The sequence below is a fragment of the Strongylocentrotus purpuratus genome, unplaced genomic scaffold, assembly GCF_000002235.5.
Source record: "Strongylocentrotus purpuratus isolate Spur 01 unplaced genomic scaffold, Spur_5.0 spur5_scaffold_6, whole genome shotgun sequence".
Taxonomy (NCBI): Eukaryota; Metazoa; Echinodermata; class Echinoidea; order Camarodonta; family Strongylocentrotidae; genus Strongylocentrotus; species Strongylocentrotus purpuratus.
The window spans coordinates 16,920,361-17,059,064 of record NW_022145612.1 but is presented as its reverse complement, the minus strand read 5'-3'; the positions used below and the strand labels follow the sequence as shown (position 1 = coordinate 17,059,064).

At 36.8% G+C, this 138,704-nt stretch overlaps 9 protein-coding genes and 2 long non-coding RNA genes across 23 annotated transcripts in view; 5 read left to right on the top strand and 6 right to left on the bottom strand.

Moving 5' to 3' along the window:
* Nucleotides 1-2,540: 2,540 nt before the first annotated feature.
* Nucleotides 2,541-11,205, bottom strand: LOC584693 (serine/arginine-rich splicing factor RSZ21A). Its single transcript, XM_784545.5, has 5 exons — nucleotides 11,073-11,205; nucleotides 7,090-7,456; nucleotides 6,319-6,537; nucleotides 3,549-3,620; nucleotides 2,541-2,668 (listed from the first exon to the last, which is right to left on the bottom strand). The coding sequence occupies exons 2-5, from the start codon at nucleotides 7,437-7,439 to the stop codon at nucleotides 2,662-2,664; spliced, it is 648 nt and encodes a 215-aa protein (XP_789638.1). The 5' UTR covers nucleotides 7,440-7,456; nucleotides 11,073-11,205; the 3' UTR covers nucleotides 2,541-2,661.
* A 4,656-nt stretch (nucleotides 11,206-15,861) lies between these two features.
* LOC115930065 (serine/arginine-rich splicing factor 3-like) lies at nucleotides 15,862-24,586 on the bottom strand. 2 transcript variants are annotated; one of them, XM_031000564.1, is made up of 5 exons: nucleotides 24,460-24,584; nucleotides 21,993-22,270; nucleotides 20,632-20,874; nucleotides 18,700-18,765; nucleotides 15,862-17,305 (listed from the first exon to the last, which is right to left on the bottom strand). In XM_031000564.1, the coding sequence occupies exons 2-5, from the start codon at nucleotides 22,247-22,249 to the stop codon at nucleotides 17,299-17,301; spliced, it is 573 nt and encodes a 190-aa protein (XP_030856424.1). In that variant the 5' UTR covers nucleotides 22,250-22,270; nucleotides 24,460-24,584; the 3' UTR covers nucleotides 15,862-17,298. The 2 variants fall into 2 exon arrangements, with proteins under 2 accessions (XP_030856424.1, XP_030856425.1); XM_031000565.1 differs by lacking the exons at nucleotides 15,862-17,305; nucleotides 18,700-18,765 and adding an exon at nucleotides 19,719-19,960 and having other exon boundaries at nucleotides 24,460-24,586.
* Nucleotides 24,587-28,987: 4,401 nt separating this feature from the next.
* LOC582027 lies at nucleotides 28,988-69,000 on the top strand. Of its 6 annotated transcripts, none has more exons than XM_782002.5 (8): nucleotides 28,988-29,107; nucleotides 38,213-38,361; nucleotides 56,729-56,853; nucleotides 58,026-58,096; nucleotides 58,824-60,200; nucleotides 61,531-61,687; nucleotides 65,348-65,427; nucleotides 66,413-69,000. In XM_782002.5, the coding sequence occupies exons 3-8, from the start codon at nucleotides 56,792-56,794 to the stop codon at nucleotides 67,348-67,350; spliced, it is 2,685 nt and encodes an 894-aa protein (XP_787095.2). In that variant the 5' UTR covers nucleotides 28,988-29,107; nucleotides 38,213-38,361; nucleotides 56,729-56,791; the 3' UTR covers nucleotides 67,351-69,000. The 6 variants fall into 6 exon arrangements, with proteins under 6 accessions (XP_787095.2, XP_003728184.1, XP_003728185.1 ...); XM_003728136.3 differs by lacking the exon at nucleotides 28,988-29,107 and adding an exon at nucleotides 36,471-36,684; XM_003728137.3 differs by lacking the exon at nucleotides 28,988-29,107 and adding an exon at nucleotides 37,637-37,802.
* Nucleotides 69,001-73,143: 4,143 nt separating this feature from the next.
* LOC582076 (peroxisomal membrane protein 11C) lies at nucleotides 73,144-77,882 on the bottom strand. The gene is made up of 4 exons (XM_782049.4): nucleotides 77,574-77,882; nucleotides 76,986-77,164; nucleotides 76,215-76,277; nucleotides 73,144-75,464 (listed from the first exon to the last, which is right to left on the bottom strand). The coding sequence occupies exons 1-4, from the start codon at nucleotides 77,814-77,816 to the stop codon at nucleotides 75,245-75,247; spliced, it is 705 nt and encodes a 234-aa protein (XP_787142.3). The 5' UTR covers nucleotides 77,817-77,882; the 3' UTR covers nucleotides 73,144-75,244.
* An 815-nt stretch (nucleotides 77,883-78,697) lies between these two features.
* Nucleotides 78,698-86,604, top strand: LOC582113 (probable splicing factor, arginine/serine-rich 6). 2 transcript variants are annotated; one of them, XR_970422.2, is made up of 6 exons: nucleotides 78,698-78,830; nucleotides 80,512-80,750; nucleotides 81,220-81,465; nucleotides 82,560-83,248; nucleotides 83,720-83,812; nucleotides 84,656-86,604. XR_970422.2 is itself a non-coding variant. In XM_782084.5 (5 exons), exons 2-5 carry the CDS (start codon nucleotides 80,527-80,529, stop codon nucleotides 84,669-84,671), a joined length of 579 nt encoding a protein of 192 aa, XP_787177.1. In that variant the 5' UTR covers nucleotides 78,698-78,830; nucleotides 80,512-80,526; the 3' UTR covers nucleotides 84,672-86,604. The 2 variants fall into 2 exon arrangements, 1 of the variants encoding a protein (XP_787177.1); XM_782084.5 differs by lacking the exon at nucleotides 82,560-83,248.
* A 2,475-nt stretch (nucleotides 86,605-89,079) lies between these two features.
* LOC115930003 lies at nucleotides 89,080-93,482 on the bottom strand. Its single transcript, XR_004066793.1, has 3 exons — nucleotides 93,195-93,482; nucleotides 91,798-91,953; nucleotides 89,080-91,303 (listed from the first exon to the last, which is right to left on the bottom strand). It is a non-coding gene; the product is annotated as an uncharacterized LOC115930003 (long non-coding RNA).
* Nucleotides 93,483-94,794: 1,312 nt separating this feature from the next.
* LOC582157 lies at nucleotides 94,795-103,166 on the top strand. Of its 3 annotated transcripts, none has more exons than XM_031000286.1 (4): nucleotides 94,795-95,184; nucleotides 97,740-98,036; nucleotides 98,453-98,823; nucleotides 100,260-103,166. In XM_031000286.1, the coding sequence occupies exons 1-4, from the start codon at nucleotides 95,175-95,177 to the stop codon at nucleotides 100,716-100,718; spliced, it is 1,137 nt and encodes a 378-aa protein (XP_030856146.1). In that variant the 5' UTR covers nucleotides 94,795-95,174; the 3' UTR covers nucleotides 100,719-103,166. The 3 variants fall into 3 exon arrangements, with proteins under 3 accessions (XP_030856146.1, XP_030856145.1, XP_787217.3); XM_031000285.1 differs by having other exon boundaries at nucleotides 94,957-95,184; nucleotides 98,450-98,823; XM_782124.5 differs by lacking the exon at nucleotides 94,795-95,184 and adding an exon at nucleotides 97,006-97,152 and having other exon boundaries at nucleotides 98,450-98,823.
* Nucleotides 103,167-106,419: 3,253 nt separating this feature from the next.
* On the top strand, nucleotides 106,420-107,010 carry LOC100891788 (NAD-dependent protein deacetylase 2). The gene has a single exon (XM_030973358.1). The coding sequence runs from the start codon at nucleotides 106,420-106,422 to the stop codon at nucleotides 107,008-107,010; it is 591 nt and encodes a 196-aa protein (XP_030829218.1).
* Nucleotides 107,011-114,321: 7,311 nt separating this feature from the next.
* On the top strand, nucleotides 114,322-118,297 carry LOC752987. Its single transcript, XR_970421.2, has 3 exons — nucleotides 114,322-114,483; nucleotides 116,828-116,961; nucleotides 117,543-118,297. It is a non-coding gene; the product is annotated as an uncharacterized LOC752987 (long non-coding RNA).
* A 2,233-nt stretch (nucleotides 118,298-120,530) lies between these two features.
* Nucleotides 120,531-126,773, bottom strand: LOC100891166. 4 transcript variants are annotated; one of them, XM_003728135.3, is made up of 4 exons: nucleotides 126,640-126,763; nucleotides 123,513-125,368; nucleotides 122,414-122,472; nucleotides 120,531-121,674 (listed from the first exon to the last, which is right to left on the bottom strand). In XM_003728135.3, exon 2 carries the CDS (start codon nucleotides 125,124-125,126, stop codon nucleotides 123,987-123,989), a length of 1,140 nt encoding a protein of 379 aa, XP_003728183.2. In that variant the 5' UTR covers nucleotides 125,127-125,368; nucleotides 126,640-126,763; the 3' UTR covers nucleotides 120,531-121,674; nucleotides 122,414-122,472; nucleotides 123,513-123,986. The 4 variants fall into 4 exon arrangements, 3 of the variants coding, with proteins under 3 accessions (XP_003728183.2, XP_030829062.1, XP_030829063.1); XM_030973202.1 differs by having other exon boundaries at nucleotides 123,513-125,868; nucleotides 126,640-126,751; XR_970420.2 differs by lacking the exon at nucleotides 123,513-125,368 and having other exon boundaries at nucleotides 126,640-126,773.
* A 3,014-nt stretch (nucleotides 126,774-129,787) lies between these two features.
* The window catches only part of LOC578731 (solute carrier family 35 member B1), an 11,872-nt gene continuing 2,955 nt past the window's right edge, over nucleotides 129,788-138,704 (bottom strand). The window contains exons 4-7 of the mRNA XM_030973204.1: nucleotides 137,991-138,148; nucleotides 133,625-133,751; nucleotides 132,425-132,531; nucleotides 129,788-131,793 (exon numbers count right to left, since the gene is read on the bottom strand). Coding sequence (XP_030829064.1) covers nucleotides 131,587-131,793; nucleotides 132,425-132,531; nucleotides 133,625-133,751; nucleotides 137,991-138,148 — 599 coding nt within the window. The 3' untranslated portion in view covers nucleotides 129,788-131,586. The remainder of the gene's footprint in view (nucleotides 131,794-132,424; nucleotides 132,532-133,624; nucleotides 133,752-137,990; nucleotides 138,149-138,704) is intronic.

Here is a 138,704-nt window from a genome sequence, read left to right as displayed (position 1 = left end):
GGGCACTTCCACCGGAGCTACGTTTCTGGTTACAGTGGTACACCATACATTTTGTATAGGGGAAAGGCGCTGGCCTAAAACTATATGTCAACTATTATTCTCACTGCAGTTCACTTTAAAAAACACTACAAATCAGGGGCAGCGGAGTGTCTTCCAAATAGGGGGGGGGGCACCTACAAAATAGAACAAAATATTGAAAAAAGGGGCACCTACTTGCCAAAATATATAATTTTAAGACTTAATATACACCCCGGCCTACATCGCACGACCAGAACTTAACTTACATATAAGTGCCCCCCCCCCCCCATTTATTATATGTGCTCACTTATATTACTAGAAAGAGGCCTCTAAAAGGAAAATCTAACCTCAATGGATAAGTACTCTAAAAGAAAGCAAAATATCAGACTATTAAAAGTAACCAAGTCCCCCCCCCCCCCCCTCCCCCACTAAAGGCTGTTAAGATGGGGAATAAGCATTTCTTTATTATGATCCTCATCAACCTTCCACTCGTACATCATCTTTACCTATACAAAGTGTCTCCTGTAAAGTCCATTTGCACTTTTTGCAGTATTGGTAAGCCCTCCCCCCCCCCCAAAAAAAAGCCAACAAAACCTTATCTGATTTTTCACCTAAGCAGCAGTTCTTTCCCTCTCTTAAAAATGCAGCCATTTTAGCATAAATATAATTACATTTATTCAGTCTCAAACATTCTTTAAGTTAATTCACCATACCTCAAACTTAAGACATACCTTCATATCAACTATCAAACTCACACAGATGTACATTTGTTTGCATAACTATATTTGCAAATTTTTTTTCTCCACCCATTCTGCTCCCATGGTTGGATTGCCCTTCAAATTCACCATCAAAATTCATGCTTGCCGACTGTATAGCATCATTCCCCAGTGCCAATAAATGACTTTTAGATAAATTATTCAAAACCTGGTGCCAAATCTTGCACACCTGCATCAAAGAGCTGTGACTGAGCCTTGTATCATGTTTCAGCCTGTCCTGTGCACTTATGTCTAATTGCCCTTCAATGGAGTAATGAAACACTACCAATGTACAGCCATTATAAATTTTAATACTGTTCATGTACAAAAATAAACATTCCATTCAAGTTTTATTTGTAATTTGACAGCGATATAATCCTGTAATTTATTGGTCTTTATGTGACAAAAAGGAACAATAATCTTACAATAAAAACAGTACTTCATTTACTACATCTTTACAATCTTCACCTTACTTAAAACACCCTAAATAAAGAGAAATAAGAGGGATGATATCAAAAATTCTCCTATAATGAAAATAAGAATATTTTAACAATCAGTTTTGAAGTAAACAAACATCAACACTGCAAATCATTTTTTTAAATTGTGGAGTACCAAAGAAATGTCCTTTATAATAACAAAATCACATGAAAAAAATTACAATACCAGTACATTAATACAATCATCTTAACGTCATCAAGTGTGAGTACAGAAAAGGTCTCCTACATTTTACTAATTACCTATTTTGTCAATACGCATTTCAAGACATGCAATGAATCAATCAAATAACTGAAATAATTAGTCTTTCAAAATGAAAGGTGCTGAAATGAATTTTGACTAGTATTTGGTGTTTGAATACATGTACATTATATATAAACTACATTGTATGTGTAGAAGAAAATGTGTAAGTTCACATGTAACACAGAGTAAATGGATGGTTGTTTATAATGCAATCAGTAGTATTTTGTAGACATACTTGATCATCATCAAAAATACACTTCAATCCTTTGAATTTAACCTCTTCAATTCTCCCCCCCCCCCCAAAAAAAAAAAAAATAATAATCATAAATTCATGACATGTTTTTTGAACCAATGCATGCAAGTTTTCACCAATTTGACACTCACATAACAATGGCTTAGAACAATAGAGATGAATGTAGAGAAACCAGAAATCTCAGTGTTATATTTCTTATGGTTTATTGTTAAAAAAGAGTAGATAGTCTGAATGACATGCACATGACTAAGAAGGAGTATACATACTGAAACGAACATTTGTACTGATTAAATAGACAAAAAAAAAAGGTTTGTGACGAAAGTAATAAAGTGTTAACAATACACACTCCCAATTGTGAAAAGAGTGGAGTAAATACTGTCCGTCAGCATAGTATATATCTATAATTTGTTTATTTTATTAAATATTTAGTGATATGATGGGAATAATAACATGATATGAAATTACATCCATCTGTTTGTACTATAGCCTCCAATAATTTAAAGGTTAAGGGGGTTAGCATAATTATAATAACTTACAGACATGGTATAAAAAAAATGTTGTCGTACTAATAAATGATTGTGTACAAAAAAAGTCTTACCAACTTGCATGAAAGAATCATGAAACATTGAAGAAAAACATTTGATTCTCACATAGTAAAAGCAGCATCACGTAGACACAAGATCAGCCAAAATTAGCAATGCAATGTACAGTACAGACCCATCTCATATTCTGATGACGACGTGGCGAGTAGAATATAGGATGACAAGATGGGTTGTTTCATAACTGCTTCACAAGAACCAACCAGTTAGAAGAGAATGAACTGGTTCTTATTTCAACTTGACAACTTACATTACATATAAAGCACAGGATGTGTTGATCTTGGAACCTTGTCTACATCTAACGACTGTAACAAATGACAAGAGAGAAACAATCACAATTTTAGATGGTCAATTATATCCAATTTTGGAGTTTGGAGGGTTATATTGAGTCCGAATACAAAATATTGAGGGTGGGTATCAATTCATGCAACACTATAAAAACAAAAATCTGAACCTGTTTTACTCATATTCTTTATAAATCATATCTTAAGCTACGGTCACAAAAGTTTGTACAAACAATGCGTTCGTACGAATCTCCCCATTTTTCCATTGTCTGAAAATCGTTCGTACAGCGTTTGTAGCAGTTCGTAATGGCATTTGTGACAGAGGCTTTATTAATAGCAGCTCTAATCATTGTATGTAAAACCCTCAAACAGTAGAACTTTACAGATTTACCCACAGCATAAAACAGAAAGACAGGAGAATACAAAACTAGACAATAAAAGAATTTTAAAATTAAAAAAAAAAATCATGTTGTTTTTGCCCGTTATTTGTTTGTAAGGTTGACAAAAGAATAAGAACTTGCACAAAGCTTACTCCTTAAGGCCTTTCTTTAATTGAAAATCTATAAATATGGAAATAGAAATATGGCAGCACTTGATATTATTTTCTAAAATGTGATTCATTATATGATAGAAAATACAAAAGGCAAACAACGCATTTTGAAACATCAGCTTTAAGCGTAAGATTCCTGTCCCAAATTTGTATACGTACACACTATGTGAGGGATTTTCATTAATGATTTTTGCATTAAAGATTAATTTTGAGGCATGCTGCATTAAACAGCTCTGAATTTATTACCAAATGAAACATAAACGTAATATATTTTAAATGGTTTATCTAACTTCTGTAACTCTGTGCTGAAATATTTCAAAAGTTGCTTTACTTTTGGGACAATATCCTTACCTTCGACTCCTGCTTCGACTGTATCCACCTCGTTTGGGAGCAGGTGAGCGGGATCGGGATCGGGATCTTGACCTGTCAGAAAAATCACAAAATCCTTTATTAATACCTGATTACTACATACATTGTTAAATACCGACCTGTTCATGTAAGATCCTTCAGTATGTTCAAAGTAATCCTTTATCCCATAATCGGATCGGGGGCCGATCACGGCTGTTCCGGTGAAATCAGATGAAAAATTCTGATAGCCCATCAATGAACATGATCGGAAAATGCTTGGAAGGAAAAAAAAAGCATCAATTTTTGTCATTTAACAGCATGAAAATAGCTTTAAACATGGACTACAACTTCAAATGAGAGAATTATCCAAGCTATGAGTGATTTCGTAATTAGAGTGCGCAATTTTTGGAATCAGATTTCAACAAAAACATTCATCAGTTTTCCCGCCCGAACTGTTGGTCCGATACCGATATCGGAAGCCAAACCGCCGATCTGATCGTAACTCTATTAACTTACACGGTTCGTTCAAAGACACAAAGCAGTAAAATACATTGTTTTTTTTAATACATACCCATGTTTAAAGGGATAGTTAAGTTCTTGTTTCAGACTGCAAATGCCTTTAAAGTACGTGGTTATTGCTTTTATTCTTATTTATGACACTTCTAGTGCTCTTTAAGGACCTAAAATTACTATGAAGGTAATTTTAAACCCCAAAATGTGTGAAATTTAGCCAATACGATCATACCAATTCAGCTCCACTTTCAAAAACATACGGTGACCGTTAGTTAATTAATCAATTGATAACAATACATAAAGCCAACATCGGCATTGGCTGGGATAAAACGTATAAGACGCTATATCTTTTTTTTCAACGGCTGGTTCAAAATTATCAAATATTTGTGGGGCACCACAAATATTAGAAATCATTAGATTTATGGATATTTCAGCCGTCTCTGAACCGATTTCGATCAAACGAAGATGATTTTGTCATTTGAATTGTACGTTCTTCCAAATTTCACACTCGGTTTATCATTATCTCACAAAAAATGATTTTGTGCAGTGCCCTCTGCAACAAAACTCAACTATCCCTTTAACGAGTGAAATAAACATGAATGACAATGAGAATTCATTACTATTAGCGTTATTTAATTAAAACTGAGGTCTGTTCATCAACCATTTGAGATGTATTTAGAGGTTAGAAAATTAAGGAAAATCTTATTCAAAAGATAAACATCAATGATTCCCCATTTGTCAATATAGGAACAACAATTATGACTTTACATATACATTTAATCACTAAATTAAAATAAAATCCATACACTATTTTTGACTGAAACAGGGCTGCCCTTTTGACTTTTATATTTATATAAGAAAAATCTGAATAATCCAAAAGCTTCCTCTTCTTTGGAATACACTCTGAACATGAAAATAATCTTAAATACCTCTTTCGCCTGTAGAAATAGAAGGGTGAAGATTGACAAAAAGGGAACTTAGGGTTCCCTGTGATTGTCAGCAGTGACGGGGTTACGCAGGAGAAAGCAGAAGGACGCGCTTTGGAATGAGGAAGCCAGACGCATACGTGATCTTTTTTACCAAGTGCAGAACTGTAGAAACTAGAATAACCCTGAAGCCATTTTCAATTTGAAGGCTGCATTCTGCAACTAACTGACCTCAGGAGTAGCAAACGTTGCAAATGTGTGCCTATTGACGTAGCATGACTCGACGTACTGTGAGCTTTTGCAAGAAGATGGTGGTGACTTGCCAATTTTGGAGCCCCGTTTTTACTTCGTCGATATTTTGAATCTGGAATTTTTGAAGCTTTTTCTTATTTTTCATAAAGAACCCTGAAGTGCAGATTTGGCGTAAAGGTGCAATATGAAGAAGAGGGCTTCAGAAGCACAAGGCTTCTTTCTGCCCTCTGCTGAACAAGTCCTATCAAGAAAAGATCACATTCCGTCGACTAGCCAGCTCATGGGCATATCATGGAAGTGCATTATGGTGGTTGCCTGAAGGACTTTACAAGGCTCAAGGCGTTACTTGGCTGTGAAGCCGTTAAAAGGAGAGTCCTGAAAAGGAGGAAGGAGGGAATGGTCACAGAATTCTGACCAGGTTTAATCAAAATGAAATTACAGAAGGTTGTACAGATATTAGAAAATGTTAGTTCAATTAATACATTCTATACCATAGTGATCCATCAATTCACACATTGATTTAAAAAGTTAATACTTTCACATTTTTATTACATCTGTTTGAAGCCTTGAAATTTGTTCTTGCCTTTATCACATAATTTTTGTCAAGATATGTATTGTGCACATGCAATAAAGTGTCTACAGGTGTTTTAATGAATCAATAACTTGAAACATTAAATGTGAAAGCCAATGATGAAGTGAAATTTTAAACTACCTGTACACATGTCATAAACTATAGCATTGCACTTATGGACAATTTCTCTACCTTAATCCCTATATCAATGGTTGAATACTACTTCTTGAATGTTATTGCGAAACCATTATTTATATTATGATATACCCTGATATAAATGTATAGGGGATATGGACTATGAACAGTCATAAGTCTTTAAATTCATTATTCCACTATGGCCTCTTTTCAGCTTATTGAATCAGGGGAGCCTAAAAAAGGGTCTCAAGTTTGAACTATTAATTTTATTTGGTAAAATAACATTTTCAAACCTAAATGTATTTTAGAATTTCCACAGGGATAATCTAATTTATGATTTGATGGAGTTAACAACTGTGGACTACTTTGAGCATACCTGGAATAACTTCTACGACGTCCTCCACCATAACCACCACTGCTACGCTTGCGATTGCAGTCCCGTGCAAAATGACCAATTTCGCCGCACTCATAGCACTTGCTGTCGCCCCTTGGAGGTCCACGGCCCCCTCGGAAACTACCTCCACCACGGAATCCTCCTCTCCTTCTTGAATCTCCACTTGACAGTTCTACACTAGCCCTCTGTCCACAGATGGTACTGAGAAACAAAAGAAAAAATATACAATGAAATTGATTTTCCTCAAGACTTTTGTTTGGAATAATTTCAGCCAACAAAATTAGTGGTAGAGCAGCTCCTGTTTTTTCAAAACTTCAAAGTAGAAGCTGAAGAAATTATAAGGGACAGTTTTCATCAAAAAGAACCTTCAGTAAATTGTTATGATAACACACAAATTGGAACTTTCAACAGATAACATCGATGTTATGGTATTGGTAGCTTTAAAGCCTGCCCTAATGGTTTATTAGAGAATAAAATTCTACAAGGATGTTGAAACTTGAAAGACAACAGAGAATAGTATTGGTGCTTTAACATTTCAAGCATGATGTTATTACATTCCAAGGTCTAGGCCATTGATCATATATAAAAAGAAATACAAAAATCATTTCAACATATCTACCCCTTAATCAGATTTCATATTTTTTTAAAGGTAATCAGTATTAGAACAGCTGTAACAAAATCTACTTTCTAATGCGTTTCACAAAATTTTAAAATATTACTAAGACAATTCATCACAAACTGATTCATACATACCTTGAATCCAGGTCCTTTACTGCATCTGATGCATCTCTTGGGTCGTCAAACTCAACGAATGCAAAGCCAGGGGGATTCCTAGCAATCCACACACTCTTAAGGGGTCCAAAAGAACCAAATTCCTTTTCCAGTTCAGACTTGCTGGCACTTTCTCCAAGGTTTCCTACATACACTTTGCATCCTCTTTCTGCTGCAGACCTACCACCGCCACCACCGTCACGGCCGTAACCACTGTCACGACCGTAACCACTGTCACGACCGTAACCACTGTCACGACCGCCACCACTATCTCGACCGTAACCACTGTCACGACCCCCACCACCATCACGGCTGCCTCCGTAGCGAGACATTGTTGCCTGTTTCAAAGCTGTAAACAAGGAATAATCATAGAAGTCATGAATCATTGTAATGAAAAATGTGCACTTGATCTAACTTGGATAATAATTTTCGATCGCTGATCAATTAAAATGATCGGGCAATGCATGCATACATTTTAATCCAAGATGGCGGCCCGCATGTTTTGCCTCTTCTCTTAGAGTGACCAATATTATTAATTTCAAAGTCATGAAAAGGCACTAAATATCAACAAACATGGTCTACAACAACTCAAAATGACAAAATAATCCCAGCCATGAATTTTTTTTGAGCATTTGAAAGCCAAAAACTTGAAAATTTTCGTCATTAAAAAAAAAAAAAAAAAAAAATTGGCTGATTTTTTTGGTCTAGTCTATCTTCCGATCCGATACCGATCAAAGGTGCAAGGGTGTCGCTCCGATCACAGCCCCAACTTACAGGGTTATCTCCTTATCAAACTCCTGCATATTCAGCAATTTAGAGCGTACAGCGCTCTATATTAGGCACATTCATGGGGCACTAGAGGGCGCTTCGGTCGCGTACGAAAATCTGAATGGCCTTGCTGCGGTGGGTCGGCAATAATCAGCCCAAAACGTGGATATGGGAGGTCGGAAGGATATATCTTTTTTATAGTGTTATCCGGTCTTACCCTTAACCATCCTATGTTTAATCTATGTAGAAATAACATGCGAGTATGATAAAAGAAACATCGAGACCATTACTGAAGTAACTTTTAAAATATTAGCCTAGAAATGACCACCAAACGGAAAAAATTGACATTTTTTCCAGACAAATCTTCATAAAATCTGAGTTATAAACAAGTCACATCTAGGTACACTAATACAAATACAATTTTCTGAAAATTCAGGTATGATTTTTTAAGTTTCTTTCAAGTATATTTCTGCGCATTGCAGCGCCAATATTCTTCACTGCTTCAAAATCACCCTTGAATTTTTTTTTTGCAACGAATTTGATACGAGGTCCGCGAGTGTTCCCCGTTCCTTGCGTGTTGAAAGTTTGGTAATACATAGTTTGCATTGACTCGCGCACGAAAAAATGGTCGAAAACAAAATGTCAAATGAAGAAATAAACAAGCTTTTGTACAGTTATAAGAGTTCTACCGAGGTTTCTTTGTCGATTTAATTTATTATATAGTCTCAATTAGAATTCAGAATTATCTCACTGAAAAGTTAAGAAACCGACGATGTTCTCGATCGTAGTTATTTTCATTTTGCCAGCAGCCGATCTAGTGTTGTTTGGGCAAAAAGCTAGGCCGCTGCCTTCCCACCACGAACCTTTCCGAGTCCCGCTAAAATGGCGCGCTGCGGAGCTCCGAAGCTGCGTTGGTATCGCTGCAAACTCTCAGCCGCCTAGCTCCCCACGACGGACCATTCGCGGTATGGCGAGAGTGTGTGTGTGAGGTATGATTTTGGATTCGAGAACGCACGTAACGCAACCGTGCGCGTCATTTTTAGCTGTCGATTATGTACGACCAATTTTACGGATGTACGATTTTTAGTACAGATACTTGGTCAGTTTTCTTCTTAAATCTTTGGTTTTACAACATTTAAAAATATAATTTCTTCAAATCTGCTCCTGACTCGGTTCAGACTAATTGTCTGATGTGTTTTCAAGTCAATTTTTTGAATATATTTTTTTGCATGAATTTGCCTATCTATATCACGAATATTCATATTTTCTCCGCTGCTACATGCATGCGTACGTAGGCCTACTGTCTCTTCGCCATGTTGAATCAATGATACAACATGGATGGCTCGGTTTAGGACGAGGTATCACCCTTTTTCCCATCAAAGCTGGCGCGATGCCCAGAGGAGGCAAAATGATTATGAAGAAAAACTGTGATAACGCCATTACAAACTTGTAGCTCGCGCAGTTTTCCCTTCATAATCATTTTGCCTTCAGCGTAGACTAGAAGGGATGAGATTTAGATGACGTCATGCGCAGTGAGAGTTAAAATACGGCTTGCAAGATTTTCATGGATGTCGATTTCGACCCATAAATTCCTAAAAAGGGATCATGAAAGTACAGATTATTTCAATCAAGTTGGTAAGTGGAACCGATGTATTATAGCCTATACTAGGGCTAGGCCTAATTTACAATATAAAATTAATTGGATATGCAGGAGGTCAAATGAAATTTGGGGGAATTTTGGGGGCATAAAAATATGGCCATAAATGGCCTTGGTTGGTGTTTGAAAGTGAATGCGTATAGTCAGCTTCCGTCTCTTGAGAGCCAACCCTACCCGAAATTCGGTCTAGGCCTAGGCTACACACAATCTAGACCGAATTTTCCGTCTCTTTCGTTCGTTAGCCTCTTATTGGGGTAGGGTCGGCTCTCTCTTTAGAGACGGAAACCGTCTATACACATTCCCTTGATAACTCCACGGCCATTTCAGGTCGTAGCGTTTTGCCCCCAAAATCCCCCAAAATGTCATTTTACCTCATGCATTGATTATTTAAAATTAGGAGAAGGTTATACTACATCGGTTCCACTTACCAACTTGACTGAAATAATCCGTTTAATGGTCCCTTTTATGGAAATTATGGGTCAAAATCGACATCCATGTTGAAATCTTGCAAGCCGTGTTAAACTCTCGCTGCGCACGGAGTCATCTAAATCAATCTCATCCCTTCTAGTCTACGCCGAAGGCAAAACGATTATGAAGGAAAAAACTGTGCGCCATCTACACGTTCGTAATGGCGTTATCACAGTTTTTCCTTCATAATCGCTTTGCCTTCGGCGTAGACTAGAAGGGATGAGATTGATTTAGATGACTCCGTGCGCAGCGAGAGTTTAACACGGCTTGCAAGATTTCAACATGGATGTCGATTTTGACCCATAATTTCCATAAAAGGGACCAGGCATTAAACGGATTATTTCAGTCAAGTTGGTAAGTGGAACCGATGTAGTATAACCTTCTCCTAATTTTAAATAATCAATGCATGAGGTAAAATGACATTTTGGGGGCAAAACGCTACGACCTGAAATGGCCGTGGACGTGGAGTTATCAAGGGAATGTGTATAGGCTAGACGGTTTCCGTCTCTAAAGAGAGAGCCGACCCTACCCCAATAAGAGGCTAACGAACGAAAGAGACGGAAAATTCGGTCTACACACAATCATGCTGATGCGGCTGGTCAGCAAGTTTGACGGGCACTGACACTGTGTCTGTGACTGACAGTCACCACAGTGGACTAGCCTAGACCTAGATCTACTCACAATTTGAATTTTTAAATTGTTCTTTTTATTATTTTAACAAAACATCGGAAAGTTGAACAAATTGTTTTTAATGCTATTTAGGTGTCATCAATCGTCACTAAAGTACCGATTTTGAGTGAAATCAGTTGAGTTTTATAATACAGTGGTGTTTGAAATGTTGAGAATCAAGAGCACAGCTTTTAGTTTTATTACACAGCCAGGATAGTAATGCACCTGCATGTGGAATCACGCGGCCTCGAGTTGCACGTGCACTCAGCTCACCAACAATGAAAGCGCGCTTTGTAAATCACTAAATCTAAATGGAACTCAAGGAAATGGTGTTTGTTCCATGAGAACGACATAATATAGTGATAACATATAAGCCACATATTGTTACTTAATACCACTTTACCTTGTCTTTTCTGTTACTAAACGGATTCGGCGTTATTTGGGCCTGGTCTTTCTCTTTAAAAAACAGCAAAACGCTCCCGGTTGAGATCGTCCGATTCGGCGCAGGTTAAATAGAAAGTGAAAAAATATCGCGATCGCGTCGATCGAGCTCGAATAATGTGCCCATTCAAATCCAAATGTGATAACCAAAAGCAGTGCACCAGTTTCGACAATGATTTATTGTTCTTTAAGTACAAAGTGACAATCGACATCAACATTGAAGTATTGGGGCGTGGTGTCCGAATTCTTAACTTTTTGAACACACGTTCCAACCGAATCAATCTTTATTTATTTTGTTGGATTAAAAATGATTTATGTCTCCTTTTGGACTAGATTTGATATCATATGAGGTATATTATTCCAAAATTATTGTGGCCCTTTAAAATTAAGAATATGAATTGTTAAAGTTATATTTAGTCTTATTTTATATGAATGAAAATTAGAAGAACTTCGAATATTATATGAATGCAAAGCACAATGCAAAATTTGCTGCAAAGATTAATTGGTATGATCGAAGTACGTTATTAAACATAAATACATAAGTATTGCAAATCTATAATTACAAAGATCTAAGACATTCAAAAGTTTTAGTTTCAGAAATAAAGGTTTAGATTTAGTAAAACTTAGTAATCGGCAGGCGCGTACGCAGGATTTTTTCAAGGGGGGGGTTTTAACATTTATAAATCGGTCCGAAAATTTCGCAACGACTCAGCCAGCCGCTGAATAAGCGGGGGGGGGGAGGGTAAGAGGACACTTTTTTTTTTTTTTTTTTGGTCTCGAAATTTGGAAATTTGACATTTTGCTCCGTTGGGGGGGGGTAAGGTCACCTTTTTTAGGTCGGCCATGGGAATAATTTTTTTTTTTTTTTTTTTTTTTTTTTTTTTTTTTTTTAATAAAAAAAAAAAAAAAAAAAAAAAAAAAAAAAAATCGAAAAGGGGGAGGGGGGGGGGGGGGTTTTAGGTTTTTTTTAGGGGGGTTTACACACACAAAATTTCCAAAGGGGGGGGGGTTTAACCCCCCAAACCCCCCCCCCCCCCCTGCGTACGCGCCTGGTAATCGGCATAAAATGTAGGCCTCAGACTAATCTTATAGCTTTTTTTTTGTAAGCATATTTTACTCATTGCATGATCCGTTGAAGATTTCCAGGCAAAAAATATGGAGATATAATGGCATAATTATAAATCATGATCACAATATTTGAAGGAAAATATTTGATTTTATTAAAAGTACCTAATACCTTTAGAAATGTTCGTGCATAATGACATAAATGTGTTCTAAGCTTCCAAGATGATATACAGTCAATTGTTACAGCTAAAAATGTCAAGATGCAACAATTAATTGTATTATTATTTAAAGAACAACCTATACGTATCACAATCGACAAACACATTAGTAAAGATTGAATAGTGAGTCTTTCTTTTATTTACAATTAATTTATTAGAGATCAACCATATGCATGAATTTATTTTCAATAACTCATCATTAAAATAAATAATCAAATTATCAATATATTACGTTATCGGACAAAAAGACACTGGTACCATCGGCAGGCGCGCCGGAAGCAGTTTGGGATTGGGGGGGGGGGGGGCAAACATTCCAGGGGGCTCACCTTCCAGGGGCAGTGACGTAATGAGCAAAAACGTTTGGAAGGGGAGGGGGGGCAGAAGAAAAATCTGCATCATCACCACCACTCTCACACGTTACATGCAGCCCCCGCGGAACGTTTTTCAAAGTGGAGTATTAACGATCAGAGCGTAAATTGGTGTGGGCTCCAGGGCCTCGGCCTCGGCAGGAGGTCGAGACTGAGCCCCCTGAAGCTTCAGGTTTTAGGTATTTAATTACGGTCAGATGAGCTTCCAGGGGACCGCCTAAGGGCCCTTGATGTAGTCCGGGGGCAGAGCCCCCGTAAGCTCTGGGGTTTTAGGCATTAAATTAGGGTCAGATAAGCGTAACTTATTTGTGACACTGGCAGGTCACTAAATGGCGGAGAGTCCCGGGAGCAGAGCCCCCGGAAGCTCAGAGGTTTTAATATTTAACTACGGTCAGATGAGCAGGGGCCACCTTAGGGCCCTTAGTGGGGTCCAGGAGGCAGAGCCCCCGAAACTCAGGGGTTTTAGGTAATTACGGTCAGATGAACATCAAGAGGCCGCCTAAGGGCCCTTGGTGGGGTCCAGGGGGCAGAGCCCCCGGAAGCTTGGGGTTTCGGTTTTTGATAACGGTCAGATGAGCTTCCAGGGGACCGCCTTAGGGCCCTTGGTGGGGTCCGGGGGCAGAGCCCCCGTAAGCTCTGGGGTTTTAGGCATTTTATTATGGTCAGATGAGCTTATTTTGATACCTCATTTGTGACATTGGCAGGTCACTTATTTTTTCACTCTCTCTTTCTTTCTTTTTCTCTTTAACATACTTTTTCAAAAAGTAAGGGGGCTCGAGCCCCCGAGCCCAGCTGTTTCGCAGACCTTGACATAAAGGCTTCTAAATAAGCATATTTTTCGCCCGACTGTAAAATTGGGAATTTCTAATTTTCCAACAAACGCATAAAAAGGTATGAATTACAAAAAAATTGAGAATTTTTTTTGGAAAATCATGTCATTTTAGCAACATTTGTAAATCACTGGTATCGAATACAAAATACCCCCCCCCCCCATCAGTACGCCAGTGTTCAGGGGCTCATGTCTTCTCACCCCTATAAAAAAAAAAGACACGCTTTTCCATTCTCTCACAATATGTCCACGATATGCGCGTATTGCTATTATAAAAACCTCCATTGATAAATATAGGTGGCATGCGCAATGTTTAGGAAATTCAATTCCTGTTAACTTTCCTTTTGTTGAATGGAATTTTATATATGATATAATTCAGGTTTTTATTATAATTTTGTTCTTTGGGGTTAAAAATACAAACCATCTTTACTCCTTTACTGCTTTTTTGTATGGGGGGGGGGGGGGCAACTGCCCCCCCCCCCCCGGCCGGCGCCTATGATCATCGACAATTCGACATATACAAAATATAACAGAAGCAAGTGTAAAAAGAGCAATTATCAGATGTGAAAATGGGGTAGGCCTACTTATCACAACTGAACCGGGTACTCATCAGAGGTGATAATAAAATGAACTTATGAAAATGAAAAAAAGGGGCATTTGTAAGAGGTAAAAGGACACCTATCAGATTTAATAGGGATATTTATCAAGGGTAAAATGGGACATTTATTAGAAAAGGAAGGATCTCTTAACAAAAAGGAAAAGGGGCACTTATTAAAAAGAAAATGGGCACTTATAAGAAAAAAAAGGGGCACATGTCAAAGTAAAATAGGGCAATTATCAGAGGTGGAAAGAAATCACTCACCCCAGATGAAAAGGGGCAATTACGAGGTTAAAAAGAAGCACTTATTATAACGGAAAAGGGGCATTTGTTGAAGGAAAATGGGTACCTATCAAATTTGAATAGGTTTATATACAGAAGTGATGCGCAACTTATCATAAGTGAAAAGGGACACATAACAGAGACGAAAAGGGGCACTTTTAAGAATGGAAAAGGAACACTTAGTAGAAAGGATAAGAGCCATGTGTAAACATTGAAGGGGCACTTATGAGAAGTGAATAGGGCACTTATTGGAAGGGATAGTGGCACTTCTTACAAAGGAAAAGAGACACTTGCAAAGTGAAAGGGCCACTTCTCAGATTTGAATAGGGGCCATTATCACAGGAAACAAGCCCCTATCACAAAGAAAAAAGAAACTGACCTGAAGTAAAAAGGGTCACTTTTTACAGTTAGGCCTACATGAAAAAATGGGGGCACTGTGCCCCTGCTTCACCCTCCCCAATTGGTTTGCTGCCTCCGATGCATACATTAGGCAGCCACAATGCACACAATGTCCACTTTGATCACCCAATTTTGGTTACCCAAATGTGTTAATTCCACAATTAAGTGCCCCCTATTGTGCTCTTTCATATTAATAGAAAAAGCCCCTCTTAAGGGAAATTCCAACCTTAATGGATAAGTACTCTATAATCATAAAGTTACCAAGTACACCCCCCCCCCTCAAACACAATTCCTTTATCTCCCCCCCCCCCCCCCCCCCCCCTGAAAAGGCTGCCAAGATGGGAAATAAATACTTCTTTATTACGATCCTTATCAACCTAATCTTTACACATATAAAGTGTCTCATGTGAAGTCCTTTTGTAGTCTTGGTAATCCCCCACCCCCCCCCCCCCCCCCCCACAAACGACCAAAAGTTGACAAAAAAACCTTATCTGATTTTAGTTGTATCAATACACCCAAGAACAGTTCTCTTTCTCTCTCATCAGATGCAGCCATTTTAGCATATTAAATAAAACAATCTTTATCCCATCTCGTACATTCACCATACCTCAAACTTAAGACATCTCTTCATTATCAACTGTCAAACTGGCTGATTTACATTTGTTTGCATAACTACATTTGCAAAAACGTATTTTCACCCATTCTGCTCCCATGGTTGGATTGCCCTTCAAATTCAACATCAAAATTCAAGCCCGCCGACTGTATAGCATCATTCCCCAGTGCCAATAAATGACTTAGATAAATTCAAAACCTGGTGCCAATCTTGCACACCGGCATCAAAGAGCTGTGACTGAGCCTTGTATTGTGTTTCAGCCTGTCCTGTGCACTTATGTCTTATTGCCCTTCAATGGAGTAATGAAACACTACCAATGTACAGCCGTTATAAATTTTAATACTGTTCATGTACAAAAATAAACATTCCATTCAAGTTATATATTTGTAATTTGACAGCGATATAATCCTGTAATTTATTGGTCTTTATGTGACAAAAAGGAACAATAATTTTACAATAAAAACAGATCAAAACAGTACTTCATTTACTACATCTTTACAATCTTCACCTTACTTAAAACACCCTAAATAAAGAGAAATAAGAGGGATGATAACAAAAATTCTCCTATAATCTAAACAAAAGATATGAAAATAAGAACGTGATAGTCATAAGAATGTTTAAAAATTGATTTGGAAGTATACAAACATCAACACTGCAAATCATATTTTTATTCTTGAGTAAATGAGTACCCAAAAATGTCCTTTAAAATAACAGAATCCCATGAAAAAATTAAAAATATAATCATCTTCACGTCATTAAGTTATATTAACGAAAAGGTCTCCTAAATATTACCAATTAGTATTTCAAGACATGCAATGAATCAATTAAATAACTAAAATAATTAGTTTTTCACAATGATAAAGTGTTAAAACGATTTTTGAGTGTTTTTTTGTGTGTGTTTAAAATAGTTTAAATACCGGTACATGTACATTATATATACATGTAGAAGAAAATGTACAAGTTCACATGTAAAACAGATTGAATAGTTGTTAATATATACTGCAATAGGTAGTATTTTGTAGACATACACATGTACTAGATTGTCTTCAAAATTCACTTCAATCCTTTGAATCCATCCTCGTTGAAAAAAGAGAAAAGAATCAATATGCAAGGAAGAGTAAAAAATAAGAAATTCATCATTTTTTTATATTTTTTATGCTTTTATTGTTCTAAAAGAGTAGATGGTTTATACCACTTTCATATGACTACGAAGCAGTGTACATACAGAAACAAAAGTTATTGTGTTAAACAATACACACTCCCAACTGCGAGGAGTAAAGGCTGTAATCAGCTTTGTATACATCTAAACGTTTCTGTGTATCATTTGTTACTTTTATTAAATATTTGGTGATATAAGGGGATAATGAAAATATGATTTGAAATAAAATCCTGTTTGTACTATAGCTTCCGATAATTTAAAGGATAAGGATGTTAGCATAATTATAATAACTTACAGACATGGTATTTAAAAAAATGCTGACATACTAATAAATGATAGTGTACAAAAAAAAGTCTTACCAACTTGCATGAAAGAATCATAAAACGTTTTTTAAAAATACTTGATTCTCGCATAGTGAAAGCAGCATCACGCAGACACAAGATCAGCCAAACTTAGCAATGCAATGTACTGTACAGACCCATCTCATATTCTGATGACGACGTGGCGAGTAGAATATAGGATGACGAGATGTTTTTTTCTTCATAACTGCTTCACAAGAACCAACCAGTTAGAAGAAAATGAACTGGTTTTTATTTCAACTTGACAACTTACATTACATATAAAGCACAGGTGTTGATCTTGGGACCTTGTCTACATCTAACGACTGTAACAAATGAGAAGAGAGAAACAATCACAATTTTAGATGGTGAATTATATTTAAACTAATCCAATTTTGGAGGTTGGAGGGTTATATTGAATCCAAATACAAAATATTGAGGGTGAGTGACAACTCATCCAACACTGTAAATTTTCTGAAACTGTTTTACACATATTCTTTATAAATCTGTTGCAATATCAATATTTAATTATGGTATGTTAACCCCTCAAACATTAGAACTTTACATATAAACACACAGCAAAAAGCTGAAAGACAAGATACAAAAGGAGTATGTACAATGACAGAATACAAAAGAAATAAGATCAATTCCACGATGTGGTTTTTGCTTGTTTACATGTTTGTTAGGTTGGAAATTATGAACTCGCACAAAACTAACTCCAAAAGACCTTTCTTTAATTGAAAATCTATAAATATGGAAATAGAAATATGGCAGTACTTGATATTATATTTTCTAATGTGATTCACTATATGATAGAAAAGACCAGGGCTTAAATTAATCCAAGGCCATGGCCATGGATAACCTTTTGATTGGCCTCAATGCCCCTCTCATTGGCCTTGGAGATTTTTTTGTGCCCTTTCCAATTCATCCTAATTGTGCAGTAATATAAGACAAAAGGCAAACAATGTTAATTGAAACATCAGCTTTATGCATAATATTCCAGTCACAAATTCCTATAGGGATTTTCATTCTTGATTTTGGCTATAAAGATTAATTTCGCAGCATGCTGCATGAAACAGCTCTGAATTAATTGCCAAATGAAACATAAACATAATACATTAAAAATGGTTAAAGGTAATACAAAGTTTTGGTATGGGGTCATGAATTTGGTTCAAATGAACATATTGGAAGCATATGCGATCCTACAATATTCAGTGATCGTTGTCGTGGTTGAAATCGAGTCTAAAGTTATAAAAATGTAAATTATAAACTCTTTGTGTTGTATAGCTCCCTCTCAAGGTCACGATATTACTTCAGCTATAAAACTATGTTTCTTGACTAAAATTGACCGATTAGCTATTCCCGTTGGAATAATTATATATCACAACTACATATTCTGAGATTTTCATGGTCGCAGCTACCATTGCATGGCCGTAGGCGCTATTTGAGATTTATCAACATTTACCGGGAGCACCGGTAAATTTTTATATTCAATTTTTCTCGAAAGCAGAAGTCTTTTAAGAGCTAAATTTTTTAGTGCTTATAATACATCCACAGGGGCATCTAAATATATCAAAATTGTAAAGATTCACTATCGACCCAATTTTCAAAATTTCCCAAAACTTTGTATTACCTTTAATCAAACTTTTGTAATCCTGTGCTGAAATATTTCAAAATTTGCTCTATTTTTGGGACAATATGACATGTCACTGTTCCTTACCTTCGACTCCTGCTTCGACTGTATCCACCTCGTTTGGGAAGAGGTGAGCGGGATCGGGATCTTGACCTGTCAGAAAAATCAAATAATTCTTTATTAATACCTGATTACGACATACATTGTACATTGTTGAACACCTACCTGATCATGTAAGATCCTTCTGTCAAATACATTGTTTTTATTACACAAAACCCATGTTAACAAATGAAATAAACATGACAACATGAGAATTCCCTGTGACCAAGATTATATTACATTATTTTAATAAAAACTTAGGTTTTCTGCTCAAGCATTTTTGATGTATTAAGAGGTTAGACAAAATTAAGGAAATTCTCATTAAAAAGACAAACATCAGTGATTTTCAATTTTGTCAATGTAGGAACATCATTTATTACTTTTACATATTCTATCTGTACATTATTTAAATGCATCCTTACCTGCCATACATGTACATCTAAAAACTAAATTATAAAATCTGCACATAATTTTTGACTGAAACAGGGCAGCCCTATTGACTTTTATTTTGGGTGACCCAGATTCAGGTTTCAGGGTCCAGATAACAAAGAAAAATGTGAATCCTCCAAAAGCTTCCTTTTCTTTGGAATACACTCTAAACATGTAATGAAATAATCTTAAATAAAAACCTTCACTTACTACCTCTTTCGCCTGTAGAAATAGAAGGGTGAAGATTGACAAAAAGGGAACTTATGGTTCCCAGTTTTATCAGCAGTGTAGGACAAACGCAGGAGAAAGCAGAAGGACGCGCTTTGGAATGAGGAAGCCAGACGCATACGTGATCTTTTTTACCAAACGTAGAACCGAAGAAAATAGTAAAACCCCGAAGCCATTATCAATTTGAAGGCCGCATTCTGCAACTAACTGACGTCAGGAGTAGCAAACGTGTGCCTATCGACGTGGCATGACTCGACGTACTGTGAGCTTTTGCAAGAAGATGGTGGTGACTTGCCAATTTTGGAGCCCCTTTTTTCTTCGTCGATATTTTGAATCTGGAATTTTTGAAGCTTATTTTTCATAAAGAACCCTGAAGTGCAGATTTGGCGTAAAGGTGCAATATGAAGAAGAGGGCTTCAGAAGCACAAGGCTTCTTTCTGCCCTCTGCTGAACAAGTCCTATCAAGAAAAGATCACATTCCGTCGAAAAGCCAGCTCATGGGCATATCATGGAAGTGCATTATGGTGGTTGCCTGAAGGACTTTACAAGGCTCAAGGCGTTACTTGGCTGTGAAGCCGTTAAAAGGAGAGTCCTGAAAAGGAGGAAGGAGGGAATGGTCACAGAATTCTGACCAAGGTTTTATTAATAATGAAATTATAGAACACTGTACACTGCCTTACAGATAAACTGTAAGAAGATATTTACTCAAACAAAGAACATTTTCACCAATTAATTTATTTGCTAGTTATTTATTTACCTAAATGGCATAGAGAAATTCACACTAACAACACATTATTTCAATGCAAACAAAAAAGTAAAAGTTTTTTTTATAGTGGAAATGTATTAATACCTTTAGAATACCCTACAAATGCCAAAACAAAATTGAAATTTATTGTTTAAAATGCATATCAAAAAGAGTAACATTATGCATAAGTTCCCTCAACAGGTTGTTTAACATTATCTTGTAGAATCCTATGTGTGTAAAACATATGTTTTGAATTCTTTTGCTTTCAATCGGAATGGTATTTACCTTGTCATCTGGAATGTAATTTTTGTTTATCTTTCCACTTAAAAAAGAGCTCTTTCAACTAGAAACACAGAAAAGGAGATTGAGAGGAGGGTAATAATTAAGTAGCATATTCTCTTTTTGACTTCTTTCAAACTCATTTTGCCATTTACCCTGGTAAAATAGAGACATACAATTTCCAGAGGATAAACTTCCTAATTATGAGAGTAAGGAACTGTGGACTACTTTGAGCATACCTGGAGTAACTTCTGCGGCGACCTCCACCTCCACCACCACTAGAGCTGCGCTTTCCATTACACTCTCGAGCAAAATGACCGTAGTCACCACAGTTGTAGCACTTGCTGTCACCCCTTGGTGGGCCACGGCTCCCTCGGAAACTACCACCTCCTCCTCCACCACCACCTCCACCCCCACGGAAGCCTCGCCTTCTTGAATCCCCACTTGCTAGTTCCACACGAGCCCTCTGTCCACAAATGTTTCTAAAAACCAATGAAGGGAAAAAGAAAACAGATATTGAAAGTACTTCAATTTGTGGTAATTTGTACCGGTAGTTATTTTGAAACATGATATTCAATGTTTGGTTTAGTCCATAACTAGATAATGGAGTCATTACGTGTAAAACCTTTCAAAATGTAGGCTTTCAGATTTGTGGGTTTTATTACGAGCATACAGTACATGTAATATTTTACAGGACAGAATACATGTGAATATTCACAGATATTGCCCGTTTTGTTTTTACTAAAACCCTTTCATACAATTCTTTCGCACAAGTTATAATGCAAAGAAAGATTGGAAACAGATGACACGATTTCATGTCATGTTATAACACAATTTTTTTAAAGAGAAAAATCACCATTATCTAGAATTCCCCAATGCTATACATAATTAGCAAACTTGATAATGCATGCTATACAGTGCGCGTCAAAAAAAAGTTTACACCTAGAAAAATTGCTCATTATTTTAAAAATCATCTATGACCAGTAAATTATTATACATCTTATGAAAGAGTGTTTTATCCCGAATCATTCAGTATCATTTTGTGTGGTATGTGTTCACGCATGGATGAACAGGAGGCACTGTTTGAAATCGACTTGAGCCAAAGTTGCTTATGTGATGTTTGAATAAAACAATTGGGATTTGGGTATTAATTCGGGCTATGCAGATCCAAATAACATCCCTAACAAAATTAATCATGCCACACATATCAAATATCGAGTATCAAATGTCAACGAACCTTTGTGCGCGTGTGTGTGACTTTGCTTCTGCAAAAAGCATATGCAATGCATTTTATTTGATACATTCAATTCGTTCTCTCACTCCGCTAATCCCAACATAATACATACTGTAGGCATCACTTTGGCGCAAGTCGATTTTTGCACTCTAGCAAACAATGCCTCCTGTTCATCCAAGAGTGAACACATACCACACAAAAATGGTACCAAAAGATTTGGGATAAAACACTCTTTCATATGATGTATATTAATTTACTGTTCATAGAGGATTTTTTAAATAGTTAGCAATTTTCTAGGTGTAAACTTTTTTTTGACTCACACGGTATAGGAAAGATTCTCAATCTGTCTTTCATTGTTGATCATACCTTGAATCCAGGTCCTTTACTGCATCTGATGCATCTCTAGGATCTTCATACTCAACGAACGCAAAGCCAGGGGGATTCCTAGCAATCCATACACTCTTAAGAGGTCCAAAGGGGCTGAATTCCCTCTCCAGTTCAGACTTGCTGGCACTTTCTCCAAGGTTTCCTATGTACACTTTGCATCCTCTATCAGCCGAGGACCTACCACCACCACCACCGCCTCCTCCACCACCTCCTCCGCCACTCCCGTAGCGAGACATTGTAGCTGATGATTTATGAAGCTGTTAAGTAAGAATATGTGAAGTGAACATCATATTACCATGGCATTAGATTGAAGCCTCAAAAATTTAAATACTACTTTTCAAGGCAAAAAGGAGAGCGTAAACAATATGGGAACTTTTCTTTCGAATGTGAAAATGACACAGCCAACTTCATTTGGTGAAAATAATATTAAAAATAAATAATTCTGATGAAATTTTTAGCACTTAATACTAGTCTTTATCTAGGTCTCGTCTGCATAGTATAGACAGGAAAATTAGTCTACTTGGATGAGTTTACAAACAGGAACGTGATAGGGACTTTTAGATTTGCGTGGACTGATACGTGGTACTTCCATTCACGGCAGTGCTTTAAAAGGACGTCGATCGTAGCATAGAGCTTAGAGCTATTGTCTTCGTGCGAATCTAAAAGTCCCTATTATCAACACATCTGGGGGGTGTTTCACAAAGATTCTAAGTCAACTTAACTCTAGGTTGGACTTAAATATTATGGAGAGCCATTTGTAGCCTTATAATGAAATATATTCAAAAGCGAAAATTCAAGTATTTTAGACTTATCATAAATTTCACATCAAGAACATGAAATCTCCCATGATAATAGAAAATATGAATGATTTGAATCAACATTTTATGCCTTTTAAAACAACTTTTACAAAATATTTTCAAGGATGCTAACAGCTTTCCATAATTGTTAAGTCCAACTTAGAGATAAGTTCAACTTAGGATCTTTGTGAAACACCCCCCTGGTCCCCACATATATATTTTCTAAATTCTTCAGCATCCGCGCCGGAGCTCCCTGGAGTTAGATTAATAGTAGTACAGCAGTTTTTTTTAAAGAGGAATAGAGTCTAGATCTAGATCTATGGCTATGTAATAACAACTGTCGAACTCATCAACAACATTCCAACATTAGGCCATGTAAAATTGATTACATGTTGATCGTCCGGATTTTTTGAAAAAGAGGAGGAGGGTGTACCATGTTATTTGATATTTGATATTTCAAAATGGCCGCTCAAAATGGCCGCTCGGTACATTTTCCCTGACAGTCGAGGCTATTTTTTTTCAAGATGGCCGCCGACAATTTTTTTTTTTTTAAATCAGAAATAGAGCCATTTTAGCAGTGTTTTTCATGTTTTTTTCTTTCAAAAAAAAAAAAAATCAAAAAGAAATTCAAAAAAAAATTCAAAAAAATTCAAAAAAAAAAAAAAACAAATAACAAAAAATAGGAGGCGGCCCCCAAAAAGGAAGCGGGCGGGGACGATCAACATGAAATCAATTTTACATGGCCTTAGATCTAGATCTAGATCTAGAGTTTTTTCATCAACCTTCATAATTGTTACAGAATACAGAGTCACTTTATTCTTTAAAGATGAAGTTGAGTTGTGGTCATGCGATTGCATTATGAAAGAAACGGTGTGGAACCGACCAGAAAAGGTTGATCATCTAGCATATAAGAATGTGTGTGTATTGCAAGGTTCTGGAATCATCAAAATGATAAGAAATTTGGCAAGTCTTGGTAAAGTTACAAACACTTGCACAGAAAGATGTATATGGGACTTCACGAACACGTGGCGTAAAAAGCCGGCCCCCGATTTTTACAATGTTACATGCATATTTAGAATATGAAGGCATTTGAAGAGCCATGCTTTTCAGGGAACATGTCTTAACTGATGTTCTTCCACACTTGCATAATAAGAATGAGTAATGCTCACAAATTATTTTTCACCTCTTCCCAGAACTCAACCTTCTCTTTTTAACTTTAAACATCAAAGGAATATAAAAGAAAAACTAGTGTCAGATTGAAGTCAAATATTAGGTAATTAGACACAAGGCTCACTATCTTTTTTTTCTACTTTCTTCTCACACAAATCAACTTCATTCTGAATTCTGATCTGCATATCACAACGTCCATAAAGGCATAGCATTAGGCCTATTAATTTTTGTACATAGCCCACACAACTCTTGATCAACACGCACGCACATACACGATCATCAACCCTCACTCGGCTTTCTCAGTTTCTGCAACAAAAGAGTTGAGTACATCTGTAGTCTATTCTAGACTAGCAATTGTTCAATCATAACATCATCACAAACTAAAGAAAAACTGCACACAATATGACGAGAATTATAATGAATGCTTTTTAGTGCATAACTTCTACCAAATAATTGTTGAAAACAACAAATGTACTTACAAATTAAACAGGACGAATCCCAGAAATCTGTGTGGCGATCGAGAGAAGAAAGGATTCAAAAGCATACTATAACGTGCGCAAGCGCAGCGTACGTTCGATTTTGTTCGGAAATTGCAAATGCTCTTGCGTACGCTGCCTGGAGGCCGAGGGTGCATTAATCTGAGAATATCCCATATCCCTACATTTTCATAATATTGATCATGATTTTACCCCTTGTTCTTTTGTGTTGTTGTTGTCATAAATCATGTTAGAGACATTTGTATTAAGCGCTATATAAAAATTAAATATTATTATTTATTATTATTATTAGCATAGAAAGATTTTTGAAAGGGCCGATTTCATGAATATAACAATTAAAATCAGGGACGGATCTAGGTGGTGGGGGTTTACCCCCCCCCCCCCCTTATAGGCTATAGTAAAACAATTATTACTATTTGTTATTTTATTAAATGTCAGGGGCAAAATGATTTTTATTTTTTAGTGATTTCTACACCCCCACAATGAGCGAAATATTGGCACTGGGTCAACCCCCCCCCCCCCCCGGTAGCACTCAAAGCTAGATCCGCCCCTGAGAAAAAGTTATGATTGGCTTGGTCATGACTGGCGGTAATAAAAAAAAAAAAAGTTTAAATTAAGCAACGATGATGATCTGCGATTGCATGCATTTTCTTGGCGGTGATCAACATAATTATTTGTTATGCTGGCGTACTAAAGGGGGGAGGGGTAGTTGACCCCCAAATAAAATTCAAACGTGGTTTATTTCTATTTCGATACCAGAGATTTACAAATGTTTCTGAAATGACATGATTTTCCGAGTTTTTTTTCTCTCATTTTTGCCCATTATGCCAGACGTGGCACACCCGGTGGGGGGGGGGGGGCGTTGTGCAGGCCTACCTTTTCAGGTACCCACATAAAGCCCTTTTTTAATTTTTTTTTTTACATAGGACAAGTACCCCTTTCTTTTCTAATAACTGTCCTTTTCCTCTCTTTTCATCTCTGGTGAGTAAGCCTATACGTCTGTCAAAGTGCTCAAGGGGCTACAATAATTATTTTACAATACTTGTTTAGGAGTACACTTTTTGAAATACCCGTTTAGGGTGAGAATACTTGGAGAAAAAAAAACACGCGAAATCCTCATTTAGGGTGTATTTTGGTTTCAGAAGAATTCCTCGTTTAGGGGGTGTCTGGAAAACCAGTGGTCACGCATGCTAACATTATTCTATGACTGAGACCCCCGGGTGCATCATGAGCCAAAATTTAAAACTGTATCACCCCCACCACTAACAACACCACCGGCATCACTACTAACCAGTCGATTATCACTTCCAGTGGCGTAGATACGGGCCCGGGGGGGGGGGCGGGCCGCACGGGTGCCCCAATCAAATGGCAAAAAAGGGGGGGGGGAAGAGGTGACAGCGAGGGGAGAGATCAATGAAGGAAACGAATAGAACGTGAGAAAATAATAAGGAGATAAATCGCTCTTTAAAGATTATTACACACGTACGTTGTGAATCAGTAACGTGGGTACAATTATGATAAGTCTTAAAATTATTGCAAAATTGTCCCACTCCAAAGGGGCAAGAGATATGCCCAGCTATATAGTCAATCTGCCCGCTCAATTATTGTTGACCCGTTTTTCAATTGGGGTGCCGCGAGAATATTTCAGTTATATTTAAAATATATTTTGGAATAAAACTTCATGGAAACAAAGTGTCACTTGGAACTGCAAGATTCTCAAATATAGAGAGCTCGCTCGAATTGCTCGGTATTTTGATGAGGAAATCATATTTCAAATGAAGTAAATTGTGTTGTTTTTTTGCTCGCTCCTAAAATTAGAAACGGGGTAGTTTCAGACAGCGAGGTCCACGGATACAATCATGATTTATTCGGGCAGCATGGTGCTAACCTTATTTGTTGTATTGCATGTTACTATTATATCGAATGTTCGCTTTACTTCTCGATAAATTTATACTAATCATGATGATTCCTTGGCAAAAAAAAAAAATGATCGACCAAATATGATTTTACATTAAATCAATAAGCCTATGGCTAAATAACATTTTTGCCATATTTAGAGTGAAATTATTGTTTGCACTCGCTCGCTTCATTTTTGGCTCTCACTTGCAATAGTTTGTGATCCGAATAGTACACTGTTGGTCATAATGGTGGAATAATTATTTTTACCCCAATTTATTGAATGATTTTGACAATGATTTATTCCTAATAGATCCACAATGCACCACCACCATGCACCACCACTAACATCCGGGCACCACCACCGCTACCACGTAGGCCTAAAACACGTACCACGTACCACAACTGGCACCACCACAACTACGTCCACTACGTACGACCTTCATGCACCAGCATCATGTAGGTACACCACCACCGTCCACCGTAATTCACCTCAACCACCACCACCAGTGGCGGATCCAGAAAAAAACATGTAAAGGCACGTTAATTTTACCTTTATTTGAAGACGGGCCCCCTCCCATGGTGCCCAAGGGGGGGGGGGGGAACAAAAATATAATTAGTGCTAATACCACTCCCCCCAAATTTTCAAATTTTTGGAGGCAAAAAAAAAAAAAAGAAAAAATAGTGCTCGATCACTACCCCCTACCCCCCCCCCCCCTGCTTATTCACCGGCTGGCTGTTTCGCCACTAGATATATGGCATGAATTGGGCCCCTCTTTGGCCCCCTCGCCCAGGCGCGGATCCAGGATTTCTTAGGGATGGGGGCCCAATTTTTTTTTGGCCCTCCAAAATTTGAAAATTTGCACCCCCCCCCCTTGAGCGCCAGGGGGGGGGGGGATCTCCCAAAAAAGGTAAAATTAACGTGTTTGTACACGTTTTTTCCCCCTGCACTCGTCTGCCGCCGGCTGGATCCATGCACCACCCAGTACGACGACGACGACCACCACCATGCACTGTCCACCACCACCTTCGTCCACCGCCATCACTGTCTACCCCACCACCACCCCCCCCCCACCACCACCACCAGTGGCGGATCCAGGGGGAAGGGGTGCCCAAGGGCCCCGGTCCCCCTCCCCTGGCCCAAAAGACAGGTAAATTTAACTGGAAAAAAGAAGACGGGCCCCCTCCTCCTGCCTCAAGGGGGGGGGGGGGGGTGTTGCCAAAAAATATTGCTCACGAATTGGGAGGAAAAAAATTAGTGCTCCTTATCACCCCACCCCCCCCCCCCCCCCCCGCTGATTCGCTGGCTGGCTGATTCGCCGATATAATATTTTCTGAATATACGAATTAGGCTCCCTATTTGGCCCCCTCCCTTGCCGCCGGCTGGATCCGCCCCGTGACCACGCCCACCACCGCCAGCGTCCACCATATACAAATTACTGTATACCATCACTGACTAACTAGTTCGTTAGCATGACGTCTCTTGTGCATGTGAAGATCTTCTTTCCATTTCCCAAAGTTTGCAAGCGACCGAAGTGAGGTAGCAAAATGTTGACACTTAGTTAAAATGGAATTTTGTAATCAAAACAAATATTTAGAGTAAGAACTATATTCAACCGTCGTCCCTTCTACTTCATGGAATAGATATTTAATATGAAATGTGCATTTCGGATTATGCCAACAATACCAATTGTAATTGTATAGCTCGACTCGGGGGAAAACAATATGACATAATTATTAAAATCACTAAAAACACTCACACTATTAGGACATACGGGGGTGTGCCGCTCTAATGGGTCACACGTTCATTCAAAAGGTGTTGGCCATGCAAAATGGGTCTTTTTTTCGAAAAAAAATGCCCCAAAATATACGGGTTTCGAGCCGTCTTGATGACCCGGCCCCCCCACTCAGTGTTATTTAGGGTACGCATATGCTCGTACCCTATTTTTAAAAGCACCCCCTATCTGAGGACTGCCAACATTTCCGAACCCCCCTTTCGCGGGCTTTTCGCGGGCTTTTTCTGCCTTGGAGACCCCCCTAAATCAGGAAAAATGCTCAATGTACCCCCTAAATTCGGAATAATTTCTCAGGAGTCCAAAGAGATGAGAGAAAAAAAAGAAAAACACCCCCTTTTTAAAGAAATCTCCGGGTGAAAAGTAAAATACACCCCTTTTTTCACAATTCTCGGGCCGGACTTTGTCGCCCGAAAAGTACCCCTTTACCGGACATTTTGGCAACACGCATGCGGTCATTTCGACCTCTGAGTGGGGGGGCGCGGCCGGGCTTGATGAGCGACTGATCGACATCCCCGTCGACCAACCAAATCGGAGTCCCCCCGGCTCCCCCCCCCCCCCCGGATTGGACCCAAAGCGCATAGAGACATTTGTATTAAGCGCTATATAAAAAGTTGAATATTTGTATCAATATTATTTTATTATTATTAAAAACATGAGGAGGCATGACCCAACTTTGCTGACACTTTCAGTTTCCCGAGATAAACGAACCGTCCCACTCCCACCGTACACGTGCCAGCGTGTCGGATCGGAGAGTGGATGGACTTCACTGTGGATCGACCGTACCGGTTTAGTTGGGAAGAGTACTGCGCTAGCTGTACGCACCAGTACCAGATCAGAGCGTAAATCTCTGTGGTGGAGTCTAGTCTTGATGCATTGTATTCGTGAAGAACACTTCACTAAACTAAACTCCTGTCACGAGTACCCCTCTACTGAATCCGGTAAGTGAGCATTTTTTTTGGTATAATATATGTATACTTTCACTAAAAACATCTGAGAGAGAAGGAGAAAATAGGGTACATCTTCAAAATAATGTGATTGAAATTTGCTCTTGCAAGTGCAAGAAATCAGAAATGTACTGAGTGGTAATCAAGGACCATTTTGTACCCGTTTACTCACGGGGTTCACATTTCGCTGCTCAGCTGAGAAGACCTATCGAAACAGCTGAGCGCAATAAGGAATTGATGTTTTTTAAATGATGGTTTTTGAAAGGCAGGTAAAAATGAGGTATACATTTTTTGCTTTCTTCAAGGAATCAAGGAACTACACCAATGAATTCGTTTCTGTTATTCATTGAATGAGCTACAGTCAGACTAATTATAGACACGGAACTGGTATTTATGGTATTGGTTAGACAGAAATAACCGTCTGATATCTTTAATAAAACTGACATTTGTTGAATCGGAGGTCTAGTGGAGCCAGACGTAGTCTCAGTGGAACAACCGACGATATAGAGAGACTGAAGCTTTTGGTCTAGGTATTGGTAACCCCACTTTTCAGATCTTGGCCTTATTGAACATTGGTAACTATTTTCTTTAGGATAATATCTTGCCCATAATCTCGCTAAAGTGAAAATTCCAGACGCAAAATCTCACAAGAATAATTTAATTTAAATATGATTTCACTTTTTCATCCAAATTCCTTGCCGATGGCCGCACAGATTTATCAATATCATTAATTTGAGCTCCCCTTCTTACTAATTTATAAATAGGTACTCCCTGGTATGTGAAAGTGTAAATCATTCATGCAAATGGTTGCATTTTTTTAATGGAAGTCCCTAATAATAGGAACCATTTTCTGCCAAAAAGACCCTTAAAAATGGGTATAGGTTCAGACGCTTCAGCCTTACACCTCCGTCCAAACCAAATCTGATTACCCCCCCCCCATCTCTTCGCGGGCTTGTAACTACAGGTAGGCCTATATTCTATGTTGCAAATGTCTTTAAATTCATGTTAAATTTGCTCATATTGTTTAACATTGGGCATAAACTTCTTTGATAGCCATTTATTCAAATTAGTTCATTCTCCACAGAGAGAGAGAGAGAGAGAGAGTAAAGAGAACAGAAACAGGAGAGAAAGTCAGAAAGGTATAGACAAATAAAAGGGCATACAGTTTAAAGAGATGGCATGATGGAAATGAAAGTAGTGTATAAATGACTAGTAAATGGGGCAGATCTCCTGAGGGAGGGCTGTAGAATGAAATTACAACTGAAGTACTATAACTAAGATCATAGCGAGACAGATCAGGTATTTTACTTGCTGCTGTTGAAATTGAATGATTGTGTTTTGTATACAAACAAAGCAACCTTGTGCCCTTCTGCTACTCTCATTCTATTCTAAACATTCTTTCTTTCTTTGTAGTGGGAAATGACCAAAGCAAAGCTCATTGAAATCCACTGGTGACCAAACAGAATCTGACTTGTGTAGGCCTACGGTACCTACACGACATAATTAAAAAAAAATAAAGGGACAGATCGGCACACAAGTACCCCCCCCCCCTTTCCTAGATCCTGCCATATTTGAGAACTTTTGTGTTGTGTAAATGGCTTTTCAGAGGCTAATAACACTTCTGAAAATGTGAGTGTTTAAAAACAAAATATTTTGTTTAACTTGAGTATTTTATCAAATTAGTAATATGTGCCCCCTCAGCAGAGAATGTTGAATCCGCAAAAATTATTTTGTTTTGAGTAGACAACCGGTATGATTTGTTTACTAGTTGTATGTACCCTATAAGTGTGAAAATGAAAATCATACATTTTGAAGGACACTCAGTCACTGATGATAATAAGTTGCCCCTGGTTAAAATCAGAAAAAGTCAAAGAGAAAGAGATTGAGATAGTTTGGGAATTAGCAGGAATGAGTAAGTAAAGTGTAATGTTTAACCATAGTAGTTCAGAGGTTACTAAAGGTCTAAATGACTCTGCTTTTCTTCCTCAACTTGGCAACATTTTTTTGTATTTTCCCTCTTTCAAATTTGTAATTATTTAAAATTACAAAAAAAATATGAAATTGCCAATACATAAACGAAAATAGTGATTATATATTTTACACCAATTACTAAAGACTTAAATTAGTATTTTCTTTTTAATCTAGACTCTCAATCTTGAACAGCACAATGTGCTGCAACAGAAATGGACACATAACTGCTGTGGGTCCAAAGTATCAAGGTTTGAAAGTTGAGATGATTACACTCAATATTGTATGATAATTTATCATGGAATCTTTGATATATGTGATATAGAGGCGGACAACCCTTCCTCTTGTATGAATTACAATGTACACTCACTATACACTGTAGCTGTTCTCTCAGGATATTTGCTCACATGGCATACAGTGCAGGGCATGCAGTGTGTAGATCATTAACTTGCAGTATTTCTCCAATGAAAGAAAAGCTTGCTCAGTCATGAAATCAAGAAATATGATTATTTTTGTCATTTTATGAAGAGAACAAGAGATGAAGTTTTCCTAATATTAAGAGTCATAGATTCAACTTGAGATCATTCAAATTTCATATGAGTATTGTATCAATTCACTGATACAATACTCATATGAAATTTGAATGATCTCAAGTTGAATCTATGATTTTTTTAAAAATTGGATTTTGTTTATAGAACTTATGTTAACACAATATGAAAAACAGGGAGCAGACAAAATGCATACTATGGCAGATTTGTGATAAGTTCTAGTCCCTAGATTGTGTGTATAGTGTTTACTGTTCAGGTATATGATGTTTCTTTGTATAGATCATGTTACCCAAGTGTGAAAAGACCCATAAATATATTGAGATGCAATTCCTTGTTTGTTAGCCTGAAGGAATTACTGAACAGTCGTAAGAAACCTTGGCTGTTGACTGTTTCTTTCCAAATTTACTGGAATGTCTGCCTTGTATGCTTTAGTTCCCAGACACAATGCACATACTGCCAGCTAGAGTAGTTCAGTGTACATGTATATTTATGTTTATCATATTTTTCTTCTAAGAAAGAGGTAATGATTGATAAAAAATAGAAGAAAATAATGGAAAAGATAAACTAATAACAAATCCCATGTATGCCTAACTTTAGCATACCGTAGATACATTACAGGCTAAAACAATGTCACTGGGAGAGTACCGAAAGACCTTGGTCAACAGAAATCTCAGTATTTTGTGACAAATGCCTTGACTTATTATGGACAAGTACCTACTATTCATGCAATTTTCTGATTACATTATAATGCCCTCAACTTGCTCAAGTCACTGCAATGTTCTTTTCTTTAGAACTATGCCCCCTCATCCTATCAAACTCTGTGTATGCATGGTTATGAGGTCACCTAAGGTGAAAGGTCATTCCTTGTACACTTACTCCTTGGTTGTTTTCTTTTGATCTCATCTCACAAGCTAAATAGAATCTGGTGGAAACCTCAGTCTTATTTTCCAAGCCCCTTTTCGCTCTATAGGGTTCCAAACTGCCAATGAATCAAATGTCTCTTCAGAGCCAGGAAGGCGTTAACTGTGTCTTCAGTAAATCAGATATCTTTTGATACCCTTCTGGCTCTAATATGGGATGGCATTTTTACTCTGATATCAGTTGTCACAAATATTCAAAAGTGTGTTATTATATTTAGAGTAGATACTAGATATACCATTCCACATTTATTCTTTTGCAGTTTGGGATCTCAAAGAGTAAAATGAGGCAAGAAAAAGAAGACTGATTCTTAGTCAAGGTAGAAGGTCATTAGCCTTTTAAAGCAAAAATTGAATCAGAATTTTGATCAAATCATCTTTCCTAGTGGAAACTGGAAAATGCCAGATCTTTCATTATTTTAAATGTAACATCCAAGTAAAGTGATAAAAAATGCACATGAAGTGATTACATTTTTGTTCTGTGCCCCCCCCCCTCGTAGCATGGATTGGCTTTGCATGCCACCATGGTTTTTGCAATTGAGTGATAGTTCGAAATTCCTTTGACATTTTGGCCTATGGTTAATGATATACCTGTAGGTCCATGAGAATAGAGAGGCTTGAAAACAGGTTTACACTACTTGTTCATAGAAGGTCTATCTCAATTGGAATCTTTGATTTTTGAAAATTTATAAAGGCAATCTGGCAGTATTTCAGTCATCCAAATATTTTTAGATGAAGTAACTGTAATTTATTTTTTTCAGTAAAGTTAATTGTTTGAATTTGTTCCAAAAGTTGAAACCTGGAGCAAGATAGCATTTGTGTTAGTATTAATGTTCTCACTTGATTGAGTTGATTCTACAGAGAATTAGTATAATCAATGCAGAGTCGACACAATATAATAAACCATACAATACACGCCAAGATCATGACATGCTCCTTGAGAACTGGACAGAGAGATTCTTCATACCATAAATGGTTTGTTGTTAAAGACTAGCCCTGGCTGGAGAACCTGTATGTTTTGTGCTATACCAAACCAAAGGTCCTGGGATTTTTTTCTTCTCTTTGACCTCTCTATTATTGTGTAGCACCTGCCTGTTATAGGGCTAGCTAGCAAGGGGCCCTGTGGCGTGCCTCTACAGTCATGGGAATGGTATTTACAAAAGAGCGGGGCATAATGTGCCCTAGGCAATTCATACCCATTATCGATGAATTTGAATGTGAAGAAGTGAGCTATGACATTTGGATAGTGAATTTGTGACGTTTGAGTTGGAAATAGACTACACAAATGGCTTTGCCTTTGAGTGAATAGAAAGGGTTATGATTTTCTCCCAGTCCCACCCCTTTTAAGATTATAAATTAAAATTCAATGTTATTGAGGTTGAACTTGAAGTATGAATAATTGTGGATATTACGGACGAATAACTATGGAAAAGTGCAGGTCTACATTTCTACATTGACTTATTTGTTTATTTAGTCTTATAGTTATAATTCTTTGGTGTAACAAACATGAAGAAGATTGAGGCCTATATCGTCCTTGTTTTCACAAAGTGACGGTAGTGAGGAAAATCGTAACGCAAAGTGAATGCAATTTTTTTTCACTACCGTCACCTCGTGAAAACAGCGACGATATGAATACCCCTACCACCACCACCAACACAACCACTATCACCACCACAACTAACACCACCACCAACACCACTAGTAACCTAATCACCACCACTACCACCACTATTACTACCCAAATCACCACCACGAACCACTACCAACCACTACCAACCACCACCACCAACCACCAACCACCAACCACCAACCACCACCACCACCACCACCACTACCACCACCACCACCATTTCCACCACCACCACCATTTCCACCACCACCACCATCACCACACTACAACCATCAACACACCACCATCACCTCCACCACTACCACCACCACCACCATCATTCAACACCACCATATTACCACCATCACCACACCACCATCATCACCTCCACCATTACCACCACCTTCACCACTACCACCACCTCCATATCTACCTCCACCATGACCACCCCACCACCACTACTACCACTACCACCATTATCATCTTCATCATCATCTTCATCATCATCTTCACCACCACTACCACTTCAAATATTTTAAAAACTACTATAATATGTAAACCACTTTTAACTATTATTATATCTGCATCACAAATTTGTTTGCTTTTGATTGGTTGAGAGCTCGTCACATGACCAAAAATATTTGACCTATTTTTAGAAAGTACTATATGAGAGTACTATTTTGGTTTACTATTTGGGAGTTGAAAAAAAAATGTGATTTTTTTTTTAATTGAATCAATTTTTTTTTCTTCAAATCTTAATTTAATGAAAACAAAATATTTTAAATCTTTTTAGATAAAAATTGCCTTTTTTATGTTCTAAATTTTTTTTTCTCCCGAAAATCAAAAAATCATTAATTCAGTTTGGTTTTAAAATGTGAAGCAATATATATCCTTTTCAGTCATTTTTTAAAAAACTTTATCATTGAATATATTCAATATATTTGACAGTAAAAGAGGTAGAGCCTATGCAGATAAGAGTCTCGAAAGGAGTCTACTGAATAGAGGCATTCATGTAAATGAGTTTATCACATACCTGAGTAACTGGGCCCACTTTAGAGCAAATGTTTACTGACAAAGAGTATTTTGTCTGGATGGGAAAAGCTCGCTGATGACGACACATAATCAGTTTATAGGATTTCAGTCGGGAGGATATCTCAGAGACATGTGACTTGATATTGATTTGATGTAAATTTAGAAAGTAGTCCAGACATTGGTTATCGTAGGAATATGTGAAAGGATATACACTTCTGTTTTTTTATAATTTAAATTCGTCTAGGCTTATATTCTCATTCTATTTTTGGTAAGTTTTCTTTAATAATAGACTACTTGCTGTGTAAAACTTCATGTTTAATCATAAATACATGTATGTGAAACTTGGCAAATCGTTTTTTTGTCAAAATATCTTGAAAGCCTTAATTTTATCCTCTCACCCAAGTGTATACATTTACATGTATCAGTGAGTTGGTTGGTATTTATTATTATTATTATCAAAACAAAAAGTACATCAATATAACAATCAAAAGTGAATGGTTAACGTTGAAAGGATAAATGGGACTAGAAAATAGCATTTAATGCTAATCGTTTCTGGTACCACTAATACACCAAAGTATCACAGCAATGAATTAGAATGTAATGAATAAATATAAATAACTATTGAATACATACTTAAGCTACAAGCTATTCTACATCTAGGGTAAATATGTTCTGTGATTAAATACAAAGCTTTGGTATTTGACACTAAATACATCATGTTTTTAGCTGAGTAATGAAGTGATTTATTTTATAAGATATATCAAATATTTTCCATCTTGACTATTCAAGATAGATGCATGATGTACTTTCCTCATCTTCTACCTGCACATACATGTATACTTGTATGTAATCAAGGCATAGTAATGCTATGCACCCTCATTCGCAGTCTGTTGGTAGTCCTAATCTAATAAAAATACTGTAAATTAAATTTGGAATGGATTAAACTTTCAAAAAGTGTGTGGGACCTAATAATAATAATAACCCAAACCGAGGTGGGGTGAGGAAACATCTTCTAGATATTGCATTGTAGTCCTATGATAGAAAGATCTTTCGTTTTGCTCAACAAAAGGAGAGCAGAATGTATTATAAGCATATAAGTAGAAGTACAATTAATATTATTGTCTAGCAAGAGGCATGACCTTTCCGTCCATGCAGTATATTCCCAATCTCTTTAAGTACGTCCTCGCTTGGTTTACCCCCATTCAAATGTTGCATCAGAGCATGGTAGAGGTAGACAATTATGTTTGATTTTTTGTGCTGAATGGTATATAGCCCTCCTTTCATACCGGGTCTTTTGTTGTTCGCCAACAGACCAAAGAGTGCAGATGTGATTGTGTACACAAACTAAGGTGCCATCAATGGCCTCTTGAAAGAACTTGGTGTTTCTACTTATTTTGGTTGTCTTCTGTATTGGTCTAAGTGTAGAAACTTACTTCCTCTGTTCGTCATTGAACACACCTTGTACGGGCTTACTGGTGATCGGGTTTCTGTTAACAGGTTGGTTTTTAATATATTGAGTTATTTTTACTTTCTTAGTTTCTTTGCTTGTTCTTTTCTTTGATACCATGGACATAAGAACATGTCAAGGTACTGACTGCTAAGTTAGACTGGCAACTGCAAATAGACTTCAAAATCATTGCATTTAATTGCATAATATGCTTTCTGGAATAATGAAGCAAAAGTGAAAGGATACAACAATGTAGAAATAATTGTTAATATTGTGACTCTGTTTGAAAAACATTTCTATGGATACATTTAATTGTTTGGTTGCAATGAGGTAAATCATGTTATACCACTATATTCAGACACTGCTTTGTTTTTCACCCAAACAAGATACCTCTAGATTATATTTATTACTCTTACATCTTCCTGTTTACATGCATGATAAAGCTAAAAATGACTTCTGTGCATCTTGATAAGAGCACCAAGTATATTTTGTGTAGGGCTGTTCTGCAGAAAGGGAAAGATAGAGATTAAAGAGAAAGAGAGAGAGAGATATTAATAATTCTTTTAAATGCATAATTGTACTGTAGGAATATCGAGAAAATGTATTAATATCTCAGAACTCTTTTTAAGGTCAAAAGCTAGCTGTTGCATCATCCATACTTCTATTTGAACTTGTTCAATATTATGATGTACATGTAGGTTTTTTATTTTTTTATTTTTTGGCGGGGGGGGGGGGGGGGGATACTTGGGCTACTTTCATCAGAAATCTTCAGGCTTAAATTCAGGCCTGCTATATTGCATTCCAGTTGCTTTGGGGTAAGGGCACAGTTGCCCCAAGCCTGTATGTACCTGTATTCTAGAACTCATGGCCGACTGCTGAAATGAGCGAGACTAGTGCAGTGGGTGGAAGTAATTCAGCGTGCATTAATCATCCAGCGAGCGAGCCAGCCAGCCAGCCAGCCAGCCACTGAGATTCATTCTCTGGGAGGACCTTGTCTGTGGTGGTAGGTGCCTGATGTGATTGCTTCCACCCACCCCCTCTCGAGCTCTCTCACCTATTGCTAGAATCTATTGTACCTGCTTGACTGTACAGTTGTGCCTGGTGCCATTATAATTTGGAATACTGGCCCAGTGTCGTGTGAGGAACGGAGGGGAGTTGTTATTGCATGGTATGACTCTGACATGATTTAGGAATTCGTCTAACTGTGGTGAGATTGTATTTAGAGCCTCTCTTGGAATTGTATTTGTTCTAAAAACTTGTGAAAACTTTATCTTTATCTTGTTCTAGTTCTTAATACAGCATGAATTTATTGAAGAGCCATTTCTAATTTTAAGCCTTTGCTTAGCATTGCTGATGATGTGTTGAACAGTTTATAAACCAAATGTGAGCATGTTGCTTGTTTTTACTTGAAATGTGTAAGATAAACCATCGGAAATGAAATAGTTTTGAATGAGAAAAAGTAGAAGCATTTGAATCATTTCTGATTTTGAAGTAAAAGACTTGGGCACATTGCATTATATTTCGCTGGTGGATTTCACATCAACTTTCCTCCCTTTCTCTTTTCTCTCTCACACACAGTGAATATACATCTGCCGTGCATGCTTAACTGGAGTAGCAAGTCGGACTCTAATAATAGGAAATATTTCTGGTGCGTTGATTTCTTGATGGACATGTGGACTTTTTGAAATTCAAGTCCAAGGCTGCTAGCTATTCTTTGATTAAGTATGGTGAGTACAATACTGTTGTGTTCTGTCTATGGGCTGTTGTATTTGTAGGGCAAACTGCATTAACATGAATCCTTTATAAAACCACTGTATAAAACAACACAAGGCAAATTTTCAGTAACTTGTGTAGGAACCCGATTATGGAATGAACTTCCCGATGAAATCAAAAACAAAGGGTCTAGAAACACTTTTCGTAAACATCTCAACGATTACTTGATGAATAAGTGATTGAATTATGCAAGTACACATGTATATATTGTAAATAATCTCCATATTACATTTTTGTTGTTTTTTTTTGTCAAAAAAATGCAATTTTTTGTATAAATAATCTGTAGATACATGTATCTATGACTTTTTAACCTGGTATATCCTCTTCATAATTATATTTGGAGTGTAGAAATTGTGCTACGGTATTACTCAACATGTATACTTCTACTGTCAAGTTTTATTTTTTGATAATGATATATTTATTTTTGCCAAGTGTGTGCTAAGAACAGGGGCCAGACTCGACTAGCACATGTGCTATTATTTGGCTCCTTTTCATCACCTTCTATATTCTATGAGAAAAGACATATGTCTAGCATATCAATACTTTGTTAGGTTTTTCTTTAATATGATCTATAATATTCATTTATGAACATGTACCATTCACGATGTATTCAAATGTTTAATCACTGATGTTATTGATGATGAATAAATAAAATCAAATCAAATCAAATCATATGTAAGTTAATAAGATGGGAATGTTCTTTCCGTCTATTTTCAACACATGACTTCTCAGCAGGTGATTGATGACAACTTTTTTGTTTTGTTTTGGTATAAATAATTTGTTTTATTTGATTGTACTGTAAATATGTTATGCCTTGGTATTAGCCTTTGAAATTGTTGATGTTTTTACAAAATTTTTGTGAGTAAAAACATTGATAAAAAAGGGGGAAAAGGTTGTTTTCTGTTTTCAATATTTTATAGCTTTCATAGATTAAAGCATGTTGGTTAAAAGTTTTAATTGTTTTTTCTCTTGATTTTTCTCTTGATTTTTTTTGTTCGGTTACAACATTGGAAGGCTTTCTTCTTGTACATCTGTCATTCTCAAATTATTCTACATTTTGAAAAAAGCTCTCCTGAATATTTGGAGCAAGTACAGGTTTTCCAGGTCTTATGATCAATGTTGAACTATCCAATTCAGAACAGATCTGGTTTATTTCATAAACATATGGTCAGGCAGTTGCATGTTGTAGCATAAATGCAGGTACTGTGAAACGTGTACATATAAAGACCACTCAAGGGTGGCAAGAAAAGTGGTCTCTAAAGGCAGGTGGTCTTTATGTACAGGTAACTTTAACACATGTTTCTACGAGAAAAGATCACCAAGGGAACTCAAAGATGTGGTCTTTATAGACAGGTTGTTGCTAAAGCAGATTTCACTGCAGTTGATTCAGAATCAGTACTCATATTGAGCCTACATGTGTAAGCGATTTGAAAACAATATTTGCCATGACATTTCCCCAAATTGTTAAATTCTCTGGGAAAAATTTAGGCAAAATATTTGTTTTGCCGTCCTCCTGAGTCCAGACTCCAGACTCCACCCGCCATGATAGAACGAGAGTGATGTTTCAAACAGGTGTGACATTAGTACGTTAACTCAAATGGCACACACTTGGAAAGTATGTTTGTCGATTCCCATCATTCATGGACTATGTTGACCTGGAAACAAGGATACTGAGGAAAAAAATGTGTTTCAGTAAATATAAGAGACAAAATATTAAATTTTCATAGGAGGACAGAGAAAGAATCTTGGTACCTCATGCAGTCACACTGACGAGACCTACACAAGACAACCAAAATCACATGACCAAGAGTTGGCTGTTTTGGAATATGTTTGGCAAAGTCGAGAGAATTCATGTAAAATAGTGTGATCTTTGGATAAAGGCATATTGCTGCTTACATCTCATATCGTTGGAAATAGTAATGGCCATGAAAGTTAATCATATTACTGAACCCTAAAATCCCTTTCCTGAAAAAATTAAGGTATTTATTGCTCTTCATAATCAGGTGACTTTCACTTTGAAGGATTAGATTTAATTAGATTATACCAGTAACTCCGCTAGGTAGATGTATGCTTTTGTCTGAGAACTTTTTTCCATTTTCTTTTTAATACATGCAGACAAATAATAATGCAGGGCTCAACACTCAGTCACAGGGTTACTGTGTGCTGTGTGTATGAACCAAAAATTTCAAACTTTTAATCAGAGCCCTTTTAATACATGAGAAAATTAAAACTACAAGTATCTAAACCCATACCCTTTTGAAATTTAAGTTAGTGTGGAGCCTGCATAATGAGGGCCTGTTCTTTCTTGAGACTGGTTTTACCTTTTTGCCATGAAGAACCCAGTTTCCATGATAACTTTTTTTCTTCTACCTGTCTCACATCTGATTATCATGTCTTCCATCTTCACCTCCATATAGATCTATCAGCATCATCATCAACATGGCTATTTGAAGGAGGGGATGGGAATTGCTTCATAAACACGCTATCAATCGATTCAAAATCTCCTGGCAAACCTTTTCCTTTAACTCTGCAAATATTTTCTGAAGTGACTCACAAATCTTCAAGTCCAATGGGTCAACTACATTGTAACCCAGGGTGCTGGGAAAGGTTGTTTTTGAGTATTGTTGTGCGGAGATGGAGGTACGTACTGCCATCCCACGCAGAGCTACAAGCTGGTTCTGGCGAAGGCCACATTATCAGCTGACAGAGCAGTCTGACTGAATTTCTTTAAATGCTCTTTGTTCGACGCAATTGTTTTGATTCTTGGCTGGTATTACATAGTTACGTTTGATACTTTTGCCCTCATTGTATTCTAAATATATCAATGGTTGGGCAAATTAGTTTGTTGGTGAATGTACATGTATGGACATTTAAAAAGTTCTAATGTTTGTATGATTTGTTGAAGTTATTGTTATTCCCCTCATGTTTTGTGTCTGTGATCAGAAATGCTTATGTCCAGACAGGCCTTTTATGTTTTATTATGCCCCCCCCCCCCACCGAAGCCTTTTTTTTTGGGGGGGGGGGGCATTTCACAGATTGCACACTGAGCTGTTGTCAAAATCAACCAGTAAACCCTACACGATTTGGATGAATTAGTTAGAAAATTGATGTACTGTGTACATACATGTAGCCTGTAATCAATATTACAAAATCAATTTGATTGCTTTTAAAAGCTCTTAAGCTTTTGAAAGCTTTTGAAATTAGCTTATCATAACCTTGACATATGAAGTTATTGTAAACTTGTTCTGCATACAGTGGATTTTTACCCTTCTAATAGAAATATACCGGTATCTACATAGTTCTATGCCATTTTGTGTTTAATGGATGCATGCTCAATCAATCATACATTTTTTTTATTTTTATCAATTTCCTCAAATTTTCTCCGATCAATTTCTCTCATGTTTCCCTTTTGATTAAAACTAATACGGTATCCGAGTAGAAAACTTTCACACATTGTTTTTCTATATAGGCTCCAGAAAGAGCCTTTTTTTAACAGAACTTTTTTTTCTTCAAACTTACTGTAGCCATGTTATCGTGATGGCAATTCAAAGTTTTATCTTTAGAGACACATGGAAACATTGTTCCATGTTGTCAAAGATATTATAGTGCTCTCCAATCTGGTTAATTTACCAGATGTTTATACAAGTGAGAAAACATTGATGAGAATTGGGTTTAATGTGAATTTCGGTAGTCTACCCGATACCTAAGGGAAGTTTTGAGGCAATTCTGTTTAATCCAAACCAAAAATGTATTCTACGTGTCAGCCCATAGTAGTTTACATGTTCGCCAGATATGGACACCTTTGGTAGATAAAGGGGGCATGGAGGTATCCGATGTGATAACCAACTCTTATAGGTTTCACAAGGCATAAAGGTTTGAACCTCTTAAGGTGTGCACCCCCTTTATTTCACAATTTCCGCTCTGACACCGATGTACGGCATGACATATCATCTTCTTTAACTGTGCTATACATTTATTATACATCTCCTTACACTTTCCTTTGAAATACTAGAGGGAGGAAAAAAATAATTTCCTATCCTGTCGTTGAAATGGAGCATTTAGTTACCTTGTATTGTTATGTAAACATGAAGTCATGGACAGGTTTAGGGTTGTGTGAAAGTAGCCATCACGTGTACTGGATACATGTAAGTTAACACACTGTAATATTTTCATAAACGTGAAAGTGAAACCCCAAACTGTGAAAACAATGGTGCATGTACTTAGTTACAGGTAGTGGTTACATCAGGCATCCTGTTTTTAGCATGAAAATGCAAAGAATGAGTTTGAAAATAAAAAACACTTGCCACAAAACCCATCCTGTGAGAATTTTTTAAAGTTGCTGGTTCTCTTTTTTGTATCAGCATTGTCATGATGTGGGTATGGTAAGTGGACAAGCCCCCACGCCCCCCCCCCCCCACCACCACCACCACTCTTTCAATCCTGTATGCATGCAGTCTCGGAATCATGACTCATGGATGGATACCATATCAAATATTAAACCAATATGATATAACAGACAAGATTGGAAAAAGAGCATTTGCCTGCATTTTAAAGGAGGGAAAATAAATGGGGCCAACTTAAAGTGAGGTTTTAGATTTAGAACTCAGTATTATTATTTCATAATATAAATGCTTTGATAGTCAGTCTCTGTAAAAGAAAACTAAGGAAAGAAAGACCTATGCATTTACGTCATTAAAAAAAGGTTTTATTTTTGTTCTCGTTAACAAGGCCTATTGAATTGAATGTATTGATTTATCTATCTCAAAATATGAAAATATGATTTCCATTGATGCATTTAAAACAAAAACATTGGTTTAAATTTTATTTTATTTGTTTGCACCTCCTGATGCACATGTTCAGTAGCAGTGCAGCAGGAGTAATCCCATAATTCAGATAATCTATTTAGACCCCTAGAGTAATCAAATATTGGCCATGGAGGAAGTCCAATAATATGAACAGACTGATAGACAAGAGTGCAATCTCACAGACTACCCGCCCAGACTCTCCGCCCAGACTCTCCGCCCAGACTCTCCGCCCAGACTCTCCGCCCAGACTCTCCGCCCAGACTCTCCGCCCAGACTCTCCGCCCAGACTCTACCCCTTCCTCGGCTCCTTTCTCTTTACATTTTTCCCCCTTTTTTTTTTTATTAAAGATCTAAATGTCATTCTGAGAGCTCTTTTTATAGAGTGTGACAGCGCAAATTTTAAAGTAGCATTCGAAACCCATTATCCAACCTGGTTTTATATGAGGTCCTGTTCAATTGCCTAGAGCCCCCATCAATTTTCATACTCATCTCCTTTTGGTGATATGGGTTTTGATTTTTTTTTACCAGCTCCTCACCCTTTTCCCAAATACCCTAATAGATCATGATATTATCTTCTGAAAGCACTCATATACTTTTACTCATAGTGAACATCATTCTGGCTCTCAACAGATGATACAGTACCTGAGCGGTTTTTCACCTTTATTCCATTTGCTTCCCTTCCTTTGCCTTTCTTTAATTTCCCTTTGTGTCTCCAATTTTTTTTAACTTTCACAATATGAGTGAGACGGATAAAGAATTAAAGATGAAGGAAACAGGAAATGGAATTATTAGTTCCTTCAATTGCAGGAAAATCCCTCCCAGTGAATTCTTGACCTCTTGTCTTCATGTGTCATCGATAGATTGACCCTTCTTTTAATCAAGTCTCTTTTCTTCTAGAAAAAAAAATGTCTCCAAGCCTCCAACCTTCTTGCGATCAGGTTTTTACAAGATGGATATCTTTTCGGTGACTCAAATACTTTGTGTCCTCATCTTGAAATCCAGTATTTTCTTTCCTCTCCAGTTTCAAGATGGTGATGAAAGGATATTTTGTGGGAAAAATGTCTGCTTTTGAACAAGGTTGAGTCAGTGTGTGAGGTACTCGGCTTGAGACTACATTTGTGGGTTTGACTCCAGCGATGATTTCCGGCTATAGTCTGAAATTGGAGGAAATTCAGGATAATTGAAATAAAAAAGAGAGTAAACACTGGAGAGGATCATGTGTTCATTGTTAACATTGTCACTAACTGTTTCCTGTCTTACCTAGACGGTAATGACGAGTGTTCATCAGGAAATTATTATAAACACATCTTAATTGAGGTAATTTGGAGTTCATTGAGCAGAGTTACTTTCATTTCTTAGTTTTCTCCTGGGTATATTGATATTCTAGATCTCATACTGCGAACCACCAAAGTTAATTGATAATAAGAAGCTGATATCCCATCTTTATGTTTGATTTTTCTTGAAAAACTACTGCAATATTTGTACTCCGAAATGGCTGTTGACAACCCAAGATTTACTCACCTTCTGTCTTCATTGATGTAATGTATTCATCTGAATATGAACTATGATTATTAGCCAACATACATCTATTTATGATACTTAATTTCAATGCAATCAAAGAGAAAATAGTTGTCATACGGAATACACAAGAGCATTTTTTTTCTTGACCAATCTTTTTAAACTGAAAATGGTCTTATACAAATTTTGAAATGGCTGTGGTTGGAGGCTAAAAGATAAACAGAAAAGTGATGTTGAAGCCTTGTTAATGATTACCGGGAATACTTGTGGTTAGGCATCACATGAGAGAGAGAGAGAGAGAGAGAGCGCGATAGGTCAGACAGAGATCAGGTAGGTTGCTGTCAATGTCAAGTTATTATCTGTTGCCAGTCTGCTTGCTCATTGCCCTAACACAGTACCTGAATATGTTCCTTGTTATGACTTATGAATATATTCACAAGAACAATACTCTTATGAGATGAGATAAGATGGCTTTTGTGGCTACTTGACCAAAATGGTAAATCATCCTTCCATTTTGTTAGCCCTAAAACAGATTTAAAGATGACATGATGACAGGGGTTTTATGATGTATAGATATTGAAGGGCATTTATAGACAATTGCTTCTTTGATATTTTTACCATACTCAACATTGTACATTTGAAGAGAATTATTATTTCATTACCTACATTTTGTAGGTCTACAAATAAATTTGTATAAAATTGTCTTCAAGCTTCAAAGAAAACGTATTATTACATTATGCTAAAATGTACTGATGAGAGAAATAAAGTTTAATGGATCCATGAATATGAAAGAGATACCAACAGTCCTACACTGCAGCTTGCATGCATATGTATGCATTCTATCAAAAGTTTTAAACTGCTGGGAAAAAGTGAGGTATGGCAAACAAATCAAAATACTTGTAAACATGCCCTAGACCTCTGCCGAGAATGGCAAAAATAGATATTGTTCATGGGAAAATGCCAGTGACAATGATTCTAGCTTTGTTGCTTTGCTTGGGTTTGACAGGATGGATAAAAGGTCACAGTGCTTGTACTAGGACATTGCAAAATGAAAATAGTATTTTGATGCTATTTCTACCATTTTCAAATGGATATTCTCACCCCCCCTTTTTTGGGGGGGGGGGTGGTATTTTGGGGGTTTTGGAACATGGATTCAGCTCAGATCCAGTGCTTGATAAACAAATCCTAAATAATTATGTTGTCTATCTACATCTCATCTGAACCCTCTGTAAGTCTTGGATATTTCACATTTAATATGCCATTCATGTGAACTTTCACTCTTTAAAAAAAAATCAAATCAGATCAGATACCATAGAGCAGCCATTATTGTTCTTATTTGTTTTCACACTGCCAATTAGAACAATAGTCTGAAAGGATACCTTGTTATATTATAGGCTGGTCTGAGATAGATTTGCTCATAAAGCAATTTTTGGTATGCAAAGAAATTGGTGTGTTCACATCAATCTACCGGTAGTTTAGATTTTGGTGTGAGGTGGGTCCATGCCTGAAGCAAATAAAGATGTCTGAAGAGGCTAAGTGTTCAATCAGTATGCTCAAATCCTCAAAGTTTGCGGCCTCTTGTAAACCCATGAGTGTAAATGGAATGTAATTTAATTTACATGAATCCTCAAATGTCCTCGCGATTATGTGGAAGCATCCGCAAATTGGCAGCCAGACGTAGGAAAAATACAACACACAGTGACACATTGTATGCTTCTTCTCTTTATTTCATTTCGTCCTGAACCTCATATAGTATTCCTCAAAATTTGTAAGAAGACAGATCACGTCTTCAGTTCCAAAGTACATTTACTTCTTGACAAGTGACTCATCTCCTTCGGCCTAGCAGAGTCCCACTTATCCACTTCTGCGTAATCAAGGATCTTATAATCTTGTTGATTCTCTTTGTCTGCATCCCTCCTCTAATGGGGGTGGGGTGGCCAGTGGGGGCAAGATGAGGGCTAGGGACAGATGGATTGGAATATGAAGTGAGATAGAAAGAGAGGGAGAGATGGGGAATGGAAGGGAGGGAGGGGAATGAGAGATTATGAATATTGTGAAGCGAAATGATGTAAATACATCTATCTACAGGTATATGAAAATTAAAATCTGAGAAATCTGATAATGTGACATTATGACATGTGAATTTGTTATATTTGAATAATCCATCTTCATTATGAATTTTGATTGTAAATTCCAGGATAAAACCAGTCGTTGAGTTTTCTTGCTGGAGAATCTAGAATGGGAATTGTGTCATCATTTAGATATTGTAGTCATGAATACCGTAGAACAAAGTGTGTGTAATTTGTGCATCTTCTTGCTAAAAAATGAGGATAATTTTCTAGTACTTTCTCAGATTTTGTTAGTTGCATGCTCAGATGAATTCAAGAATCTACATGATGGTAAACAAAGTTGAGCTGAAAAATTAGAAATCAGTTATACTAGCTTTGTTTCTTGTCCATATTTTGTTGCCATGGCATGAATTGAAGTTATCCACCCATTTTCTTTTGCAAAACTTCATTTTTTCCAACCCCTAAACTAGTTTCCTACATATCACAAATCTGTTCCTTTATACTTTTAGCTAGTTTCTTATTGTTACAGCGAACTATCAGTGTACTGTTACCATTGAAATTCTCTATTACAGGCAGAGTAGTTCGTTAACTTTTAGACCCCTAAATCTTTCAAAACATTCAATCTAATTTGCATTATGCCAGCTATAGGTGTATTAAAGCTACTTTTCATTCAATTCCATTAGCTTGGAGCCCTATTTGTAGTTTGAGTGTATGTGGACGCTCAACAACAAGAGCCTTTTGAACTATTGTCCTCAGCATATATTGCAGTATTTCCATTTAGTACATGCAGGTAGAGTGAGTCTTCAGTCTTCACACTGTTATGATTTATTTAACTGTTCTCTTTTAACAAATCATTATCTGAATTAAAAGAAAAACCCATCTCTGTTGAAAATTTCAATCATATTCACTGCATCTATGTACATTATGAGAGATGATTTGATATATTACCAGACTGGGGTGACAGATTTATTTCTTTGAGAATGAAAACAAGGACATGCTCGGGACTGGAGAATAGACTACAGTAGTTCAGCTCTCTCAGAAGAAAAGAACTTGCAAGGTTTTATTGTGAGACGGGGCATCAACGAGTCTGGGGTGAAGCGATCAATGGGAACTACTCCCAATAAAAATGGGACCACATTTCCAGTGCACTTGTTATTATCAGCAGCTGATGGATTGCTCTCTGTTACTGTGAAATCAGTGTTGTTGTCTGTCATCAAAATCAGACATGCAGAATTTGTTCATAAGGTGCTCTAGTCTGGATATACATTTTGTCTGTCTGGTAAGTTATGTGCTGGGACTATATATGGAAAAACTTTCTTTTCTACTTTGGTATTCATATTACATACCTCACTCTATTGATGTACATGTCATGAAGATATACCCACATCTTCCCATTTTTAGGCCTACTTTCTACCAAATAATTATCTAGCTAACTCCAATTATTCTTTCAACTCCAACTTTTTAGACTTAACAAGTTCTTTGTTGACATGTACATGTACATGCAAGCATTATGATACAGTTTTGTATCTTTAAAACTAATTGGCCAAATCCTGTAATACATCTATTGCAGTTTGATTGGGAACTTATTTTTGCAATAATTTCAGGAAAATATGTTCATGGAACTTCATGCTATTGTAAATGTTAGGTCTCACCCTAATATCCATATTCTGAGAGTGCAGAGGAGAGGATGTATACCGTATAAACAAGAACTTGTCTGTCTATTTATCTTTTCTTCTCAGTTTCAGCCTGTTCATTGACCTCATACATACATGTTGGTTACTGCTGCGGATTACCATGAATTATTGATTGGAAGGAAATCCCTTTAAGATCTCTCCATTGTTAAATAATTGCAGCTTTTAGAAGAGCAGACAGTGAAGGCCCGTATGTATTTTTGGTTGGAACAAGATCTCTTATTTTCTTGGGTTATAATGATAGTTTTATGTTCTTCTAGATCACCCCCATGATATGGCACACAATAGAATTTGTTTGGGCTTACAATGTGATGTAAGAATCCCACAATGGACTATTGTATTGGAATGTTGCAAGACTTGGCAGTTTTCTTCTTTGTTAACAAGCTAAGGCTTTAGTCACTACACTTTCACTTTCTTTTATCCTTTAAATTCTAGGAAGATTGATTTGTGGTTTTTAGAGGAATGATCTTTGAGACGTGGAGACATATTTGGCCTTTTGATATTCAGAAGCATGTGTTCTAAAGCGTATAAGTAAAAGCTACACAAGTTTGAAGTCTTAATTCCTTGATAGGTCGCAAAGATGTCTTGTATGAAGATCATTTGAGGTCATTTAAGGTCATTTGAGGTCATTGAAGGTCATTTGAGGTCATTGAAGGTCTACAAGATTATTGAATATGACTCCATTAAAACGTGTTTCCCTCTTGTGCATATTGGCTCTTATAATATAGTGTCAGTGTCTTTAGTTCATTTCCTTGGTAATTTTGAAACATTTTCCCATATGCAGTATCTCTGTGAAATCAAGGTGGAGGGGTGCCTAAACTGTAGTCTTCATGACTGATTGGCACTTGTTGTTTAATGTTTTTTACATCGGGCCAAGTTAAAAATTAAAATGCAGTGAAACTTCAAAATATCTCTACGGGTACACATGTACAATACCCTTTCACCTTCAGGGAAATGAGAAGTATATTGGCCTACATGTTTGAATGGAGAATCTACATTATAAACATTCCTGGTTATACACTTTCCTGGTTATAAACTTATAATGAGGCTGAACTGTGTGCCCATGATTTCGTAAATCATTTTCATTCAAATTATTTGCATAGGTTTGTGTTTGGCTTTGCTGTGTACAAAGTTCAAAATGAGGGCAACCCTGCTGATATTGTATTGATGTTGAACAATAGCATTGAACCAATGAATAGTTGATGAAAGGATTTGTATTATTGCTTTTGATATATTTGTATGGATGATTGTATCAGGAATTTCAGGATATTAAAGTCGTTTCTTTCCTTTTAAAATAAAAAGTAGCATATAAAATTGTTGAATTCTGTGATATGTAATGTATAACTTTAAAACCAGAGGCTTTTAATGAATTGCTAAGGATGACTAATAATCAAGGCAATAAACTTTCGCAGATCGCAATAAATTAGTCTGTTGTCCAATCTGTCCATACTCCATAGTGACTGAATTATTTTGTGTTGTGGTATAAAACTTGAGTAAATGAGAACAAGTTGCTAAATCCACAAGCATTTCATACACAAGAGAGGTTAGTTGTTTTGCAGTATATGTGAGTTGTCATGAATTAAAGGCATTGTTTAACAATGTAAAATCTGAGATGCACGGCCCTACATGTACGTGTTATCAGTGTCAGTGACATGGTGTAATATTGAAGCCCAAAAAAGAAAAATCGCGCTTCAAAAATGATCAAGAAGTGCCTCAAAAAAGTAAAAATCTTTGAGTGACCGGTTTTACCTAACTCGTTTTCCCCAAAAGACCGTAGTGTTATGAAAACCGTTAGGAAAACGCAAAATTTGGTTTCGATTTCCAATCATAAATATCTTGATAATCAGACAGGCGATCAGCTTGTAAAAGTCTCGGAGTTCCTGACTGATATTATCACTGCAGCATGAGCTAAATCCATGATTTTGTATCTGAGACAAAGTTACCGGATCCCTAACTTTTGTTTCAATGGAGATTAACTAAATATGACCTTGAGTAGGTTGTGAAAATCAAATTCCTCGCTGTATTTAAAATGATCTTGAAGGCTGAAGCACAACAATGTAATTGAAATCCATGCCCTGCGGCCAGGAAACCTTTCTCATGTAAAAAAGGGGTAAAAATATGGGGGGAGGGTGGGGGGGGGGGGATGTTAAACTTCGAAGTTGAAATTGTTGAAAATGAAAATTAGAAAAACTTGTCATTTGTCACTTGAAAGTAGACTCTTGAAAATGGATTTGTAACACTGGATATAATTAAAGAAATGAAAAAGATTATTCGGCATTGTATATGTTCTAACCCTATGCTCATTCTTGCCAATTTTAGTGACATATTACCAAAAATGTCACACAAGCATTGACCCTTGTATGTTAGTCCCACAGAGCTTGCTCTTGTGTATCTGTATAGTCTAGTCTTGGTGTCTCAGATTAAGAACATACTATATTATTTACAGTACATGTACATCAGGTATATTTTATTCATCAGTTTTCCCCTCATGTGTAGGATAAGTTTAATCCTAATTGTTAGTTTACCCAGCTGCAAAAATGCTCATTCTTCCTATTGTTCTCTTTCAAATTTTCAATTTTCCACTTGATTAGTAAACTTGAATTGTAATGTACCCAAAATGAGAGTTAAAAACCAAGATTCCAAATAGTCTGTAAATTAATTTCATGATTTTCCTCACCTTAATAGTGTAAGGCATTAAGATTTTCCGTGATGGTATTGGTAATGTTTGCATTTGTTAATTGGAAGTCCTTGAAATTAATGATTTGCCATGATATTTTCATCTTGGTGTAAATTAATTGAAACACTACTACTGGTAGTTACAGCTTTGAATATATTGATTCTTGGAATAAACAAACAGTGGGTATGAACAACTGAATTTAATTCATTATTTTTTTTAAAGTATTCACAAAATATCTTGGTGCATACCAATATCCTTGTTTTATAAGAGTTCTGGTTGAAACAAAGTGACTGATTTAGGTTTAAGTTTGACTATAGTATAAAGGAATGAATGAATCAAAAGACATAGTTTCAGATGCTGCCATTTCAACATTTTTAATGAAAATTCCCACATCTGTATGGAGCTCCATGACCATGGTCATCTTATACTCTTTGATATGATTATTATGAATTTGCAGGTATTGACACAAGACTATCCTATTGTAATCCAAGTCTTGCAGTTGAAATGACTAGTCATTACTAGGCAACAAGGGGTTAGAGTTCACGGCAAGCCTCACCATGTTGCACAGTGGGAGGTGCTGTAGTTTTATCACTATGAAGATGATATAATAAAATGTATTTTCATAGAAAGGAAGGATGACTCATCCTGCATCCAGGTGACAATTCAATGAACTTGAAAAAATGTCAAATTGTATTTATTTTCATAAAAACTTTGTGGAGCCTGCTGAGGAATATTATGGGAAAACACTTGTAAATCATAGAGGCCACAGCTCAGGGTATGGAGACACTCCTAGACAGTTTGAAGAAGTTTGTGGTATATTCCTTTCACATTCACTGTTTAAGAAGAATCTAGCATCACTTTGATCTGTTAACTTCTCGATCCTCTTTGAGAGGAACGAGGTCCCAGTGGCAATGCAGAGTGGTCTAGGTCTGTGAACCAAAAATGGATTCTTTGTGATATCAATGATATCTGCACTACATTAAAAAAAAATCAAAACCATTTTGGAAGGATGCTGATCTACATGTCATCATAATGATGTATTCCATGTTTTGCTACATACATGTATACCTGGAAAAAAGCATAGAATGTTGGAATGAACTAGTGTACATGTTTATGGAATTGTAATTTTATTAAAGCCAACAAGTAATGGTTCAGTTTTTGATGTGTTCAGTTATAGATTTGTTTTCTTCTACAGTTCTCTTGTAGCCATATACATGTACACTTGTTTAATTCTGTTTCTTTTTAAATCATTTTTTCTGCTTTCTGTCACTCCTTTCTTGCATAATCTGTTTTTATCAAAACAAATATATATTATTGGAGGGGGGTCTATTCGCTATTCATAAGGACCGCTATTCATAAGGTGCGCTATTCATAAGGACCGCTATTCATAACGTGTAAATTCCCGTACTTCCTGGTCCGCTATTCATAATGGCAAAAGAGGGTCACTATTCATAATGAAATAAGGTTCGTTAATCATAAGGACCGCTATTCATAACGTGAGATGAGGGTCGCTATTCATAATTCATATTAAGGGTCATTAATCATAAGGACCGCTATTCATAATATGAAATCAGGGTCGCTATTCATAAAACGACGAGAGGGTCGCTATTCATAATACGAAATAAGGTTCATTACTTATAAGGGTCGCTATTCATAACACGGGAAGAGGGTCGCTATTCATAATACGAAATGAGGGTCGCTATTCATAATAGGAGAAGAGGGTCGCTATTCATAATAGGAGAAGAGGGTCGCTATTCATAATAGGAGAAGAGGGTCGCTATTCATAATACGAAATAAGGTTCGCTATTCATAATAGGAGAAGAGGGTCGCTATTCATAATAGGAGAAGAGGGTCGCTATTCATAATAGGAGAAGAGGGTCGCTATTCATAATAGGAGAAGAGGGTCGCTATTCATAATAGGAAATGAGGGTCGCTATTCATAATAGGAAATGAGGGTCGCTATTCAAAATAGGAGAAGAGGGTCGCTATTCATAATAGGAGAAGAGGGTCGCTATTCATAAAAGGAGAAGAGGGTCGCTATTCATAATAGGAGAAGAGGGTCGCTATTCATAAAAGGAGAAGAGGGTCGCTATTCATAATAGGAGAAGAGGGTCGCTATTCATAATACGAAATGAGGTTCGCTATTCATAATAGGGGAAGAGGGTCGCTATTCATAATAGGAGAAGAGGGTCGCTATTCATAATAGGAAATGAGGGTCGCTATTCATAAAAGGAGAAAAGGGTCGATATTCATAATACGAAATGAGGTTTGCTATTCATAATAGGAGTAGGGGGTCGCTATTCATAATGCGACGAGAGGGTCGCTATTCATAATACCGAAAAAGTCAAAATTACATAAGCAATAAACTAAATGTTAATAAGAAAGCGACATAATGGACACCCCATGGCTACAGCGTAGGCCGGGGGGGGGGGGGGGGTGGGGTAGGCCACATGGTCCCAAACATTTTAAGAAAATATTTATTGAAAACTCACATTTCTGAAGAAAGAAAGGCGTGCCCCCCCTCCCCAATTCGGCCCACCCTCCCGGCAGTATTCCCTTGATACATGTACATATTAGCGACAATTCTCGTCCAAGTAGTTCATAGATGGCGTAGCCTGTGTGTGTTTAAGGGTGAGGGCGGTGGGGTTGTATCAGTGTTGCCTTCAAGGGGTTGATCTATCATGTATCTTATCCTCAGCAAAGAAAGAAAGCGACAGAGAGGGGGTTGTAGGGACTTAACTTTTTTTTCGTCACCACATGAACGGGGGTTGGCTCTATATAATTATCAAAGATAACAGATAAAATATAATTACTTTAAAAAGAGACAACTATTCAGGGCTATATATCGCCCCCCCTACAGGACCAGGAACGTAGCCGAGGGGGGGGGGGGGGGGGGTGGGGCGTATTATGAATAGCGAACCTCATTTCGTATCATGAATAGCGACCGTCTACTCCTATTATGAATAGCGACCCTCATTTCTTTTTTTATGAATAGCGACCCTCATTTCCTATTATGAATAGCGACCCTCTTCTTCTATTATGAATAGCGACCCTCTTCTTCTATTATGAATAGCGACCCTCTTCTTCTATTATGAATAGCGACCCTCATTTCTTATTATGAATAGCGACCCTCATTTCCTATTATGAATAGCGACCCTCTTCTTCTATTATGAATAGCGACCCTCTTCTTCTATTATGAATAGCGACCCTCTTCTTCTATTATGAATAGCGACCCTCTTCTTCTATTATGAATAGCGACCCTCTTCTTCTATTATGAATAGCGACCCTCATTTCTTATTATGAATACCGACCCTCTACTCCTATTATGAATAGCGACCCTCTTCTTCTATTATGAATAGCGACCCTCTTCTCCTTTTATGAATAGCGACCCTCATTTCTTATTATGAATAATGACCCTCATGAATAATAACCCTTATGAATAACGACCCTCATTTTTCATTATGAATAGCGACCCTCATTTCGTATTATGAATAGCGACCCTCATTTCGTATTATGAATAGCGACCCTCTTTCTGTGTTATGAATACCGACCCTTTTGTAATATTATGAATAGGGACCCTTATGAATAGCGACCCTCATGTCGTATTATGAATAGCGACCCTCTTCTCCTATTATGAATACCGACCCTCTTCTTTGATTATGAATAGCGGTTCTTATGAATAATGACCCTTATGAATAATGACCCTTTTCTCCAATTATGAAAAGCGGACCTTATGAATAGCGGTCCTTATGAATAGTGGACCTTATGAATAGCGGACCTTATGAATAGCGGTCCTTATGAATAGCGACATTGACCCATTGGAGGGGGGGGGGGCTTCCCCTTAAAGTAATAGCAGCTAACTGTGCCAGGGTTTAAAATAAAGGAAACCAGATTTTATTGTTATTCTCATTTTGCTTGAAGATTTGACTAAAATATCAAGTTCAAACTTGCCTGTTTCTTTACTGAGAACTAACGTGCTTCTTTAATCCAGCAAATTTATAGTAGATGCTGATGACTCAAGATTCCAGCGATTACCGTTGAATAAATATTTGCCTGTCTTGGTGCCAGTCCAATGTCCATTGTACGTGCAATGTATACATCACATATAATTGTATTACCAGTATATGTTTGTGGCTCTTGTTCTATCCATCCATGTTATTACAGAGAATTTAGCATGTTTCAAATCATTATCAAATGATGTATATTTCTTTGGCTGGCGCTTCTACAGTGTATTAATGTTTTGTTGAATATTGGAGCTAAATGTTTTATTGGGTAAGTTGTTGAAGATACAATTTATGTCTCTAGATAGGGTTATTGTAATAGGTACTAGATAGATACTGGATTATTTAAATAAAAAAACAAACATGAATTGTTACATGTGGACAGAGTCAAGGTAGACATTCTCATAAAATGTAATCCAGAGTTTTACTTATTTTTGGAAGCAAAATCATGAACTGCCACCTCATTTCTCAAAGCCCAGTCGAGAATGGTCTATGACTTTGTATCTCACTATCTCCTGTTCAGTTTGAGTGTGTTCATTTTCCTTGACAGTTTTGCTTTATACAATATATCCAATATTATCCATACTTCAATGAAGACATATTAGAATTGATAAAATGCCTGGACCTGTAATTGTGCAAGGACATGGCAGGACTGACATTCCATCACATTTTAGTTAAATTTTAAAATGATAATAATAATGATCTTTTACACTGGATAATTATAAAGTGCTTAGATTGTCATCCATTGGATGAGCATTTTGGATAAGGTATACCTAATACAGTTGTGTTTGAGGCATCGTTCATTAAACTTTGACAAGTATAGGTTTCCCTACATCAAATTGAAACTGCTTATTGCAATTAATATGCATTTTAATGGGATGTTAGCGTACTTGTACATGTACTTGTGAAACATTGCCCAGATTGACAAGCAATTGCAGTAAAATTATTCATAATTATATAAATAATAATAATAATAATACATGAGATTAAAGATAAACTTGAGTTCTGGTAAAATAAGAAAATGAATTCTCACAGAATCTAACGAAACTTACACTGAATGTTCAAGATTACAAATAAATGTCATGTGCCAAACAATTTTGGAAGAAAATGTATACTGGCTGAGTAATGAGTATAGAAAGATAAGGAAATCAGGGTATAGTACTAGCCCCGACATCATGTGTGTTGTCCCATATACATCTTTCTGTGTAAGTGATTGTTACTTTACCAAGACTCTGCCAAATTTATGATGATTTTGATGACTCCAGAACCTTGCATTACACACCATTACTTACATGTACATGCTATATGATCAACTTTTCTGATCCATTCCACACCTTTTCTTTCACAATGCAATCGCATTACCAGAACTCAAGTTTATCTTTAAAATGCGGAAAATGTATTTTTCAATGACTGTCTGAACTAGTTCTACTTATGATGATTTCAGATAATAAGGGGCTTATATACCAATGCGTTTCCACAGCCAATAATGAAAACATATATATACCGGTGCGTATATGTATATTCAAATCTATCTATTTTGTCATATTATTCCCCCATCAGGTAAGATGAGTAGGTGTACCATGATAGAGGTTCAAGAGACAGACTGACCAAGCTCAGGGAAACATGGCTGGCTTACAATGCTCTCTGGTCTTGGGATGCATACTCATCTGTGCTCTCACCCACTTGTAAGTCATTCATTCATGTCAATATTAAAGGTAAAGACCAGTATTGGAAATGCCCCAATTTCAAAAAATGAAATGGAAGCTCTCATTACCAATCATGTGAAAGAATATGTTTTGACTAATACATGATGATAAAAAATTTGCCGGGAAACCGCCTACTAATTCATATATTTGGTAAATTTGTTTCTCTCATGGTCTGTGAGAGATATAGGGTAGTCCCATATACATCTTTCTGTGTATAGTGCTTGTAACTTTACGAAGAATGGGCCAAATTTCTTATCATTTTGATGATTCCAGAACCTTGCAGATGCTAGATGCTAGATGATCAACCCTTTCTGATCGATTCCACAACGTTTCTTTCACAATGCAATCGCATGACCATAACTGGTCTTTACCTTTAAGATGTATTCTACTGTATGTATGTAGTAAAGAAAAAAAACAAAGAAAGAAAGAAAGAAATGAATTAATGAATACATTCTCTATACTGCGTAATATCATACCATAGATTACTGTCAGAAAACTCAAGATATACATTTAACTGCTTTTACTTGGAAAATAGTATGCTTCATTATTTTGACTCGGTCATGATTTAAAAGGAGTTGAAATTAAATTAATGATAGATGTAAGATCCCTAAATGTTTTGAGATCAGATGATGAGCATGCAAGTGAATGCATTCCATTTGTAAAAGTTACAAATCAAATCACCTTACAAAACAGAGAGTGATCCTCAATGAATTTGTGGCAATTTGGGGTTAAAAAATAAAAACAATTGAATGTTGCATGTTACAGAGGATTTAAATTGTTAAAAGGAAGGTCCACTCTGATATTTAGCTTGTTTCACTCAAAGCAGACAACTAAGAAATATATCAATGATAGTTTGAAATTTGTTGTAAATTTCCATAATTATGAAGTTATACTTTTTTGTTTACAGGTGTTGTGTATATGTGCGGTGATTTTATAGCAAGATACATCGTAGTTGCCAATCTTTGTTTGATTGATAAAACTTCAAAGATTCGTAACTTCCTTATTTGTTACCAGATTTTGCTTAAACTTTCACTGATCTATTTCTTGAATGTTCTTGTCCTATTGAAACCAATTTCAGAGGTGGGGGGACTTTTTCCTGTAATATACTCTAAGTTAAATACAAAATAAAGCATATTGTTCTCCTTTTTCAGTGTTAGTGGAGCAGCTATGGAATGTCATAGTATCGTAGGAGCTGGAATGAGATGCAGATGGCCAGATGAAGGTATGCACTTGTTTCATTCAATGTTGTAAATATTGCTGGGTATGCTTTCATTTACAACGATTCACAATATCATGTTGTACACTATTCTGTTGTACACTATCAAAGATGTGTTAAAGTGCTTGTAATGTAGTAAATGTGAAATCTCTTTGCAGCAATAATTGAAGAATAAAGAAAAAATCACACAACTTTTTTGTGAGCCAGAACTCTTCAGAGCTTCTCAGAGCTAAATTACTCACAGCTCCTCTGAACGTGTATTTTGATTTGATTTGATTTGATTAGATTTAAATATGGTTTATTTTTTGAAGAAAAACTAATGATAGCCATTAGAGCTGAAACAAATTAAATTTACATCTTATGATTAAGAGTAAGAACTGTCCATTTAAATGCAATTAAAAGTTTATTAAAAAAAATACAATAACATACAAAATAAAAATAACACAAAAATCAACAAGGAAACAAAAAAGGACAAACTAGACAAAGTAGATAAAGAAGTAGAAAGAATTAAGGTTGAATGGAGAAATGCAGATTTGTAGAACAATTGGCCATGAATTTCTACAAAAGCATAAGTATTCAGATTTGAATGACAGTTAGGTATTCAATTTCAAACATTGGTAATATGAATCTATTTATATTTTTTGTGCCAAATTGTACGAAGTACGAAAAGTGACTACCTCAGTATGTATTATTCAAATATTGATGTGAATGTTGATTATTCTATCTTGCACAGGTTTGGAGTGTGCCTGTATTCCCAATGCTGAGTGTGCCATAGGATCCAATGCTTGCAGGTGTCTTCCAGGCTACACAGGGCCCGACTGCGACCGGTCCTGCCCCTACGATAACAACGGTCAATGTCTGACCGAGTGTCTGGCCAGCCCTTACTGCGATGCGCTTAGCTCCTGCCGCCAGGAAGTAGGAGCATGCTTGTGCAAGGAAGGGTATTCTGGGAAGGATTGTAACCTGTGTGATCACACTATCTTGTCCAACTGTACTCTGTGTCCGTACCAGACGTGTGAGAATGGAGGCAAGTGTGACCTGGTGACTTGGAGATGTGCCTGTGAGGATGGCTATCAAGGAGACTACTGCTCACTCTGTTACCCTTCTCTTCACCCCAATGGATGCGGGGACCACTGCGACCTGACCTGCGTCAATGCCTACTGTAATACTCATACTGGAGATTGCTCATGTCCGTATGGCTTTGACTTGGAAGCGGACTGTAGCTTCTGCGATCCTTTAAGAGTGACTGATCATTGCATGCGCTTCTGTCATACCATATGTCGTGCGGGTGGTTTATGTAACGTAGCAGAGGGGAGATGCATGTGCAAAGATGGTTATGTTGGTGATGACTGTCGCCTTTGTGATCCTCGCACGCATCCGGACAACTGCATAACGCACTGTCCTTCTGAATGCCAGAACAATGGATACTGCGATGTCGTCACAGGATACTGTTTATGCCAGCCGGGATATGAAGTGACGTATAACTGTGGGTTGTGTAGGCCATCGTTACACAGCGAAGCTTGCGTGAACCACTGTGAACCTCAGTGCAGGAATGGAGGTGACTGTATGTCCAGCCAGGGTCTTTGTATGTGTCCTGTAGGCTACATTCAGCATGACTGCAGTGTCTGCATACCAGGTCTTCAGGCGAGAAACTGTACCGATCACTGTCCTCTGTGTGATAACAATGCAAAGTGTGATACCACGTCAGGGCAGTGTATTTGTGAGGCGGGATGGCACGGTACATCTTGCTCCAATCCGTGCCCAGAGGATACCTTTGGGCTCTCCTGTCAACTTCAATGTGACTGCGGAGTTCACCTTTGTGACCCGGTATCGGGGGCATGCATTATTCAAACCACAACTCCGAAACCCACCACAACAACTATACCCCCAACAACTACTGCTGTAGTTGCTACCACAACTCCTGCAGAGACAACAACAGTAGCACCAACAACTTTAACAACCCAGGCAACAACTCTTCCCATTACCACACCAGTAACAAATTATTCTACAACTGGACCTCTTAATATTGTAGATCTGTCCTCAACTAAGAAGCAAGAAAGTGTAACAACCAGCGCTGGCGCTGGATTTGTACCCACTCAGCAGAGCCCAGGTGAGACCATATAGGAATAGCAAAATAATCACCAACAAAATATTAGTAATGTTTTATTTTATTTTATTGGGAATTCCAATAATGTTGTAAATGAAGTATGAAAAATGTTCATAAACTTATGCAATTATCTTTTAAAGCATACATGTAGTTATTGCTTCTTAAAAGATCACCATTAATATCTGTATTGTCTAATAGGCCATTTTCGTTATATAACCCAACTTATACTTGAGTGCCTCGATATGAATTATTTCATTCATCTATTACAAATAATTGTATTTCAAAAGTCAGAATGCAAATTGCATATATTATGTGTTGTTAGGTAGGGCAATCCAATCCATAATGTTGTTCTACGTAGTAAGCAAATAACTACCGATGGTGAAGGTGATGGGACAAACTATCATTTCCGAGGCGATCTGGATGTAGCTATCTTTCCGAAGCGAAGCTGAGGAAAGATAGCTATACATTCTGATCGACGAGGAAGTGATAGTTTGCCATCGCCTGAAACCAAGAGGTGATTATTTGCTTTATATTCCACATTTAAAACAATTTAACTACAAAAAGAAAAGGACGTGTATGCATCTACATGAAAGACACCAGGCCCAAATTCACACCAAAAAAGTTAAAAGTTTAACCCAACCCCTTGAGAGTGCGCGCATGTGTTTGCTTTAATTGCGCTCATTGGTAATGCGCGCTTAATTACGCCTGTTTTAGTGCGCTTCTGGATATTCTTCAGTGAAAGTGCGTTGCCCTGTGTAGATAGTACCTCTATCTTCAGTGAAAGTGCGTTGCACTGTGTAGATAGTAGTACTATCTACACAGTGTAACAAACTTTTTGCTTCTCCCATAAATAATGGGCGAACTTTCTTTCATCACGTGATTTACTTTTGACCAATCGTAAAGCAAGATTCTTAATATGTGGAATATAACAACAACTAATGTATGCAATTTGAATTTTGACTATTGAGATACATTTATTTGTAACAGATGAATGAAATAATTTGCATTGAGGCACTTCACAAAGGCATACCGGTATTCATAAATTTGGTTACATAATGAAAATTGCCTTTTGAATTCTCCAGAAGTAGGCTGAAAAATCAAATCATGAAAATATTTTGTCAAGTGTTTGGCTATGACATTTTCACAACTTGAGAAGGATAGTTTATTACATTTACTGTACATATCCCATTGATGTGAAAGCACTATTCTATCAAGTTGATAAAGAACAGTTTTGAATAAGGAATTATATTTCAATAATTTAATTTAACCCTTTAAAATGAAATAATGTCCTTGCCAACACAGTTCTGATAACATTGGATTTTTTTTTTAACAGAGGAAATTGCTAGCTTGGCTCCTGGACTTGTACTTGAGAATAGGCATACAAACTTCTCTTCAACCTACGTCATCGCTATCGTCATCAGCGCTATCATCCTCATCATCCTCTTATCACTCCTCATCTTCTACTTGATGTATGATCGCAGAAAGAGAAAGTAAGTTGATAATGTTTTATTTCCTCCATTATTCTGAGTGTATTACATAGTTTTACAGGTTACACGCATATTCCTATCAGTATCATACATGGTTACGGCTTTCCAAAGTCCAATGAAGTGTCTACTGTTTTTGGACAGAGAAAAGTTGTCCCATCATCTTGAAAATCAAAGCGCTTGTGAAATGTATATTTTTATGGTAGTGGAAGCCTGACCTTGTTGTTCATAGTTCTAGAGGGGTTGCACTCTGTGTCATTTTCTTTTTCTTTTCAGAGGCTCCAACTCCATTCTAACTTTTCTAAGGTTTCATTCCAGAGAAAGAAATGTATGTCCATGAATTAAAGATTTGGAAATTTGATAAAAAAATTGAATAATAAATTGTTCAGAAGTACTGTACACATATGATATACCAAATCAAAATCCAATAAGTGGTGTGCTTGCCCAACATAGCAATATGTTCCTGTTGTTACATCAATAACTCTGGGTTAGTAGTTAGTGTAACTTTATACAAGAGATGTCTACTGAATATATCTTACTTTTTTGTACTATCCATAATTTCCAGATATTTGAATATGATGATAAAAAGCATGAATTAAGGGGAAAACCGAGGTTTAATGATGATGGGGGTGGGGGGGGGGGGGGGCAGCTGTGACTGATCAGTCAGATAATTCAAGCTTGTTAAATTTCCAGCTGGAAGGATGTATTTATCACTCCCTTTTAGTTATTTTTTTAACATGATTTCCTTCTATCTTCCCATCTGTTAAGCATGGTCAAACTCAATTACAGTAGTTATTTTTGGTAAGAGTTTTTTGTTTCTGTGTTAGGATTTATCATTTGTCTAAATTTGTAGTGTAATTTTGCAGTAGACGGCAAAAGGAGTTGCTATTAATTGTATAAATTTATGGGTTTATATGCTATATGAGAAGAAAAAAACAGTAAGAAAAGGTCCATGAAAAATATACTTTCAATAATATAATTGTAATGACTTGGATATTAATTTCCTTGAAAACCAAATTTAATAACGGAATTAGACTAATGCTAACCATCCTATTTATGAATATATTCAACAACATATCTTTGTAGTTACTTGAATGTAAGTGTTAACAACAGCTTGTGAGAAATGACTTTCAATGGGCCATCTTCACCCTCTATTTTTTAAACATCTAGGTTTGAGCAGCTAATGAGCCTCCTGGATCTCATTTTGCTTTTGCCAAATCAACTTAAAATTATTAGTGGTCTTTTCTGTTTATTAGGGGGCATGTATTTTGGCCAACAATATATGCAGTGTCCTACAATATATGGCAGGATGAAAGATAGAAATTGCATTCACTTCATTCACAACGCATTTGAAATACATGAGAAAGAAGGGTTATGGGAACAAAATATAGAGGGCACGAGCAGAGGATATCACAGATGGAGAGAGAGAAAGAGAGAGAGAGAGAGAGAAGGGAGAGTGTAGGGAGGGAGGGAGGGAGGGAGAAAGAAAGAAAGAAAGAAAGAAAGAAAGAAAGTGGAAGAGAGCAGAGTGAGATACAGCATATAAAGGGAGAGATGGATGAAGAGTGGTGTGGAGAAAACTGGTGTTAGAGAATATCAGAAAGAAAAAAAGAGAAAAGGATGGTAGTGTATAGCGTTGGAGGTAGATGAAGATGGTTGCAGGGTAAAAAAAAAGGATGAGGGAGGGAGGGAGAGAGGAAGGGAGTGAGAGAGGGAGGGAGAGAAGCAAACACAGACCTCTAAGTTCATGGTTTTTCAGCTGTGGGTCAAAGAAACAGAGGGATTTATCAGGACCAGCTGAGAATAAGACAGACAGACAGACACAGAAAGAGAATTTATGGTTTCCTGTCTCAAATCTGTAATAATGTACCTTGATCAAGTACATGTGAGACTCATGATGGAAGGGAAGTTTTTTTTGAGGGGGGGGGGGGGGGGGATGGTAACATAGATGCTTGTCTGCACAATGTTTAAGGATACAATCTTTTAGTGCGACTTGTTCACTACACATTTGACAATTTTTGTATTATATTGAAGCATATTTATTTTTCAATTTTTTTTTATGAAATTACCTTATTTTCCATTTATTTGAATTGATATTCTGAGCATTAAATTCATAAAAGAGACATCATATTTAAATGGTTCTATTTGAAATGGCATAGAAACTAAATAGCAATATGACCCTTAGTCTCATTTGATTGATCTTCAAACTTTAAATCCAGAGTTTGTGAATGAACGACATTTGATGCCATAGAAACTCCTATGCTGTCACCTGCTATTTCGACATCTCATACACCAGATGAGAAGAAACAAATCTGAGGATATTTGATTCTTGGTGACAGTGATATACATGTCGAGATATGATTACCATGATTGCTCCAGGCAGCTATGCTTAGTTTCCACAGCAGTTCTGCTTACTTTACACTAACAGTTTACAAGAGGGTAACCAAAACATGGTCTAGGAAAGTTGAGATTGGTTTTGAAATCAAATTGACAGAGTGTCCTATATGTGTTGTTGAGTGAATGATGAGATTATGAGTTTTGAAACTGTTGTGATTACTTAGGATTTGATTTCATGCAATGATATTTATCTGATGATCAGGTGCTTTTGTTATATAAAACAACGCAATAGTGAGTAAATAATGGCATACGTATAACAATTGTGGTATACACTTGTTCTAGTTGCCATGATAAGTTTCAGTTGATAAAAAAGTATTGTTCTATTCAAATGAATGTTTTTTTGTATGGACTGACAAGATAGCAAAAATATGCCCAAATTATATTTAAAATGTATGAAAACAATTTCATGAAGCAGAAGTTGTTGAGATGTATGAGGGAAATGAAACTCAATAAGAAAGGAAATTGAGAGGGGAAAAAGAAATGTATTCTACAGACTGAAAGGACAGTAGGGTAAAACAAAAATAGAAAAAAGCTGTCTAAAATAAAATTGAAAATGAAGATGAAAGATGGTAAGAAGAAATGTTAAAGTCTACAGCTGGTTTTATATTTTTTCATCAAATACATTTTTATCATTTTGAGTTTGACAGAGTCGTGGATGAAGAGTACCTTAAAAGGAAATGAATAATATGTTCAGACAGGATGAGGGGTGAATGGCCGTAAATACATTCTATATTGAGGTCTCTTAGGATATGATCAGAAATTTCAGGAAGGTTAAAATGGATCAATACACTTTGTCATACTTCCTCAAAATTTTTCTGTGATTATGTCTGAAACCTTTTATTGCCTATCGGGTGGATGGACGGGAAGGCTGTAATTGGATTCCCTTCATGTAGAAATTCCTCCTGGACATGTAATGTGTTACACATTGCTTCACCTCTGACCCCCCTCCTCCTCTCCCTTACAAAACTCAGCAGTCATTAGGCTCACTTTGCCAAGTTTAGACTTTTCTGATTATCTTGTTACTTCTACAGTTATTCCTGTATCATGCAATATACAGATAATCATTCAGTAATTTCTCCCTGAGAATCTAAAATATATGACAGCTGTTTGTATGAATGTACCTATAACAACAAATGTCAGTGCACTTGTTTAGAATGATGTATACATGAATCGTGATAATTCCATTTAATTTTGACATGGCATTTGGCAGGTTCTTCCGGCATCATTTCCTTCCTTATTTTCTTTTTCTGTTTTTCGTTCTTGTTTTAGACGCCAACTACCCGAGGCAATGCCTGAGGAGATACCTCTCAACAATGTGGTGACTAATAATCTAGAGAATGGCAGATCAAGTAAGTATGATCAGGGTTGGGTCCAGGGTTTTTCCCAAGGGAAGTGGTGGGGGTGGGGGGGGGGGGGGGGGGGGGTTAAGTCCTGAAGACTAATATAATTGAGGGGACAATGTTTTTCAATGTGTAAGGTATGCCAGCTGGGTTTCAAAACATTGTTATGACTTCTTATGTTGAGAATGGGAAGTGAAGTTAGTATGAACAGTGGCAGATCCAGGATCTTGTCCAACAAGGATGGGGGGTGGGGGGGGGGGGCACTGTCACAAAACATAATTCATTAAAGCTTATCTGCCATAGTTAACAGGAGGGATAAGAGCGCCCTGCAAGGTCACTGGACAGGTGGTTATCTCATCAACTCAGCTCTCAGTTAACATAAGAAAAAGAGGATCATGGGGACCAATGGTCACCGATTAGGCATTGTTTGTTATGTAGAGGGCGCAAGTAGCTACAAGTAGTGCAGTGGGCCTTTAAGAGAAGAAGATTTCTAGATTCTACACCATCATGATATGTCTGTGGGGGTTTTGAAATGAAGGGGTGTATGACTACCCCCTTCCTCTCCCACACCCTCTCCCACACCAAGCTCAACCTCTGTTTTAGTATGAGTTCAGTGTCTCTGACTGACCTCATGTGAGTTTATTATAGTTAGTAGAAAAGGGATATTGATGACCCTTTTATAAGAGAAAAGGTTGAATGTGTGAATAGAGCCCTAACATTAAATGAAAGTTAGGATGATAATATTGTCAGTGTGGATCTTGTCAGAGAAAGGCACAAGTCCATACAATTATTAATCACTCTTATTACTCTTGGTTGATAGTGTTGAAGTAAATAAAAAGATTATTAAGAGCTGATGGTTATGAGATGCTAATACTGCAGTAACAGTCAATGTTTAATATATTATATAAGATCCATTGCAATATACATGTATACATGTAGCTACATAAAATTTGTAGGAAACACTTCAGATAAAGTACTATCCTTTTCTTTCTAGGTAACATCTATATTGATGGGATGCTACCCATCCTGAGTGGTGAGCAAACAGTAGATGGCGCTCTACCTGATCCAGCATGCTGCAATCGCAAGTCACTCACCCAGGAGCAGGTCCAGAGGCTTAGTCGGATATCAGGTGACATGGCTTTCTTTGCCAAGGTTCCCAATGCTTTGGCAGAAAGTAAGAATCCCAATCTCTTCAAGGAACCCAACAAAAATAAGTTTGGTTTGGAGGAAGGCGAGTTGAAGCCTAATAATAATGAGCAGGATGCGGGCTGTAAGGCCAGTGGCTGCGAGCCAGAGGATGAGGATCCTAAGGGCAAGCATTGCAAGGATGGGCAAGAGATTGCTGGAGGTGTCCAAGATGAACTTCTAGGGGCATGCGGTGGGGCGGCACCCGGTCCTGCGGCAACATCTACTCCAATGAAACCGGTGGATCGTAACAGTCGCATATATGAGGAAGTAATCCTGACGCACGATCCGACGGAGAATCGTAACCCACGCATGAGTGGGGAGTACTACTTACTAGAGCCTACCCCAGCATGGCAAGGAAGCAGCAGTACCTCCAGTGAGAATGATTCCGCTAAAGGTCTCCCGGATGATAGGACCAGTCAGAGCTCTAACCCAAGACGAAGCGCCGATAGCGGCATCGAGCAGGCTGCTGCCTCTCTTGCATCCCCACACTATGAGCAACTAGAAAGACCCTTGGACTTTGTGCAGCCTCGCTCACCAACTCTCTCAAAGACTGAAAAGAGCGAGGATGAGCGTGACTCTGGGGTGTACGCTCACCTGTCTAGGGCACCCGCAGCCAAGGGTTATAACAGATTGGACTTCAGTCCTCGCAGGAAGAGGAAGCCTTCCGATGTAGAATTCTTCAGCGAGAATCATTATGGACGACTCAAAGCTGACGGTAATGATGATGATAGCATGAGTGATTGATGGCAGTGATTATTCTGAAGACATTTTGGTTTGTTGAAAGTATTTGAACAAAGTGACTGAGTTTAACAGGTTGTTTGTCGTAGAGGAGGTTAGGGTGACTTTACTCCAGAATTTGAAACACCTTTGGATATTTGAAGAGATAAGAATGAACATAGAGTCTGTGAGCATTTTAAATCACAGTCTTCCCTTACAGAAGCAATATAGTGTTGCCCACTATGTAGAGAGGCCCACTGTTCACATTGTCACTCTTTTCCTCCGCTTCTGCTAGACATGGCTGTCTAGTTGACTGCATGCATTTGATTTTTGATTGTTTTATGTCAAGTTCTGGTAAGAGGTATATACCATTTGTGATATAGACCAGATTGGTTTCAAATTTTGTTTTGTGAACATGGCCTCATTAAGGGGTCTTACGATATTGATTTCAAAAGGCAAACTGAATATATGTATTCGTTAGTAGAACATTACACGAGAGAGAAAATGGTTCTGAGGAAAATGTAGAGAATAATTACCTGGTAAAAACTACAAAGAGGAGAGATTTGTGAATATGGTGCTTGTGTGAATAGGTCAGTGATGACCAGAAACTGTAATAATTTTTTCTGTAAGTGTGGGATAAAAATATTTGTCAGTCTTCGTACAAAAGTTTTGCAATTAGGCTTTTTAGGTAAATTTGCATATATCTTTCTTCTTTGGTGTCCTCCTTTTAATTTGTCAAGAAGGATATTAATTTTGAAAAAATAGTTTGAGTCTTGCTCCTGTTGCTTAATGAATTCAAAAGGAGGTATAACAAAGTATTCTTATTTAAGCATTATTTGTATATAATGTGACTCAGAAGGGTCCAGAGAATTTATTTTTCTCATTTGTAAGCAGTAAAGCAGTCCTTTTAAATCTGCTTCTCTCTGATCCTATACACATACTTACTAGTTATAGTATTGCATTCTAGGTGCCTTAATGGCTACCAGTAGTGATCATAACAAGAGAAAACAATACTGCTTACAGTATAAGTATTGGCTTGCATGGTGATGTACAGTTGTAGATTATACAGTAAACCGTAAACCGTAAACCTACTGTATAATGCACATGATGTTGACTTGAAATAGAACCTTGAATTTAATTTGTGTATTTTCATGTTTTTCATCTCCAAACTTGCATTTCCTTGAGACCAAGATTCTTTTCTTCCGAAGCCCTCATTCCTTTTTTTCACATGATCAGCCATTCTTTATAAGAAGCAAAGCATTATGACCAAGTCATTATTATTTAGCTGCATATATACGTCCAAATTTTTATATCCAATATAGAGAATATCTGTGTATTTTGAATTTGTATTGATATCTGTTTTGTATTTTTTTGTATTTGAAGAGATAAAATAATGTACATTTTGTGCATTTTTGAAATATATCCAATCTTGAAGATATGTAAAGTTGGTATTGCACAGGAATGTGTAGAAATAGTCAATGAAAAGGAGGTGAGAAATTTTTGTTTAAAGCCCTTTTTTGGTTTTAATGGAATAACCAAACAATATGATAATCAACTTTGTTTTGACTATTTTACTTCTTGAAATGGAAATATTTGTGATTTGTGATCTAATTTCAGTGGTTTGGCCTTAAAGGCAGCTGTACTTTAGAATTAAATGTTTTTCCATGAAATATAAAAGTTTATTTTTAGTTACAGTAATAGGAAGACTATTTTGGGGCTGTCTGTACATCATGCATGTCACAAGATGTGATGCAATTCTAAAACAGCATTGATAAAGGTCCTGCATTTGTGTATGTACCTTGATAATTTGAAAGTTAGAGCGAGATTGTGTGTGAGAGAGAGAGAGAGAGAGAGAGAGAGAGAGAGAGAGAGAGAGAGAGAGAGAGAGAGAGAGAGGCAGAGAGAGAGAGAGAGAGAGAGAGATATGGGGGGGGGGGGGAAAGAGAGAATTGTAAAAAGGTTGATAGAAAGAGTAAAAGGCATTAAAAATTTAACTTGTAGTATAGGATTTATATTTGATCTTCCTTGCATTTTGATAATCTCAAGTACACAGCTTACTTCAGCACTAAGCTGCTTTTGTGATTCATTTTCTTTATTCATTTTGTCTTATTGACTGAAATTTGTCAGATGTGACATTAAATTCCATTATCCTTGGTCAAATTATATCTTTATCAATAATCATGATTTTTGTAGTGACCATACTAGTAAAACAATTTTTTTTATAAAGGTGAATAAACTTTCATGTAAAATAATACACACCAGTGAAATCATACTTGAAAAGTATATCAAGTACATGTATTTAAACATTGATCAAGTGCTGAGGTGAAAGCATAACGTCTCCCTGGAAAATATGCTGTGTTATGGAAGCTATTACAGCTGTAGTGTAACATTGTCATGCATTAGAAAGGAAGGGCACAACAGAATATTCTCCCCTCCTGAATAACACATTATTTTGTCCTTATATTTGTTTCTTGTTGGCAAAAGTAATATTCCATCAAAATATATGATCCCATCAAAAGAACATCTAGAAGATCTTCCTATACTAATATTTGTTGCTTGTATTTATCAGCTTGTAAAAATATTTTTTGGCAGCAGTGTGTTATATATATTCATTACTAAGGGTCATAGAGAAAGTTGCTTCCAGATTATTTTGTGGTGCTTTTTATTCAGAGGAGATTGACATTTTGATGCACTCTGTAAATATTCCATAGCATTTCTGAAATCCTGGCAAAATATTCTTTGCTTGTGCAAGGAAAGGAGAAAGTAATTGAATTGTATTCAATTCTAGAATGTAAGTTGGATTCTAAATGTAAATGTGTTTGCTATTGAGATTAGGCAGTTCATGACATTTCAATATTATCAAAACATGCTCTTTATGTTGACCATGTTTCTGTGGAGGAAATCTTTAATAAAATCAGCACTGACAATAAGATAACAGCAACAGTTGTGAACAGCCCCTTGTTTGTGTTTTAAATAGTGCTAAAGTATTCTAATCAAAACTACAAAGAGATAAGCAGGAGGATATGAGTTAATTGATACAAATTGAACATGTGTAACCTGCTAGATTTTATTGACATTTAAGTAATATTGACTGCCTGCAGAGCAATACCACATATATTGCCCGAACCGAAGGACGGTATATGACGAGTTGTATTGTCCTGAAGGCAGTCATTATTACTATTATTAACCACATCAGACATAGAGAGCAAACAAGAAACTTTTAATATCTTATACTCTTAAATTATGTAAAATACAGTTGCCCACAGGTTTTCCTAGCATGAAAAGTTGCAGAAACATTGTCAAACCAACACTGCATGTGCATCCGGTGCTTGGCGATATTTTCAATACACTGCAAACAGTGTGCCTTGGGTGTGATTATTACGTCACAATAGAGTGCTCGCAAAGTGTGCAGGTTCTCATACATGTAATAGATGCACAATGAAAATTATAAAATACCCGGATGTTGGCTTTACATTATTGCCCGCTACTTGACTTTTCTAATCAGGCAATAATATTTGTTCATTGGCCAACTATGTATAATGTATTGACCTGCAAATTACACACAAAATCCCATTGACTTTGCTGAGCGGTCAATATTTTTTTCACCCTTTGTGTTGTTGGCTTATCAATTTAACTTTGAGGGCAATAACATTTGAAAATTGCCCTGCTCAGATGTCTCTATCGGTTGGTAATACATTATATCCCACAATTATAAAGCACATCTTACTTCATGAATTACATTTGACCCAAAATTATATTCTCCATTATTGACCATTTGATAAAATTTCTTTTATCTCATTAGTGATTGATAACATGCAAAGCACAATACAGACCAATCTATTTTTTCTATGAATATATTTTCCTTCCCCTCTCTCTTTATGTATTTCACATAATCCACGGTTATCATTGCACAATAATACAAGATCTTATGACACGACCTCACGTAACAAGAATAAAAATTGGCTATGTTCATGGGGCTGCCACAAGATAAACTTCACAATTACAAGTTAAAATGATTGTAAAAATTATGCCATAGAAATTTTAAATGAGATGTTAGACAAGTAATCATCCACTATATGTAAGTTCTTGTTTACAGGAAGTTTCAGTCAATTTGATTTTGATGCCCTGTGCAAGATACTAAACTAAAATTACCCTGGCATATCAACATCGCTATCTTTTTTTCTACTATTGTCATTGATAGTGTTAGCTCTTGATGGACTTTAGAATTTGCTCTACAATGAATAAATAACACAAAGTAAACTTTCATGATATATTTCATTCTATCTTTAATAGAACAATTCAATTATACATTAGACGATCGATGTACAAAGTAACATCAGATTAATAAAAATATATATCTGCACCATGTTTATAAATTTATTTATTAGAAAAATATACAAGTGAACGAGCATAATCAAACATAATATTATTTCCATACAGCAACACATTCATACTTAGTACCTTGGATAAGACATTGCTCCAAATGTCATACATCATACACTATGAATATGACGAACACAGAAAGCGGACAAAATATACAGTTCCTCAGGTAGACAAAGGAACATCCCTTCACTGCTATTATGTAAAAAGGTGAATATGCATGTGACGCCTGTTCTACACATTTTTACATAATAGCAGTGAAGGGATGTTCCTTTGTCTACCTGAGGAACTGTATATTTTGTCCGCTTTCTTTGTTCGTCATATTCATAGTGATACCTGTATACCAACAGTTAAAGGTACTATGTCCCATTTGCAGGCGAAAATAACAAGTCAACGCAAAGCGTAGCATCCCCTCGCAGGGTGCAAATATACGTCAGAACAAGTTGCCTCCCTTGGACTATACTATTATTTATATTATTAGGCAAGGAAGTTAACCACATTTTCACATATATAATAAGAAGTTTTTGCATATTCAATGAGCTATGACCTTTCACCTTTGACCTACATACTCAGAAATCGAACTTAGGCTGTACATGTATTTTGATACCATGTAGGTTCATATTAAATTTCATTAAAATTTGTCAATCATTACTCAAGTTATCGTATGGAAACCAGATTCTCATATTTAATGAGCTATGACCTTTGACCTACATACTCTGAAATCGAACTTAGGCTGTGTTTTGATACCATGAACCTTCATATCAAATTTCATTAAAATCTGTCAAACAATACTTAAGTTATGGATCGGAAACCAGAATCGCATATTTAATGAGCTACGACCTTGACCTACATACTCTGAAATCGAGCTTAGCCTGTATTTTGATATCATGTACCTTCATATCAAATTTCATTAACATTTGTCAAACATTACTTAAGTTATTGATCAGAAACCAAATTTGTTACGGACGCACGGAAGGAAGGACGGACGGCAGCGTTGACTATATCCCACCCGACTTCGTCAGCGAGGGAATAAAAAGGTTAAATTCCAACTGCATTTGAAAGACCATATGTATATTATTACCAAAGAAAAAAAGATGTCAGTTAGTCACTCAATAATGTCTGACAGTGAAGTTTAGCAAGTAAACTGGTTTCCTTGCATAATTTGAATACTAGGACACTGCTAATGTTTAAATTTCACAGATAGGACATAAATGACATATTCATAATTCCTGCAAAGTTCTACAGAATTTGAGGTTGGCTGCAAAAGGGACATAGTATCTTCAAAGGTTATTTTGAGTTCTGACAGCAAATAGATTTCTAAGAGTGTCTTGATACTTCCACTGAAAGGGCAAGACTTCCAATTAATGATGTATTTGCACAATATATTGTCTTATAATGCTAACTGAGGAATGGCCAAAGAAAGAGAATGAAATAAAGCGATTTATCCTGACCCATATGTGCAACACATGTTCTAATTATAGTCATGCTTTCTAGCAAATATGGTTTCAGCAAGTTTTATTAATTTTATAATTTTGCTGATCAAAAAAATTCACCTACCGCATGACAAACAGTTCAAAATAATTTGAAGCTTTTTTTTTTCTTGAAAAGCAATTCCATTATAACTTATAAGAACATTTATTACCTTACCTCTAAAAAAAAGTCAACTTCACACACACAGCATTTACTGTGAATGCTTCTTGATTCAGTGGTTTTGAAAATTGGAGAACCTGGGTTCAAAACTCAATCTGAACAAGGATGAATGAAGTCACGATCAATCTCATACTCTGACATTCAATTGTAGTGGAGTTTAGAACTCCAACAATTCATACACTCACAAAGTCCTACTGAAGTGTGCATACTGTAGACAATCAAAACTCTAGTTATTAATACATAATAAATATGTATCACACACAATATCATAATGTAGAAAATTAAAACAAAAACATTGATTATGTGCTCTGCACATAAAGTACAAAGTACTGGACATACATGCACAAGATATCTTCGTCATCATCAAATATATAAAGCACAATCATTTGGCAGTGAGACCCCAGTGCATATATCAGAGTTGATTTTGCCTGGGGGATTTCAGAAAGAAAAAAAAGGAACCACAGGCAAATTCTCCCTAACAAGTGTATCAAATATATTAATAGACGCAGAGTTTGTTAAGTAGGAAACACTCCGTCTCTTGGATAGGATGTCAAATGGGAGCTCCATGTAGAGGAACAAAAAACAAGATGTCCAATTATTAAAAGGCAATATATTACTAACATTCTTGGCTATTTCTGCCCTCTATGGCTTCAAACCATAATTCATATACCATTTTTACACTTTTACTACATTTATGAAATGTTGATAACATACATGTAGATTGTATGGCTACATTACAATAGGTTTCAGGAGGCTAAGTCTTCAAGCAGTGGCACATTTTAAGAATCACTGAATGCATACTGGTACACAAGGAAACTCTAATTCTAATTGCAGTAGTTAAGACTTAGGAGCAGTCAAAACATGTACAGAACATCCAATGATCAGTCAGCCAGCAAGTAATGCACTGGCCTCAAATAAAATCGGGGTTGATTCTAAGTTTCAAACCCTAGAAAATCTTTACTGCTAGCAATATTTAATGCTTTATGTATAAAAGTCAATACTACCTGAGAAAAATTCACAATTCTGTAATAATTCTGATTTAATGGCGACACAGATTGTTAGCAACTAACCTACATGTACAATGGCTGTTAGAATTGCAACTGATTATCTGACCTCAATAAAAAACAAATAAATTATGGAAGCCCCAATATGGAGTCTGAAGTTTACTTCATTTCAAGGCACTCTATGATAACCAAGTTATTTCAATATGCCATCATAAAATATTTAATCAATGAAAGATCAAAGTGTCAATGCGAGTATCAAGTTGTCGGCCATTGCATTCAAATCATATTGCATATCAACACATAATACCACCATACACCAGGGTCCTGTCTTATAAACAGTTGCAATTAATAACAACTTATTTTAAATGATATCAATCGCAACTTTGTACATAAGAGATATGAAACTGCACACTTGCGATTGATTCGGATCAATTGCAACTCTTTATAAGACGGTGTCCAGGTATATATCAATCAAAGAGAAGGAGAGTACTGGCAAGAGGAACATTTTGGTAAATGAGCATTCATGTGAATTTTACTCACTGTAAATGGTAGCCACCAAAAGTTAAAATTTGCAATCTAAACAACCACCAAGATTGCCTGATCAGCAACGCAGATAAAAAATTCAAAGTCAAACCAGAGCCTTGTTTCAGGACAATCCAGAGGTTTCACATGATAATAAGTACTGGTATAAAAATGAAAATTTGTGGCTGTAAATTTTAAGAGAATTTAAAAAAAATAAAAATATTCTGCACCTTTGCTGTTCTCATTGACATTGAAAAAAAATGAGAATAAATTCATCAAATTTTGTTCGGATGCATTCTTGTTACCAGAACTCAACTTCACCTTCGACATAAACATGGGCACCTAGCTATCAGCACCATTCACTACTACCTCCTGCTCTCTATGAACAAGCTTAACTTGATGAGCGATGAGATGGTCCCAAAGAGCCCCACCCAACGGTTAGGGAGTTTGTTGGACCATAAGAACCCTGCAGGCATCCAGTGTATAGCATTGCACATGTCACAGCCATCGGCTAGCATACCTAGGACTATCCTAGTCTGTTCCTTGGTCAGGTCAGACGCTCTGAGGACGTTCCCGTCTTGAGAGCTGTCAGGAAGAGAAATAAAGAGAAAGGTCAAGTTCTGATAAGGGTGAATATATTCTGTGATCAATTATTTTTTAAAATTCGAGTTCTATTGATGTAAAATATAAACATTTAAAATATGATTCATGAATGTAGTCTGCATGACTATATAATAATATCATGTTTACAATAATGGGCAACATAAAAAATAAACGTAAACATTAAACATCATAGGTGTGGAAGAATATCACAAATGAAATGTCCCTTCGAAAGACTTCTCATATAAATCCCCTCATAGTTTAAATATGGCCAGTTAAAGTTTAATGCCACATGCGTGTGTAGTCCCATATAAACATTTTTGTGTGCAGTGCATGTGACTTGTGGCAAGATTGTGGGTAATTTCCTATGACCGTAATGATTATAAAACCTTACAGATTCTATAATTCCAAATTTGCTTCCAGACAGTATATTTCATAATGACATCACTTGGCCAGCACTTGACTCTTTCTTTGAGCACAATGTAGATATAGCTCTGATTAAGATTAGTTTTTCCATATGTTGTACTCCCTGTTTGAGCAAGTTTTTGTAACCACATAATTGACATTTGTATAAATTCCTTCTTTTTTGATTGTTTGTTACTTTGTTTGTTGTTTGTTAAAAGGGACATGCTATGAATGTCTATTACTCTACAATCTTTTAAGCTCACATCTAAATCAATGGCAAGGGATAGGGAAATGTAAAAATAACTGAATGCATGAGGTGACAAAACCTACCTTTTAGCTTGAAGGAAGGCTATCTTTCTTTGTCTTTGTAGATCCATGACACCACCACTACTTCTGCAATTGAATAAAATCACATCTAGCGTATTATCAAGTCATCTGGGATTGTTTCACGAAACCATTAAGTCTAAGGGGAATGGATTCCTACCCCACCCCCTCCCCCTCCCTCGTAAAAAAAATCCTTTTTGTCATTGAGTGAGAAAAATTCTGACACATATGGCATACAGATAGATTGTCTTATAAAGAATAAGTCCATGAAGTTTCACATCTCTATCTCACATAGTTTTTAAATGTGGCTGCAATTTGTGACGCTGTGTTTGTGACTCTGCGCAATACCTGTTGGTTGAAATTATTATAAATTTGGTACCAAAGATGCATAAGAGGCTAGGCGATAAAGTCATGAAAGCCATCCCCCTCCCAGGGCCTGTTAAAAGCAAACACAGTACATATATAACATCTGGACAATATCAGTCATGTTTCTATTCTAGAATGCAACAGAAAACAAATGTTACCGTTTTATAACCCACTGCTCTATGGATAACCCAACATTTGCTTTATCAAAATTTGCTCTGGGCATCATTTGAGCTTCAGTTGCGATAGAGTTAGGTTAGGTTAGGTTAGGGCACTCTCATATCCCTGATTAGGGTTAAGTATGATGTTTGAGTCAGCGATGCAGTCAGGGAATGGAATAAAGTAGAGTTGCAGATAGACTGCCACCGGAGTAAGTGATGCAATTGCTCAGTCTTAGTTTCATGCATTTCTTACTTGATAACTCCAAGTGACATTGACACCAACCATGCAGTCACAGAGAGGTGCCACCATCTCTCAGATTGAATACGGATCAGTTGATTATCTGCTGCCCATGCTATGTGCTCGAGGACGAAGAAAGTCTGATCCACCATGTTCTTCACCACACCAACTACCTGCATCAATGTGCTGCGCTCCTGCATGCCAGAAAGACAAGTTGTGGTATAAAGATGGAATCAGATTTCACAGATTCAAACAACAGATTCACTGACAGTTCAAGATCTCAAATGATGATGATGTATCAAACACAAATACTAGCAGAAAATGTCATGTAAATTGTAATTGTAAAGGTAAATGTAATCGATAAATGTTCTCATCTAGAGTGTAAGTAAGCTTGGTGTTTGTTAATGTAACAGATACATGTACATTGATATAATTATACACAGACAGTGATTATGTTTACTGAAAGTATTATTATTATTTTTTAACTCATTATTTATCAGGGCCAGGGCCGGGGAGTTCACAAAGCAGCTGCAGCTAGCTTTGTAGCTCACTGGCGCGGGCGAAGCAGCTCCTAAGATACACGTAAACCGCGCGGCTACTCACCCCACGCCCCAAGCCGTAGGAGAGGGTGTACGAAAGCATTGGTAGGTCGTCGAAAAGGCGAAGAATTGTCCGGCAAAGACTCAACTGCAGGCTGACCGTAAGAAGTTTCTTCGAATTCTCATTACTTTTAGATATTCCAGATAACATCAATAATAAGTACGTTACGGTCCTTATCACCTTGTCCCTCCCTGAGTAAGTCTGAAGGAGTTTTGTAGTTTCAACGAGAAACTTTGACGAAGCCATCTTGTTTCAGTACATACTACTACCAATACTTGTTTACATAATAGTGCGCATGCAGGGGGCGTGGCCTTCAGCGAGTGAGAGAAAGATAGAGGCACATAAAGAAAAAAAATGAGAAGAAAATGAAATAAAAGCAAAGAAAAGGAAAGTAAAGGAAAGAAAGGAAAGGAAAGGAAAGGAAAGGAAAGAGAGGAAAAGATTGGTCGCTATTTATATCCGCCCTCCATTCATTATACCACACATTATTTCACTGGGTCAAAAAGCTGATAATGAACAAAGCAATATTCATTTCCAGGGGGGGGGGGGGGCCGAGGTCGGACCGTATGCTTGGAAATATGTCAAAATGTACGTGATTAAGTAAATGAAAAAGCATATTCAAAAATAAATTAATAAAATTCCACTCGGTCGCCATGAGCTCGGGCATGAGCTATTCCTCGCATTAACCATCTCGTCATACATGTCATGGCCAATATGAACTTAATTTAATTTAGGAATTAGAAGAGCATGAATATAATGATGAGGCCCTAAACTTGATCGATTATAGGTCACTGAGTGATTCCTTACTTCATGAATTAATAGTGACATAATGGATGGTGTACACCAGTCAGCTAATCCCCCCCCCCCCCAGCTTTTTCTCTTGAAGAACTTCACCCACTCGGGGAGATATATGATGATAGTTACATGAAGGCCCTCGGCTATCCTTGAAAACAATCAGTCATGGAAATTAGGGGGGGGGGGGTGTCAATACGAGCTTTCAGCAAAAGTGCGCAAAATTGTCATGTCCATTTAGGAAAACATTCCTGTAAATTTGACCTAGATCGAGTCGCTTCTGTTTGCAAATTATGCAGAAGGATGATTGAAAGTCTAAAACCTATACGTAATAACAACTTAGTTGCGATTTATAAAAGGGTCTGCGTCCGCAGACTTCGACAGTAAAAGCCTGTACTTGCAAGGTATTGTGGGATAGCTTGAAGAAGTGCAACTGGATCCAGCAGTCAGAGTTCAAGGCAAGGAAAGGTAAGTTAAAACTCATATTTGCCATCAATGTTTGTGTTTGTATCGTGTGGTAAAATGGATTCGTATTTATGAAAGCGTATTCTATCTTCTAAATTAACTCGATATCACTATACACAATGATTTATCTTCACATGAAGCAATTTCGGATCGACGTCTTGCCATGAATGGCATAGCCTAGATACAAGAAATAATAAGGCATGCATGCATGCAATGCAATGGTGAATAACTATAGCCTGCTATCAAGTGAAAAAGCAATGTATGAACTTGCTAGGCCTAGGAGGGCCATGGGTAAGCCTGAAGGGCTAGGTAGTTACATCTACATGTATATGATATTAATATCATTTAGCCTTAATTAGAATACATATGCCTGCCTGAAGAGTGAAATGAGTGATGTAAACAAAACATGTAGTATGTACGTAATCGCCCTTTCAAAATCAAAGTTTTACTTTCAAGTTTCATTCAGTTTCAGCTCAGGCCTCAATCTGCCCAACGAAACTAGCAAACTGGCGCTGGCTGCCTTTAGAATTTGCTAGTGCCTGTAATGACTATATGACTCTTTTTTTCTTCTGATGTTAGATAGAGAAATAGGTTGACCGAAGATGGCGGAATTAAAAAAAAATAATTAGGAAATGTGATATTTTATCCACAGAGCTACCAAGTGTCACACATCCACTATTCCAGGGTCTGAAAATACGCATGACGTACGTACGCTACACCCTCGCGTGTCGAATCATGAAAATGTCACGCATAGCTGATCTTTGAATTTGGCATCTCTGTATCCATGATTTCTCACAAATATTACCAAATGGACTACAAAGTTTTTAAACTAAAATTGGTGCAACAGTGCAACTACACAATTTATCATGAAAGAAGTCTGGAGATATCGCAATCTAAAAATTCGATGTTGGATAGGTATGCGTTGCAACTGACGAAAAAGATCATTAAAAAAACGGGACCTTTATGTTTCCTCATTATGATCCACATTTAAAATTAAATGATCTTCTGAGTTCTGACAATAGAGAGACAGCCAGGCAGGGCCGATTTCGGGGACTCTCCCATTTGAGAGAATGTCTGCCAAATTTTTGATGAGCCCAATGGATTTGTGAGTGGATCATCCAACAAAAACTGTTATGAAAACAAAAGTAGCCAGAAATAATAAGCCAGTGAATTTTTACAGAGATGGATGAAACTACTATGAAAGATTGAAAGGTGTTGTTATTCATGAGGATCTGGTCGTCATATCTGTATGAAGAGCAAGGGGTCCCCTTTGCAGCAAATGGAAAAAAAGGAAATTGGTATCTCAAATAAGAGACTGTCTCTCGAATGGGCTACCAAAAATCTTGACAAAAGTCACAGACATTAGAGACAGTCTCCCAAATAGATCTTAGTTGTCTCCCATATTGTCAAACATAAATAAAAGATAATTGGCTAAATGAGAAAATCAAATTGATAAAAGGTTGAAGGAAATCTGATCTGATTAGCTGATGATGATTTAATTGACTTTCAGAAAAATATTTTTCTGCTTTACTTATTTTCGGGATAGACTTGAAATGATGCCACCCTTCACCCTTGACATACAATGATACAGGAAGCTAGTAAAAATTAGCAATAACATTAGATGTCAAAATAGATAAAGTTATATATGTGCGTTTCTTTTTTATATTTATTTGTTTAATTACAGATTACAGACTCAAGCATGGCAAGGCACAGCAGCAGAGGAATCTCACCAGTCCCATTAGAGTGTAAAGTGTATGTAGGGAACTTGCCATCAGGAGCCAGTCGCACAGAGCTAGAAGAGGCATTCAGTCGATATGGGCGTGTCAAGAATGTCTGGGTCGCTAGGAACCCACCTGGTTTCGCTTTTGTTATGTTTGAAGATGAACGTGACGCATCTGATGCTTGCAAAGCTCTAGATGACAGGTAAGATGAAATGTTACTAATAAATTTTGAAGAAGACAATCTTTTGAAATTGTAATTGTCGTTGGAACATACCAATGTAGTATGTACCCATATATGAATCATCAATTATTAAGTTGATTATGAAGCAAGTAGTATGTGGGGAAGAAAATGTGGTATACTTCAATGATCTCTTTAGGAATACTGGATTGAATTGAATGTTGAAAATTATCTTGTGTCAGTTTCATGAAGAGAGGTTGTTAAATGCAGACTCCTACAAGCAGGCAACTAGCATGTACAATGGGGACTAATATGGCATTATGTTAAGCTTCCAAATATGATCTAAATAGGCTATATTCTATTCTCTATTTTTAGACATTGGCTTTACTTTAGTTAAGACATACCGAGGTTGATCAGCTAAATTCCTTTGAGATAACATTGTTCAAAGTACATGTCGTTAAGAATATTTTAAAACTGTGAAACATTGTTACAGAAATGTCTGTGGAGTTCGAGTTCGAGTGGAGATGTCCTCTGGCGAATCGAGGAGGTCTCGTGATCGTGGTGACCGTGGAGGAGATCGTGGTCATCGGGGCGGTGGAGGTTTCATGGGTGGACGTCGTGGTGGAATGAGGGATAATGAACGATGCTACGAGTGTGGTCAGAGAGGTCACTTTGCCAGGGACTGTGACAGGAGAGGAAGATCGCCAGGTGGCTACAGGAGCACCAAGCGTTACTCAAGGTGAGATCAAACAGACTTCATGAATGTTTCAAAGGATAAAGTCTGCTTTTTTTTACTAGTAGCAGTTATATATTTTTGAGCTGAGAAGATGCCTCACTATACTCCAAGCAAAAAAAAGTAGCTGTAGCCATACTTGTACACCAAACATTGTATTACATTTTACAAGGTCATGTACATGTATGTTTGTACATCTCTCCTTCCCTCGTCATGGCAAAATACAGCCTATAGTCTGAAATGTATGAGGTGGTCTTTATTTGTATTTATATTATAATTTTGTTGTTATGTAAACCTAGGAAAGCAAGTCTACATTCTATTCTTTCATGTCCCATTGGTAATGAATTTGCGAAATGCTCATAAATTATCAGAACAAACAGAGGGGCAAACAAGGACATGTAAAACAGGTTATTTAATATTTTGTGTACACAGGCGTCCGTATGATGGCGCATATTCATACTGATACAGATGAAACCCCACATTAATACCAAGATTTGATTAACCAAATTCAAGGAAGTGATGATTATACCATTCGTACACATATTTCTGTGCATGTGTCATAAAATGTTACCACCTTGTTATCTTAGGATTGCTACTTGAAAACAAGGTTTATTCATATTCCAGAATCACATGGAAACACTAATTACAAATGATAATGTCTCGAAGATATCATACCTAAACAAGAAATACATGAATACTATAAAATGAATTGATCACACCTTGTCTTTTCTTCACAAGGACATTCTCAATTAAAATCAGGATTATTGTGAAGTCCATAAACGTTAATCTAAAAATGGACTATGTTATTCCAACTGTGTTTTGATTTTATTGTTAATTATGCCTTTTATTTTTTAAAACAAAATTCTCCCATGAATATTAGATTAGTTTATTAAAATGCTACTTATTACTTAATAAATGCATTGCATTAGATAATTGATGTTTACTTTTCCATTTTTATTTATCTAATTTCAAGTGCTAAATCAATATTTTAACAAATAAATTTTGTATGCCAAACAATTAATAATAAAGATTATAACTAAATTAAAAGAGCCAACAAGTACAGTGTATATGAACAAATACCTTCGTCCTTACCCTTCCAGGGCTCTCCTAGTACGATCCTCTTGACAACCCACAATGCTTCTACCATGATAACCCTTCATGTTCAAAGCAACAATGTCGCACCATGCCTGCGCTCTCCTTACATCCATCACCTCTCTCTCTCCGATGAGTACAGCATGGGTGTAAGCAGTCACACAAGTAGGGCCCAGCTCTATCACTTCTGTGTGCCCGCCCCACCCATCACGAGCTTCGTCTCTTCCCTAAACCTGCACACACCGGGGCTGCAAATTCTAGTTATCAAAAGTTAAAGGCTGCCAAATAGCTGGTTAAGGGTAGAAATCATCCAACAAAGGCCTGTTATGGACATGGTTGGGGTCAGCTGGCAGCCTGGCATCGTACATCGGTCAAAGCCAGATCTGCCCTTGGTTTGAAGCCCACCATTGTCAGCCAAGCTTGGTGAATCCCATCACTAGCATCATATGGACATCTTTTTGATGATCAACTAAATGGTCAGTAAGGTAAAAGAAAGCAACATGGCTGTTGGGCACCGGATCATCAGCCTCTGGTTGCTTCCCTCCCTGAGGCTGCAAGGGTAGTAAAACCAGTCCCCCACAGCGCGCCAGCAATCTGTTTTTGTCTTCCTGCACATCTGTAAATGATGGTTCTTCTTTTTCCTCATGTCAACATTTACATCAATGTCATCTTTCCTTTGCAGCTATTTTCAATACAGGTAGTATGTTGGTGGTAGACTATGAATGGGAAAATGGAAGCTCTATGAGAATGCGTACATGTATCTATCTTCATCTTTAGAAGCCTGTTATATCGTCCCCTAAAAATTCAGAATATATAAAACATCAAATATGTATTAAAAATGGTTTGGCCTGTATTTAATCAAGTTGTTTTTCATTTTGATTTGCATGACATACTCTTAGTAGATGGATAATTATTATGTCTTCATTTCTGGATCTGTTGCATTTTAAAAGATTAGGATTACTTCCTACATGCTATATGGTTTTAAGACTTTGAGAATCAACAATATAAAAACTCTTCCCTAATTCTAAAAGCTATCCGTGCAATCTATTTACAAAAAAATATATATATGCTTCCCTTGTGACTATTGGGTGCTGGGACAGTGTCTTGGGACAACCATCCCCCAAATCCAGTGATGTTTCTAAAACAGACTTGTTCTTTCTCGCTTTAGATCCTTGTCTAGGTCTCGGTCTCGCAGCCCCCGTCGACGTGTTTCTAGAAGCCCACCTAGGTACAGGAGTCACAGCCGTAGCCGCAGCAGGAGGTAGGTCTCTTCAATACACCATTTCTTTCTCGGCATTAAATGTTTTGTTTCAAATGTGCATTATGTGCATGCCATTGATACATTTCACTCTCTCATGAATTGGTGTGAATATGTTCTCATTAAGGGAGCTTTTTCTGTTACATAACCTCCATTCTATTAATATTGCTTAAGGCTCGTTCAGATATAAAATTGTAAAACACCACAAAAAGGGCTTCGTCCTTTTATTAACGTGTGAATGAATGGCAACTACTCTTAGCAAATGTTCTGAGCAATACACCTAGCTCAGTGTTAAAAAGTAGGAAATGTGAAGTGTTTTGCATGAAAAAAAAAAAAACGTCACAGTTTTGCCACGTCATATCCCTTGTATTGTCATTTACGGTTACTGTAATTGTTTCTCAAAGGGCTCAAAGGGATAGGTAAATCAGAATAACCATTGTTATAGTACGCAATACATTATACATATCACTCATATTTTTTAGAAACTCAAGTTTCCTTTATACTTCATTCAGTATCTTTTGCAAGTAATTTGTTAATTCCAATTTCAAATTCCCATTCAAATGTGCATGCCATTGATTCTTTTCACTCTCTCATGAACTGATGTGAATATCTTCTCATTAAGGGAGCTTTTGCTGTTACATAACCCCTTGTATTGTCATTTACGGTTATGGTAATTGTTTCTCAAAGGGCTCAAAGGGATAGGTAAATCAGAATAACCATTGTTATAGTACGCAATACATTATACATATCACTCATATTTTTTAGAAACTCAAGTTTCCTTTATACTTCATTCAGTATCTTTTGCAAGTAATTTGTTAATTCCAATTTTGTTTTGTTTCTTTGCAGTCGTTCAAGGTCATAAGGAGTCTGAAGACTTGCTAGGAGATACACTCAAGCAAAAACCTGGTATTACATTATATAGTAAATCCCAAGTGTGGGAAATTTGTATCTGTAAATAGCTTTTAAGTTTGTCTGCTTCATGTATATTTTAATACAATGCAAGTAAAGCTTACAAAAATGATACAGCCCAAAGCTGTTACAGTTTACATGTATAACTTCTTTGGTTGCTGCTTTAGAAAATACAAAATCACATGTATTATTCTGCATGATTGTTCAATAAAATTTGTTTGATGAAATACAGATTTGAAATCTCCTAACCATATGTAGATCATGGTAATCCGGCAAAGTTATGTGATATCCTAAGACGAATGGTTGAAGACTGAATTGTTTATTGTACTTAGTTATTTCCTTGATCACTATTTGCAGTATCCTATTTGTTATGATATTAGACAATTTCTATGCATGAGAAGGCACATATGACACCCATTTGTTCTTTATCATAAGTATTACCCTATCTGTTGCAAACCATTTGAGGAAAGTGAAGATGCAGAATTACATCCTGTATTCTATGATCCATGTTGATGGCTTATTGGAGTGTTGATCATTTTTTGTACTACATGTTGTATTTTGAAGATTCCCAACAATATTACATTCACACCTTGTAGATTAATAGGTGTAATGGAAACCATCTCACATTCTAGAGAAACATTTTCATTATATTTTCGTTTTATCATTCCCATGTCACTTTTTGTCAGTATCTCTCATGATGGAGAAGTATAGTAGTCAAACTAATATTTTTCGTAACAGGAAGGAAACACCTGCCCAGTTTTTAAATTCTGTTATCTGACATTGAGCACACATGGATCATATGATGGATGAACTTGAGTTTATTTACTGTAAATAAAAACACTCACTGGGCATGCAAGGGGTGGGGTGGTATAGAATTTAGCCTTCATCATTTATTCACTGGAGATCTGTTCACAGTTATTGATAAAATGCATGTATATAAATTGAGATATCACAGGTCATTATGTATAGCATTTTTATCTCCAGGAAGGACGTGTTAATCGTCGTCTTTTTTGTCGAGCAGATTATTCATTTTTTTCTGTAAGGCTTATTTTATGTTGTGTAGACTGATATTTATGAATCATTTATCCTGCTCACTTTTTATAATTTTTGTACTAAGTTTACACTGTACATGTATTATAAAATTCAACACATAACAGCACTTGTGTGCAGCTTATATTTTTGAAATGAGGGATTTAGAACATATGTGTAGTAGCATATCCACCGAGATACTGCGTACTAGTAAATATTTATGCAGATGATGTGGAGGGTAAAAAATGGAAAAGTTCAATTCAGCGTATGCATTCACTGGCTGCAAGAAACAGGATAAGTATGGGTAAGGGCTACACAGTTGGATATTCCTTTGCAGACATATACTCCTAACATTTCCATCACAATTCACCCTAAAAAGTTAGTGTGGAGACCTAGCAAAATAATATTTTCTACTGAATAGTGACTACCGTAATTTATTCAAAGAAAGAAATCTCTTCTTTAACAGATAATTCTCCCATTCGAGATCATTTGGGCAAATTAGACTCAGACTATTTCCCACTTCAAGGTTTATCAGAGACTCAGAGACGCTGTGTATGAACCATGAAATGCTCTTATGCTTAATGATAAATCAGCCGATCCGTAGTTTCATTGTGAAAGCACAGAATGGTGTTGCAAATGGTCCTGAACAATGTTGTCAATGTCGCACTAATGTTATGATCAGTCACATATAGTGTTTTTTTTGCCCTTCATAGTGTAAATTCTTTTTAGTCAAATTGTATTTACATGCATCTGAAACCATGTCATTCCTTTACTATTCATATTATAATTGTACACACTTGTGCTGTCTGACTGGTCTGATATTTTGATGATTTAAGTATTAAATTGTTTGTTTCCTACTTGAGTTTGTAACCAGTTTTGCTTTCATAAACCAACAATTTATGTGCATATAGTCATCTGGGCAGCGTTTCTCCAAACCGTCGTGTGTACAAGTTCACCTACATCACATTGAAATACGTGTATTAAGTCTAACACTTGTTTTAATGGGATGTCGGTGAACTTGTACTTGGGGCTGTTTCCTGAAACGATGACCTGGGTGTACAAGAAAATCAATGTATAAACATAGGGAACCAAGGCCTTTTTAAAATGCCCCAAATTACACTTTGTTGAATGCGAGTGGACGTACGAATCAAATGTGAAGAAATTTCGAATGATGATGATGGGAAAGAGAATGTGAGAAAACAGGAGCTGGTAAAAGAGTGAGCGAAAGGGAGAGAATGGGTGTGTGTGGGGGGGGGGGGGGGGGGGGGCAAGGACCTACTGGAATGCATGGTGTTTTTGTTTTTTACAAAGAAGGTGATTTTATTAATCCAAGCAGAATACGAGGAGGGAGTGGCTAAAAGTAGGCCTACCCCTCTCTGCGATCAAGCATACTCCCCGACTCGAGAGCTATTTTACGCACATAAATATAAACATGGTAATATGGTGTATAATCTACTTCCAAGCTTACAGATCCAATTTGGCAATCTGTTGTGCCCTTTTCGAAAATGATTCCCTTTATTTCTCAAAAGTTGTGTTACATGTGCAAGTACTTGTTTTTTTTAATGTATAAATTATAGCAATCCCTTCTGCATGTAGGATTTGTGTCATAGGGACTATAGTAGACTCCGGCAGTAGCCTTCAAATTCAAAATAGGTATGTTTATAGGTTACTATTGGAATTAAACCAATCAGAATAATCATTTGTTTCATTGTAACATATATTCTGCCTTCATACTTGTATCGTGGATAATTACAATAAGAATCAACAGAGCCCTGCTACACTGCAATTCATATCGGAAATCAAATAACACAGCCTACTCCGCATTTTTTTTTTTAATAACGAAGATAGACTTTAGCTATCGCATATGAGTATACTTCCCGCGTTTTGACAATGGCAACACGACTTTTGGGGCCACGTACAAGTACCTCGCGCTGTGATTGGTCGATGATGATGTAATGTGGAACCGTGTACGTCTTTCCTAGTCTTTGTAAACAGACACGATTATATTCATGCCGGGATATTTTCGTGAATTGAATGCTGCCTAATTTAAACCCTATCATGATTGACATACATTTCTAATAAATTCATAGGAAAGTGTAGTTATTATTCAGTCATTTAGTAATTCAACTATCAAGCTTGAGTCCTTCTTAGTTTATTAATTATGTTCTTATTTTGTTTGCATATTCAGACTATTATTATGAGTAATTCATCCTATAGCTAGCTACATTCATCACTGAACTTTCTAGATCGATTTTTAATATCAATGATGCAGGATGATGAACCAAAACATTCTAGAAGATGCTTTAATATCTAGGTACGTTCGCTGCCCCAACCCGATGTTGGCCTATGGAGGGTATACAGGGAGAACACCACAGGTCAAAAACACCAGCTAAAACATCCCAGGTCGAAAATCCCATAGAAACCATTAGAGAAAACCAGTACAGATTTTTAATGGTTTCTACTGGTCAATTCTCTACTGGTTTCAATATGGAAAGTGGCGCTTTTTCCATTAAAAACCAGTAGAAAAAAATCGTACTGGAACCAGCAGAAGACCAGTAGAAGACCAGTAGAACAACCTAACGGAACCATTAGGAGACCAGTAGGAATCCCAACTGGAACCATTAGGAGACCAGTAGGAAACAAGTAGAAATCCCCACTGGAACCAGTAGAAGACCAGTAGGAATCGATACAAAAACCATTAGGAGACCAGTAGAAAAGAAGTGCTGGAACCATTAGACCAGTAAAAAAGAAGTCCTGGAACCATTAGGAGACCAGTAGGAATCCGTACAGAAACCATTAGGGGACCAGTAGAAGACCAGTAGAAAACCCTAATGGAACCATTAGGAGACCAGTAGGAATCCCAACTGGGACCATTAGGAGACCAGTAGGAATCCGTACAGAAACCATTAGGGGACCAGTAGAAAACCCTAATGGAACCATTAGGAGACCAGTAGGAATCCCAACTGGGACCATTTGGAGACCAGTGGAAAACAAGTAGGAATCCCCCAATGGAACCATTAGGAGACCAGTAGAAAACAAGTAGGAATCCCCAATTGAACCATAGCATTGGTTACATTACATGGTTGACATTGTTTTGATCAGTTGAAATACTACCTCATCAATGCACTTCCAACACAGTACTCTTCACAAAATCTGCCAGCCCTTGTTTGTTTTTTGTTTTTACTTTGAAAGAGCATGCTGGTCTGCAAAGAAGACACGAAAATGACAAGAGCTGGCATGAAGTTCGCTTCCAACACAATTAACCATTTTCTTGAGGTTCAGCCACTTCTCTCGCAAACATCTGTTAACAAAAGACATCACAATCCTGTTGGTTCATCTTTATCATATTTAACACTTAACAGTGTATCCTTTTATTATCTGTCAGAATATCATACATCATATAGTGATTACAATTACATGAACGTTTAACAGCTTAAATAAAAAAGGATTTTTTTTTTTTTTACACATTTCAACAACAAAAGAAGACACACAAAAAACTGTTAAATTGTCTAATTATTGTCTAAAAGTTATGGCCAGTTTTAACAGAGAGAAATCAATCTTGAAAATTTGGAGTAGATGTTTAAAAGAGTAGGTTTGGCAATTTACAAGTTTTCTTACGGTAAGTATCATGAGTAAAAACAATGAGCATGCATTTTTGATGAGAAATTTCTTTTGTAATTTTCCACCATAGAGAATGAGTTCATTTGCACAAATTTAAGTACTTCATTCATGCATTTCAATTTGGAGAATAATTCACAAATGATAACTCAAAGCATGATTTTTACCTGTAGATTGTCAAAGTATATGTAAAGGATTGATATAAAGTTGCAGCAATTGGAAATGAAATATTGTGTACTACATAATATAAGCCTACTACATTCACAAGCAAAAGAAAATCATTCATGGCCTTATTATTTTGACATGTGATGTGATATTATGGTAACTAAAGAGAGTGCTGTTCATCAATAAATGTAACTTGATAGTACAGTGTATTATGACAAATTTCAATTTCCTCCTGACATTTGATAAACAAATGAAATATGGTCCATATTTTAAAAGGTTTGAATTTAGAAATGAAATAGATTTCATAATTACGAAAAATAAATAGGGTGCGTAATTCTGGAATCGAAAAAGGGGCGTTAATAACGATATTAAAATAGGGTTAATATTTCCGCAAATGAAATGGTATTATTTTGAATATAAAATAGGATTCATTATATTGACGGTTCGTAATTCCAAAAAGGATAAAGGGTTCTATTTGCATTTTCAGAATAATAAACTTTTGGAAGTATATTGAGCCCTATTTAATTTTCGGAATTATGAACCATATTCCATTTTTGGAATTATGAATCCTAGTTCATTTTCAGAATTAAGAACCCTACTTCATTTGTAGAATTATGAATCCTTGAACATATAAAATTATGAACCCTCAGAAAACGACATAACAGTTCAAAGATTTCCCATTCATATGAATACATGTAGGCCATTGTCGTATTGTAATTATCAAATTTAATGAATAGGTCCTCGTTAAGTGCCTCATTACCAATTATTAAATTCACCTTTTACCAATAAATGTATTTAAATAGTCAGAATGCAAATTGAATACATTATGTGTTGCCCTACCTAACAACACATGTTCGCATTTCGCATTCTGACTATCGAAATACAATTATTCTTAACAGGTGAACGAAATAATTTGTTCCGCGGTACTTTGATTTGGTTTTATAACGAAAATTGCCTCATCACATTATGTTACATAGGGCTTACCCTTTACACTTTTTAAAGAGAAATCCAACCTTAACAGACAACTATACTTTTAAAAAATACCACATTAAATCTGACACAAAATAAGGTGGTTATGGATTGTTGAAAGCTGTGATCACTAAACCTATGGGCATTTTAAATTGGCTGAATCGGTAATGTACGTCACTATGATGAGCTGCAGGACTACTTTCCCATTTATTTCAAGACACAATTTTTTTTAATTTTTTGGCGGTTCACATGCCATACCTTAACAAGTCTTAAGTGCTTAAGATTGGAATAGATTTGTATTGCATTTACCTCACTCAATTTTTCTCTATTACCAATTTATATAATTTGCCACAGGTTTTTGGAATTGACATTTCGATACGAAGGGGGTGGGGGTGAGCACGAGACTGATCTACTACATAAGCATTATGAAACAGGTCTACGTCATAAATAGTAATAACAAATATACGCAAATACCAAGATCTTTTACCCAAAGGGTAAAAATGTAGGCCTACATGTATGTTTGTAAACCCTGTAATTCATCAAAATGGCAAGTGACATGAATGGGCATTTCAGTTCTACAGCTAAGCTATTCAGGTTCGTGGCTATAACTCACTCACCCCCCCCCCCCCATCTCTCTCTCCCTCTCTCTGTATCTCTATAATGAAGGGGAAAGTAACCTCTGTGTGTGTAGACCTCATTTTGGAAATATTCCTCTTCAGCTGGGACTCATGGTTTAGATTTTGGGTGGAATCTCCTGTATAATGCAAGTGCTGCTTGATCCAGGGTACATGCACGCAAAGAATTCTAATGCATCAATAGAGCAAAAAGAAAGGAAAACAAGTTAAGAAAAACGTTTATACATTTTAAAACTAGAACGTAAACAATGAATTAAATAATAAATTCTGTCTGAAAAGTACTTAATAAAATAATCTCTAATTGCTTACAAACATAATATAAACATGCCTTTGCATTTTAAAAGTTTGTTGGCAATGCAAACATGATTCAGGATTTGTTTGTAAATAATTATCAATACCATTCTAGTTTGTTGATAAAAGAAGAATCAAAGCTCCATTGCTGAGGAGGGAAAAGAACACTGTTCGAAACTCACAAAATATGGTCGGTTATTGCAACATACCTGCAGGTTTTAGTGATCTGAAATTAATTGAATTATATATATATGAAACTCATTTTATTCGAATGAAATGAATAATTCTTGATGTCTAATTAATCAGTGTCATGATCATGGAAGAATGAAAAATATATGTACAGAAATAATACAAGTACATCTGCCCAATTACCGATAAAGGCTTCAACTGTGTCATGAGGCTGCTACGCTGCTGAATGCTGATCCAGAAGGTCGAGAGAAAGTAGCATTTTCTGCATGGTCTCACGTCAATATACTGTTGCCACAATGTGTTTGAATCCACTGTTTGGCGAAAGATGTCAACAGATGCCTACAATTAATAAGAAAATAAATAAAGTTAAAACAAATTGAACGGTTGACGCACGTGCAACACACATGCATGTAGGCCTACTTTAATCTTCTTACTTCGTACAGCCTGTGGGTAAAGAATTTTGTTTACCATTTACGGTTCTAGCCGTTTATTTCCAGATAAGGGCTTCTGTATATATTGTGCGAACACACCATAAATAGATTAAAGCCCCCTCCCCCGCTTGTCTCGAAATTAGGGTGCGTTGAGAACGGAGTACCGCCTTAACACACCCTTTCGGGATAAGCACGGGGGGTGAGTTATAGCCACGAACCTGAATAGCTGAATGTAAGGTGTGTTGACTAGTGCGTTGGGTGCGAAAGGGTGCGTTGACTAGTGTTTTAAATCAGTAGTTTAAAACAGAATTTAAGGAATATAAATCTTAAGTCGTTTAAATTGAAATACATGTAATCAAAATTTAAAAAAGACGAGAAAATTATATAAAATTAAAACTACTGTAGTCTTGCAGATCAGGCGTTTATGCTTCTCTTGCAGCACTTTATTTATTTTAAAAAAGAATGAAGCACTCAATTCTCAAAATTGACATGGTTTACAGCAGAGTTAAAGTGACTCGGTAACATTGCCTCAGATTCTGAAACAAAATCCTGGATTAAGCTCATGCTGCAATCATAATTATAGGCCTAAACCTTTAGGTCAGTAAAAAATCCCATGACGTTTAATACAATTACAAGCCAATCGCCTGTCTGATTATCAAGATTATGATTGGAATTCGAAATTTCAAAAAACCGTTTTCCCCAACGGTTTTATAACACTACAGTCTATTGGGAAAAATGAGTATGGTAAAAACTGGTCACTCAAAAGTCAAAGATTTTTACTTTTTGAGGCACTTCATCATTCATGATCATTTTGAAGCGAAATTTTTCAGGGCTTCAATATTATTACACCATATCACTGACACTGCATGATACGTAGGGCCATGCATCTCAGATTTAACATTGTTAAACGAGGCCTTTAAAGCCATGTGTAGGTGAATGCACAAACTTTGCTTTGAATGATGATTCCATCAAGATCTAACATGAAAATAGATAGATGGGACAATACAATACATTTCTCATCTTGGCGGCAGGCGTTGAAAGCACTCCTACTTCTACTAGGTCTAGTTCACAATCATACATTACTACGTTTCAAAACAGAAAACAGTTACTGCACATATTGCAAATAAATTAGGTAAATCTAAAACTTACCCATATTGAAGAATAGCAGGGGAAAACAAAGTAATAAAAGGATTTGTCTCTGCTCTGGCTCCTGTAGCTGTTGATAGGAATGGCTGTCTTGCTGTCTTGTGTGTGTCTCATACGGCATGCATGGCAGCTGGCTGGTTGTACGCACACACTGCATGCCTTGACACACAGTACAGTGCTATAGTGTAGCACAGAGGGATGCCATGCTGTATGTACCCGTTCAAAAAAGGCGGGAGTCGCATTTGCATTTGGGGGTTTTGGGGCTTGTAGTCTTGATCAATATTGCAGACCTTATAGGGCATGTCAAGATGTTGCACAATCTGTAAAATAAAACTATTAATATAATGACTAATGCAATTTGAGAGTTTTTCACCCCTAGCTGTTTTGGGCTTAAATAAAAAAATAAAAAAAGTTAGATTGATCAAGAGGCGGTGCTAGAATGATCATATACTGGTTTCTAATATTAATTTTGTTTCAACTGGTTTCAGAACCACTGAGCTCGATATATCTGCTGGTTTGTAAAGGTTTCTAATGGTTTGACTTAGAATGTGCACCCATGTTAAAACCATTAGATCTATTGGATTCTACTGGTCTTCAAAACCATTAGGCTCTATTGGTTTGTTAAAGTTTCTAATGGTTTGACTTAGAATGTTTACACCCATGTTAAAACCATTGGATCTATTGGATTCTACTGGTCTTCAAAACCATTAGGCTCTACTGGTTTGTAAAGGTTTATATAATGGTTTGACTTAGGATTTTTTCACCCATGTTCAAACCATTAGATCTTCCTGGTTTCTATTGGTTTCTACGGGTCTTCAAAACCATTAGGCTCTACTGGTTTGCAAAGGTTTCTAATGGTTTGACTTAGGATTTCTTTCACCCATGTTCAAACCATTAGATCTTAATGGTTTCTATTGGTTTCTACGGGTCTTCAAAACCATTAGGCTCTACTGGTTTGTTAAGGTTTCTAATGGTTTGACTTATGATTTTTACACCCATGTTCAAACCATTAGATCTTCCTGGTTTCTATTGGTTTCTACGGGTCTTCAAAACCATAAGGCTCTACTGGTTTGTAAAGGTTTCTAATGGTTTGACTTAGGATTTTTACACCCATGTTCAAACCATTAGATCTTCCTGGTTTCTATTGGTTTCTACGGGTCTTCAAAACCATTAGGCTCTATTGGTTTGTAAAGGTTTCTAATGGTTTGACTTATGATTTTTTCACTCATGTTCAAACCATTAGATCTTAATGGTTTCTATTGGTTTCTACTGGTCTTCAAAACCATTAGGCTCTACTGGTTTGTTAAGGTTTCTAATGGTTTGACTTATGATTTCTACACCCATGTTCAAACCATTAGATCTTACTGGTTTCTATTGGTTTCTACTGGTCTTCAAACCATTAGAGTCTACTGGTTTGTAAAGGTTTATACTGGTTTTACTTCACAGTTCCTCCTGAAACCATTATGACTCTACTGGTTTCTGGAAAACCAGTATAACCATTAGAATGTCTCTACTGGTTTCTACTGGTTTCTACTGGAATTTCGACCTGGGATATCTGCTTCATTTCAAGCTCTATAAAAGTGTTTGCAGAGGTACGTTATCACTTGTGAAAAATGAGCTTCCCCATGCAACATATTATATCTTCAAGAATATAGATACCTCACAAATTAACATGTTTTGACTGTTACGTTCATAAAGGAATCAACGACTTTGCTCCCGAATGAGTTATAATCGTGCATGGTTGTATTTCATCGCTGCATGCGCTTCGAGAAATGCGAAATAAATCTAACCATAAAAAGTGGATGTTATTCCAGGGGTGAGCAAGTATATAACCAGATCCCCAGAACTGAACAAGCCATCACTCGATCACCATGGAGATAACGGAGTGATTTCTTCAAGCGCCCATCTCCTGCCAAACGCCGTTTACCGATCCTCACCCTGCAAGCACAAGGTTTCTTCTACACAAAATCTTCAGTGAAATTCATGATAAACGGTAAGCTATATAGCTCTTCCTGAAAATGTCACTTAATGGGCTATATTATAAGTTAATAGATGTATAATTCAATGTTATTAATGCAAGTCTTATGCAACACCTACTCCAGACTGTCCGGCTATAATAGGGAGGGGGTGCTATATATAGTATAGACTGTAGAGGCATCTTGAATATAATCGATATCTGATACCAGATCGCTCTATAGTATTCGACGATTCAATGAGTGACATTGGCGACCAGCTACTCGATTTCGTCAGTGTTATAAGTGGCATAGGTTGTCTCAATTCGTGGCAAAGTCTAAACTATCCTTTTTTTTCCTTCCCAGTTTTAAAATAAATATCATTACGAACACACGTGTTATTAGGTGGAGGATCGAGTTAGAAATCATATAGACAACTATTCAAAGAGCAACAAACATATTAATTTTGATAATATTGATAGGAAAATGAAATATGGATATAATATATGCAGAGACAATAAAAAAGCTTGAGTAAAATCAGCTGACAGAGTGACAGTACGTAGGTCGGAGTATATTACGATGACAGAAGTGACGTTGAAGCGGAACCATGAACATGTCCAGTCATGCGGAAGCTGTTCACCCGACCCGCATGCTATTCTGAAGGCGCAAACTGCATTCTATAGAGTATGAGCCAAACATGCTCGACCTGTGCTCGACGACTAGTATAACAAACAAAAAAACTGTGTAGGCCTAATGTTTGCAAAGTAAAGAGAGAGAAAAACAATTTTGAATGAGAGGATGAGCATCCGTGAACCCGACCGCTAATGATAGAGTGTGGAAACCCATTGGACTTTGTCACAGACTAATTATAATAATTCGTAATCATTTCGTATGTATCCATTCATGCCCAGTGTGCATGCCGCTTTCGATGATTTTATTATTAATTATATGCTCGGCAACCATAATAATTAAATGGAATATGGACTTTTAATGGTAAACAGCTGATGACGTAGAGGCTCGCTTTTGTCATCAAGGATAGCTTTCGATTCATTATGTGCGAAATAATCTTTAAGATAATATTCTCATAAAATAGAGACGTGAGTGAAGAGGCCTATCAAGTAATATTTACGTGAAACGGAAGTACTTCTATTCATACAATATACATGCATGCAATAATCATCATAAAATATACATCCCGTAGTTCAATCCAAGTGAGAAATTAATAGGGACTTTCTGGAGACCATTATGCATTCTGATGGTGGCAATAATAGGAAAACTCATAGTCAGGAGATGTTGCACATTACCTGCTCTGATAACTCGGTATAACCATGCAGGATACTGTTTTTTGTAAAGTGCCAGCAGACTGGTAGGGTATTACGACACGAAGAGATCCATGCATACATATCTCAGGGCCCCATTCTTTTCAATCACCATTTCCCCCTTCCATTTCTATAATTAATAGCCCTATAATAATTATAATTATGCCTGTCTCTTCGAAGGCTCCCTATATTATACATGTATTGATCAATATCAGATATATAATATTATGTTGACAAGTTTATTGGTAAAGTGAATGCTAGTGATTCTGATAGACAATGTTTTATTAAAAACGACAATTAAAAAGGGAAATATAATTTATATACAACCATACTCTTGTCGTTACAACAGAACAGATAGTAGGCCCTTCTTCCCGCGCGCTTCAAGGTTTCCTCATTACCATATGAATAACTTATTTTTACCCGATTTCCAGCGATTTGATTGGACCGCAATGAAGTAATGTATGAAAACGTGCCTTATTGGTCCAAGAGCAATACTGACATCACCTGCTATTTTGGGCATTTGATGTCGCAATATATTGCAATGCAAACCCATACGGAGCACCATTTGACAGAAGATCGTTCGTTGGAAGTAAATGGGTCAGGAATCGCGGCGTAAATCCCGCGAAAAGAGAGCGAAAGGCGACTTACCGGCAAGAAAAACCGGTTTCTCTCACGAGAAGTGCTAACAAGGTAGACAACTGTTATATTTTAGAATATGAATTATACTCTTTTTGGTGTTATTTGCAAGAACATAAGTCTATATCACGTACATGAATTTCGCTCGGATCGTGAACTGCCTCCCATCCCAGCTCATCCTGCACGAACTCCGAATAGCAGTATAATATGTGCACTATCTATGACGTGCCCGTCCCGGAGCTGAAACGCATTATATTCTCAATCGACTATGTGTGATATATAATATAGCATGACGACAAATGATATAAGCATTTGCAGTTTGTCTATTGTAATTGTTGATATTGGAAATGGAGATGATTGTGAAGGAACTGAAGATGGCAGGGTTTACTATCAATGTTATCATATTGATGTGATTTTTCAATTTGAAAAAAACACATCAATATTATTTATATATATTCCAACTCATGAAGAAAAAGAGTCCAAATTATTACAGGTTTTTAATTTTACAAGTAAAACACTAAAAATGTGAACTCAATTATTTTCTGGTGTATTCGTAATTCTGCATATTCCTACATATTATTAAAACTGAGTAACTGACCATGCTAACTCTTGTTTTCATTATTTCTTTCTTTGACTTGCAGGGGCCACCATTAACCCCCACCAGTTTCCAGATTTAGGAATCTTTGATTTTACAGTGGCTACGTACGAGGACGGTTCTTTCTTTGAATTACCATGGCAATCTACGTTACAAAGCTTTCAGGAGGGGCACTCGGTGGAGATGATGTCGCCAGTAAAAGAAGTCGACGGGGTCGGGGCAGTTTGCTACGACCCTGTCGACCGAGAGGAGGCGGAGATGGAGAAGGAGGATTATTTATTGGGGCAGGCGTGGGAGAAGACTGCACTACAGAGCATCACTCAACAGAGTGGCCTGTTTAACAGTAAGTATAAGGAGACCTGTTATTGTTAAGATTACATCATGAAGTACCGACCCAAAATTGCTTAAATCATCTCCCAAGAGCTCGAATGATATTTGTGTCATTTCACATTTATGGAAGTAAATCGATAAGCAGATGCCAGATAGTAATGCTTATACCGGTAACGTGTAATAAGACCATATATTTTAAGGAGGAAAGGTCATTTGAAAGGTCATAACCCGTAAATTTCAATAAATTTTCATGTGAAAATGTAATGATGTATGTTACAACTTGGAATACATTATACGGTGGTATATCCAGGATTCATTGATCCAATGTCACAACCTTTAAGATTTGATTATTATTGATTATTATGTAAAAAGGGATATGAAGTGTGAATCAGTTGAAATCACTGCACATCACTTTACCCTTTACAGTAGAAATGGACATGGCCTCAGGATTGAACACAGTGGATAGTGTCATCGACAGCACCAAGCTGGACCTTTCAGCAACCAGTACCGTGGACCTCACAGAACTCTTCCCTGACCTCACTGAAATCCTCATCCCCAACCCTGATGATGAGGGCGTGCCATCACCCCTCGGAGAGGAAGGAGCAGACCTAAGCACCTGCGCCCAATCTCCTGCAGAAGCTAAGGGTGGATTCAGTGGAGGCAGAAGGGGGCAGCTCCCCTCGACCTCATCTTGCAGTGAGATGAGCGATTACGAGGAAGGACTGAGCCCCGCGGAGTTGGACTCGACGTTGGAGCATTTCTTCAACACGTTCGCCAACCTGGAAGAGTTTCTGGTCCCGGTAGGTTTCTCAACTTTAATCTATTCTATTTAGTGGCCATAACCGCTGTTATTTAATGTCTGGAATGCTGGAAATTCACTCCAACCAAAAATCATGGGGAAAAATGAAGTGTATGATATAAATCTTTCAGTCATGTCCCTAGGAAAGAGGGAATATGCCCTAGTGACAGTGTTGATAGAAATGATGCAATATCTACCCCCTTTGTATGCAAGATCACAGCCTTGAAGTCAATGAGTCAACTGTCAGTTGTCTAAAGGAATATAAACACTTTGGCTGATGCAATATTGAGACCCTGGGAGATTCTCTCAAATGGAATTTAGTAGGCCTATGAGAAAAAAGGGGATTCAGGAGAACTTTATACTATAGCCTAGATCTGTTGCATTAGGTATTATTTAAAAAAAAGGAATAAAAGTCAGATAAAAAGAGTTGAATTTATTGATGGAAAATGAAATGTCAATGTCAGACAAATGAAGATTATCTGTGTTACATAGTAGGCCTATGCATACTCCAGAAGGGGAGATACTTTGGTAGCTATAAATGTTAACATATATTAAATGAAGTGACAGTTTCACCTTCCAAGTTAGTACACCCCAAAATAGCATAAAAGCATGCCAAAATTGACCTACAAAACCCTGCCATAGATTTGTGGGTGGGGCTTAACCTCATGAATATTCATGATGATGTCATGGCATTGCCAAGAGATGGTGCAATACCTGCAGTGCAAATAGACATGTCAGTTCTTGCATGCCCTGTACTATACTATACTGCATTCAATGCATTGTTTGGCCTTGCAGCTAGCTTCCTGGCTAAGTGCCTCTGTTATTTCCTGCAAATTTTATTCATCAGGTATTGCACAATGTATTGAAATGAGAGCCACACAACCATTTTAAGCCCAAACATACCCCGCTTTCAAGCACAAGCTAACATTTTGCTACTTTGTGTACAAGATATTCTACTACTTGCACTCTCTCTCTTGCTCTTTAGCTCGGGTTTTGACATGAACTTTTTCAAATGAAATATATTAAGGATTGAATATCGGACACTTGTATTTTTGTGTGGATCATCTTCTATATATGCCTTTTTGATGCCTGCCTCATAAGATAACTGCACTTTTTCAGTTATGAAAATTTTATCCCAAATTTGTTTATATTTGTTTATCATGGTGAGACTTCTTGGATACCGAAGATTTTTTGGAATGGTAAATATCCTTTGCCTTGTTGCTCATCTGCTGCTATTATTAGCTTCACATTTTATCTGGGACTTCTTGATAAACACAAGGTGCATTTGACACGAGTTCATATTTCAATCATTAACTGATGAATTGTTGTCTTATGTACTCCATCATTTAACACCTAATGTCAATTTACTCAGTTGTTGATATGAATGATATATTTATTTTGTTTTTCTTTTTTGATTGTTTTTCTCTTGACTTATAGGCTGAAGAGACTGGTCCTACGTCTACTGTCGATGCTGCCACTGTGCGAAGCCTGATTGATAACCCAACGACTACGGATAACCAATCATCTCTGGATAACCTGCTGGCTGTCGAAGATGGTTCTTTTGCTCTTTCTACAGTCAACGTTACAAAGCGACTCAAGGCGGAAAATGTCGAAGATGAGGAGAATACTTGCCAAGTAGCTAAGAAGTCGCGAACCTCTAAGAATGGAGCTCCGAGAACGACAGCGAGTCCCGAAGAATTGTACCGTCGTCGCCGAGTCAAGAATAACAAAGCATGTCAGCGTGCGCGCCAAAGCAGGAAGAAGAGGGATAATGATCTTGCATCAACTGCTAAAATCCTTGAAAAGGAAAATGCAGAGTTGAGGGCGAAAATTGAAGAACTGACAGAGATTGCTGAAATCTCTAGACGTGCTTTGGTCAGTGTTTTAGCTAAGTAAAGGGAACTTTTGTTTTCCCATGGAGTAGAGCTCAAATGGGTGTTGCTTTTGATGGTGAGAAAGGGGATGAAAGGCCATTGAAGTGAATTCTTGTACACTGAATGCAACCATGGCAACCATTCTTGCATGTACCTACAAGCCTGCCTTGTAGATCTTTGATCTATCTCAATGATCTCGTACTAGAGTAAGAGTTGATCCTACCAAAATAAGATTATGTAGTATAATACATATATATGAGGATGTGATCAAATTACTCGCTCTGTAATGGGATTTGGTTTTAGTAGGACGTCATGACAGATGGTAAAGAGTAGGTGCACAAGATAAGCTTTGATACATGGTCTTCAACCCTTTGTACCTTAAGCAACGGACAGTGTCAACTTCGCAGCTTTAGGATAAAAACTAGAATGCATTGTGCGTGTTTATGTTCATATGAAAAAATATGGATTTGTTTTATTTGTTTTGTTGTAAATAAGATTTATGATTTAAATGTTATAAGGCAAAAAAAAAGAGTTTCACTCTAATAAACATTTGTTTTACTTTTTAGTTGTGAATATGAATTGAGATGAAATACATACAATGTATGACATGTCATATTTTACTCATACTTATGAGACATTTACTGTGGTCAGTTTTTTTTGTTTGAAAGTCATTAGAAGTACATTGCTTTGTGTTTAAAGTTTTTAAAGCAATTTTATATACATCAATCTAATCTGAATTAAACTGATAAAATCCAAGCAACACTGATACATTTGCTTCTAAGTGTTGCTTGGAGAATCACCAACAGAACTATTTTTGTTACTGAAGCACTTATTTGTTGTAAACTCAGGTCAGTTTACATACCACATGTGGTGGGTCCATGGGTATAGATACACCATGTTGTTTTGAGTTTAAAGAAAGGTATATAATTGTGTAAAGGGGAAAATACACATTTTGTTCAACAGTAACCTAAAGGTAGTAAAGGAGGGTAAAGAATTTTCCAAATGAAATAAAACATTTCTAAAGAATATTACCGTTATCGATTTGGGGGTTTGTATACAAGTATCACGGTCATAGCTAAAAAAACAAATCATGTGTTTAATTTTCAGTCATGCATGTTTGGAGATATTCAGTTATGCAATAAGTTTTTTTAATTCTTTCGGGGCAGCTGTTTTTCATGCGACAGAATTTATATACATATCCCATTGGATATTTGATGTTTTCCACCACGGCAGGTGTGTGTAATATATTCCGTATTTGGAATATAATAAGGTAAGTATAAATAATTAACTTGGGTTCATTTTAAGAACTGTCAAATTATTCCAATGTAATTATAAATCCAAAACAGTGCATGCATTTTACACTGTTTGTATGAGGGAATTGTGACAGAAAACCAAGCGGGCTTGTAGTTGAACACACAACTCATACTGTCACATATAAGTGATAATATACCTTCGTTTCTAATTTAAGTCAATGAATATTATTTTTAACAGTTCCAATAAATTGATACTGATAATTAATGGCATAACATTGTTTGCAAATATTCTTTTTACTGCCACTTTGATCATGGATAGAATAATTCCCTTAAGTAATATATGTTGACTACCATATAGATGTGCACCTAAACTCACTGATAGGCATCATTTTTTCCTTGTAAATCATGTAAGAAACTATATTCATTCATCATAAACTTCATTCTGTGATATTATGCAGCCGTTTACCTTTGAAATTTGAACAGCATGCAAATCCAAGCTATTGCGGTAGAATGAAAACACTCGTCAACATAAAAAAAATAAAAAATGTTTAATTCACTTCACTTTGATTGTATATAATTGCTCAGGGAAATGTATTTTGTATATTTGTGATTTGAAAAAATACATTTAGACATGAACTTGTGAATATAATGATTTGATATTTAGCGTTGTGTATATATTTTCTTACCCTTCCATTCTCTGTATATTTGATAAAGACTAGGATGAAAACAGATCTTGAATCTTGTCATTTACGTATAGTTTTCTTTTAATAATTAACTCTAGATGTCATTCTTTAGTTTGATCATGCATGTTCGGGATATGGATAAAATATCATGATGAAGAGGGGGGGGGGGGGGGGGGGGGTGGTAACCTTTGATGGATACGCCTTAATTTCGTTTGAAACAAGAAACAAGAGACTGATAGAAAGTCATATATAGTATAGGGAGATTTTATTGTTTTATAAATACATGTAGTAGAATTAATTCCATCAAAATTACGATTGTAAATTAGAACATAGGAAAAAAGAAGCAAAACATTGAATGTTAGGTATATGGTACAATTGGTATTCAATATTTTTGAATCTATGGTAAATTTACACAATACTCATATGCTGTACTGATGTACTACGTTTATTTTATCTCTGCAAATAGTATCAATTCTATTCTACTCTGAAATCATTTTGTGAAAATTGAGAATAAAACAATTGTAAAACCAACTATATTTTCATTGTGTATTGCTATTTTTGACTTGCTATTACAATTGAAACATGATATTCGTCTACTCACACGCTTTGATTTTTTTTCTATCAAGTCGAGTAAATCCCTTTCGGAAATGACGAATAATAACAAGGTTTTTGCATTGGGGTAGATCTTATCAGGGCCCCAATGCGGGGAAAATTGTAACACTTTGAGGTCACCTTACTTTGCATAGGTTTACCAATTTATTGCACTAAAATGATTTCGCAGGAAATCTAAAGCCTTTAGAAACGAGTGAACCACATCTGGAATAGTTCAAATGAGAATATAATTATACGACTTGCATGAGGACGGTTATGTGTTAGAAAAAAAGGAGTTGCATGCAATTTAATGTAATTGGAAAAAGGAAGAGAAAGATGATCATGAAAGAAAGAAAGCGAGAAGGGTAAAGCATAATGGAGAGAGAGAAAGTGTGTGTGTGTGTGTGTTATAGAGAGTGTGCGTGTGTATGTTTGTGTGATAGAGAGTGAGTATGTTTGTGTGATGGAGGGGCAGGGAGGGGGCAGGATTGTTTCAGTAAAATTGCCTCCAGAGTTGTTTAAGTTTTTTTTGTAATATATAAGTAAATAACATTTACAATTGGCATATTATGTTTAGGTACTTATACGTTTACTTTGTTGCTAAGTTATATTATACTGCAAATAAGTTTGTGTTTGATTATGTTTATGTAAAAGCATCAATATTGAACACGTTTATTTTATTCAATTGTATGTCATGGTTTGTATTACATATCTGGAGAAATAAAACAAAATTGTTAAAAAAAAATATAAAAAAGTATGTGAGAGAGAGAGAGAGGGAGGAAGAGAGAGAGAGAGAGAGAGAGAGAAAGTAAGATTAAAAAGACAGATTGCCGAGTAAGGGAAGAGGTAGTCTGGAAGAGAGGGGTAACGTAGCTCGTTTCTGGACTGAAGAGCACAATAACATTATCATTACCGACCCATACAATAAGATAATCACCAGAGAGCCAATAGTGAAAGTGGTGACATGATACATTGGTGATTGATCCCCAATGTTTGACAAAGGGGATGGCCTAATCACCCCTTAATGGTATGCATATATGTTTATGATAATATGCTCACCGTAAAGACTTTCATATTGCATAAATCCCGACTAGATGAGTATATACACAAACAAAGCAATATAGAATTCATACTCGTAGACCCCTTCCCAAATGTTATTAAAATTTCAATTTTGCATCCAGTCATTGTTACTATCACTCAATAGCTTTTGTTATGAAGACAAATGTACACTGCACTATATTCAATAAAACGCCCTACTGTGGGGGACGAATACAAATTAAACAAATTGAAAATAAACAGAAATTGATAAAAGACGACCCCTCCCAAAAATCGTACATTCCAAAAGTTTGATCTTGGTTGATGGGATGGGTTGTAACTTGACAATATCTTATTTGCCCTGTAGACGCATACTTAAAATGGATGCCTTGGCAAAAATTGTTCATCTTCTGAGGTGAGCACATCCCGCTCAGACTCACCCCTGACTCACACACGAGCGAGCAATTTTTTATTGACGCCAACGCGTCAGTAAATGCCTATCAGGACAATTACGCCCTGAATAATCACCCCGGAAAATTTCCCCCCGAAAAATTACCCCCCCCCCCCCCAGTACTACCAAGGACAATCACCCCGAGAACAATGACCCCCTCCCGAAAATTACTCCCATGTTCATTAATAGGGAAGTTTTTTCTGATAATAAGTTGGCTTTAATAAAAGCCTTATTTTTCGGGGGTTATCATCTGGGGGGGGGGGGGGGGGGGGTAATTGTCTTAGGTGGTATTTTTCGTTGGTAGTTGACCAGGGGTGATTGCCCAGGGGGTGATTGTCCTAAAACCCAGTAAAACATCTCCAAGGGGCGGTGGAGCGACTTCAAAGTGTGGAAGGGGGCACCAACAAAAAAGGTCACCTACAAAGGGAAATCTAAAAGCGAAAATATACAATTCTAAGACATTGGTATGTACCCCAATACATTGTGAATACATTATCATGGATGATTCCAATGTTTGTTTCTTTTTTATACACCATGCAAGATATTGCATCATATTTTGCAGTTTGGTGCAATAGGTTGAAAATTCATTCTCAAGCGAGCGAGGAGCATTTTTAAAAAAGAGGCACGTGTCAAAATAAAAGTGGCACTTACCAGAGGTGAAATAGGGAAAGGGCGCTTTTCCTGTTTAAGAAGGGAAACTTTTGGGGTTCTTGAAAAAGTGGGACACTGTGCCCCCTGCCCCCCCCCCCCCCTCTCCGGAGGGCCGCCTCTGGTCTGCACCCCCATATGCTATAACAACAAAAATACGCCACAGGCTCTAACACTTTGGATTGAAATTTCATAATAATTATACAGATACTTGTTCATCATCATCATCATCATCCACCCTACTCCAAAAGACTGTACGCGAGTACCTGGTTATTGGCCTAATTGTTGTAAGGGGTGGGGTGGGGTGAAGGTGGAAAGACGTTACAGCGCATCGGCATCCCCCTTCTCCCACAGTGCTCATCATCACCTTGCCCTAGGGGCGGCAGAGCGTCTTTCAAAAAAAAGGGGGGGGGGAGGGCACTTATCGCATTTGAAAACGGGCACTCATCCATTTGCATGTTGAAGTGACACTTATCGTAAAGGAAAATGACACTCATAAGAAAGGAAAAAGAGGTTCATGTACTTGTCAAAGTGAAAGGGAAGGCTAGTCCGTTTGAACAGGGGCACTTGTCAGATGTGAAAAAAGGCACATGTCAGAGGTGAAAAGGGGCATTGATCACAAGTATAACCAAAAAAAAAAGGGGGGGGTACTTCTTGAAAAAATTATTAGAGAGCGGAGTGGCCCCTCCCCCAAGCCTCTGCGCTACCCCATTCAATTCAAATGCGTTAGTGCAACCATGGACCTATAGGTCCAAGGTCCAAGTGGCCCACTGAGATAAAGAGTTTATCGGGGAGCTATTTTGTGATCACGAGTGCATGAATGAACTATGGACCTGGAGTGCCTAAGTCAAATACTGGCTTATTGTTATTGCTAATATAATTTTCGTTCCTGGTCCAATATAATGATACAATTGGTTGGCATCATTATCTTAATTTCAAATTTTTGATAATTGTTTATATGTACTGGTGCATTAATGATAACACAACATAATAGGCTGTTGTACATGTCTACCTTCTCCTTATAGTAGGCTTTGGATCGAACTTTCCGGTTATTAATAAAATATGGATCAACTTTTGTCATCAGCTGCAGAATTTATTAAAACGAGCGACGTTCTTATCATCACCGCTGGCGCTGGTCTAAGCGTAGACGGTGGTATCCCAGACTTTGTCGACGTCAAGAAAGCACTCCCCGAAATCTCTCATCTGGGTTTGAACGTATTCGAAATATCAAACGACATTATTTTCATGAATGATCCAAGGTTTGCTTGGGGAGTGTACGGTAAACGCATGGACGACTATCGAAAAGCTTCCCCTCATGAAGGATACTATATTCTTCTAAGGTGGTGCCTGGCAAAGAAAGATTGGTGGGTGTATACAAGTAACATCGATCAGCATTTTCTGAGAGCAGGGTTCCCAAAGGAGAGAGTAGTCGAATGTCATCGTTCCCTGTACGAGTTCCAGTGTTCCGTGCCTTGTTGTGATGACGTATGGGATGGTAGAGATGTCAAAGTTGACTACGATGAAGTCACGCTTGTGGTGAACGGGGACATACCAAGATGTCGTCATTGCGGAGACGCGGCGCGTCCTTGCACCGTTCTGGCTGTCGACAGCCGCTGGCTCAGAGCGTACACCGAGGAGCAGGAGGAACTATAATGGATAAGCAGCTAGCTGACATACCACCTCAAAAATCCATCGCTATTCTTGAACTGGGATGTGGTGTTCAGATGCCGAAAGTGAGGGAAAAATCAGAGGAACTTGTTTCCCGCTTTAGAGAGGCTGGCCACAGAACGACTTTTATTCGAGTAAACCCAGCCTTAGAACATCTTCGGATGCCAACGCCAAAGCACCCAGACAATATTCCTGTGTGTCAGACTGCATTGTATACATTGGCAAAGATAAATGAGATATTGCGATCAATTTGAATAAAAGAATGGAGAAAGAATTAGTTTTGTTCAATGGAGAATTCATTGGACTCTTCCCGTTATATACTGGGCCTTTAGTAGTTTATACACATGTTTCGTATCCATAAGTTCTTAAATAGCGCTTTTCAGGACCGAAGGCCCTCTTAAAGCGCTTTACAGATATTATTACCCCGGTCATCGGTTTCAGTCTGAATAAAATTTTGATATACAACAGTAAATGTTTATGTTTTCTTTTGCTTCATTTTCGTACATGCAAGTTACCATTGGCTATATATCGGGCATATTAGGCATTTATCGACGGAAAAGGGGCATCAGACTTTGATAGGGGAATTTAAAAGAGGTGAAAAGGGACATTTATGAAAAGGGGATAGTTCCCTTACATGGGTGTCATTCCCGGGGGGATGGGGGGGGGGGGGGGATATATCCCCCCAATATTTCAGGTGGGGGGGGGGGTGGCCTGTACAATCATCCCCCAATAATTCACCATAAAAAAATAATTAAAAAAATGAAGAGAAAAATTAATGATGAGAGTCCGATGAGAGTAGTTAATAGTTATTACTCGCAAGATGACCATCAATATACACATTTTGCTATCTCATTTTCATAATACATACATTATATACGACGTAAATAAGACAACCGTATATGAGACAACCGTATATGAGACAACCGTATATGAGACAAGAATAAATTGAATTCTCGCTCATAAGGCTTCATCAGGAATTGATGAATTTATTCAATTTGTTCAATCAACAGCATCATGGAAATGCAGTGCGCCAAATGCAAAGACGCAGCATCAACATCAATGAGCTAAAATTAAGCGCGAAGCACAAAAGTAGGAATCTGCAATGCACATCAGACAATCCTGGACAGTGTAAACATAGATGAACTCTGTGACGATTTCGTGATTAGATCGGAGACAAGGAGAAAGATTTTCGGACATTAGTATGACTTATAAAATAGTTCACTAGTTGTTATGTTGTTTCCGTTCACCCTTTTTAAAATTCACGTCATTGTATCTTTATTTTTATTTTTTTCACTCATTTTATTTCCTGATATTTCCTAAAACATGTTTCATTTTTGGAGAAAGATTATTATGTCACAACCAGGGGCGTCGCCAAAGGGGGGTGTGGGGGGTGCGACACCCCCCCCCCACCTGTCAGGATATTGTCGGTAAAATTGCGCTGCCGTCGGGAAAAAGAGAAAAGGGGGAGGGAAAAAAGAGAGGGAAAAAAGAGAGGGGAAGGGAAAGAAAAGAAAAAGAGAAAAGGAAAAGAAAAGAAAGACAGGAAAAGAAAGGAAAGAAAGGAAAAGAAAGGAAAGAAAAGAGAAGAAAGAAAGAGAAAAAAGAAAAAGAGGGGGGAGAGGAAAGAAAGGAAAAGAAAGAAAAGAAAGAAATGGAAAAAAAGAAGAAAAAAGAGTGAAAGGGAAACAAAAGAAACGGGGGATGAAAGAGAGTAGAGAGAGGGGAGGTAAGAGTCTGAGAGAGGAGGAGTGGGAGTAAAATAGAAAAGGGGGTTGTTGGGTGGAGTCGTCTCGTCGAGGGAGCAAGAAAGACACGGGTAAATATGTTGCTGTGTCGGGTCAGCTGTGTCGGTATTCTTGCTCGATCCTCATCAATGCATAAGTTTGAAGTCGGTGAGATGTATATTGTCGGTCGGCCGACAAGTTTTTTTTCCCTACGAACTGCGACTTCTTATCCGCTGTGACGACTTCGAGAGTGACTACAACTACAATACTTGTATTTTCTCGAAGTTTCACTTTCCTATAATATCAGCTAAAGAAATCAGAGGTTTAAAATTTTCGGGGAAACTAAATTCAAACAAGGTGTAAGAGTCAACAACGGTACGACGAATCATTTTCCTTTCTTTATATTGTGATGAAACGCCAAAAATTCCGCGCTTCGCGCGGAAGGGGAAACTTCATTTAGACGAGTCGAGAACGGAACGACGAATCGTCTCCTTTCTCTAATAATTTAAGGAAACGTCAAAGCTTCCTCGCTTCGCGCGAGAGGGGAAACTGAATTCAGACAAAATTAATAGGGCTCATTTAGAGTCGAAAACGGTACAATGAATCGTGTTCTTTCTCTAATAATTTAAGGAAACGTCAAAGCTTCCGCGCTCCGCGCGAGAGGGGAAAACTGAATTCAGACAAAATTAATAGGGTTTATTGAAAGTCGAAAACGGTACAACGAATCGTGTTCTTTCTCTAATGATATGAGGAAACGTAAAAGCTTTCGCGCTTCGCGCGAGAGGGGGAAGCTGAATTCAGATGAATAGGGCTTATTAAGAGTCGAAAACGATACGACAAATCGTCTTCTTTTTCTAATAATTGAATAAAACCAAAACTTCCGCGCTTCGCGCGGGAGGGGGAAGCTTCATTCAGATTAGGATTAAGAGTCGAGAACAGTACACCGAATCGTCTGCTTTTTCTCATAATTTAATGAAACGTCAAAGCTTCCGCGCTTTGCGCGGGGGGGGGGAATACTGAATTCAGAAAAGGATAAACAGTCGAGAATGGTACAGCAAATCGTCTTCCTTTTTTTTATAATAATTTAATGAAACGTCAAAGCTTTCGCGCTTCGCGCAGGAGGGGGATTTTCATTCAGCCTAGGATTACCAGTCGAAAACGGTACAATTAATCGTCTTCTTTTCCTAATAATTTAAGGAAACGTCTAAGCTTCCGCGCTTCGCGCGGGAGGCTCATCACCCACACCCCCTTATGAGCGCGCTTGTAAGTGATTCTCTTGCTCACTACCGCCCCTCCCTAAAATAAGATCCTAGCTCCGCGCCTGCATTAAAATATATAGCTATGATGCTGACTAAATTTAAGAAATAATTTGTATATTAAAGGTAATACAAAGTTTTGGGAAATTTTGAAAATTGGGTGTATAGTGAATCTTTACAATTTTGATATATTTGGATGCCCCTGGGGATGAATTATAAGCACTAAAAAAATTAGCCCCTAAAACATTTCTGTTTTCGAGAAAAATTAAATATAAAAATTTACCGGTGCTCCCGGTAAATTGTGATAAATTTCAAATAGCGCCTATGGCCGTACAATGGTAGCTGCGACCATGAAAATCTCAGAATATGTAGTTGTGATATACAATTTCCAAACGGGAATAGCTAATCGGTCGATTTTAGTCAACAAACATTGTTTCATAGCTAAATTAATATCTTGACCTTGAGAGGGAGCTATACAACATAAAGAGTTTATTATTTATAATTTCATAACTTTAGACTCAATTTCAACCGCGACAACGATCAATGAATATTGTAGGAACGCATATGCTTCCAATATGTTAATTTGAACCAAATTCATGACCCCATACCAAAACTTTGTAATACCTTTAATGTCGTCGAGGAAAATTACCATTTTGCGCATATGCAAGTACTATAGATAGTCCATAGGAAAAACAATTTAGCCTTCGGCCCCAGGTCTATAGGGTTGACTTTGTAGAGATTGGAAATTTAATTTTGTCGGTAATTGGTGGCTACTTTTGTCGGTAATCGTTGGCCTCTACACCCCCCCCCCCCCCACTGAAAAAGGTCTAGCGACGCCCCTGGTCACAACTTATTTGTGACACAATTTATTTTTAGTGGGGAAACTGAATTGAAAGAAGGATTAATATAGAGAACAGTACAACGAATCGTCTTCTTTCTCTAATAATTTAGCGAACAGGGCAAAGCTGTTAGGGGGCAACTGAATTCAGACGTGGATTAAGAGTAATAATCAAATAAAACGTCAAAATGCACGATACGACTTATCGTCTTCTTTTACTACGCGCGAAATGGGCGAAAATGAATACAGACAAGGATTAAGAGTAATAATTTATTGAAACATTAAAGCTTCCGCGCTTCACGCGATAGGGGGAAACTGAATTCAAGGACACGAAACAACAGATCTTCTTCTTATTCTAATAATGTAATAACATGTGAAAGCTTCCGCGCTTCGCGCAGGAATAGGCAAAAATGAATTCAGACAAGGATTTAGAGTCGAGAATGGTACATCGAATCGTCTTCTTTTTTTAATAATCTAATGAAACGTCAGAGCATCCGCGCTACGCGCGGGGGGGGGGGGGAAGGGAAACTTGATTTAAACAAGGATTAAGAGTCGAGAATGGTACATAGAATCGTCTTCTTTCTTTAATAATCTAATGAAACGTCAGAGCTTCCGCGCTACGCGCGGAGGAAGGGGAAATTAATTCAAACATTAATGATTAAGAGTCAAGAATGGTACATCGAATCGTCTTCTTTCTTTAATAATCGAACGAAACGTCAGAGCTTCCGCGCTACGCGCGGGGGAAGGGGAACTTGATTCAAACAAGGAATAAGAGTCGAGAATGGTACATAGAATCGTCTTCTTTCTTTAATAATCTAATGAAACGTCAGAGCTACCGCGCTACGCGCGGAAGAAGGGGAATTTGATTCAAACAAGGATTAAGAGTCGAGAACGGTCCAACGAATCGTCTTCTTTCTCTAATAATTTAGTGAAACGTAAAAGCTTCCGCGCTTTGCGCGGGGGGGGGGGGGGGGGAACTCCCCCTCCCTGCACCTAACCCACTAGGAAACGCCCTTCGCGTGCTCACTACCGCCCCCCTAAAATTAAATCCTGGCTACGCGCTCGGGATGGGTGCAACTTGCCACACGCTTCTACCACTTTGGTTGCTTTGATCCATTGCCGAAAATATTTTGGCACCTATCATCCCCCCAACCACGGATACAAATCGACACCCTTGTTCCCTTATAAAAAAGGAAAGGGGCATGCACGTATCATTGTTAAAAGGGAAATTATCAGAGGTGAAAAGGGGCACTGACCAGATATGAAAAGGGGCACTTATGGAAATGAAAAAGGGGCACTCATAATAAAGAAAATGTGCATTATTTTAATAGATGAAGATGAAGAAAAGGGACGCAGATCAGCTTTTAATAGGGGCATTTATCGAACTGGGAGTGGGGTCTTTTATGAAAAGGGGGAAGTGACTTTTATTAAAAAGAAAAAGAGGCATATGTTGAAAACAAACGGGGCACTTATCAGAGATGAAAAGGAGTTATTATTAGAAGGATAAAGGGCACTTAAAAGAAGTAAAAGACCATCTAGTAGGAAGGAAAAGAGGCACTTGTCAAAACAAAAGGGTCAGTTATTAAAGGTGGAAAGGGCCACTCATTAGAGATGAAAAGAGCACTTATTAGGAGGGGGAGGGGCACTTGTCAAAGTAAAACAAGCATCTGTCATTCCTGTTCACTCCCTCACTTTCTCATCGATCCGGACACTTATCTGCTATCGTGTTTGCTTGTTTTTTATATTTTTTATTTTTTTAAATAACGGTATAGTTAAAGACCTCCACTGATACAAGACCCTTATATAGTTATAATGAAAAATGCACCATATCATTATATGTAAATATATCAAATTTTGTTATCATGGATTATGAAGCAGCACATTCACCTTATAATTTTTGTTTATATAAGAAAATCTTTGTTCAGATTGCTTAATTTATATTGAACTAATTAATTTGCTTATTATGTTGTAAAAATTGTTCCTTTGTATAATGTTGTATCCAAGTATTACCGTCACCTTTTCCTTTTTAAAGGAATTGGAGCACATTCTTTACACTTGTTTGAATGTGTACTTTATTAGTTTGGATACAAATGGAAAATATTTTTTTAAATATGTCTGTGTTTAAAATGTTTGAGACAATGTACTACATGTATGTTTATACTGTAAGAACAATTGTGTTCCTATTCATCATTTTGTATAATTATGAAGATCTGATTAAAGGCAAAAAAGCTTTAAAAAAAAAAAAAAAAAAAAAAAATCTGTCAGATTTGAATAAGGGGCAATTATTGGAGGCGAAGGCGGCACTTACACGCAGTATATGAAGTGCATTAGAGATTAATTAGAGTCAATTAGAGATTAAAAAGGGCACTTATCGGAAAGGGAAATGGACACTTATTGCAAAGGAAAATGAGAACTTGTCAGAAGGAAAAAGGCACGTTTCAAGATAAAAGGGGGCGTTTATCAGAGGTGAAAAGGGGAAGGGGCACCTTTATAAAGTAATAGGGGCACTTGTCAAAGTAAAAGGGGCACTTTTCCTATGTAAAAAGGGGCACTTTTGGGGTATTTGAAAAAGCGCTGTGCCCCCGCCCCTGGAGGGTCGCCTCTGTAGCTAATAGAGGGGCACCAGCATGAGGGCATATAGGGGCTATACGTGTATATGCTTACTCTATTTTCTACCGCCTCCCCCTAAAAAAAAAGGTGGAAAGAGGATGCATGCCTTTTTCCCCCCATCCACCCCCTCCTTCTAGCCTACAGGATCTGCTACTGCAAGCCAGTACAGTCCAAATCAACACACTTTTCTCTGTTAATTCTGCTCATTTGGGTTAAGCAGCATTGAAAAATAATTTATGCGTGATTTTTTATATTTCGAGGAGGGAAGACTCCCAGGCATGCACATTTAAGGAGTAAGGAAACCCCGACCCCCGCCCCCCCCCCCCGAACGGAGGGACCGCATGATTGCCATTGAAAAATTTAAGACTGAACAGATTTATTGGTTATCACCCTTTTTTCAATCTCCTTTTGGAGAATTAAACTGTCTCACCTCCCTAGTTGTACGGAGGCATAAAGAGGGGACATGTTTACTTTTTAGCTGTTGAGTACGTAAGGTACACTAGATTGAGTTTTTTGGGGGGCATACGCCCCCACCTCTGTCACTGTTTGTCATTTCTGTTCATCTGTTATTCTGATGTGGAGGAGCCTTGCTGCCGAGTGATAAGATTTTCCCTGCCAAGAAAGTGAATCTTCAGAGCCTAATTACCAACTACAACATTAATGGCTATTTTTTCGCATTTCAAAATAAATAGTTCCAGGCCGGGGAAAATCAAAGTATAAAAAAAGGGTAGGGGGTAGGAGACATACCCAAGGAATTCCCGCGTATTTGACTGGGGAGCTGGAGGGGTGGAGGATGATCCGCCCCTAGATCTACATGCCTATTTCTACAACATCAGAAAAATCAGGCGCTTGAACGATACCTTACTATCGGCCATTGCTCTCAGTTTCAGTTTAGTAACATTAACAAAAGTTCAATTTCAAATATAATTTAACGACAAAAATGGTATTTTCTCGGCTAGCTGTTATATCCAGAAGGTCCTTTGGGACATCAGTTATCCGACAAGCTGGATATGGAGAAGGACCTGGAACTGTGAGTAGAATAATGCTATGGTTAAAGTTGGTCCCTTTTCTGAAATTAATTGTCGTGTACAGTACGCACTCGTACATGTACATGTAGATTGCGAATACCGTGTGTGCGATGAGTTTTACGTGCAAAGTCAATGGAGAGAAAGACTGGCATGACTGGCTGATTCGACGTGTACTGTCTGTGCAGTTTGTGTGCAATTGTTAATTTGTTGCAATTTGAGACTTGAGCAATCAGCAAAATAGCAAATCAATGTTTTGTTGAATTTGTTTATGTGAATATGAGGCCTTATGGGCACAATTTAAGTGCCTGCTTGGCCCGGCCCCATCGTACAACTAAAACTTGTGACAGTGCAGTGAGCTGTTTCAAGTTTCAATATTTTACACAAAAAAATTGGCGCTAGTTCAGAAGTCTATCCAAAATTTGACCCGTAACTCCGGCGTGGAGATACCCTAGACTCCTAGTCTAGATCTAGATCTACTCAAACGCTCCCCAAATTGCCAAAATACGGTAAATAGTCTAGATATAGTCTAGAGTTTATTCAACAAATGTCCAAATAAAGGTCATGATTTAAAAAATTTGATATGTTTGTTACCTGTGTTTTGTGTCAATTTTCGGCAAACCGCTGCACAGTACAAGCTGCATACCGATGGTGGGTTGCGGGCGGGCGCGCGCCTGTGTGAAGTTATCTACCGTAATGAGGATCTGAGACATTACGGTAGATAACTTCACACACAGGCGCATGCCCGCCCGCAACCCACCATCGACATTACGGTAGATAACTTCACACAGGCGCGCGCCCGCCCGCAACCCACCATCGGTATATGCACTTGTAATTGTGCAGCGGTTTGCTGTGAAACCTGTGAAAAAGTGTATACTAATATCATCGTTTTTCAGAAAACTAATGAGAAAATTGAAACGAAACAGGTAATAAACATTTATAACGACTTTCAACTCATGATCTTTATTTGTACATTTAATGAATATTTACTTAATTTTGGGTATGTTTTACAGTTTTAGTAGGGTATTTCCACGCCGGAGGTACGGGTCAAATTATGGATAGGTTTCTGAACAAGCGCCAACAAATTTTTTTTTTTTGAGTTGAAAAGCTAAGGCAAGGGTAATAACTATCTTCACATCTTTAGCTCAGTCATACTTGTGTCATAATACATACTACATGTATGTCCCTTTTGCAGCCAACATCAAATTCTGTAGAACTGCATAGGAGTTATGAATATGTCATGTTTGTCCTATCTGTGAAATTTAAACGTTGGCAGTGTCCTAATATTCAAATTATGCAAGGCAACCTGTCTACTTGCTAGACTTCACTGTCAGATACTATTGAGTAATTGACTCACTTTTTTTTCATCTTTGGTAATTAACAAACATAAAATGAGCTGTAAAGGGTATATGAGCATATTTCAATAACCCACTTCTTGTAATGGCCAAAATTAAACTGATTGAATCTTTGCGCAGCATAAAACGTACGACCATTTGGTACAATGGTCTAAAAAATCAGACTATTACTTCCTGGCTCTATAGCTCCTAAGTCAATTCAACAACTAATAGTTGTTATTTTCCTACTTAAAGACATTTTCAAGCCCCCTTTTTTTATGGGAAGTTTTAAATTAGTATTGTCTTTGAAATGCTGTTGGAATTTAACCTTTTCATTTTTTTAGCCTGCAAATGGGACAAAGAACCTTTAACATTAGGCCTAGAGTCTACATTCAATTGACCATGTTCATGATAAACATGGATTTTATTTCGCATTCATTTTGAAGAAAAAAAATGTATCATTAAAGTTGAAACATTTAGATCTACTGACAACTGACAAGTGACAAAATATTCAAAGATGTGAAAAGCTTTATTTTGAGAGAAGATGTCATTAAAATAGTAGTGATTGTGTGTATCTGGCTTTTTGATATTTTACCTTGCAATTGAAGAAACTGCCTTATCTTTGATCATGGATTAATCAGCTGTGAACTCATGTGCACCAGTTTTTTAACTCCTTTGTATCATCCTTTTTGCAGTTAAAGGGTTGTGATCCAACATGTAATCAAATATACAATGTATATGTCCATGAGGTTTGAACACCCCATCATACTAATACAAAATAGGTCTATAATTTCTTCAACTTCCTGCTTATCTATTCGTGATATTATTGCACTTTCAGGCTGTTTTTTTGTTTGTTGGTGTTCCATGGTAGCCTGAGATTGTGATCTTGCTTCTTAAGACTCCAACTCGAGTTCTGAACTTGGGCTCTCAAATGTTTAAATTACTCAATTGGTTTTAAATATTTTGTACACATTTCTTTACAAGTTTGTATTGTCTATTTCTATTTTGTGTACAGAACATGCCATTCCCAACCAGGAACAAGTGGTTACTCTTGGGCATCATGGCAGCATTCTTTGGCTCGGGCTTTGCTGCACCATTCGTTCTCGTTAGACACCAGCTGCTGAAGAAGTAGATTTACAGATTGTACAGGTTAGTATCATTAGAAGGCAATTTTCAGTGAAGGAAGTAAGATGATATTGTTCATCGGAAAATCATGAATTAAAAAAAAAAATGAAATTATGAATTTTATAAGTAAACAACAAAAATCAGTATCAATGATGCTGAATACAGTCCAACCTGCATTACAAGCTTGGGAAAGACCACTTGTTTTGCTCTCCTTTAACAGAGTCATTACACTTCAAACATGCATTGATTCAAAGAGCATTATAATTAAAGATCAATTTTCTACCCCCCCCCCCCAACTTTAACTGATATTATACACAAGCTTCACTATTTATTTTTCTTTTCTTTTCCTGTCAATGGTCTTGCTTTATTCTGAACAAAGTCAAATATTGTATATCAACAATTGTTAATACCTTTATGAGACTTACATGTATAGATGTCCAGTATTGCCAAACACTTAGGAGTTACCTCCCTGGGTAAACTATGATCAGCAGGCATATTTCTTTGTGTAGTGTATTATATACCCTTTATGAAAATGATATATTGATAAATGTTCGTACAAATAAATAAAGGAATTTCCCCTTTTCATCCTCTCTTTTGTTACACAGATTTATAGTCCTTCATCCTGACCCAATAGAACTAAGAAGATGTGAAATGCAAATGGGAACAACTGCAGCCATGGAGACAGCCACAGGACAAGACTATTTAATTTAATTTAAATTTTGCCTGACTTTTATCAGTCCTTATGAAACAAGAGTGGGTTAATTTTTTTCATGGATTGGTTAGCATTCATTGAGAATATGTCATGAGGGATCCAATGAGGAATGGAATCTTTATCTTCTGAAGTAATTAATGAATGTGTTTTTATATGTAGTATTGTTATAAACTGCTTTATTGTTATTTCTTACGGTCAGACGCACAAATTCGTAAGTTTTATGCAGGAGTGGTTACAGGGTAGCTATATTGTTTAAAGTGAAAACTTTTCCTTCTCGCACAAAAAGAAGTTGATGTATTGTATACCTCTTCAATTCACATTTCCATGTTTGTTTGTTTGTGCTTATGGTGCTGTCTTTAAGAAAATGGTGTGATATTTATTTCAGGCAGTACTGTCAACCATTTTACTTGAACCATTCATGCACAATTAAAGAAATTTAATATTAAATGATTGAATACAAGTTTTCTCCATTAATCTACATACACAGTTCGCAGGATTAGTCATATGACATTGCGGGAGATTTCCAACCTTCTCATAACTGGTTGCATTTTGCATTTCCATCTTTGATGTTCACTTATTTGAATGTGCTTCACATGTTACATTGAGTAAATAGAGAAAATGTATTAAATAAGTTGATTAAACTTTGAATATCTTGTATGATGGCTTATTCTTGAATTCATGTCAAAACTAACTGCCGATAAGAATTGCATGGAGGAGAACCCATACCCCTGACTATGTTTTCAAAAAATTTCAGGAGAATCAGGCAACCTAAAAGTCAACGATGTGAAGATCCGAAGGTTGTGATCATTGTGATATCCTTTTGTGAGTCGACATGTTTTGACATCCCTTGATCGTCTTGCATAAATGTTTAGTAAAATAAGTTTTATTAAAAGTGCATACATAAACACCCATCGACATGCACTTTCCATCAATGTACAACTGAAGCTTTGCAAGTCAATTTATTTGGGAAAGTGAAAATTTAGGTTATCAAAATAGGCAAATAATGGAACGACATCACAGCCTCATGAGCAAGTTGCCAGTTTGTCTCCGTTAGAAGATGAACTTCATATCATGAAAACTTTGTGAACTTTCAAATTGGTTGTCTGATATTACCATCAATCTTGATCCATTATTCTGGGACTAGACTAGAGTTGCCTTTCAATGCTATTAAAGAAAAAATGTACAGATCAAAACTTCAAAAGCAAGAAAAAATGTTACATGAGAGAGAGTTACGAGGAGACTAGAGCATAATGGAGCTAAGAGAGATGAAAGGAGATAGATGACAGTGAGATTTAGAGAAATGTGAAGAAAGAGAAAGGAAGAACATTTTTTTTTAAAACAAGGCAGCTATTGAGCGGATAGTCATGTATCGTTTGCATTCTATTCAAAATATGGAAGAGGGGCTGATCTGAATTTAATGAAACCGGCTATTGTTAACATGTCTTTTTCACCGTATCCGGACACCTACCCCCTGGACATCCACCCCCTAGGACAAGTACCCCCGGACAAGAACCCCCAGGACAACTTCCCCCCGGACAACCTAGATAGTTGTCTGGGAGGTAGTTGTCCAAGAGGGTGTTTGCCCTAGGGGGTAGTTGACTGGGGGTGGTTATCCAGGGGGTGGATGTCCACTCCAGGGGGTAGGTGTCCTAGAACCCTTCTACTGAGTTGGTTAGATGGATAGTGCAGGTCAAGAATGAAATGTTGGGAGAAAGAGATAAGAGGATAAAGGTGAGGGAGAGACAGTAATTGAGAGATAAAAAGAAACGAGAACTGTCGGACTGTCATAACTTTCGTATTAGTTATCTGATTTTGATCAAACTTTTTTGGATTGGCTTGTCTGATTTGTTTGCTTCTATTTAAAGTAGGTTATTTTTGGAGTGGACTTGTACTTTAAGAGAAGAGGGGACAAAAAGTTGCAAACTTAAAACGAAATAAGGTACAAGCATCATATTGATAATGCTCTTCACTCTTTCATATGCACCAATCAATCTGTCCAATAATCAACCAAAGTTATCAATTATATCACCTCAATCAAAAGACCAGTTTATATACTAACATATTTAAATATAAGCATACTTTTTCAATACAAGTTGTTCTTGACAGCCTGAAAGATTGCCCGATATAGCAACGTAAAATGTATACAGACTAGATTCAAAGTATTGTAGTTCATCAATAGGATTCCCCAGGAACGAAAAGCTGTATTTTTTTTGTTAGTAAACTGGTGCATGCAAAGGTTCACACCATCAATTAATCTATCACATGACACAGTCGATCTATTACATAACATACAATCAATCATTTGTATCAATTGACCAGTCACATAACACAACCAATCACTCATATCAATTATCAGTCACATTATACAAATTATCACATCAAACGATCACATTACACAATCTATCATATCAATCAAATATACGATCAATCAGTCACTCCCATCAATCACTCATCAACTGATTAGTCACTACACAAAATCAATCACTCATCAACTGATTAGTCACTACACAAAATCAATCTATCACTTCAATCAATCACTTACACAAGGCAATCAATCACATTCTCTTCTGGTACAAATCCTTTCTCACAAATGTTTGTATAGACAATGGCAGATCCCTAACTTCACAATAAGTAAAACAGGATTAATTGGCTTGCTAAGAAAATTGTATAAATCTAAAATGAACATAAAATTTCCTTTTCCACTATTGCTCATACACTTTCTGGTGTGCAAGTATTTCCAAAACAAATCACTTGCAAATCATTGCATCAACACTCTCAGATTCACTCCATATATTTATAACTGTTGAAAATGTCATAATTCACTCATCGTTTACATCAAACTACTAACTTGCAAAAACAACATAAGAACTTCCAGGTTATGTGATTTTTAAAACTATTTTTTGTTTATTGAAAATGAGCATTTCCAAAAAGTTTTTGTAAATACAGATCTGATCTGATAAATATACATTCTCATTTTTTCTGTACATATATTTTCTGTTTTCTTCTGTACATTTTCTTTTCACGTCAGAAAATTTTCTGATCACTGGAAGGAAAGTTTACATATTAATTATTCAATCACAAGGCATCAGAGCTGCTCTTTAACAAGGTAATCCCATCATTTCAATATTTGTATATCGTGGGATAATTTGGATTAGAGTACTGTTGATTCAATAAAAAAAAGAGGGTAAAGTGTGAATTTATTCACATAATAAAGTTGATTTGCAAGAGAGCAGATATGAAGCCTTTGTGTTACAAAAGTTTGGCAATGATATGACAAACATTTGGAAGTAATTTTATCCTGTATCATTTTATATCTATTTTTTTTTTGGGGGGGGGGGAGGGGTGGTGTTAACATTAACCAAATGTTTATCCTTTTATCAACCTTTTAAAATGGGGCGAAACATCTATATTTGGACATCTAAAGATTGTGAATGCAAAAAAGTAATGATAACAGGAAATACACCAAATGATTTTCATTAATCAATGTGTTGAATGCATAATGCATGGCATAAAACATTTAGCATTTTGGAGGTAAAAAGTTGCTGCCCTACCCCCTCCCCAACCATAAAAAATAGAATAATTCCAACTTTTTGTATCTGGAGACATTAAGTATGTATAGCCATGATTCCCCATGAATCAGGGCATCTAGATTTGGTATCTATTTTATGCCATGCATTACGTAAATGCATACAGTTTGAAAGAGAAACCTGCTTCTACATTCAATGCTAAATATGATGAATTCAGCAATTAAGTTTCATAAGTCCTCCCTCGAAAAAAACTTGCTGAACATGATACTCCTTTTATGTAATTTGTATTTGAATCAAAATACATACTGGTAATTATTTTTAATCTATCACTCTATTTGAAACTGTTTTTCTTCTTCAAACATAAATTTTAGGCTTTGGAGTCAGACTTTAGAAGCAGATTTCTTAATCAAAAACAGATTTAAACATGAAGAAACTGACAACTCTTGGCTGAGAAATCTTGGAAGTAGTTATATTGCACAGCGTGAGGTTTGTCCCTAGCTGCTGGTTGATGATAAATCCCATCAGATGTAGGAAAGGCAGCAGTCAATGAAGCATGGACCAAGAAAACATCCAAGTCAGAACAGCAGATCACAGTGGAGAAAGCATCCATGTCAAAGGGGGAGAAGAGAAAGAAAACGATTTAAAATGAGAAGCAAAATTGGAAGAAGAGTCACGATAGGATTACAGCCTACGTATAACTTTATAATCACTCACAAGAAAGTAACGTTTATCATGTATATCTATGGGTGCATGTAGTCATTTAACTTTTAAAATCTACCTCCAGACAGAAAAAAAACTTGCCCAATTATTCCTTGGAAATTTACCTTGGAGAAAGGTGGGGATAATTGTCCTATTAGGTGTTTGCCAAAAGAGGAGGAGGGGAGGGGGAGGGGAGGGTTAACTGAGGAATTTAGGGGGTGGTTTATCTTAGACAGTAGTATGACTGTCCTTGTGGATACCACATGCATGTAGGAAGATTGTTTGGCAGGATTGTAATGCAGCTAACAGAGGGTGATTAGACAAAGACCTGTCATAGCCAGATACTATAAATGACAAGAACATAAACTAGCTAGACCATTCGCAACATATTACAAGGATGGAATAGTTGTAGGGAAGTCAGATTTAATTGTAATCTGAAGAAACAATAACCATAGACGTATACCCAATTTGGATAAATGATTAATTGAAGAAAAATAGATGGGGAAATAGTTTAATTCAACAAAAGTGCAATTCTTACCAAATAAATGAAACTAGTCTGCATCATGCTGCTGCTCTCAATTGTCTCTGCCAAAAAATCTGGAAATAACAAAGCAGTGCAAGAGTGTCAGTTTCTGTTTAAATCAGGTAACACTAACTGAAACAGTTCAGCACAAGAATTAAAACTTTGTACCAGGTACCAAAGATTCAAGTGCATTCCTGTTCCAGTCAGTGTTTCATGCATGTACATGTATATCATTTCTGTATGCATAATTACTGCCAGATACTTTCCTTCCAGTTTACAATCTGCACAGGTAACAATTAATTGCTTAGAGGTACTATTGTAACAATTTTAGAAGTGGTTCCATACATTTATAAGGACCAATTAAGACAATCTGAAAATTTAGAGCCAAATGATCAATAAAGAATGAAAAATGCTTACTTTGTAAGGACTTCATGTTTGTCATACTGACATAGAAATGACATTGCCAATGTTCTCTAATATTATCAAAACCGTTTTTAAGTATCAAATAGTACCTTTAAGCTTGCAATACATAAGGACCTCGCATACAGCCAGCAATTGTTCCTGTATGGTTCCGAATAATCCCTTGGAATGACCATTTGAGGATCATTGGGGGTACCAATACAGGACTATTATATATTCAGGAATATTCTGGACCATTCAGAAGTTATTCCCGAATCGTCCCAAATTATCCAGATTTATCTCGGATCGTCCTGAATCATCCTGAAAAGTCTGGAATAGTACTGCACGAATCACAGCTGACTTCCGAATCTGGTCAATTTTTCCATGGTTTCTACCAACATTCCCGAGAGTCCTGTATTGCCCCGATGTGTACACCCCTACTGGACAGAAATCAGGAATTTCTTTAACATATTCAAAAATTTGCTGAATCTCCCCTTCCCCTGAGCAAGATCTCAAACTTTATCTTGATTTGTACACACGCACAATTCAGGAATAATCGGGACCATTTTGGGTGCAATTGCTGACTGTACAGGAGTATGCGAGCCCCTTTACACAACTTTATCACAAAACCTGTTAGATGACATATTTACATAAATATGAACATCTAAGTCTCCTGTACAGAATACATTTGCTATTAATAAGTTCTTCACTTTACCTAGCGCAAATTCAATTTGAATGATGATACAGGCATGGAGATCGTCTGCTCATCAAAAGCTCCATATATTTACACCAAATAAATCCTTCTCAGACAAGTGAGATGTGTCTTAGAGTTGTCAAATATTACTTTTCTGAATCTTCTGCTGACCTACAATACTTGAAAGCATTGTGTAAGTGTACCACTTTCATTTCTTCCTCATGCATGCAATCCACAATTGTTGGAGCAAAGTACTGCAAAGCACTCTCCGACAGCGTGATATCAATGCTTTCACATTTTTTGTTGTTTTCAATTTCATGATGCAATTTTCGTAACAATCTTTGACAGCAGGTAAGGCACATAAATGTACAAACAGAATGACCTTCAATGAGATGTTAATCATGTTACAAATGAGATTATTGTCAGTATTTCCTGATTTTGCATTAAATAACAGAACAATCTATTCATAATATCATTCAGGTTCGCATGTTAATTTCAAGAATCAAAGGAAGCTTGAGCCTTCATTGAACATTTTGAACACCATTCAAGGGATGCATCTGAAGAACCGTTAATATGTAAACATACACCGCCACTCATTCTTTGAGCTCCATCTACTTGAGAGGACACACCCACTGATGAGCTCAGCTTCAACTTTGGTTTGGGATTTAGGCTTTGGAGGACTGTAGATAGAGAACTTTGATTGAAAAGCACACTCTTTAGGTACTCCACTTTTTGCTGCAACCCTGTGATAGTCTTTAACTGATCTGAATTTTCCTTACGAAGACATTCATTTTCCTCCTGCAACAAGGCTTCATTCCTCTTCATTTCCTCAAACTCATTTTTCTTTTTTAGTCTATTTTCTCTAGCAGCAATGGCATTTTTCTGACTCCGACTTGTAGTAGCGGAATCTTCACAACTTTTCTTGACCTTTTTAGCCTCCTCCTTCACTTGAACAGCCTTTCTTTTGACACCAACTTTAATCACATCATTTTTAGCTACAGGTAAATTGTTCTTATTCTCCCTGACATGTGATGAACCTCTTGCTCCGTTGACGGTGGGCCTTGAACTTGGTTGAGATGTTGATTTCACACCAAGTGCGTTGACTGTCACCTTCTGGGAAGTCTGCTCTCGTCCTGCTGCTGTTGTTGAAAATGCTGACTTGGTACTTGGGCTGACCTCGATGTCCACTGGATGCACTGCTACAGCTCCACTGCTGGTCTGCTCTTTTTGTGAGGTAGCATTCCCTCCTCTCACCAGATCTCCACTTTCCTGCTCAAGCTGATCCAGCAGCTCAGAATACATGTAGAAGGGGTTGCTGGAGTCGATGTATACTGCTTGTCCAGTTTCTAACTCTCTCTGCTGGCAAAACAATGCCGTCTCTGCAACACGAGAGAGAGGCGTCTCTGGTGTATAATCAGACGTGTATGAGCTTGTAGAAGGGCTTACGCTCCCACACGGTTGTTGATGGGATTTAAGGCCCATCACAGCCTCCTCATCTTCATCAAAGAAATTGGTGTCTGGTGGCTCAAACAGAGGGCTGTATTCTGGAGACGCTGGAAATCCTGATATGGGTGGATCATTAATAAACTCCGCCATATCACTGAAATCACAGTATGTGTCATCCTGGGATGCCATACTTATTGATGAAAGTAATTTGCTTAGATTAGCCAAAGTTTGGTTAACAATCTGTTGACTTCAACAGGAAAGGTCAGTTTAGGTGGACTGTATGGTTCCAGACTGCCTTCCGCAACTTTGTCAGATATTGACAGGGGTGGAGTATTCCAGGCGGTTGTGATGTGATGTTCCACTCAAATCGATCATATGTAGATGCTTGTCTCGTACCAGCGGAAGGGTCTCTTCTTGCTAGCTAGCTTTATCTGCAGGTTTCGATAATCCGAGTGTTGGAGAAAGCAGTCCAATTGTTAACACATTAAAAATTGTTACAATTATAGAGACTTCATGATGAAACACATGTGACAAAGAATTCATCTGCAGTAAAATAACTTTTTTGGCAACTTTTAATAGGTACCTAAATTTAAATCAATTGAAGATGGGGGAAGACTTCCTTTTGCGACAGCCACCCAAACTGAAAAAACAAATATGGGTACAGCTTAGAAAGTTAGAATGTATATATCTAATAATAATATGATATATAAAACATGAACAAAATAGGGTAAGGGTATAGTGAATAGCGCAGGAGATGTAGTCTGGAGTAGACTATAGCTTACATCGCTGCTCAATCTCAACTCGTTCTCGTAGATACATATCGGTAGTGTGCTGGACTGCAGACCAAAGGACCAAAGTTCAAATCCACCCAGAGACCACGTTTTTTTGAAGTTTGTGTGATGTGATGTTCTCTGCCATGTCAGAGTGTTTGCTAATTGGATGGACAGCATGCAATCATTGGAGGAGGAATGGAAGGGAGAGAAGAGAGAATGTAGTCTAGATCAATTTAAGTGGCTGTCGCAAAAGGAAATCTTCCAAAGATGGTCACGTTAGAAGCAACTTTTAAGATCAAACCTTAGAAATTAAGCTGGGTCTCTTCTGGCCCTTACCACAATTTTTCCAGGAATAGTCTAGACCCTAGATCTATGTCAGGATTGTAGATCCAAACACGTTAAAATATGTGTGACCAGACTATCTACAATTAATCTCATTTATAAACTCAAGGACAGTATAGTTACTGACCTTTAGGCTTTACAAACTCGAGTCAAGACGTCTAAATCATTATTCACTGATTATTTATCATTCAAAATCATAAATTTAAGTTCTTAAGATTTTATAGGCTAGGTCTAGAATCTAGTTTCATACAAACATTAACAATCTTGCTTTAGATCTACTGCTACTAAATTCCGACGAATTCTCGAACTACTTATTGATTTCTTGAAGTCCGGAATTATATTATAACAAGTTTACAACAATGATACAAATTACAATGATTATTACAAAGCATTATTATTATGCAGCTGAGCTGAGCTGCAGCAACAAGTGAGCAAGAAAGGGGCGAAGAAGCCTTCGCTTCGGCGCTTCGACGCTTCGCAGCAGTAGGCCTACCCTGTCCCTAGTTATAAGAATTACAGGATTCCTAAGGCTAAGTTATGAATAGTTGTCGATTATGTATAATATCATACTTTTCTTCTATACTCACCAGCATTGGTACGTTTCACACATTTTACAGATAAAATACATCAGAATCCCCGGTGACGCCCAACACAAGAGATCAAGAGATTGTGTTATGGTGTTAAGTTATTGTTGTGGACTGCTGGCGCGCGCTCGGTGCATGATGATCACGAGCTAGTTAGGAATCGTGCAGTTCTAATTGGTCACTTTAGATCAGGTGCTTCCAAAACCTGTTTCTAACTGGTCACTATTAATAGACAATTGCATCATTGCTATACCATCCAGCTGGTACCGGTTTGGGTTCGCATCAACGTTGACTTTACGTTGCAAATTCCCGGCCCACAAAATATATCCCACACCACCCTCTCTCTATCCGGGCTCTCGATCACTGAATCGAGCTCTTTCTACATCAGTTCTACCTTGATGTGACCTCCGCACCCTTCACAAACGAGTTTGCAGACAATACAGACGAGAAAGGGGCCGCGTCAAATCTCCGGATAAAACCATGCATAAAGATACTTTTTATTTCTTGTACCCCCTCCCCGCGGTCGGCCTCGCCCCCCTCTTTTCCAGGCTGGCCCCCTGGTCTTATAGCTTACCTTATCTAGTTACCTTACCACCATTTCTTCATTTATTAGCAAACTCGCTTTGTTTTGTTTTGCTCTATTGTACTTTTTCTTCTCTCTCTCCTGCTCTCTCTCTCTCTCTTCCCCATCACCATTTCCCCCATACATTGAACTTCCTTAGTCTCAACTTTTCTCTTGTTTTATGCTGTTTTGTTCCGTTTTGCGCTTTCGCTCATCCTTTTGTAAATATGTATATATCTTCCCATTTTCTCAAATATACATAAATCTATCTCTTTTGTAAATATATTTGTAATTATTTCTAGTCTTATAGGTAGTTTCTTTTTTTCTCCCCTTTTCTTCTCCAAAGTTATTAAAGCATTCAGGTATTCTGTTTGGGGCCTAGCTTGCTCTAGCAAACACAGCTACTGGGTCTCCTCTTTCTTTCATGTACAGAACATGATCTTACATGAATAAATTTGTATAGAATTTCTTTTATAATGACAATTAAGAGATGTATAATGATCAATATTAATATTGCACTTCAAATTATGTTTGTTAATTTGATAATCTGCTGTTCCTGTTATTGTTTTTTTTTTAAATCCTATGTACAAATATTTGTGGAAGAAGAAATAAAATTAACTATGAAACCACTCTATGACGTACGAGTCTATCCCCTTTTTAACAAAAATAATGAGTTTGGGTTTGGGAAAGGAGACTACAAATCTACACCATGATTTTATAAACATGCACGTGTGTGCGGAGAATAGACGGGGTAGTCGATGCATATTCCATCCAGGGTCTGAACTCGAGATATGTGATGAAAAATATATTATGTTATGTCTTATGAGTTATCATGTTTTACATCTAATTTAAGACGTAAAAATATATGTATTGATATATGTAAATAACGACCAGAAAACAACTGGTATAATCTATGTACGATCGATCGAGCTCCAAATTTCTTACTTAATTATTATAAAATCATGGACCTATACATACTAATATGTAATCCACCTTAAATGATCTTTGTGATGGGGAAATTGCAAGTCTATATAGCGAGTAAAAGAGAGAAAGAAAGAGAAAAGGAGAGAGAGATAGAAAGAGAGAGAGAGAGAGAGAGAGAGAGGGATAAAGAAAAGAGGAGGGAGGGCGTGACATCCCCATTCAGCAGCCAATATAAAAGTAGTTTTAAGACATAAATAAAGACACACTCACCAATAATTTTTCCATTACCATGGTAAGACGGGCTGGCAATCATTTATAAAGTGCTTTCAAACCATTCCAAATATACATTAAAAAGTATTTGACAAATAGGTTTATAACTTCATGTGGCCTGCCTACTGCCGCCCCTGAATTTGCAATTTGCACAAACTTGCTAAGGATTGTAAATCTGAAGAAATATACAATACTCTCTTCTTATTTAATTCCAATATCATTCAAAATGTACTCTCTAATTGAGCACATACAACTATAAAAATCTTCTGAATAAAAAACACAAAGCTTAAGTCACTATGAATATATCATAATATAATAAATTAAACAATTACATGTAGGATGGCAAATAAATTGACAAATAATTTTAAAGTCTGGGGCAATCATACATGTGTATATCGCAATCTAGCACATAATTTAAATATATAACTTAAATACATCATTTGAAAACATTGTACAATATGGAGTTACCCAACTCCGATCAAACTTAATAAAGACATATATTCCACAATTCCACAGCTTCAGGGTTCAGCCCATTAGGGTATGTTGTTTAGTGAAAATAACAGGGACATGATCCATTTCAAACTAGATATAGTGACGTAAAGTACTACAAAAAGAGTTTCACCAAAACGAAAACTAAGGTAATTTCTTTAGTTTATGTGTGTTTTATAAAAAACAATTCAGGTAAACTAATCTAATTACGAAAGGTCATGTTATACATGTAAGAGATATATTTCACATTTGCTGTAGTCTACCAGTTTTCTCAATGTAACAAACACAGTAGGGCCTATATAGATGTACTTCATATCGAGGGGTCAGTGACACAAAGACGTAACTCCATTTTGGCCATTTTGAAAAAAGTGGTTTATGTGTTACTGAGCACTTAAGCCTTAAGGAGTCAAGTCTATGATTCACTAGCCATTGAATTCAATGGGTGTTGGATGGAGTTAAGTCTTTGTGTTTCCTGGAAAGCCTACATTTTTCTGAACATTGTGATTTCGGCAAAATGTGTAATAATAATTACAGTGCTTATATAGCGCCTAACACTTACTTTGTCAGAAGTCTCTAAGCGCTCTACAATAATGCAGCATAATTACCCTGGCTTTAGCAGTGCAGCTGTTACACGCGCTGCGTTTCAAGGAATAAATTCCTACCAGGTACCCATTTACTTCACCTGGTGTGTAGTTACGTCTTTGTGTCACTGAACCCTCAATATCATCTAGCTCCAAAATATGTGTCTTAATCTAAAATCAGTTGGGTAGCACAGAACAAGCACTCTGATTAATTGATATAGCACCCTCTGAAATCATTTTATTGATACAAGATACATACATTTTTCTATTAAGCTCACACAATAAGTTATGAATGTCACATTTAAAGTAGGGATAAAGACGAGTATAATGTACATGTATCCATCACATGATCCACGAATAGGATTTTATTAGTTCCTTCAAGTTAATTTCATTGTTCATCTTGAAACAAACATTATCTAGGAATCTTTCTGTGTTGAATGCCAATGGAAAAGACAAGTTTTTTTTAGTTTAAAAAATACATTATCGACATTTGGGCTGTTTCACCCAAAATAAAATGTTACAATCTCATAGTGAACATTCATTCATTGAATAATTACTATGTAACATTACATTAGCAGTGACCTAAGCACTTATAAATTGGCAACATATGTTTTACATTTTTACATTTGTATTTTAAGAACACCGTTATGTGTGGTGACACCCGTATGATTCCACCTTTCGAACATGTGTGTAGAAGAACATTTTATCTAGACTACTGTATGAAAGACTTTTGCACACACATTGCCTGTGCTTAAATTCTACATTGGAACATACAGCTGAACCCTGTTGGGGAAACATCTTTCAAGTTACATTTCAAAATAAAACATCCACATCACATACTCGACTGATTGATTGAAGAATAAAAAAAAAAGGAAAATTGTTAAGGTAGAGTTCACTCCATAAATAGGCCTAATGTATAAATTTGTTGAATTATCAACAGGTGAAGTCAAGTTCTAAGCATTTATAATCCATGGCATAGTGGGGGTCAATGCATAGATGAGAATGGATCATTGGGGGGGGGGGGCATACAGTTCAAATCTACACTGTATACATTTAAGCACATACTAAACTCCCCTAGCTTTTACATGAATTTTTGAAGTCCAATTCAAATCAAACTAAAAAGGCCATTGTCTTATTGACTCAAACATGTATTACATGTATATCTATCAACCTTTACAGTCAGCCCCAAATCTTCAGTTGATGAATAAATCCACTAACACAGACAGGAATAGTTGCTTGTAATCCCAACATCACTTCAACAATTTGGAAGTAACGAGAATTTCATTTTTGACATTTGACACAGAGATTCACCAACTCTGAGGCCCAAATTCACAAAGGAGGTTTGTCGACAAACCTTGGTTTTCGTACGTCATATGACGTGTTTTTACACGTTTTTTACAACCCCCCCCCCTTTTTTTTTGGGGGGGGGGTTGCGTTTGTTTTATTTGGGGGTGGGAAAATGATTGTCGTTTGAAAATCCATGTATCTTTTATAAATCCCATAGTCAACAGCTCATGAGAAAGAAAAAAAAAAAAATTTAATAGTAAATTGACTTAAATCTTGATAAAGGCTTCAATATCATCTAACAGGGAATGTATCAATCTGATGAATGTTAAAGATCGCAGATGATTGGATAGTCATCAATAATTAATGATTCCTCATCTAATGGGTTAGGTATAGTTATTGGATGCTGGAACAGGTTTTACAACAAGACAAGTAAAGGCAAATATCTTTGTGAATGCTAATGTGAATATAAATGTACATGTACAAGTTGCTTCATAGTGTAAAATAAATATATCCAGTATTCCACTTATCATAAAAACAGGTTTGGGCAACACAAGAACACACAGGTCTTGATCTTGGGATTACTTTAGCCTCTTTCTGACACAATCTTTGAGTTGGCTACCCCGTGCTACGCAACAGAAGTGAAGTGAGGTGACATCTTTTCACTATATTTCATGAGTCATTTCAGGTCTTTAGTTCGCTTTGCTCTTGCCCAAGACACTGTCCAGTCCAAGACCAGCAAAGACTAGCACAAAAAACATCCATTTCCTGGAGAACATGAAATTAGACAAGACCATAACAGAACCGCAAATGGTGAAGAACCTTCTTGTTTTTTTCACTTTAGTTCTTAGGTTTTGCTTTGCTCTTGCCAAAGATACTGTCAAGTCCAAGACCAGCAAATACAAGGGCAACACCTATCCATTGCCTGGATGATATGGGATTGGAAAAGAAGATGACGGACCCAAGAATGGTGAAGAACTTTCTCGTTGTAGTGATGATAGAGCAGGTGAGAGGACCATAGGTGGCCACCGTCATGAATATAAAATGCTGTCAAAAGAATAAAATAAATTAGAATTAATCAAAGTGCCTTAATGAAATCTGTTGCAATCTGTATTCAGAGCTTTAGATAACACCAATCAAATACATATGCAACTCAATAGTATTTAAACATTTCTTTTGATGACGTAAATATCCAGTGAATCAATAGTCCTCAATTTTAAGAAATTTAAATTTAAATTTAGCATAATTGTTACATACAGTTTGTGAATATATATTTGTGTACATGAACAAAAATCTTAAATTAATTGAATTCAGATTTTAAATTGCTTTCTAAATTTTCCATTTTGTGTGTGATATCAAACACTGCGATAGGCTTTATATCTACTTGCTCACTGATATCTTGTCAACCAACATCCTTTCTTTTTACAAATAATTTCTTGTAGATTTAATCAATTGCTACTTTTACACACCTGTTCAGGTATATTTCACCCCAAATATACCCTGTGTAATATACATGTAATAAACAACCTGTCAATTACAGAAACTTCACAAATTTGTGGGGGTTTCACAGCAGAAAAGAAGAATAATCGAGAGGAAGAAGGAAAATCTGAAAAAACTAAGAAAAGACAGAAAAGAGATAAGGACTTTGAAATTTATTTGACAACTGAAGTGGACTTACCTGCCCAAAGGCACTGGCTAATCCAAAAAGAACAATATTAGGTAGCACTGACGGGTGGCGCAACACAAAAGGTATAAATTCAAATACTTCTCCTGTAACAAAGATAGCTGTGGAGAAGAATGTAACAAGAATAAGAACAGGAAGGAATGATTGGATGACAGACATGAATATATAACAGTTACAGTATATCAATTATATGATAAGAAGACACACACGCAAAACAAAATCTTCCAAAATAGTTAAAGACTGTACAAGAACCAGGAAAAGAACTGGAGAAATAAATCAAGTGAAATTTATCAAATTTTCTATACTCGACCCCCCCCCCCCCCCTGGAGAGTGGAAAAGTAAGACAAAACACAATGGCTAATCCAACAATAAAAGCAACAATACATATAAATGCTTTCACCTACTCATGAAGAGGGACAGACTTTATATTGTCTACAATTAAATTTTTAATCAGGTAACAATTTCTGCCATAGTAATCAATTGATAGTTGATACCAGTTTGACTACTAACAAACATTTCTATTAAACCGTTTATATCTATTAACTACTAACTATTATATCCCTTATCGTAAGATTGTAGCATTAGGTGTGTACACAACAAGAAAAAGAATAGTTCGACTGTAAAAGACGTTTCCTGCCGACTAGATCGAAATAGTTCATTTTTATTGATGACGTCACGCATAGTACCTTTTTTTCCCTAGGGAAAAAGGGTAATATGCGTGACGTCACAATAAAAAAATGCATATTCTTGAACTTTGCGTTTTCCCAGCGAGCGCGTACATGATTTCAAATGCCTCTGCGCGGTTAACCCCCGCGGTGTCACGGCGCTAGCTCAAGCCATATGCAATTTATGCTGTGCGATAACTGCACTACACTAGCGCCAGCTAAACATTTTTACATCCTTCAATGTTTCATTTGAGCCGTGCAATTTTCTTTATTTCTTTTCGATCTGAATGTAGATGTGAATGTGAGTATAAGGGTCATGTTATTACAGAAGTGTACAAGGAATAATACAGATGGAAGGGATATAAAACAAATATAAAATGACTCATTCTCGGAACAAGCTAAAACTTTTCGCACTCAGGAACATCAGTACTACTCAGAATAGTACTAGTTGATGTTCCTTCGATGCAAATAGTTTCAGCTAGATCCTCGAGTGTCATTGTATATTTGTATACTATTATATCTTACTCACCTATTCCAAGGTATAGAATTGACCATGCATTCATGCTAAACATCATGTGATGTGGCCGTGTCTGAAACCTGCCTCTCATGTTTTCTTGAATTGCCCCTGTCAATCCATCAAATGTTAAAGACACCATCTGTATATCAAAGACAATGTGGTTAACAACAAGGAATGACAAGAGAAGAACAGTCTTGAATGATATCAGTCAAATGTTAAAGACACCATTGGCATGTCAAAGACAACAAGCTTTACAATCAAGAAATGACAAGAGAAGGATAATCTTGTATGATATTCACTTCACAACTAAATTATTCTTGCCCCTTTTAAATATGATGGGTTTTTAGTGTTTTTGTTTGTACCATACGAATGAAAGGTGGACTGGTTGAATTAGAGCCTTGTTGAATACTTTCAGATGTACACTTTAATTTGTCACATTCTCAAGAAACACAAATCAGAACAAATCAATTTGTTGCGTACCGGTACGTAAAAAAGTACAAAACTTGATAAGGTATGAATGATTTAGTTATTAACTCTTTATGCGCCACTTAAAAAACCCCCCTGTGCCACATTCTTTTAGGGTCACACATTTCGAGGGAATCTTTATTGACTCTGCTGAATCAAGAGGCTATAACTCTTCACTGGATGATCATGATGAAAAATATTGTGCAGCAAAGTTGTAGACCGGAAAACGTGCTTTTCGATGAACCGTCATTTGTTATATTTTGAATTATCATTTTTATAATAATCATAATTATATAATGTTTAATTTTTCTTATTTACGGCAGTTTTTTATCCCTCTAGAATTTCTTATTTAGCAATGATAAGACATCTTCAAATCGAATCTATTAGAAAGGTGGACTTCTTACCTTTCTTTACATACCTTGCTCAAGTATTCTAACAATTCAGAAGGTTAGTATTTAGGTTGTTGAAGAAAAGAAGTTCAATAGGGAGAGACTTGAAAGTACCCGCTCAGCCACCCTTGACAATGGGCTAATCTGCCCATTGAAATCCCTATTACCCCAGGTTATTGTCAATGTCCGGTTTAGCGGGGCATGAAAAGGGACGTCGTGGGGATGTTTTTCTTTGTTGTGCCATGATAAGTCAATAAGAAATAAGAGAATGTTATTGATTTTGCCCACTGGTATGAGCATGTAAAAATGGTATAGGCATAATATATTATATGTGATATACATGACATAATCAGCATCTTATTGAAATGTCTCATTATGAATGTTCACCGCATCTGTTCTCTCACCTTCTTTACCCCTCAATAAAATTGATTTCAAGTACATTTATCACAGCCATAGATATACAAAGAAAGAATGAATCAATCTTAAAATATAAACTATATTGCATTGTTTTCCATTTACTTTATTGTGAGAGAGCTTATTATCAGAAATGATTGACGAGTGGAGTATGCAATGAATAAAATATGGAGAACGGACGTGAGAGACATTATGAGAGAGAAATAGTGATATGAAATGAAAGGACTTTACTGTGAATAAAGATTATAAGAGAAAGAGATAAAGATGACGGCAAGACAGGATACATATTGATACGAAAATAACAATAATAATGAGATAGAGATGACGGAAAGAAAGAGAGTAAACACTGATAGCATAAGAATGAATAAAGATAATAAGAGAAAGATATAGAGATGACGGCAAGACATAGGGTACATATAGATAGGAAAATGATAATAATAATAAGATAGAGATGACGGAAAGAAAGAGAGTAAACACTGATAGCATAAGAATGAATAAAGATAATAAGAGAAAGATATAGAGATGACGGCAAGACATAGGGTACATATAGATAGGAAAATGATAATAATAAAAAGATAGAGATGACGGAAAGAAAGAGAGTAAACACTGATAGCACAAGAATGAATAAAGATAATAAGAGAAATATATAGAGATGACGGCAAGACATAGGATACATATTGATAGGAAAATAATAATAATAATAAGATAGAGATGACGGCAAGAAAGAGAGTAAACACTGATAGCATAAGAATGAATAAAGATAATAAGAGAAAGATATACAGATGACGGCAAGACATAGGGTACATATAGATAGGAAAATGATAATAATAATAAGATAGAGATGACGGAAAGAAAGAGAGTAAACACTGATAGCATAAGAATGAATAAAGATAATAAGAGAAAGATATAGAGATGACGGCAAGACATAGGGTACATATAGATAGGAAAATGATAATAATAATAAGATAGAGATGACGGAAAGAAAGAGAGTAAACACTGATAGCATAAGAATGAATAAAGATAATAAGAGAAAGATATAGAGATGACGGCAAGACATAGGGTACATATAGATAGGAAAATGATAATAATAAAAAGATAGAGATGACGGAAAGAAAGAGAGTAAACACTGATAGCACAAGAATGAATAAAGATAATAAGAGAAATATATAGAGATGACGGCAAGACATAGGATACATATTGATAGGAAAATAATAATAATAATAAGATAGAGATGACGGCAAGAAAGAGAGTAAACACTGATAGCATAAGAATGAATAAAGATAATAAGAGAAAGATATACAGATGACGGCAAGACATAGGGTACATATAGATAGGAAAATGATAATAATAATAAGATAGAGATGACGGCAAGAAAGAGAGTAAACACTGATAGCATAAGAATGAATAAAGATAATAAGAGAAAGATATAGAGATGACGGCAAGACATAGGGTACATAATTATAGATAGGAAAATGATAATAATAATAAGATAGAGATGACGGAAAGAAAGAGAGTAAACACTGATAGCATAAGAATGAATAAAGATAATAAGAGAAAGATATAGAGATGACGGCAAGACATAGGGTACATATAGATAGGAAAATGATAATAATAATGAGATAGAGATGACGGCAAGAAAGAGAGTATTACACTCATAGCATAATAATGAATAAAGATAATAAGAAAAAGATATACAGATGACGGCAAGACATAGGGTACATATAGATAGGAAAATGATAATAATAATAAGATGGAGATGACGGAAAGAAAGAGAGTAAACACTGATAGCATAAGAATGAATAAAGATAATAAAAGAAAGATATAAAGATGACGGCAAGACAGGATACATCTTTCTTTCATTAGTTTTATTCATTCTTATTCTATCACTGTCTACTCTCTTTCTTGCTGTCATCTCTAGCTCTTTCATTAATTTTTATTCATTCTTATTCTATCAGTCTACTCTCTTTCTTGCTGTCATCTCTATCTCTTTCTTTCATTATTTTTATTCATTCTTATTCTATCACTGTCTACTCTCTTTCTTGCTGTCATCTCTATCTCCTTCTTTCATTTTTTTTATTCATTCTTATTCTATCAGTCTACTCTCTTTCTTGCTGTCATCTCTAGCTCTTTCATTAATTTTTATTCATTCTTATTCTATCAGTCTACTCTCAGGGAACACTTTTATCACTAGAGTCTTCGTCACTGCTCGATTCGTCGGAATCAGAGTCCATGCTCCATGCTTCCATAGTAACAAGATCTCGAGCCTCCTCTACACTAAACACACGTTGACGTTTTCCAGCAGGTGCCATCGTAACATCAGTAAAAAAAATCCAAAGAAAACCGCTAAATACACGGTAATTTCGAATGTAACACTATGAAGAAAAACAGTTTACCGGAAAGTGTGCGATGTATACAATGTAAACAATAGTAAACGCAACGCGTGGCTACACACTGCGAGCGGTATTATGAATGTCTAATTGACTCGTATACATCTGTGCAAAAATGCGAAGTTGGCACGCCTACGTCCGTGCAAATCGGCGAACAAAGCAAACAAAGAGTTAAGTCTACATGTAATATTACAACTAATGGAACAAAAGTTCATAAATCGGTCAGTTCAACTGCCGATCACACTCTAATTTGCTTTTTCTACTGGTAAATTTAAGCTTGACCAAATATCATATGTTCACAGCCAGAAGGGCATTGCTCTGTGTTCTTAAAATGTACCGGTATGTGCTATAGCCATTCTGGCTTCAAAAGGATGATATTGCAATACCCCTAAAAATGCATAGTTTTTTAAAACAAGGATTGGTGCATTTTTTGAGCCATTGACGTAATTGAACGTCAGGTTCCATATGAGAGATCCCTAATTTCAGAAGGGACTTATTGGAACTTTATTTTATACCATTGGATGTAGATTGTAAAGTGTAAAAAGATTAAAACAGTTGATGTAAACAAATATTGCTGGATTTCATAAACTAGTAGAGACGTAAGTCATCCACAAAACAATATCAAAATTGATAAAATACAGTTTTTACATTGAATACAGGCCCAGTAGCCACTAGGATGCCTACAAATTAGACTACTACAAATAAGTAACTGTATAAACTCACCACAAGAACTTCTCCAATGCCTACAAAGTGATCACTGTTCTTACTCGCACCCTTATCTTTGTAGACAAATGTTGCAACACCAAAGACAATCAGTAGCACACAAAAATACTTCATCAAAGGGTAGGATTTTCTGGCAAGAAGTACACCTAGAATCATAACTGTTTGGAAGAAAAAAAATGCAAATATTGAGCAAAATAATTATTAGAGTATCTTGAATTTCAAATGCATTTTTAGAACCATGTGAGTTTATACAGTAGGCTTGCGGGTGCACCATGTGAGAGAGACTAATCTTTCATGTGAGTTTAGACATATATCTATTATTCTGCTTTGTTTTTCATTGTATTTTTCATCATTAAAAGGCTGAATAAATAGCCTTTCCCTCATCAATGATGGAACACATATGGAACTGGAGAAGATAAAGAGTAATCATGAAATCCACCAAAGTCAGATAGCTGCAATGTCAGTATTCAAAATATTCATCTCCTAACCATCTTTTAAAGAGCTACGTCTCCAAATTATAAATGACAGTGGAAAGGTGAATTTTTTCAAGACAAACATGGACTAATGATAAAAACGTCAACTCGATATGGCATTGTTGAAGGAGTATTGCTGTCTCCATATTCAACAAAGTAACATTTGACACTTCCTCCTGTTAACATTGTAAAACTACATTCTGCAAGGTTTATTCATTTATCATTTATTGCAACAATATAA

What these genes read in the sequence shown, in the direction of transcription:
- LOC584693 (XM_784545.5), bottom strand. Translation starts at nt 7,439, where the DNA reads ATGTCTCGCTACGGAGGCAGCCGTGATGGTGGTGGGGGTCGTGACAGT. An exon ending in GTAAAGGACCTGGATTCAAG is followed by an intron (nt 6,538 to 7,089) that starts GTATGTATGAAT and finishes TTTGTTTCTCAG; the next exon opens with TACCATCTGTGGACAGAGGG. An exon ending in CGTCGTAGAAGTTATTCCAG is followed by an intron (nt 3,621 to 6,318) that starts GTATGCTCAAAG and finishes TTTTTCTGACAG; the next exon opens with GTCAAGATCCCGATCCCGAT.
- LOC115930065 (XM_031000565.1), bottom strand. Translation starts at nt 22,249, where the DNA reads ATGTCTCGCTACGGGAGTGGCGGAGGAGGTGGTGGAGGAGGCGGTGGT. An exon ending in GTAAAGGACCTGGATTCAAG is followed by an intron (nt 20,875 to 21,992) that starts GTATGATCAACA and finishes ATTGGTTTTTAG; the next exon opens with AAACATTTGTGGACAGAGGG. An exon ending in CGCCGCAGAAGTTACTCCAG is followed by an intron (nt 19,961 to 20,631) that starts GTATGCTCAAAG and finishes CCTCCTTTTCAG; the next exon opens with GACTCTCCTTTTAACGGCTT.
- LOC582027 (XM_782002.5), top strand. Translation starts at nt 56,792, where the DNA reads ATGGCTGGCTTACAATGCTCTCTGGTCTTGGGATGCATACTCATCTGT. An exon ending in ATCTGTGCTCTCACCCACTT is followed by an intron (nt 56,854 to 58,025) that starts GTAAGTCATTCA and finishes CTCCTTTTTCAG; the next exon opens with TGTTAGTGGAGCAGCTATGG. An exon ending in ACCCACTCAGCAGAGCCCAG is followed by an intron (nt 60,201 to 61,530) that starts GTGAGACCATAT and finishes TTTTTTTAACAG; the next exon opens with AGGAAATTGCTAGCTTGGCT.
- LOC582076 (XM_782049.4), bottom strand. Translation starts at nt 77,816, where the DNA reads ATGGCTTCGTCAAAGTTTCTCGTTGAAACTACAAAACTCCTTCAGACT. An exon ending in CCTACGGCTTGGGGCGTGGG is followed by an intron (nt 77,165 to 77,573) that starts GTGAGTAGCCGC and finishes TCTGGCATGCAG; the next exon opens with GAGCGCAGCACATTGATGCA. An exon ending in GCCTTCCTTCAAGCTAAAAG is followed by an intron (nt 75,465 to 76,214) that starts GTAGGTTTTGTC and finishes TCTTCCTGACAG; the next exon opens with CTCTCAAGACGGGAACGTCC.
- LOC582113 (XM_782084.5), top strand. Translation starts at nt 80,527, where the DNA reads ATGGCAAGGCACAGCAGCAGAGGAATCTCACCAGTCCCATTAGAGTGT. An exon ending in TGCAAAGCTCTAGATGACAG is followed by an intron (nt 80,751 to 81,219) that starts GTAAGATGAAAT and finishes ACATTGTTACAG; the next exon opens with AAATGTCTGTGGAGTTCGAG. An exon ending in AGCACCAAGCGTTACTCAAG is followed by an intron (nt 81,466 to 83,719) that starts GTGAGATCAAAC and finishes TTCTCGCTTTAG; the next exon opens with ATCCTTGTCTAGGTCTCGGT.
- LOC582157 (XM_031000285.1), top strand. An exon ending in ACAGAGTGGCCTGTTTAACA is followed by an intron (nt 98,037 to 98,449) that starts GTAAGTATAAGG and finishes TACCCTTTACAG; the next exon opens with TAGAAATGGACATGGCCTCA. An exon ending in TGGAAGAGTTTCTGGTCCCG is followed by an intron (nt 98,824 to 100,259) that starts GTAGGTTTCTCA and finishes CTTGACTTATAG; the next exon opens with GCTGAAGAGACTGGTCCTAC.
- LOC100891788 (XM_030973358.1), top strand. Translation starts at nt 106,420, where the DNA reads ATGGATCAACTTTTGTCATCAGCTGCAGAATTTATTAAAACGAGCGAC.
- LOC100891166 (XM_003728135.3), bottom strand. Translation starts at nt 125,126, where the DNA reads ATGGCATCCCAGGATGACACATACTGTGATTTCAGTGATATGGCGGAG.